The following is a 144,179-nucleotide window of genomic DNA, read 5'->3' on the forward strand; positions in this document are numbered from 1 at the left end:
TAGGTAAAGCCCCGCCTTATCTCAGCTCACTGGTCACCATAGCAGAACCCATCCGTAGCGCGTTCTCCAGCAGGTATATTTCACTGGTCACCCCCAAAGCCAGTTCCTCTTTCGGCTGCCTTTCCTTCCAGTTCTCTGCTGCCAATGACTGGAACGAATTGCAAAAATCACTAAAGCTGGAGACTTATATCTCCCTCACTAGCTTTAAGCACCAGCTGTCAGAGCAGCTCACAGATCACTACACCTGTACATAGCCCATTTGTAAATAGCCCATCCAACTACCTCATCCCCATACTGTTATTTTATTACTTATCACCCCAGTATCTCTACTTGCACACTCATCTTCTGCACATCTACCACTCCAGTGTTTTAATTGTAATTATTTCGCCACCATGGCCCATTTATTGCCTTACCTCCCTTTTCCTACCTCATTTGCACACACTGTATATAGACTTTTTCTATTGTATTATTGACTGTACGTTTGTTTATTCCATGTGTAACTCTGTTTTTGTTTTGTCGCACTGCTTTGCTTTCTTGGCCAGGTCGCAGTTGTAAATAAGAACTTGTTCTCAACTAGACTTCCTGGTTAAATAAAAAATACATATTTCTTAAATACTGCGCCCATAATTCCGGTTGTGAAAATAGCACAAATATTTCTGACACACCCCTGAACCTATAACGCTATTGCTAGTGCTAAGATGTACCATTGCATTAGATTTGATTAAAATAGAGCCCAGGATGTTATACGTCGTCGAGGTCTATGGGCGCATTCTGCTGCTCATTCGGAACTCAGGCAAGGCAACTCATCAGCCAATGGCGAATTCTTGTCTGTTAACGCAGGTTTCATAGCCAAATTTTTTCCCAAGCTGTCAAAAATAATGATGCCGCAGACTGAAATGGAGATACTGCCTGCGTCGGCGACATGGCCATGAATTGAGCAGCGCTATATTTGCTCTCCCCTGGCTCACGCAGCAAAGCTGCTCAAAGAACAAAGGAATGTTTGGCGGAAAAGAGGGGCAGAGCACCGAGCGTTATGATAATCATCACCATCTATACTGGGAGGTGTGAATTGCAGACAATTACCACACGCTCAGATAGAAGCCATTAGCCATTAGCCCAAACAAAGCAAACCATGTTTCCAAGTTGATACATGTGCATCCAGGTATACTTATGTGGGTAAGTCAACTTATTTGAATGACATCGTTTCATATGATTTAATACATGTTATTAACAAAGTCTTCTTCATTGGAAGTAAACTTCTATGTGAAATAATTGCAGTCATGGCTGTCTTGGTTGTAGAAAAGCAGGAATCTCTAAAGCTGTCCCAGCAGAGACACGCATGCGGGGGAGCATGACATCACCGGTAGGAACTACTATTACCTGGTCAGAAAACAGTGGGGAAACAACCTCGTCTCCAGGCTCAATTGCTATATACATTGCATTCTGAAACTATTCAGACCGCTTCACTTCTTCCACATTTTCCACGTTACAGCCTTATTCGAAAAAGGATTTCCCGTCACCAATCTACACGCAATACCCCGTAATGACAAAGCAAAAACTGTTTTTTTTAGACATTTTTGGAAATGCACTTTGTTGAAACACCTTTGGCAGCGATTACAGCCTCAAGACTTCTTGGGTATGATTCTACAAGCTTGGCACACCTGTATTTGAGGAGTTTCTCCCATTCTTCTCTGCAGATCCTCTCAAGCTCTGTCAGGTTGGATGGGGAGCGTCGCTGCACAGCTATTTTCAGGTCTCTCCAGAGATGTTAGATCAGGTTCAAGACCGGTCTCTGGCTGGGTCACTCAAGGACATTCAGAGACTTGTCTCGAAGACACTCCTGCGTTGTCGTGTGCTTAGGGTTGTTGTCCTGTTGGAAGTTGAACCTTCGCCCCAATCGGAGGTCCTGAGCGCTCCGGAGCAGGTTTTCATCAAGGATTTCTCTGTACTTTGCTCTATTCATCATCCCTCAATCCTGACTAGTCTCAGTCCCTGCTGCTGAAAAACATTCCCACAGCATGATGCTGCAACCACCATTCTTCCGAGGGTTTCCTCCAGACACGACGCTTGGCATACAGACCAAAGAGTTCAGTCTTGGCTTCATCAGACCAGATAATCTTGTTTCTCATGGTCTGAGAGTCCTTCAGGTGCCTTTAGGCAAACTCAAAGCGGGCCGCTGTGCCTTTTATTGAGGGAGTGGCTGCCGTCTGGCCACTCTACCATAAAGGCATGATTGGTCGAGTACTGCAGAGATGGTTGTCCTTCTGGAAGGTTCTCGTATCGCAACAGAGGAACTCTGGAGCTCTGTCAGTGACCATTGGGTTCTTGGTCACCTCCCTGACCAAGGCCCTTCTCCCCCGATTGTTCAGTTTGGCTGGACGGCTGCTCTAGGAAGAGTCTTGTTAGGAACCACCTTTTTCCAATGAAGAATGATGGAGGCCACTGTGTTCTTGGGGACTTTCAATGCTGCAGAAATGTTGTGGTACCGACATAATCCTGTCGACATAATCCTGTCTCGGAGCTCTACGGACAATTCCTTAGACCTTTTGGATTTGTTTTGCTCTTACATTTTGTCAATTTCGGCACCTTATATAGACAGGTGTGTGCCTTTTCAATCATGCCCAATCAAGTTGTAGAAAAATCTCAAAGATGATCAATGGAAAGAGGATGCATCTTATAAGGTATCTTAAAAAAAAAAAAATTATACATTTGCAAAAACCTATTTGCTTTGTCATTATGGGGTATTGTGTGTAGATTGAGGATGAAGAAAAACTATTTTAGAATAAGGCTGTAACGTAAAAATTGAAATAGTCTAGACATTGTGTGTATATATCATATATAAACAAAACCTGCATCCCAAATGGCACACTAAATAGCTTAGAAATATATAGTTTTGATGTTCGGTTGAAGCAACGTTGACGTCACTTGTGGTCTTTACTGGCCTTAAAGAGAAAAGATGATGGTTGTTTATACTACATGTGCAAATATGTTGTGTGTATAAATAAGGCATGACAGAGATGGTTTGACATCCATTGCAATACAGATACATTTACGTCATTTAGTAGACGCTCTTATCCAGAGCGACTTACAAGTACATACATTCATACTTTTTTTTTTGTACTGGCCCCCCGTGGGAATCGAACCCACAATCCTGGCGTTGCAAGCGCCATGCTCTACCAACTGAGCTACACGGGACCCCGTGTAGATACATCAATTAGGAAATACTATACAACCAAGACACAGCCGTTCCATTCTGTCAGACCCTGGGCTGGGGTGTATTCATTAGGGCACACCATTGTAAACCATAGCAAAATGTTTTGCAAAAGAATTTTTTTTTTTTCTTATTTGACAAATTCAGGTTAGTCCCTCCCCATTTCTGCCTGTTTTCTTACATTTGGTTGCTAGTGAATAGCAGTCAGCAGTCAAAATGTTACATATTTCATTTAAATCCATAAAATAATCAAGTGCATCATACTACATTTTTTTGGTGTCCCAAGAGCTCATCAATGCAAACTTGCCTTGTATTGCCATATTTGTTGGAGGGCAGCTATTCCTCTAGTCCAGTGGTTCCCAAACTTTTTATAGTTCCGTACCCCTTCAAACATTCAACCTCTGTCGCGATCGTTATATGGTGGAAGAGAGGAGGACCAAGGCGCAGGGTGATAACAATACATCTTCTATTTATTGAAGACGAAAATGAAGAACACTTAAACAAACTACAAAACAACGACCGTGACGCTATAAACAAATTGTGACGACACAGGCAACTAACATAGACAATAACCCACAAAATACCCAATGAATATGGCTGCCTAAATATGGTTCCCAATCAGAGACAATGATCAACAGCTGCCTCTAATTGAGAACCAATCTAGGCAGCCATAGACATACAAACACCTAGACTAGACACTGCCCCATAAACATACAAAACCCCTAGACAATACAAAACACATACATCCCCCATGTCACACCCTGACCTAACTAAAATAATAAAGAAAACAAAGATAACTAAGGCCAGGGCGTGACAACCTCAAGCTGCGTACCCCCTCTAGCACCAGGTTCAGCGCACTCTCAAATGTTTTTTTGACATCATTGTAAGCCTGCCACACACACACTATATGATACATTTATTAAACATAAGAATGAGTGAGTTTGTCACAACCTAGCTCGTAGGAAGTGACAAAGAGCTCTTATAGGACCAGGGCACAAATAATAATATAATAATAATCAATAATTTTGCTCTTTATTTAACCATCTTACATATAAAACTAACCACAGTTTAATGAGAAGGGTGTGCTTGAAAGGATGCACATAACTCTGCAATGTTGGGTTGTATTGGGGAGAGTCTCGGTCTTAAATAATTTCCCACACAGTCTGTGCCTGTATTTAGTTTTCATGCTAGTGAGGATCGAGAATCCACTCTCATATAGATACGTGGTTGCAAAAGGGTATCAGTGTCTTAACAGCACGATTTGCCAAGGAAGGATACTCTGAGCGCAGCCCAATCCAGAAATCTGGCAGTGGCTGCTGATTTCAATAAAATGTAAGGGATAACAAATCCAGTTGTTTGTCATCCGTTTCGGGAAAGTACCTGCGTAATTGCGCACCCAATTCACTCAAGTGCGTGGTTATAGCACATTTGACATTGTCCGTAAACTTGTTCATTTGCACATAAAAAAATCATACAATTATGGAAAGACCTGTGTGTTGTCCGTGTTAATGCAGACAGAGAAGAGCTCCAACTTCTTAATCATAGCCTCAATTTTGTCCCGCACATTGAATATAGTTGCGGAGAGTCCCTGTAATCGTAAATTCGGGTTCATTCAGGCGAGGAAAAAACATCACCCAGATAGGCCAGCCGTGTGAGAAACTCATCATCATGCAAGCGGTCAGACAAGTGAAAGTTATGGTCAGTAAAAAAAACTTGTCAATACTTTGCCCCTTGATAGCCAGCGCACTTCTGTATGTTGTAAAAGCGTTACATGGTTGCTGCCCATATCATTGCATAGTGCAGAAAATACAAGAGTTCAGGGGCCTTGCTTTAACTACATTTTCACTGTAGTGTCCAAAACGTCTTTCAAGCTGTCAGGCATTCCCTTGGCAGTAAGAGCCTCTCGGGTTGATGCTGCAGTGTACACAAGTTGCGTCGGGGGCAACTGCTTGCATACGCGTTTACCACTCCACTATGTCTCCCTGTCATGGCTTTTGCGCCATCAGTACAGATACCAATATGAGCAGCAGCTACGTTTGTTAGTGGAATTCCCGCGAGAGTGTAACGGTTAATGTGATTGGATGTTAATTATTTCACTAGGCTACCTGTATTTGACAGTGTGTTATTTCGCTGAACACTAGATGGTTAAATTTGATTTTTGACAGCGAAACAAGGCTACTCAGGCAAGGAAAAAAAACTCACTCAAATGTATAGCTCTGTTGGAAAATGTGCAAAAAAAATGTGAATCACATTTTTATTTGGCGTACCCCTGACGGCATTGTGCGTACCCCTGGGAATACGTACCCCAGTTTGTGAATACCTGCTCTAGTCTAAAGTTTAACTTGAGCAAGTAGGCCTGCAACCTATTACAGACATGTTTTTACAAAAATATCATGATCTGCAATGATAGTCTGAAATGTGTGTACATTGTAGAAAATCATATAGGCTATATATCTTCAGACATAGAAGAAGCTATTCTTTCTCTGGGTCACAGAACAGTCATGCGGCTTTCAAGACATTGTTATGTCATCGTTAAAACCACAGGAAGGTGGCATTAATCTATTGGCATCAGAGTAGACAAGCAAATGAGGCTGTGGTAAAGTTAGAACAAATGTACTGCGTTAGATAATATTAAATGCAAGAAGATTTTAATTATAGCCCAGTAAGCCCACCCATGTGCGGTACATATGCTTGAAACAGAGCATGTTACTACTCTTTTTGAACACTAAAATTAAAATATATGAAATTAATCAGTGTATGACTGGTGTTTCAGTTTGATTTTCTTTTCCAAAACGAATGAAAATTACTGTCAATCTAATATGCAGCTCCCAATGCAGATTGGCTACAATAAACTGTGTTGACATTCAGACTGCGATTCGATTGGCCAGACATCCTGTCACTCTTGCCAGTTCGTCTGGTGTTGACGTAATCTTGTCTGCCTCTAAGCCCCGCCCCAAGAGGAGCTCAGCCGACTTGGACTTGAATGAGGTGAGCTCAGAAGCCCGTCAGACAGACGGATACAAAGTAGCACAAGCTGTTCACAAACATCGGGGATACTGGAGTACCGACGGCAGGCTGCGGCCCGGGGAGGGGGGGAGGACGAAGGCAACTGTGACCCTAGAACCTTAACTTCCACCCGCAAAGAATTTACCAAGAAAGAAAATATCGTTTTTATGTGATTTCTGCACCGCCGCGCGCGCTAGAGAAGTGAACTGGAGAGAGCTCTTCGATACGTTTTTCTTCTACATTTCCAGATTTAAATGTTCAACTTCATGGGTCTAATAAACGGTACAGCGGCCATCCAGACCAATGTATCCTGTACATGTAACTGCAAACGCTCGACTTCATTCCAAAGCATGGAGATCAGTAAGTACTTTAGTTATGTTCAAGCTGCTACTTTTTGTACTTTTCTTTCCCACTTCGAATGACCAAGCTTGTCAACCAAGCTGTCTGTTAGGTCTCGCAGACTTCCATTGCGTGGCTGGTAGGCTAGCTAGCTTAGCTATCTATCCAAGCTCTTTCTGCTTTCAATTCAGAAAAATGTCTGGCTGACTGCCTGGTTTTTATGTGCAACGTTTCTCAGCCATAACATGTCACAGCTACTTTTTGTCTAGGGGATTTTTGTCAACTAAAAAAGGTCTAGACTGTCTGCCGTGGTTTGACATGATGAAATGAAAGCTTATCTGGTCGTCATAACAAAGTTGACTCTTGTGCAGGCCAGACGTCTGTCTATCTCTGATTTCCAGTAATTGGCTCTAAATAAGGTCAATTATACTTCCATAAAAGGTGGCTCAGTGAAGACATTTTATAATACAAACCGTGTACATGTATTGTGTATGTATATGGACAATGAAAGCAAATTATTTGGTTATTGGAGTGATCCTGTAAACCTAAATCTTGATCATACCATGCAGATAGTGGACCAAATATTTAATGGTGGCATGAGAGGCTTTCTTTATCATAGTAACATTTTGCATATTTAAATCAGTAGATTGATTATTCTACCAGGGATTCATGAATTTATAAAACACAATAAATAGCGTTAGAAATATGTTTATTTATAGTTATTTATGAAATAGTTTAGAGTAGAGGGGTGATTATTAGACATGAACAATAATACAATTATCGTCTCTTCTAAATCCACTCGGAAATGTCATTCAGTTACAATAGAGATTCGATATAGTCACAAACTAATTTAGGAGTAAAGCGGAATTTCCTATTGTGCTAAGCTCTGCCTGCAAGAACTGCATGATGTTTTGTCTAGAGATGGAGGGGATAAAAAAGAGCGAGAGATGCTCCCTGGTTTGATAAGAGTTTCCCCAAAGAGACAACCGGTCTGGATATCTTAGGGACTGATCTGGACATATTGAATTCCTCAAAGTAATGGACTGTGAGCTCATGTCTCCTGCATACAGTCTCCTCTTTTCCACACAAAAATATTTTTAGCTAGGAAAGAGACAAAATTCATTTTTTCCCCCCGTGCAATTATGGAATTTTGAACGTGATCTGATCTTGGTTTCCCCATGATAAATGCGCCTTGTATCCTATCTGAAGTGTTTTGTTTCTCTGTGGTAGGGCAGTCTTGACTGAAGATGAAGTGTAAAAGGTGCATGTCTGAAAGTGTTTCCATTATCAGAAACCAATACAATGGGAAGCCACTGCGTTTTGTCTAGACAGCCCCCGAAAGAATGAGACGTGGTGGATGACAAAGCTTCAAAATCAGATAAATGGAAAATGTAAATACCATGGCCAGAATTAGGTTATTCACTTTGGTTTCCTCTGTTACTCAACTCAGCCTATTTGGGAATGCTCTATCTCTCTTGAGCATTTAAAAGAATATGTTGAAATCAATTTCAACGCTTATCTGACTGTGTGGGTGGTGGTGGTGGTGGTGGTGGTGGTGGTGGTGGTGGTGGTGGTGGTGGGGTGCTCATCTCAAGCTTTGATTTGGTGCTGTCTGGCGTTCTAAAGAACAGAAAGCCAATAGAATGTATAGTTCTACATGGGATGAAAGATATTCAGCAACCCACACTTCCTCTCAATCTCAGATGATATTTGTCACAACATTATACAACGCACTTATTCAGTACACACGCTCCTCTTTTCCCCCTATTTCTTCAGTGAAGTTGTATATTTCTAAGCTTCCAAATACTGCTTAACAATTTCATGGCAGGTAGCCTTTAAACGGTTAAGAGCGTTGGGCACTAACCGAAAGGTCGCTGGTTTGAATCCCAGAGCAGGCCAGACGAAAAACTGCCGCTGTGCCCTTGAGCAAGGTGTTTAACCATAATTGCTCCTGTGAGTGGCTCTGGATAAGAGTGTCTGCTAAATGACAAAAATGTACCCTATTTATTCGATGCAATGATAATAAACACTGGTGGAAAAGAGCGTTTGATGCACTATACCAAGTTATCTAGCCTAAGTCGTTGATAAAAACTGTGACCTTCTATGGCTATTTTTCTCTGCCCAGACTGGAGGGCTGAATTGTTTCTTGATTTGTGATGAATTCCTGTTGAACGTTTGATTCTGTCGAGGCTCTGGTTCCTTCCCAGCAAGTGCTTTGAAGACAGACTCCAAGAGGAATCAGAAAATACTTCACTCTGCTCGAGATAGCGAGAGTGATACTTTAATTAATTGTAATACGATACTCTCCCATTATACAAACACGAAGGGCAGAGGTTTAGGTTTTCTTTTAATCTGTTTCTCTATTCTCCCAAAAAGTTAACTGAAATATGAGTTTACCTTTTAAGGGCTTATTCTCACTGAGTAGAGTTATGGGGGTGAAATTTCTATTTACATATGTGCATACAGTTGAAGTCAGAAGTTTACATACACTTAGGTTGGAGTCATTAAAACTAGTTTTTCAACCACTCCACAAATTTCTTGTCAACAAACTATAGTTTTGGTAAGTCGGTTAGGACATCTACTAAGTCATTTTTCCAGCAATTGTTTACAGACAGATTATTTCACTTATAATTCATTGTATCACAATTCCAGTGGGTCAGAAGTTTACATACACTAAGTTGACTGTGCCTTTAAACAGCTTAGAAAATTAGAAGCATCTGATAGGCTAATTTACATAATTTGAGTCAATTGGAGGTGAACCTAAGGATGTATTTCAAGGCCTACCTTCAAACATTTACATTTACATTTAAGTCATTTAGCAGACGCTCTTATCCAGAGCGACTTACAAATTGGTGCATTCACCTAATGACATCCTAATGACATTCAAACTCAGTGCCTATTTGCTTGACATCATGGGAAAATCAAAAGAAATCATCCAAAACCTCAGGAAAAAACTGTAGACCTCCATAAGTCTGGTTCATCCTTGGGAGCAATTTCCAAATGCCTGAAGGTACCACGTTCATCTGTAAAAACAGTAGTACGCAAGTATAAACACCATGGGACCACGCAGCCGTCATACCGCTCAGGAAGGAGATGCAATCGGTCTCCTAGAGATGAACGTACTTTGGTGCGGAAAGTGCAAATCAATCCCAGAACAACAGCAAAGGACCGTTTGAAGATGCTGGAGGAAACAGGTACAAAAGTATCTATATCCACAGTAAAACAAGTCCTATATCGACATAACCTGAAAGGCCGCTCAGCAAGGAAGAAACCACTGCTCCAAAACCGACATAAAAAAGCCAGACGGTTTGCAGCTGAACATTGGGACAAAGATTGTACTTTTTGGAGAAATGTCCTCTGGTCTGATGAAACAAAAATAGAAATGTTTGGCCATAATGACCATCATTATGTTTGGAGGAAAAAGGGGGAGTCTTGCAAGCCGAAGAACAGCATCCCAACCGTGAAGCACGGGGGCGGCAGCATCATGTTGTGGGGGTGCTTTGCTGCAGGAGTGACTGGTGCACTTCACAAAATAGATGGCATCACTTGAAAGGAAAATTATTTGAATATATTGAAGCAACATCTCAAGACATCAGTCAGGGAGTTAAAGCTTGGTCGCAAATGAGTCTTCCAAATGGACAGTGACCCCAAGCATACTTCAAAATTTGTGGCAATTTGGCTTAAGGACAGCAAAGTCAAGGTATTGGAGTGGCCATCACAAAGCCCTGACCGCAATTCCATAGAAAATTTGTGGGCAGAACTGAAAAGGCGTGTGTGAGCAAGTAGGCCTATAAACCTGCCTCAGTTACACCAGCTCTGTCAGGAGGAATGGGCCAAAATTCACCCAACTTATTGTGAGAAGCTTGTGGAAGGCTACTTGAAACGTTTGTCCCAAGTTAAACAATTTAAAGACAATGCTACCAAATACTAATTGAGTGTATGTAAACTTCTGACCCACTGGGAATGTGATGAAAGTAATAAAAGCTGAAATCAATCATTCTCTCTTATTCTGACATTTCACATCCTTAAAATAAAGTGGTGATCCTAACTGACCTAAAACGGGGCATTTTTACTTGCATTAAATACCAGGAATTGTGAAAAACTGAGTTTAAATGTATTTGACTAAGGTGTATGTAAACTTCCGACTTCAACTATACACTTTTCTATTCACATTAGCGATGGGAATGTCACGAGCCGAGAGAGGGTTCGGTATACGTTCTTGCGTCGCAGCTCAAAAGTACTGTAAATGTCACAGTAGCCACTAGGCAGGAGGCCAAGCAAACTATACACATAGCTAGCTACTAGCTAAAGTTATGCAAGCAACTCTTCATGCGTCTACCATATTACACTTAATAGTTGCAACAAAACCATATTTATCTCATGAATAATGCAACAATTCACAACCATGTCAAGACATTTTCTTTCTTTGTCTGTACACATTTTTACTTCAAGACAAAAGCACAGAGTTACTGCTAGCTAAAGCTAACAACATGTCATCAAGTAATGTTAGCATATCAAAATGAACGATTACCCCTCTAATACAAATATACAAGTACAGTAGACCTACCTTTTAACATTACAACCAACCAATAATTTTTATCAATATCATGCAAATCATTAGGCTATATGTGGTAAAAGCAAATTGTGAATGAAAACTTTGGTATAATTCACTGGGGACTTGAGCTGTTTTATATGGAAGCCCTTTCCCACAGCCCGAAAATAAAATACATATAGATCATCCATATAGGTTATGTTTCTTAATTTGTAGCATTGTGTGGCAATTTCCATTTGTCAACGTTGTAGAAATCGGCACATCAGGGCCGCCGACAAATGTGTAATGAACTTGCCAGCTTGTAGTTCTAAAAAAACGGAAATGAGTTAGCATTTTCTACCTCTAGTTCATTGAGCATTCCTATGGGCAAATTAATGGGGAATGGAGTTTTGGGATATATGCCAAAATAAGTTCTGAGGTTAACACGGGCTTAGGAGATCTTATGTTTCATTTTGTTCTATGAGATAATATTAGTCAGTTGACGTGACTTTTATGAATTATGAAGCCTTTACGTGCTCAAAATGTCAGTTGCTAGCGAGTCGCTAACTGTCAGAGAAATGGAACTACAACATTAGTCATACATTTTTTTCACGTAACTATGTCGACCACGCAAATTAGTCTACGCTACAGTCCACCAAAAAGCTAGTTAGCTTAGTGAGCTTTCTGCTTCCCAGCTCGAAGGAAAATGCAAGGATGTTATATTGTTTGTTTCAGGCTGAAACCTTTTTACTTGTTTTTATTACATAAATGCATCAAAATTCACAAATAGTAATATTAGCTGATGAGATTCTCATAAAACAAAATGTAAAAGATCAAAGCCTTGGTTTACTGCAGACCTTATTTTTGGTGTTTATCCAAAACAAGCAATGTCTCCATAGAATTTGTCCAACGAGACATGGCGGAGTTAGCTTCTGCAAGTGTCTACAAAAAGACTTCATTGCTCTCTATTTTCCCCAGCACTTTTCATTTGATTTAATAAAAAAATATTTACACAAGTGTTGAAAAGATGGACAAAGTACTGTTACATTTTGACTGATTCACCTCATGATTTGTTTTAACAGGGTTTTTGTTTTCATCCTCCCTATGGCCAGGAGTTTTTCCAGGAGTAAAAAACAAACAAAATATGTCCCGATTTAGAAAAAATCTGGTCCCAGATTTGTATGATCTACTATATATATTTTTTATAGTATTGACATTAAATAACACTTGAGAGACATGGGAATCCATAGATTTACGTAAGCTCAATGCAGCCGGCAGGCAGCAGCTACTGTGACAATTTCAGAATGTAACAGGCTGTTACTGCAATTTCAGGTAAAAACTCAATAAAACAAGTCTCAAATATAACCAAAATGTCGATACATTTCAGCTGTTTCTATTCAGCTATTATCATTTATACTGTAGGAGTATTGAGCTCAACGAAGACAATACACTACTACCCTGATCGGAAGGGGGGCAACTGTTGGGAGAGTGTCGTGCACAACCTCCGGAGGTAGCTCTGGAGACGTTATAATTTTGAAACTTTATACAACAGTATTGTAACTCGAGAATTGATACCTCTTGACAACCTCTCAAATGTCCCTTTGCTATTGTCATTGTGAAAACAATCTAATAGGCATGTCAATGCTCTCCGGGGTATAAGCCACAGTAAACACTGCTCTACAACCAACTAACTAATAGCAGTTTGGTGTATACGTCAAAATAATGCCTTGGAGGTGTGAAACCAACAGAGCAGTCAGTCTCGCCAAAGCCAATGAGGCTTACAAACATTAATTCAACCTTAAATTCTCAGAAGGATTGGAAACAAGGAAGGGCCTTGGGCAAGGGATGGTTGTCTCACTGATTTCCATGGGGAATTCATTTCTCAATCAATTGTAACATTTGATAACGAATAATATGATACGGTGTGGGTTCTGTCCATATTCTTGCTATTCACACAAGGTTTTGAAGAAAGGGGGGATCCAGTGCAGTCGATGGGGCTAATCATTTGTCGCTAAAGAATGTCATTTTTAAATAGGCCTAGTATTGTGCCCGCTCTAATTCTATTTGCAGTTAGGGTTGTATACTGTTTTTAAGAGCAAGGGCTTTTATTTTGAAAGGGGAATTCACACAGTACACCTACACACACATACACCTGTGAGCCAGGCTGGGAGTCTGGCACGCAACTTAATTTTCCTGCATCCTTACTCTGAAGACAGTTTGGGGAAACAGGCATCGGGGAACATAACCAACCACAGACCGTGGAATGTTCTGTGTTCGACACCATTTTCTCTCTCTCTCTCTCCATGTCTTAGCAGGTCTTCAGTTGAGCAATCTGCACAGGAGCCCATATTCCCCCAAAGAGGTGTTTGTTCATGCATTCTCTTGTTTCTCTTTTCGTTGGTAAGGAGAGGGTCTGTCTGACTAGCTCTCGTAGGTCTGAATTTCAAGTGACTGTCATTCTTTAGAGAACAGGGCACATCTGCAGGTTGGCAGATTTGTTGGAATCAGAGCGCGGCAGCTTAGAGGTTGAGGCCAACATGGTACTGTTCATCCATATTAAGGAAATGTTCTATTGCTCCATGTTATCGACCACCATTTGTTCACTTTTGCTCTTACAGCCGTCCCCTTTTCTGTTTGCATTGAATTGTTGGTCTGAAAAGGGTGATTCTCTTTCTGAAAAGTGTACAGTGAATTCCTATTACATGAAAAGGCTAAATTAAGTATGACATCCTGTCATTCAAGGCATACCTCAATTATGACACATTCTTGTATACTGCTGTATACTATATCTTTTATTCTTGCATAGGGTACACAAAAAATGTACTAAATACGATGTAGTATGAGCAATTGGATACAGTCCTGTGAGAAATAGAATACTGAATCTATTGTCATCCTAAGCGTTATTTCAACTATCAGGCACCTTCTTTTCAGTGCCACTAACACAATCCCCACCATTTTATGTTTATTGGAATAGCACTTCCTATTTACTTGTTTTGAAGAACAAACGATTTATGATTTGTAACCGTCTGGCCGGCATAGAACAGGCCCAGGCAGTGACAAGACGGACCACCCAGGAAAGTCTAGCTCACATCGCCGCACCCCAACTCCCCCTCTCCTCATACCCAAGAAAACAGAGAATCAAATCTGCTACTAATTCAAGAGAACATGAGGAATATTCCTTTGGACAGGATACAGGTTTTGTTCAGTAACTCCCTCCCTCCTTCACTCTTCTTTCTCTATCACTTGTTCCCACACAGTGCTATTCTCCCTTTTCCATTCTTTTTCAGTCAGGTGCAAACGTTACAATGGTTGGTTAATTATGCCATTTAGTGTGTCCTTTAAGATTATTTTAGAATTGGATAAAATGAACCGTTAATCCTACACAATTACTTAAATGAAATGACAAAGTGGTTAGATTGGAATTTTTTGAGGTGGCCAGTAACCTGTTAATGGTTAGGCTACCATTAGTTCTTGTCCCTTCTACACATGTTGTTCTTTTGTAAATGGAGGAATATTTTTTTTCCTCATTAGGAGAAAGTCAAAAGTGACCTATTCTGGTTATAGAGGCCTAATAGAGGGTTTAATTATAATTTACCCTAATGAAGCAACATCAGGGTCATGTTCAGTGGTCATGGAATAGACGAAAACACTTTGAAACGGAGATGTGAAATGGGGAGGTACAATACTTTCTGAACTTAGGCCAGGGTGAAAGTAAGTGTTGCACCATTTCATTCCAGAGCTTGTGTGACTGCTCATGTGAAACCATTTTTAATCAAACCCTCATTTCTATATTATATCATAACCGTTACCAGGAGGCAAGATCTCTGACTCAGGTTGAAGGAATGTAACTTTGGGAGTCTATTTGCTCATACCTTCAAATTTACCTCCCTCCCCTCATACCTTCCTCCCCGGATCCTGCATGTACAGTAATTGCAGGGTAAGATTATTTTAGTCACTCCATAACCCTGTGTGTACCCCATCCCCACCATCCCCACCCACCTAACCCCATCTCCATGGGTTACCGAACTAGGCCGCAGCCAAAACCAATGATCTCATCAGTACCACTCACTGCCCAGTCATTGAAAAAACACAGGCCTTTTCCCTTTGAAGTCCTTGCTCATCTGCTCTGACACACCGGCTGTGCGTGAGCTAGCTAGCCAACCGGCATCCATTTGCATTGGAAATTAGGTGGAAGACACAAGACCTGGCAAAACCTGCCAGCAACACGGGAAAAATCACAAAGTGAGTCCTGACCACAGACCTTACTCACTCACCCTACTTATCAAGACTATCAGATTCTTTAACTCCCTTCAGTTCTCCCCCTACGGCTCTATCTGTGGGTACCATTGGGCCCCTGTGAGGACTTGCTTGTGTACAGTACAGGGAATAAGGGTCCACAAGCAAGCAGATCGAGCTCTGAGCTGTATAATGCTTTATCTCCCCACCCCCTTCAGTTGTTATCAGTGTAGTCCTGGGCTCCATTCCCATCCAGTCACCCCCCCCCCCCCCCCCCTTCCCCTTGCCTCCCTCTACCCCTGCTCCCTCGCCCCCAGCCCTAGGGGGATAGGCACTAACATGCATGTCCTTTGTTGTCTGAAGCTGGCCAGAATGCCAGACTGGGGAGACTTTTTTTGGAAGTTAGAATTTATTTGGGTTATTCAGTTCTGGGAAAGAGTGACCGAGAGAAAGAGAGGATATTAGTGTGTGTATAATGTTTGTTCATGTCATTTTACTAGTTTGTTTATTTGTTTGAGTGCACACACACAAGCCATGTATGTGTACGTGCATGTTCAACTAGTCGATTGTTTGGTTGATAGGCTATTGGTCCACTGAGATATATATATATATATATATATTTTTTTTTTTAATCCAGCAGTAGCAAATATATATATATTTTTTTTATGGCACGCTCAGTGAACTAATCCATTGCGGAGGCCACGGGGATGGCACAGTCCAAGAAGAAGAGGTGTATTGCTAAGATGCATGTCTCTCTCCAAAATCCGCTCTCTCCTGACAATTTGTGCACTATCATTGTTTCATAACTTCATTGTGTGAATTGTTGGCATTTGATTGTTTGGGTCTATCAATTCCCCATCATATATTTTACCAGTAGTACATTTACCGTTAATTCCTATAATTTCTCATCTACAATGTTTGTTTGGTTACGGTAATTTATGTGAATGGTTTCAATATATTATTCCAGTATTTTACTGTTTTCATTGTTCGGAGTTGACACGATGGTTGCAGAGCGCAAAACCAATGCTACAAATTCCGTTTACGAGTTTTGTCCATTTAATCATTGTCTTTTGTTTGGAGCGTTCCTGTCAATATTGAGTAAGGACGCACATCTGATTTACGCATAGCAGGGATGCAAACTAGTCAACTAGAATCCAAAATAGGTGGCCTACATGATTCGTGTAGATCCGATGAGAAACATTTGGGGGGAGCACTACTGGCTGTAAGCGAATGAGTACGTTTTGGAGCAATACTGACTGTATCCAAGGCTCAGCCAATCGTTCACATAACAATAGAATGCAGCGCAGCACATGACTAAAGAAAGAAGAGACAACCAACTTGCTAGTTACAGCATCAGCGCTCGCTCTGTAAAGGCAGCTTGCCAGTTACAGCAGTGCATCCCCTGAACGACAATGAAGAGGTAACATGAGGTGAGAAGCCTGACCACGGAGACGGGGGTGAGAAGGTGATGAAGCGTACTTCATGAGCTGTAACCGAAAAACAACTGGCATTTGGAAAGTTTGAGGTGAGGAAGAAAGTGTGGTGGAACAAGTATTAGCATAGTTAAGTATCTTGCTAGCTGGATCGAATTCTCCGTTAGCTAGCCAGAGAAATGTAGAGCAACATTATCCAACTCATCTGATCCAATAATTGAGTTTATAGTCTGAAAATTAGCTTGCTAATAAAGCCAGACAGCTAATGTTAGCTAGCTTACGTTGCAACCGCAGATGAGCTAACATTAGTAACCTAACCAATTCGCTATAGTATTAACTGGTATACGACTCCTTGCTGTTCCTCAAGTTAACTCGTTAGTTGCTTACCGGACCCTGGCAATCCGTGTGAAATGTTAACTAGCTAACGAACTAACCACTATCTTAACTAATGTTTTCTCTTTACAGTATATGGTTAATTTTCAGAATGAGAGAATTAGGTGTAAATGAGGCATTGCTTGTTAAACAAGTGGATTCAGGGATCAAGTGTAGCTGGAGCTGGGCCTGGCTTAAGCTGGATGCCACTATAGATGTGAAAGGAACACCACACACTTTCCCTCATTCTAATTTTTTCAGTACAGTAGATATAAAGGGGTATGCCAGGTGTACTCTGCCTGAAAGAGATCAATTTTGCCAACAAAGGGTATCATGCTCTGCTGGCACATTGTAGAACAGATGTCCACAGGCAGAAAGTGTGCAATGTAATAATATGAAGTGTAGCCCAAAGATATTGTTTTTGTTGTGTAGAACTTGACAGTAACACATATATGTGTGTGTGTGTGTGTGTGAGAGTGAAGGGGGATTATAAAAAATGTTAGTCAGTGATTGTTATTGTTGCACTCATGTAGCCTTGTGCACTTGATCAATGTCTACTAGAGTGGGGACTATAATAGAGCAAAAATAGAATGCCTGTTTGTTTCATTCTATTTCTACTTTAAGATGTTTTTTCCCCATATTGTTTGTGTGGTTACAAGCATTATATTATAGAGGCTGTCATGGCTAACTGCAATATTATTGTATTGTTTTTTTTAATCAAGACTTGAGTGTCATTTGCAGTAAAGTCTAGGCAACAAGTAACATTGGATTGCTTTCTTACATTTTTTTAGCTGTGTTATGTTCACATTAACCACTTTCTTTTACACACAGAGATAGATCATATTCTTTGTGGTTTACTTAGATTTGGATTTCCTCCTAGCAGTCACCTTTTTGAGCCCACACCAGTTTGCATCCCAGGCATAGAAGTAGGCTTATAGGCTACCTGGCTTGCATATAAATGTTTCCACTTGTGGATCTGATAGTGTTTCTGATTGGTTTAATACACCACCACTAATGAGCTGTGGAGCTTCTCAAAGCATTGTTTTCTTCACCTCAAACAGCAAGCAAACAAGTCAAACAAGTTTTTACATCCATTGAAATTGACAATAGATCCTCAATATATTTGTAAAATCTTTTCAGTTCTTTTCACTTTATTTCCCTTTCACTTTGCGTGAAAGGGAAAAATGTCATGCTCTGATCCAATGGTAATGTCATAAAATAAGCCTACCTGATTACCTCTTATCCCTTGCGCATATAGCCTACAGCTGTGTTTGTCCCGAGCTCACTGGTGCAGGAAACTCTTACATGCTGACCACACCGGTCTCCTTGCATGCGTGAGTGTTGCAAAATACATTTACATATACATGTTATTCAATCATTTCATTCAAAATGCTTGCGCGTCAACGATCGTCTGCGTAGCTAGGCATATACCCATGTGGGTGATTGAAAGTTGAACAAGGTCCACATTCCAGTCCAGTTGGTTGCCAACCGCCATATAAAATCCACAGAAGAAGGAGACTGAACAAGGAGAGATTACTAGAAACTATGTTTCCCCTTTTATCTGTCGATGAATTGTCGGAGTAGAGAACACACGATTTTGTGTGACTAAAAATGGCTCAAAATTCTGTTCAGGTAAAATAACAACCCAATGTTTTTATCCCAGGACAAAATAGCTAGCAAAAGCAAGCTAGCTAGCTAAATGTCCATGAATACTTCATAATGTTTCGACCTATCCCCAAATTAATATTGTTGGTTCAGAGTTCGTTTTGATATTTCAACCTGCTTGTCCTGACCACGTCTGGTGTGACTGGACAAAATCCACATGCGCGCGATGGCAAAGGACATTTCAATAAAGGACATTTCAATAGCATTTTGGGTCATTCCATGTGATTTCAGCAAGCTATGACACCCACCATCTCAAATTGTTCTGAAATTGTTTCTGTAGTTAGAAACAGATAAAGATAAGCATACCTGCCACATTATTTTAATCTGAGACAATTTGACCTCTTTGAAATTAATTGATTGCACCCAAATTGGCCATTTTATTTATAGGATTCATATAATATTCAGCAAACATAGTACCCAACGTCTGATTTTGACCAAACCTCATAACAATGATTTAAGAAAATAAATGTTCAAAAGCCAGCCACGGACCGCCAAGACCCCATACCAAGCCCACCCAAAAGCAAATATACAGTATCTGTTCTCTATGGTTTGACAAGTAGTATGCCGCTGCTGCTTGGATAAATATTTATTCATCCTATGTAATGTATTCTCAGTGAATTTTGTGCTGTTTATTTTTCCCTTTTCAGAGAAATTAGTAATTGAAGTCGTCTATGTCCCATCACACAACCTGATAATATCAGGTTCTAACCACTAGATGGTGCTGATCCTGCTGTTAGGCGAAAAAAGTGTGAAGAATCCCCTCCCCTCAATGTTAACTCAAAACGTAATATTTTAATTATAATGATTTATACATGTACAATGAAGAGCTAACGTTGGGAGAATTTGTCCAAATGATTTTTCTTTGAGATCCATATGAAAACAAAAACAGGACTATTTATTTATTTTTTATTTCATTATTTCTCTTTCTTTTCTGTCTTTAGTGCATCTCCTGTTGCAGTGATGTTGCCAAATCCCAAATTATTTTGGCAACCAGTTGCAGTGGTTGGTACTCCAATGGTACTTGTTTTTGGTAGAAAACGTGTGTCCTCTTTGTTTGGCCAAGAAAGTGACTTTGCTGGATTACTTAGATGCATGCTTTTCAGCTTTACTTCAATGTTTTCATCATTCACATCCGCCACAAATACAATCCAGTACACATCATAGAAGCAAAGTAGAAAATTAGAGGCTCGCGCATTCACCATTGTATTCTCATCTATAGGTTTCCTAAGGACCAAGTCAAACGTAATGCATAATCTGGGCAGTACCCAACTTCAGCTGTGGCCAATTAACTATCTAGTGGTGAGGACAACTTCAATGACAAATTTCTCTGAACAGGGGGAACAAATCCCTCACCAAATTCTTTGAGAATACATTACATAGGATAAAGAAACAATACTCCAAGCCACAGCTCCATACTACTTGCCAGACATAGAAAACTGATACTATATACATGTTATTTGTGTGGGGGGTCCGTGGGTGGCAAAAAAAAAATCTGTGGATTCGTCATGTCTTACTTACTAAAATAAGTTTCGCTCTAATTGAATGTTGGATACTATATTTATTGAATATATGAATCCTATCAATTTAAAATTGCCAATTTGGGTGCAATCAATTAGCTTAATTCCTCAGTAATCAAAATATATTTCAACAAAATAATGTTGCAGGAATGCAAATCTTAGGAAGTACCCGTGGTAAGAACTGTTCAATGTTGGTACAAACAGACCAGCTATGCCCTCCGTAAGGCAATCAAGGCAAAACGACAGTAGAGAGACAAAGTGGAGTCGCAATTAATTGGCTCAGACACGAGAAGTATGTGGCAGGGACTCACGGATTATAAAGGGAAAGCCAGCCACATCGCAGACACCGACACCTTGCTCCCAGACAACCTAAACAGATTCTTTGCCAGCTTTGGGGGGAAAAAACAGAGCTGCCATGGTCCACCGCTGCTCACGAAGACTGTGAGCTCTCGTTCTCTGTGGCTGACGTGAGTAAGACATTTAAGCGTGTTAACCCTCGCAAGGCTGCCGACCCAGATGGCATCCCGAGCCGTGTTCTCAGAGCATGTGCCTGGACGGTTTATGAACGTATTCAATCTCTCCCTATCCCATTCTGTTGTCCCCACTTGCATCAAGATGTCCACCGTTGTTCCTGTACCGAAGAAAACGAAAGTAACTGAACTAAATGACTATCGCCCTGTAGCACACTTCTATCATCATGAAGTGCTTTGATAGGCTAGTTAAGGATCATAACATCTCCACCTTACTTGAAACCCTAGACCCACTACAATTTGCATCCGCCACAACAGATCCACGGATGACGCCATCGCACTGCACATTGCCCTATTTCTTCTGGATAAGAGTAATACCTATGTAAGAATGCTGTTCATCGACAATAGCTACAAACCTACACTTCAACACCATAGTGCCCTCCAAGCTCATCACTAAACTCGAGGCACTGGGTCTGAACCCCGCCCTGTGCAACTAGGTCCTGGACTTCCTGACAGGCCTAACCCAAGTGTGTTTGCTCAGCCCCCTTCTGTACACCCTTTTCACCCATGACTGTGTGACCTCACACGTCTCCAACTCAATCCTCAAGTTTGCAGACGACACAACAGGAGTAGGCCTGATTTCCAACAACGATGAGACATCCTTCAAGGAGGAGGTGAGGGCCCTCACGGAGTGGTGCCAGGAAAATAACCTCTCCCTCAACAAAACAAAGGAGCTGCTCATGGACATCAGTAGATAGCCGAGAGAACACACCCAATCCACATCAACGGGGCCACAGTGGAGAGGGTGAAAAGTTCCAAGTTCCTCGGCGTGCTCATCACTGACAACCTGAAATGATTCATTCACAGACAGTGTGGTGAAGGCGCAGCAGCGTCTCTTCAACCTCAGGGGCTAAGCTGAATTTCTTCAGCCTCCTAAGACCCTCAGGCACTTTTACAGATGCACCAGTGAGAGCATCCTGTCGGGCTGTATCACCGCCTAGTACGGCAACTGCGCGGTCCGCAACTGCAGGGCTCTCCAGAGGCAGTGTGCCCAACGCTTCACTGGGGGCACACTGCCTGCCGTCCGAGACATCTACTGCACCCGGTGTCACGAGAAGGCTAAGAAGATCATCAAGGACCTCAGCCCCCCGAGTCACAGCCTGTTCAACCCACTACCATCTTAAAGATAGAGACAGTAGAGGTGCATCAAAGCTGGGACAGAGACTGAAACGGCTTCTATCTCCAAGCCATCAGACTGTTTAAATAGTCACCACTAGCCGGCCTCCGCCCAGTATCCTGCCCTGAACTTTAGTCACTGTTACTAGCCGGCTAACATAAGGTACTCAAACCTACACCTTAGGGCAGCAGTCTCTATCTATGTACAGTGCCTGATTTTGTGTCACTGATCTACACTCCAGTCCCCATAATGTCAAAGTGGAGTTTTGTTTGTAGAAATCTTTTGAAATTAATAACAAATGAAAAGCTGAAATGTATTGAGTCAGTAAGTTGAGTCAGTAAGTATTCAATAAGATGCATGGACTCATTCTGTGTTCAATAATAATGGTTAACATGAATTTTGAATGACTACCCCATCTCTGTACCCCACACATACAATTATCTGGAAGGTCCCTCAATCGAGAAGTGAATTTCAAGCACAGATTCAACCACAAAACCAGGGAGGTTTTTCAATGCCTGGCAAAGAAGTGCACTCATTTGGTATACAGTAGGTACATTTTTTTAAAGTAAAATAAATAGACATTGAATATACCTTTGAGCATGGTGGTTATTAATAAGGCTTTGGATGGTGTATCAATATACCCAGTCACTACAAAGATACATGCGTCCTTCCTTACGCCGTTGCCGGAGAGGAAGGAAACTGCTCAGAGATTTCACCAAAAGGCCAATGTTTTAAACAGTTGCAGAGTTTAATGGCTGTGAAAGGAGAGAACTGAGGATGGATCAACAACATTGAAGTTACTGTACAGAATAAAAATGTTCCAACACAAGGACCAGGGAGTTTTTGGGGGGTAAAAATAAACGTAATATAGCTATGCGCACAGGCAAAATCCTAGAGGAAGACCTGGTTTCCAACAAACACTTAGACGAATTCACAAGAGTAGGCAACAACTCGTCTGCCACGCTGATCCTTAAGACTTGGGCCCTCAGGGGTGTGTACTTAGTCCCCTCCTGTATTCTCTATTAACTGATGAACTATCATGGTCCAAACATACCAAGACAGTCGTGAAGAGGGCACGACAATACCTATTCTCCCTCAGGAGACTGAAAAGATTTGGCATGGGTCCCCAGATCCTCAAAAGGTTCTACAGCTGCACCATCGAGAGCATCCTGACCGGTTGCATCACCGCCTGGTATGGCAATTGCTGGGCATCTGACTGTAACGCGCTACAGAGGGTAGTGTGAACGGCCCAGTACATCACTGGGGCCAAGATTCCTGCCATCTAGGACTTACATAATAGGCAGTGTCAGTGGAAAGCCCATAAAATTGTCAGAGACTCCAGTCACCCAAGTTATAGACTGTTTTTTTCTGCTACCGTACGGCAAGTGGTACCGGAGCACCAAGTCTACGACCAAAAGGCTCCTCAACAGCTTCTACCCCCCCCCCCCCCCCCCACCCAAGCCATCTGACGGACAATTTATATTGACACCCCGCCTCCCTTTTGTACACTGCTGCTACTTGCTGTTTATTATCTGTGCATAGTCACTTCACCCCCACCTACATCTACAAATTACCTCAACTAACCTGTACCCCCGCATACTTCTCTGTACCGGTACCCCCTGTACATAGCCTCGTTATTGTTATTCTCATTGTGTTACTTTTTATTATTCGTTTTTATTAACTTAACTTAACTCATCTTGAACTGCACTGTTGGTTAATGGCTTGTAAGTAAGCATTTCACGGTAAAGCCAACACTTGTTGTATTTGGCGCATGTGACAGTAGGACAATAACCTAAAACACAAGGCCAAATCTGGAGTTGCTTACCAAGACGATAGTGAATCTTCCTGGGTGGCGTAGTTACAGTTTTGACTTAAATCAGCTGGAAAATCTATGGCAAGATTTGAAAATGTCTGTTTAGCCATGATCAGCAATCAACTTGACAGAGCTTGAAGAATTTTTGAAAGAATAATAGGCAAATATTGTACATCCAGATGCGCAAAGTGCTTAAGGACTAATCGCCGTCTAAGGTGATTCTACAAAGTATTGACTCGGGTGTGTTAAATGCTTATACATTTATATTTTTCTGTATTTAATTTTCAATAAATTTGGAAAAATATATGAAAAGAAAAAATTCCCCTTATCATTATGGAGTATTGTGTTTAGATGGGTAGAAAAATATATTTAATACATTTTGAATTCAGGCTGTAAACACAACATTTTGAATAAGTCAAGGGGTATGAATACTTTTTGAAGGTAATGTACATAGCCATTGAACAGTGGTCACTTTGACAATTTTTACATACTGTTTTACTTACTTCATATTTTGATTCTGTATTCTAGTCAAGGCTCATCCTGTATAACTACTGCTGTACAACTTTGCTGTTCATATACTGTTTATACCTACTGTCATATACATACTTTTCGTCATGTAGTGTGTGTGTAATATACAGTATGTGGACACCTGCTCTTTTCAAACATCTCCTTCCAAAATCATGTGCATTAATATGGAGTTGGTGTCCCCTTTGCTGCTATAAGAGACTCCACTCTTCTGGGAAGGCATCCACTAGATGTTGGAACATTGCTGCAGGGACTTGCTTCCATTCAGCCACGAGCATTAGTGAGGTCGGGCACTGATGTTGGGCAATTAGGCTTTCATCCCAGGTCAGGGCTCTGTGCAGACCAGTCAAGTTCTTCCACACCGATCTCGACAAACCATTTCTTTATGGACCTCGCTTTGTGCATGGGGGTATTGTTTTGCTGAAACAGGAAAGGCATTGCGCACTGTGATCTTTGGCTTGTGTGTGTCTGCTCGGCCATGGACACCCATTTCATAAATCTCCCAACTAACAGTTATTGTGCTGACATTGTATCCAGAGGCAGTTTGGACCTCGGTAGGGAGTGTTATAACCGATGACAGACAATGTTTACACGCATCAGCACTAAGCGGTCCCATTTTGTGACCTTGTGTGGCCTACCACTTCGCGGCTGAGCTGTTGTTGCTCCTAGACGTTTCCACTTCACAATAACTGCAGTTACAGTTGACCGGGGCAGGTCTAGCAGGCCAGACATTTGACAAACTGACTTGTTGAAAAGGTGGCATCCTATGACGGTGCTACTTTGAAAGTCACTGAGCTCTTCAGCAAGACCATTCTACTGCCAATGTTTGTCTATGGAGATTGCAAGGCTGTGTGCTCGATTTCTTTTATTTATACACCTGTCAGCAACGGGTGTGGCTGAAATAGCCGAATCCACTAATTTGAAGGGGTGTCCACATATGTGTGTGTGTGTATTTTATATATACATATGTCACTTTGGAGTCCAGAGCAAGCAAAATCGTATGGCCTACCTGTAGCAAACTAAGTGGAGGTTGCAGGAGGGCACCCTGCCAGCAGAATGCTCGTTGCCAGCCGGGTAGCCCTGTTCTTTGCCAGAATGTTACATCTTCCTCCCATAATATTGAAGGCAGTGCAATTTTACAGATGCTTTTCTTTAGTCATATAGCCAGTATCCACCCTAATTAGGCGTATCTGAAAATGATCAATCAAATCGGTTAGTAGTAGATTGCTAAACTATTTTATATGGATGATAAATGTTGCCAGCCAAAACTGGGGGAAATTAACAAGTTCTTTCTGGTCACTAATCTCGATATGCGCGCCTGCCTTTGTGTGCCAATGCTGATGAATGGTCAATGGTCAACAATCAAGATGTGCAACTTTTTGGTTCTGAAGCATAGAGGAGAATTTAACAATGATTGCAGGCAGTGGGTTCAGAACAACAACAAAAAAATGCATACTCCTAAAAAAAAATTGGGTGAAAATTATACCACCATCGTAAAGGGCACTTTGAAGACAGGAAGGGCAAAGGGGCATGTGCTCTGAAAAGGTAGAGCCTTGTCTGTGCACGTGCCTGCCGCGAACACGGGCCTTCTGCCGCTCAGCCAATGATCCCAAACAAAAACACAATTTCCTCTTTCCCTAAAACCACTCACTCGCCCTCCTTTTGTTTTGTGTTTCGCTTATTCCTATCCACTCTGAACATTTTGTAATTTTTGGGGGGTCTGCGGGATACAGGACTGTACCATCAAGACTCTAACCACAACAATGAGAAGCACTCGGCTGTGTGCTTCTCCGCTCCACCAGCTGCCCCTCCCTCTCTCTCCATTTTACATAGCCCACTCGACACCTTAACTATTACATAGAGAGAAGAGGGCTGTTATCTCCCACCCAAACATCCAAACAGAAGAAGAGTGAGAGGGAGAAAGGGAGAATGGAACAGAATGAAAGATATCAACCTGCCTGGAGCCCAACGGAGACGGCACCTTATTGTTCTGCTATACGAGGGCATCCATTTTACCATGTTCATTTTTGGATTCATATTTTTATAGCAATATGCGTGCGCAAACCACATCACAGGCTTTTGCAGACTCACCCCAGCGACGGTATCTAGGCCCTCTGCTTGCTGCACACAGCTTCTCTGCTCTGCAACCCTGGCTTTATTTAGCCTGCCTACACACACACACACACTACGAAGAAGCTCGCCAACCCGTTTGGAAGAGATCCGTAATATTAAGAGACTGTTGCTCCTCTCTTTGTGACCCAGACCCCAGTGAGAGAAGCGGATTAACATGGCGGATCCCCTAAAATAATGTAGGAGAGAAGTCGATGCGTTAAGTGTGACTGGGTCGTCCCTGTTTGACGACTGTGGTGCATGAATGGAGCCTGCAGACAGTGGGAGGCGACTCAGACACTGTCTGGCACTAATAACAGTGGTGCGTGTGTGCTTGTGTAGGAGCATGTGCATGTGAGCAACCTGGGTGTGTAGAGGCTAAATGTCTGCTTGCATTAGCGAATGCAGTTGTCTGTTATTGAATCAACCGCTTGAGTTTTGTTTGTCTCTTTCCCCCTGAGTCTTCTGTGAAAGTTAGATTGGTCCACCAGCAGAACTGGCCAATTTGGAAAATATCAACATTTTAAAGGAAGGATTTCTTCGATCATTCGGTTGCAAATATTCCCAAACAATATTTTTAAAGATGCCAGATGGAAACACTATTTTCAACTGAAAACATAATCTGCGGGAGAGAATGACTTTTAGCAAACTCCAGGTGTTTACTTTTGTTGGATGACATGAAAATAGATATCTTTGGCCACGCACACCAGTGGTGGGTTTGGCATCGAAATGAGAATGCATGAGCGGAAAATGAATTCCTGGGACCCTTGTTAGGGTCAACGGCATCAACTTTCCTCATTACCAGGATATTTTAGGCTAAAACTTGACTACCAGTAGAGCTTCCAGCAAGACAATAACCCCAACCACACATCAAAATCCTCAAAGAAATGGTTAATTGGCCACAAAATCAATATTTTGCCATGGCCATTTCAGTCTCCAGACTCCAAACTAGAGGTCGACCGTTTATGATTTTTCAACGCCGATACTGATTATTGGAGGACCAAAAAAGCCGATACCGATTAATCGGGCGATTTTTAAAAAAAAATATTTTTTACATTTATTTGTAATGACAATTACAACAATACTGAATGAACACTTATTTTAACCTAATATAATACATCAATAAAGTCAATTTAGCCTTAAATAAATAATGAAACATGTTCAATTGGTTTAAATAATGCAAAAACAGAGTGTTGGAGAAGAAAGTAAAAGTGCAATATGTGCCATGTAAGAAAGCTAACGTTTAAGTTCCTTGCTCAGAACATGAGAACATATGAAAGCTGGTGGTTCCTTTTAACATGAGTCTTCAATATTCCCAGGTATTGCCAGTGTAACAGTATAGCTTCCATCCCTCTCCTCGCCGCTACCTAGGCTCGAACCATGAACACATCGACAACAGCCACCCTCAAAGCAGGGTTACCCATGCAGAGCAAGGGGAACAACTACTCCAAGTCTCAGAGCGAGTGACGTTTGAAACGCTATTAGTGCGTACCCCGCTAACTAGCTAGCCTTTTCACATCGGTTACACCAGCCTAATCTCGGGAGTTGATAGGCTTGAAGTCATAAACAGTGCAATGCTTGAAGCATTGCGAAGAGCTTCTGGCAAAACGCACGAAAAGTGCTGTTTGAATGAATGCTTACGAGCCTGCTGGTGCCTACCATCGCTCAGTCAGACTGGTGCTGGTGCCTACCATCGCTCAATCATAGACTTAATTATAGCATAATAACACACAGAAATACTAGCCTTTGGTCATTAATATGGTCGAATCCGGAAACTATCATCTCAAAAACAAAACGTTTATTCTTTCAGTGAAATACGGAACTTTGCTGTATTTTATCTAACGGGTGGCATCCATAAGTCTAAATATTCCTGTTACTTTGCACAACCTTCAATGTTATGTCATAATTACGTAAAATTCTGGCAAATTAGTTTGCAATGAGTTAGGCGGCCCAATGACTGCGTGCAATGAATGCAAGAAAAGTGACACAATTTCACCTGGTTAATATTGCCTGCTAACCTGGATTTCTTTTAGCTAAATATGCAGGTTTAAAAATATATACTTCTGTGTATTGATTTTAAGAAAGGCATTGATGTTTATGGCTAGGTACACATTGGAGCAACGACAGTCCTTTTTCGCGAATGCACACTGCATCGATTATATGCAACGCAGGACACGCTAGATAAACTTGTAATATCATCAACCATGTGTAGTTATAACTAGTGATTATGATTGATTGATTGTTTTTTATGAGAAGTTTAATGCTAGCTAGCAACTTACCTTGGCTTCTTACTGCATTCTCGCAACAGGCGGGCTCCTCGTGGGAGGTTAGAGCGTTGGACTAGTTAACCGTAAGGTTGCAAGACTGAATCCCTGAGCTGACAAGGTAAAAATCAGTCATTCTGCCCCTGAACAAGGCAGTTAACCCACCGTTCCTAGGCCGTCATTGAAAATAAGAATGTGTTCTTAACTGACTTGCCTAGTTAAATAAAGGTGGTAAAAAATCGGCCCTAATTAATCGGCCATTCCGATTAATCGGTCGACCTCCACTCCAAAGCCATTGAAAACCTGTGGTTTCAATTGACACGGGTAGTCCATTAGCCAAGACAAATGATATCAAGGATCTGGAACGATTATGTATGCTGGAATGGTCGACGATCCCTTCCAATGTGTTTTCCAACTTTTCAACATTTTAGAAAAAGGCTCCGTGCCGTTATGCTCGCAAGGTGAGGTATTGAAAACAGGGGTGTCAATAAATTTGACCCCTACATTTTTTTGATAGATTTTTCTTACTTGTTACACAAAATCTTTTTCTCTGAGCAATTGTATTCATATAAAATATCATAGTTTGCCAATTTTTTTGGAGCATACAATATAGTTCAGTCTTTGAAACATTTATTTTATACAGTCATTTTTCCTAGTCTTTATCAAGGGTGTCAGTAGTTTCGGACCCCACTGAGTATTCAATATGGTACCCCTTTGTTAAGCGACTGACCACCCCTTTCTCTTCCCTATTTTAAACCAAAGGATCCTTCACTGCCCATCTGGCACAAGTTCTCACACTTGTTAAGCAGAGGTACTCCCTCTCTATAAATACAAACTCCCTCTGTCACTCCAAGCCCCCTTCCTGCCACCCCTACCTCCTCTACAGCATACACTTGCAGTCACACTAACCTTCTCCCTCCGCCCAGTATAAAAGTCACAGATCACATTGGGGTAGAGGGCTGCATTCCCGTGGGATGCCCACAGGACCTGCGGGTCCTGATAGAGATCATTGAGACACGGTCTGCATTTTTCATGCTGTGGGCTTTCAGACAGAGCTTTGCGATCAAAATATTTTTGTTGTCCCCCAGAGTATTTGGAAATGGCCGTCTTTCTGCTTTGTATTCGTTAGCATAAGGCCTCAAACACACCTACAGCGTCATTGCTCAAAGTGGTATGCAGCATCATCTGGATGTGTGTGCAACAAAAGTTCAACATTCACCTTCTGCTACCCCTTTCTGTCAAGCCGTCTGCACATACAATTTGATGCATATGTTCAATAAATCCAAAGTATGCACCACACAGAACGCACTGCAACTGCCTCTGCAACACAATGCTGCAAGGCAAACGGAGCGTTCCATTGTAAAAGTAACTTGGATCACATGAGGGCCCTCGCTATTTTTATACCCATTTACAGGTGGTGTCTCTTTGTAATTTAATTATTAACTACAGTGGCTGGCTGGCTAGTAGCCCCGGGCTCTTGTCTGACACTGAGCCAGACTGTCTCAGACAAATGGCTACTACTTTAGCAATGAAGGCTAAAGCTGACCCGTAAGAGCTGATCTAAGTTCAGGTTAGAGTTTTATGGCCTAGTGGTGAGGGTTAGGATTGAATTTAAACTGAGTGTAGGCTACTGTAGATCTCTGTTTTAAGGGTCCTTTCTACATGTACCGTGCCTTCGGAAAGTATTCAGACCCCTTCACTTTTTCCACATTTTGTTAAGTTACAGCCTTATACTAAAATTTATTAAATGTTTTTCCTCATCAGTCTACAAACAATACCCCATAATGACAAAGCGAAAACAGGTTTTTGAAATTTTTGCAAATGTACACTACCGGTCAAATGTTTTAGAACACCTCTCATTCAAAAGTTTTTCTTAATTTGTACTATTTTCTACATTGTAGAATAATAGTGAAGACATCAAAACTAGGCAGGGTCTACAGTCAATCACGGATTACAAAAAGAGAACCAGCCCCGTCGCGGACCAGGATGTCTTGCTCTCAGACAGACTAAACAACTTCTTTGCTCGCTTTGAGGACAATACAGTGCCACTGACACTGCCCGCTACCAAAACCTGTGGACTCTCCTTCACTGCAGCCGAAGTGAGTAAAACATTTAAACGTGTTAACCCTCGCAAGGCTGCCGGCCCAGACGGCATCCACAGCCGCGTCCTCAGTGCATGCGCAGACCAGCTGGCTGGTGTGTTTACGGACATATTCAATCAATCCTTATCCCAGTCTGCTGTTCCCAAATGCTTCAAGAGGGCCACTATTGTTCCTGTTCCCAAGAAAGCTAAGGTAACTGAGCTAAATGACTACCGCCCCGTAGCATTCACTTCTGTCATCATGAAGTGCTTTGAGAGTCAAGGACCATATCACCTCCACCCTACCTGACACTCTAGACCCACTCCAATTTGCTTACTGCCCCAATAGGTCTACAGACGACACAATCGCAACCACACTGCACACTGCCCTAACCCATCTGGACAAGAGGAATACCTAAGTGAGAATGCTGTTCATCGACTACAGCTCAGCATTTAACACCGTAGTACCCTCCAAACTCGTCATCAATCTTGAGACCCTAGGTCTCGACCCCGCCCTGTGCAACTGGGTACTGGACTTCCTGACGGCCGCCCCCAGTTGGTGAGGGTAGGTAACAACATCTCCCCCGCTGATCCTCAACACTGGGGCCCCACAAGGGTGTGTTCTGAGCCATCTCCTGTACTCCCTGTTCACCCACGACTGCGTGGCCATGCATGCCTCAAACTCAATCATCAAGCTTGCAGACGACACTACAGTGGTAGGCTTGATTACCAACACCGACGAGACGGCCTACAGGGAGGAGGTGAGGGCCCTCGGAGTGTGGTTTCAGGAAAATAACCTCACACTCAACGTCAACAAAACAAAGGAGATGATCTTGGACTTCAGGAAACAGCAGAGGGATCACCCCCCTATCCACATCAACAGGACAGTAGTGGAGAGGGTAGTAAGTTAAGTTCCTCGGCGTACACATCACGGACAAACTGAATTGGTCCACCCACACAGCTGAAGAAATTCAGCTTGTCACCTAAAACCCTCACAAACTTCTACAGATGCACAATCGAGAGCATCCTGTCGGGCTGTATCACCGCCTGGTACGGCAACTGCTCCGCCCACAACCGTAAGGCTCTCCAGAGGGTGGTGTGGTTTGCACAACGCATCACCGGGGGCATACTACCTGCCCTCCAGGACACCTACACCACCCGATGTCACAGGAAGGCCATAAAGATCATCAAGGAAAACAACCACCCGAGCCAGATCATCAAGGACAACAACCACCCGAGCCACTGCCTGTTCACCCCGCTATCATCCAGAAGGCGAGGTCAGTACAGGTGCATCAAAGCAGGGACCGAGAGACTGAAAGAAGCTGTTTATCTCAAGGCCATCAGACTGTTAAACAGCAATCACTAACTCAGAGAGGCTGCTGCCAACATACTGACTCAACTCCAGCCACTTTAAAAATGGAAAAATCGATGTAAAAAATGTATCACTAGCCACTTTAAACAATGCCACTTAATATAATGTTTACATACCCTACATTACTCATCTCATATGTATATAATGTACTCTATACCATCTACTGCATCTTGCCTATGCCGTTCTGTACCAGCACTTATTCATATATTTGTATGTACATATTCTTCAACCCTTTACACTTGTGTGTGTATAAGGTAGTTGTTGTGAAATTGTTAGGTTAGATTACTCGTTGGTTATTACTGCATTGTCGGAACTAGAAGCACAAGCATTTCGCTACACTCGCTTTAACATCTGCTAACCATGTGTATGTGACAATTTGAAACTATGAAATAACACATTTGATATCATGTAGTAAACAAAAAAAGTGAACATATCAAAATATATTTTATATTTGAGATTAATATAATGCAGCACTCCCATCACTCTCCTTCTTGGCAAAATATCCCCTACACAGCCTGGAGGTGTGTTGGGTCATTGTCCTGTTGAAAAACAAATGATTGTCCCACTAATCCCAAACCAGATGGGTTGGCGTATCACTGCAGAATGCTGTGGTAGCCATGCTGGTTAAGACTTAAACAGCCTTGAATTCTAAATAAATCACACAGTGTCACCAGCAAAGCACCATAACACCACCTCCTCCATGCTTTACGGTGGGAAATACACATGCAGAGATCATCCGTTCACCCACACTGCGTCTCACAAAGACACGGCGGACAAATTTCCACCGGTCTAATGTCCATTGCTTGTGTTTCTTGGCCCAAGCAAGTCTCTACTTCTTATTGGTGTCCTTTAGTAGAGGTTTCTTTTCAGAAATTTGACCATGAAGGCCTGACTCACACAGTCTCCTCTGAACAGTTGATGTTGAGATGTGTCTGTAGTTCTGTGAAGCATTTATTTGAGCTGCAATTTCTGAGGCTGGTAACTCTAATGAAGTTCTGGGAAGTTTTCTGTATTGACTGGCCTTCATGTCTTTAAGTAATGATGGACTGTTGTTTCTCTTTGCTTATTTGAGCTGTTCTTGCCATAATATGGACTTGGTCTTTTACCAAATAGGGCTTTCTTCTGTATACCCCCCTAACTTGTCACAACACAACTGATTGGCTCAAACGCATTAAGAAGGATATCAATTCCATAAATTAACTTTTAACAAGGCACACCTGTCATCAAAGCAAACGGTGGCTATTTGAAGAATCTCAAATATAAAATATTTTTGATTTGCTGAACACTTTTTTTGGTTTATGTGTTATTTCATAGTTTTAATGTCTTCACTCTTCTTTTACAATGAAGAAAATAGTCAAAATAAAGAAAAACCTGAATGAGTAGGTATTCTTTAACATTTGACCGGTAGTGTATAAAAAATTTAAAACATACCTTATTTACGTAAGTATTTGTTATGCTGTTATGTTATGCTATGAGACTCGAAATTGAGCTCAGGTGCATCCTGTTTCCATTGATCGTCCTTGAGATGTTTCTACAACTTTATTGGAGTCCATCTGTGGTAAATACATTTTATTGGACATCATTTGGAACTGCACACACCTGTCTATATAATGTCCCACAGTTGACAGTGCATGTCAGAGAAAAACCAAGCCATGAGGTTGAAGGAATTATACGTAGAGTGCCGAGACAGGATTGTGTCGAGGCACAGATTTGGGGAAGGGTACCAAAAAGAAATCTGCAGCATTGAAGGTTCCCAAGAACACAGTGAAGAAGTTTCATACCACCAAGACTCCTCCTAGAGCTGGCTGCCCAGCCAAAATGAGCAATTGGTGGAGAAGGGCCTTGGTCAGGGAGGTGACCAAGAACCTGACTCTGACAGAGTGAACATCAGAAGAACCTTCCAGAAGGACAACCATCTCTCCAGCACTCCACCAATCAGGCCTTTATGGTAGAGTGGCCAGACGGAAGCCACTCCTCAGTAAAAGGCATATGAAAGCCGGTTTGGAGTTGGCACTTAAAGGACTCTCAGACAATGAGAAACAAGATTCTCTGGTCTGATGAAACCAAGATTGAACTCTTTGGTCTGAATGCCAAGCTTTAAGTCTGGAGGAAACCTAGCACCATCCCAACAGTGAAGCATAGTGGTGACAGCATCATGCTTTGGGGATGTTTTTCAGTGACAGGAACTGGGAGACTAGTCAGGATCGAGGCAAAGATGAACGGCGCAAAGTACAGAGAGTTCCTTTGAAGAAACTCTGCTCCAGAGCTCTCAGGACCTCAGACTGGGGCAAAGGTTCACCTTCCAACAAGACAACGAACTTAAGCACACAACCAAGACAACACAGGAGGGGCTTTGGGACAAGTCTCTGAATGTCCTTGAGTGGCCCAGCCAGAGCCCGGACTTGAACCTAATCGAATATATCTGGAGATACCTGAAAATAGCTGTGCAGCAACGCTCCGCATCCAACCTGACAAAGCTTGAGAGGATCTGCAGAGAGAAGAATGGGAGAAACTCCCCAAATACAGGTGTGCCAAGCTTGTAGCATCATATCCAAGAAGACTTGAGGCTGTAATCGCTGCCAACGGTGGTTCAATAAGGTACTGAGTAACAAAAACCGGTGTCAAAAAAGACCCCAACTCCAGCCTCTAAAAACCCACTGGGTTTGCCTTCAAATTGACTTTGACTGTAAATCCATAGGCGGATGCCAGCAGCCAGCTCAGTGCTGAATAGCTCAGAAACAAAGCTGATCTCATTGGAGCTTTCAAACTGGATGCCAAGAACCAAAGTCTGAATACTCATGTAAATGTGATATATTATTTTGTTTTTAATACATTTGCAAAAATGTCAGACAACTATTATAGGGTATAATGTGTAGATTGATGACGGGAAAAAACAATTGCATCCATTATCTAATAAGGCGGTAATGTAACAAAATGTGGAAAAAGTCAAGGGGTCAGAATACTTTCCAAAGTTCACAACCTATGTCCTTACAGTAGTAGGTTCCATAGAGTTAGCATGGCTAGGCTAAGTGTAGCTACACTCTCCAGCTTGCCTCTTTTGAATGTTAGCCGGCCACAATGACTCTCAATCAGTGTTTTGCAGGTCCCAGAGTCAAGCTAGCCTTGCTATAAACAGAACACCATGTGTTGCAAATAGAGCCCAGTGGTGCTATCACCATTGAGCACTCATTCATTACACCACCCCTCTTATTCTCTCTCTTGTTCTCTCGGTCAGTGTCCATCCTGTCCCCCTCTACCCTCCCTGTAGCAGATCCTCCTTGCTGTTCTCCCAGTGACTTTGGATCTTGGCATCCAATGTGAAAGCTCCAAGGAGATCAGCTTTGTTTCTGAGCTATTCAGCACTTTGAGCTGGCTGTTGGCATCCGCCTATGGATTTACAGTCAAAGTCAATTTGATGGCAAACCCAGTATGTTTTTACAGGCTGGTGTTGGGGGGTCTTTTTCTGGCTCTGGTTTAAAAAAAAGAATACAACATATTATTTGATATTCATCTTTGATAGGACACTAAACTCAGATGTTCTCATTTTTGTATAGTGTCTTTTGTAAGTTATACCGTTCATGTAAACAGAGCTTGAAGTTTTGTTTGTTAGCAAGGCTTTTGGCGACGACGTACATTTTTTGCTGTAGGACATAATTGATCCTGGTCAGTCACTCTATTGATTGAAAACATGATATTAAAGAGTCTCATATCTAAATAAATATTATCTTAAACCATAGTAGTGTATCCTCACAAAGGGGTTATTCACTGCAGTGCCTGGACAGTGGAGTGGGCATGGGAATAAGTGGAGATGGGAGGAAGGTATGTTGGCACAGAAGAGGGCAACTCCCCATCAGAACAAACCAACCCAAAGCCCCTAACAGGCCTTCATTAGTCATTCTGCTAATCACTACCCATGTCTGGTTGCCCCCACTGTGGCAGAAGGTTGGGGTTGGGCTGTGGGGTGGGGTAGGTATTTGTCCCTCATTCTCTGTCTCCCTCTCTCACACTCTCTGTCAAATTGAGCCATATTGGCCCTGAAAAGTGCATATGTTCACTTCTGGGAAAGCCCAGAGAACAATGTCCAGCACTCCGGCAGAAGATTTCTCTTTCACGTCCCGGGCCCTGGCAGAACACAGCGGAGTCATGGAAATGAAATGATTATGTATCTTAGCTAAGTCCTGGCAATACTCTTCAACTGTGTGTTATGTAAACTCTTGGCATCTGGCATCTGCATTGGTTTTGTGTGTGTGTCTTTGTATGTAATGCTGCCCAGGTTTGCAATTGAAAATGTACTGAGAATGTAATTATAGTTGATGAGGGAGATTTCTTCCCATGAAAATATGTAGCACAACTTACACTGGAGCTCAATGTATCTGACATGGGTAGCAATTAATTTAATCAAACAAGCGAATTGTTGGTATAGGGACAAAGTGGAGTCTCAATTCAACGGCTCAGACATAAGACGTATGTGGTAGGTTCTACAGGCAATTACGGACTACAAAAAGAAAACCAACCACGTCACGGACACTGACGTATTTTTTCCAGACAAACTAAACACCTTTGCAAGCTTTGAGGATAATACAGTGCCACCGACGCGGCCTGATAACAAGGTCTGCGGGCCCCCCCTATCCTTTTCCGTGGCCGACGTAAGACATTTAAACGTGTTAACCCTCGCAAGGCAGCTGGCCCAAACGGCATCCCTAGCTGTGTCCTCAGAGCATGCGCAGACCAGCTGGCTGGTGTGTTTACGGACATATTCAATCGCTCCCTATCCTAGTCTGCTGTCCCATCAAGATGGCCACCATTGTTCCTGTACCTAAGAAGGCAAAGATAACTGAACTAAATGACTATCGCCACGTAGCACTCATCATGAAGTGCTTTGAGAGGCTAGTCAAGGATCATATCACCTCCACCTTACCTGCCACCCTAGACCCACTTCAGTTTGAATACTGCCCCAACAGGTCCACAGACGATGCAATCGCCATTACACTGCACACACTCCTATCCGATCTGGACAAGAGGAATACCTATGTAAGAATGCTGGTCATTGACTACAGCTCAGCATTCAACACCATCGTACCCTCCAAGCTCATCATTAAGCTGGAGGCCCTGGGTATAAACCCTGCCCTGTGCAACTGGGTCCTGGACTTTCTGACGAGCCGCCCCCAGGTGTTGAAGGTAGGAAACAACATCTCCACTTCGCTGACCGTCAACACTGGGGCCTCACAAGGGTGCGTGCTCAGCTCCCTCCTGTACTCCCTGTTCACCCATGACTCCGTGGCCATGCACGCCTCCAACTCAATCATCAAGTTTGCAGATGACACAACATTAGTGGCCCTGATTACCAAAAACTACGAGACAACCTACAGGGAGGAGGTGAGGGCACTCTGGGTGTGGTGTCAGGAAAACATCCTCTCACTCAACGTCAACAAAACAAAAGAGATGATCATGGACTTCAGGAAACCGCAGAGGGAGCACCGCCCTATCCTCTTCGAAGGGACAGTATTGGAGAAGGTGCAAAGGTTTTTTAAAGTTCCTCGGCAAAATATCACAGACAATCTGAAATGGTCCACACACACAGACAGTTTGGTGAAGAAGGCGCAACAGCACCTCTTCAACCTCAGGAGGCTGAATAAATTGGGCTTGTCACCTAAAACCCTGACAAACTTTTACAGATGCACAACTAGAGCATCCTGTCGGGCTGTATCACCGCCTGGTACGGCAACTTCACCGCCCTCAACCGCAAGGCTCTCCGGCGGATGGTGCGGTCTGCACAACGCATCACCGGGGGCAAACTACCTGCCCCCCAGGATACCTACAGCACCTGATGTCACAGGAAGGCCAAAAATATAATCAAGGACAACAAGCACCCGAACCACTGCCTATTCACCCCGCTACCATCCAGAAGGCGAGGTCAGTACAGGTGCATCAAAGCTGGGACCGAGAGACTGAAAAACAGCTTCTATCTCAAGGTCATCTGACTGTTAAACAGCAATCACTAACTCAGAGAGGCTGCTGCCTACATAGACTCACTAGTCACTTTAAACAATGCCACATCAATAATATTTACATATCTTACATTACTCATGTCATATGTATCTATTGCATCATGCCTATGCCGCTCGGCTATCACTCATCCATATATTTATATATACATATTCTTCCATCCCTTTAGATTTGTGTATTAGGTAGTTGTTGTAGAATTGTTAGATTACTTGTTAGATATTACTGCACTGTCAACTAGAAGCACAAGCATTTTGCTACACTCATTAACATCTGCTAACCATATGTATGTGACCAATACAATTTGATTTGATTTGAATGTACGGCAGGGAAAGACATTAACGCTTGTCCGGGACAAGTATAAAAACAAACAAATGTTGGGCAAGCAGAATTTAGATTTAAGTTGTCCGAATGTGCAAGTAAATACAAATCATACAATATAAAACAATTACTCCGATCGGAATTGGATCAATGTCCTCCAGATGCAATGTTTTGCACCGTGATCTACCATTTCTGCAGATTGCATTGAAGGGCATGAGCAGTCTTTTTCAATTACCTTTTGAGATCAAATCACAGAGCTGTGTGTAGCCTCGTGTGCACCTTTGTTGATATTCATTACTAGTTTCAGTTATTTGCCCAATTTTATATATATATATATATATATTTTTGCAGCAGCAGCAGCAGGTGAGTCATTTCTACAATTTTCTGTCCCCAGGAAATATTTGTTCATGATTATTGTATTTAAGATTTTCTGTGTCCCTGGTTTGACTTTCCACCATGTTTTATTTTTTATTCCACTTTTTCAAAAATAGCCCCTTCCCAGAATGACATCACATTCAGGAAGTGTCATAAAGCTGGCCTTCTAGGCAGAGTTCCTCTGTCCAGTGTCTGTGTTATTTCACCCATCTTAATTTTTTATTTTTATTGGCCAGTCCGAGATGTGGCTTTTTCTTTGCAACTCTGCCTAGAAAGCCAGCATCTTTGAGTCGCCTGTTCACTGTTGACATTGAGACTGGTATTTTGCGGGTACAATTTATTGAAGCTGCCAGTTGAGGACATGGGAGGCATCTGTTTCTCAAACTAGACACTCTAATGTACTTGTCCTCTTGCTCACTTGTGCACCGGGGCCTCCCACTCCTTTCTAATCTGGTTAGAGACAGTTTGCGCTGTTCTGTGAAGGGAGTAGTACACAGCGTTGTACGAGATCTTCAATTTCTTGGCAGTTTCTGACATGGAATAGCCTTCCTTTCTCAGAACAATAATAGACTGACGAGTTTCAGAAGAAAGGTATTTTTTTCTGGCAATTTTTGAGCCTGTAATTGAACCCACAAATGCTGATGCTCCACATACTCAAATAGTCTAAAGAAGGACAGTTTTATTGCTTTAATCAAAATAACAGTTTTCAGTTGTGCTAACTTAATTGCAAAAGGGTTTTCTAATTATTAACCTTTTTAAAATGATAAACTTGGATTAGCTAACACAACGTGCCATTGGAACACAGGATTGATGGTTGCTGATAATGGGCCTCTGTACGCCTATGTAGATAATCCATTACAAATCAGCTGTTTCCAGCTACAATAGCCATTTACAACATTAACAATGTCTACACTGTATTTTCTGATCAATTTGATGTTATTTTCATGGACAAAAAATTTGCTTTTCTTTTAAAAACAAGGACATCTCTAAGTGACCCCAAACTTTTGAACGTTAGTGTATTATAATTAGTGTTTTATTAGTGACTCGAGCTATTAGCACCAGGCAACATGGCTAACCTAGCATTAGTGTATTATTTAGCTTCAGTCATTGCTAGCTCCAAAGTTGATCCTTCACCATTTTGGCCTAGCTTTTTTAGTAGTCTTGAAGCTTTGTGCAGTAATTAGCTCTATTTCTAGTCTATTACAATTTTATGTTGAGCCCTATGGTAGCTTAGTGCTCAGCCAGTGCCATATTTGGCTTTCTCACTAGCTTATAGGCTAGCTAGCTAGTGCACCTTCACTGCAGGTGAACCTGAAACAGATTTTCCGTTACCTGAGCTGTTAATGGTGTCCGACCGGTGAGTGAGTCTCCTCCTTCCCTAGCTGCTCTCAACTGGCCTTTGTTTAGCAGTCTAGACATGATGCAAAGGGGAATACAGCAGTGCCACGACTCAGACAGACACCGAGACCTCCTAACCCCTTGCCTGTCACTCCCAAAAGTCGGCCGGGCCTAATATATGCATGTATGTGTGTAGGGGGCAGGGACATGGGAAATTGGGCCGTATATGTGCTATGCATAATCTGCATTCTAGATGAGGTTATAGAGGGGCTCCAATCATTGGACTGGTGGTGTAGCCAAGTTTTTCCCACAAATTGAGTTCAGCCATTCAGGTTTTGTTTGTTGTTACTGCCCGTGTTTTTATATTTTAGCCTTTGCGATGGTTAAATGGTTAGTGCAACGACTGAGGTAAAAAAACGTATGTGTTATGACTCTCAATCTAACTTTACAATGGCTACACACACAGAACTACAATTCTGTTTGTGACTAATATAATTTTGTAGGAATGAATAGAAGGTACAGTGCCTTCGGAAAGTATTCAGACCCCTTGACTTTTTACATTTTGTTACTTTACATCCTTATTTAAAAAAAAAAAAAAAAAAAAAACATTTTTTCAGCAATCTGCACACAATACTCCATAATGACAAAGTGAAAAGGTTTTTTAGATTTTCTTTGCAAATGTATAAAAAATGAACAGATACCTTATTTACTTAAGTATTCAGGCCCTTTGCTATGAGACTCGAAATTGAGCTCAGGTGCATCCTGTTTCCATTGATCATCCTTGAGATGTTTCTACAACTTGATTGGAGGATTGTGTCGGCACAGATCTGGGGAAGTGTATCAAAACATTTCTGCAGTATTGAAAGTCCCCAAGAACACAGTCGCTTTCATCATTCTTAAATGGAATAAGTTTGGAACCACCAAGATCCTTCCTAGAGTTGGCCACCCGGCCGAACTGAGCAATCGGGGTAGAAGGGCCTTGGTCAGGGAGGTGAACAAGAACCCGATGGTCACTCTGACAAGCATTTCGTTACACTCGCAATAACATCTGCTAACCATGTGTATGTGGCCAATAAAATTTGATTTGATTTGACAGAGCTCTAGAATTCCTCTGTGGAGATGGGAGAACCTTCCAGAAGGACAACCATCTCTGCAGCACTGCACCAATCAGGCCTTTATGGTAGACTGTCCAGACGGAAGCCACTCCTCAGTAAAAGTCACATAACAGCCTGCTTGGAGTTTTCCAAAGGCATCTGAAGACTCTCAGACCATGAGAAACAAGATTCTCTGGTCTGAGGAAACCAAGATTGAACTCTTTGGCCTGAATGCCAAGCGTCACATCTCTGGAAACCTATCACTATCCCTACATTGAAGCATGGTGGTTGCAGCATCATGCTCTATGGAGGATGACTGGGGCAAAGGTTCACCTTCCAACAGGACAACGAACCACAGCACACAGCCAAGTCAACGCAGGAGTGGCTTCCGGACAAGTCTCTGAATGTCCTTGAGTGGCCCAACCAGAGCCTGGACTTGAATACAATCGAACATTTCTGGAGATACCCCATCCAACCTGACCGAGCTTGAGAGCATCTGCAGAGAGGAATGGTAGAAACTCCCCAAATACAGGTGTGCCAAGCTCGTAGCGTCATACCCAAGAAGACTCGAGACTGTAATCGCTGCTAAAGGTACTTCAACAAAGTACTGAGTAACAGGTCTGAATACTTATGTAGATGTGATATTTCACTTTTAATTTTTTATGCATTTGCAAACATTAAAAAACGTTTTTGCTTTGTCATTATGGGGTATTGTGTGTAGATTGAGGGGGGAAAAACAATTTCATCAATTTTAGAACAAGGCTGTAATGTTACAATGTGGAAAAAGTCTAGGGGTCTGAATACTTTCCAAATGCACTGTATACACTATAGGACAGTGGTGTGCCTGAACAAGTCACATTCCTCTTTCCATGTAACTCATTGGTAGTAATAACACGTATAACAAAGATGAGAGTTATAAGGCCTATCCAGTTTTCCAGTCCTCTTATATTGTGTAATAGGTTGTGTTGTCTGTGAACATTCTTCTCCTATGTGTGGCTGTGAGGGCTGTCACCTAATAAAACCCAACTGGTCACACAGACCAGAGCAAGAGGCCCTAGGTCCCAGCTCCCAGTCCCATCCACCTTTCCCTCTATGATGATTGGCTTAGGAATTCTGATGTATGTAAATTAAGTTTTGCATATGAAACCAGGCTTGCCGTACATCAGAGGGGAAATGGGAAGGTCTGGGGGAAATTGAAAAAGGGTGGGGACAGGGTCTCTCCTGGCAACCTGGCTGTGTCTCGGGGGGAAGGTCATTGGTTATTATGGGGTGGCACCCCTGCAATCAAAGCAAAGGGTTCATTGTCAGAATTACTGGGGGTTGGGGGTGAGCAGTGCTTGTGTGGTGTGGGTAGTTTTTGTTGCCCTAAGACCACAGAGCTAGCCTTATCAGCCCTACCACCCCCTCCGTTCTCTACCCCTGTTCTTTAATATTGCACTCACAATTGTAGCCATCATTTCAGAAATACTCTAATTTAAAGTATTTTCCCACATACCCACAATCGTTTTAATACCCACTATATTTCCTTTTGATTTGGTCCTCCCAGTTGCTGCCAGGAATACATGACAAATGTTCCTCGATACTAGTCTGCGAGAGATGGTTTCAGTTGCTCAAGTTTTGTCCTGCCCCAACATCTCGCCCAGAACCATCCAGACGGAAGTCATCTGAACTTGAGGCTCAGGCATGAGTAAGCGCTGACAGAGTTGAAAGTAAAGCCCTTTCTCTCCTCCCCTCGAACGGAGCTATAAAAGTTTAAACCCAGGAAGCAGCCCTCTGGGCCCGATGTGCTCTTCCTGAAACTGACTCATGGCTGCTTGATTTGCCTCTGTATGGAGCAGAGAGGGGCTGCTGGCTGAGGTTTGTTTGTGTGCGTTCATGTGTGTGTGTGTCCATGTCAGTGTGTGTGGGAGTGTGTATGTCCCAGCTCCTAACCTCCCAGCTGGGGCATTGTGCAGAGTGCAGCTGAACAGACTCACCCAGACCATCCTGCACAGTACAGAACGCTTAGCTGTCTGTGTCCAGTGTGACGGATCAATCTCATTAACCATAGTCATACACATCCGCTTCCTGCATTCTCTGCCCTATGTGACTATCTTGGGTAGCTTACATGGACCATTTGCAGAGATTTTGACTATTTCCAGTGATGCGACAAAACCATCACCCTTTATATTGCAATCAAATCGCCTTGTTTATTATAGCCCAAAACTATGGGAGAATAGCAAAGCGGAGGGATGCGTAAACCTTTATCCCTGCATTATTCATTAAGGGCAACATGGCTGTTCAAACCTAATGAAGTTTAGTTCAACCGCCCAAAGATAATGTCCTCTGAAATCTTAAATGGCAAGTGTAATATTTGCACAACCCTGGCTCCCCAAGGTCCTAGCTTGACGACTGGACATGTATTATGCATTGCTTTTTAGCACAGCCGGCTTTGCAATTGTCTAAATTTAATTTCCTTTTTAATTACCATTAGGCTGTCTGCAGTTAGCATCAGCGGCTAATGTGTGGCCTAAAGAGGTCAGAGTGAGGTAAAGTACAACCTTACAGTGAAATGCTTACTTACAGGCTCTAACCAATAGTGCAAAAATGGTGTTAGGTGAACAATAGGTAAGTAAAGAAATAAAACAACAGTAAAAAAAACAGGCTACATACAGACACCGGTTAGTCAGGCTGATTTGAGGTGGTATGTACATGTAGATATGGTTAAAGTGACTATGCATATATGATGAACAGAGAGTAGCAGTAGCGTAAAAGAGGGGTTGGCGGGTGGTGGGTGGCGGGACATAAATGCAGATAGCCCGGTTAGCCAATGTGTGGGAGCACTGGTTGGTCGGCCCAATTTGAGGTAGTATGTACATGAATGTATAGTTAAAGTGACTATGCATATATGATAAACAGACAGTAGCAGCAGCTTAAAAAGAGGGGTTGGGGGTAGCACACAATGCAAATAGTACGGGTAACCATTTGATTACCTGTTCAGGAGTCTGATGGCTTGGGGGTAAAAACTGTTGAGACGCCTTTTTGTCCTAGACTTGGCACTTCGGGTCCGCTTGCCATGCGGTAGTAGAGAGAACAGTCTATGACTGGGGTGGCTGGGGTCTTTGACAATTTTTAGGGCCTTCCTCTGACACCGCCTGGTGTAGAGGTCCTGGATGACAGGCAGCTTAGCCCCAGTGATGTACATGGCCGTACACACTACACTCTGTAGTGCCTTGCGGTTAGAGGCCGAGCAATTGCCGTACTAGGCAGTGATGCAACCAGTCAGGATGCTCTCGATGTTGCAGCTGTAGAACCTTTTGAGGATCTCAGGACCCATGCCAAATCGTTTTAGTCTCCTGAGGGGGAATAGGCTTTGTCGTGCCTTCTTCACGACTGTCTTGGTGTGTTTGGACCAATCTAGTTTGTTGTTGATGTGGACACCAAGGAACTTGAAGCTCTCAACCTGCTCCACTACAGCCCCGTCGATGAGAATGGGGGTGTGCTCGGTCCTCCTTTTCCTGTAGTCCACAATCATCTCCTTAGTCTTGGTTACGTTGAGAGATAGGTTGTTATTCTGGTACCATCTGGCCAGGTCTCTGACCTCCTCCCTAAAGGCTGTCTCATCGTTGCCGGTGTTGTGTCGTCTGCAAACTTAATGATGGTTTTGGAGTCGTGCCTGGCCATTCAGTTGTGGGTGAACAAGGACTACAGGAGAGGACTGAGCACGCACCGCTGTGGAGCTCCAGTGTTGATGATCAGCATGGCAGATATGTTGCTACCTACCTTCAACACCTGGGGGCGGCCCGTCAGGAAGTCCAGGATCCAGTTTGAGGGAGTTGTTTAGTCCTAGGATCCTTAGCTTAGTGATGAGCTTTGAGGGTACTATGGTGTTGAATGCTGAGCTGTAGTCAATGAATAGCATTCTCACATAGGTGTTCCTTTAATCCAGGTGTGAAAGGGCTGTGTGGAGTGCAATGGAGGTTGCATCAGATCTGTGGATCTGTTTGGGCGGTATGCAAATTGGAGTGGGTCTAGGGTTTCTGGGATAATGATGTTGTGAGCCATTTTCCAACATTTCAAAGCATTTCATGGCTACGGACGTGAGTGCTACGGGTCTGTAGTCATTTAGGCAGGTTGTCTTTGTGTTCTTGGGCACAGGGACTATGGTGGTCTGCTTGAAACATGTTGGTATTACAGACTCAATCAGGGACATGTTGAAAATGTCAGTGAAGACACCTGCCAGTTGGTCAGCACATGCTCGGAGCACACGTCCTGGTAATCCATCTGGCCCCGCAGTCTTGTGTATGTTGACCTGTTTAAAGGTCATACTCACATCGGCTACAGAGAGCGTGATCACACAGTCGTCCGGAACAGCTGATGCTCTCATGTATGCCTCAGTGTTGCTTGCCTCGAAGCGAGCATAGAAGTGATTTAGCTCTTCTGGTAGGCTCATGTCACTGGGCAGATCGCGGCTGCGCTTCCCTTTGTAATCTTTAATAGTTTGCAAGCCCACCCACATAAGACGAACGTCGGAGCCGGTGTAGTACGATTCAATCTTAGCCCTGTATTGACGCTTTGCCTGTTTCATGGTTCGTTGCAGGGCATAGCAGGATTTATTGTAAGCTTCCGGGTTAGAGTCCTGCACCTTGAAAGCGGCAGCTCTACCCTTTAGCTCAGTGCGAATGTTGCCTGTAAATCCATGGCTTCTGGTTGAGGTATGTACGTACAGTCACTGTGGGGACGACGTCCTCCATGTACTTATTGATGAAGCCAGTGATTGATGTGGTGTAAGGTAAAACAAACAGTTGAGCATATTTCAGTACAGTAAAGTACAGTGCAATACAGTAAATTGTACCTCTAGTGTGCTCTATTTTATTATACTAAACTGTACTGTTTTGTGCTGACTTATACTCTGCTCTTCTTTACTCTACTGTGCTGTCCAAACTTGTGAAACAGACGTCTATGATAGGTTCAGATTTGGACGGACCATAACTACTTTTCAAGGTCCATGGACGTCCGGTAATGAGAGGGTTGGTTACAGTAAATGGAAAAGAGAGGGCTCATGGGTAGGTGTCTGTAAGAACCTGTTTTCACACTCTTGCTTTGACCCCCACGCGACAAAGAGAAAGATAGTAGTTATGAGCTGAACATAACTAGTATGCCAGTGGAAGGGAGGACAGTAGCAGGTGACCCAACTGAAGTTTGTGACTAGTATGAATTCCCATGTGTTCATTCTGTTACCAATTTGGTAACATAATGATGTGTTTTAATCACTTAAAAAAACATTAAAAATGTATCAGTAAAAACACTAAGTAATTGGTTGGTCTACCTTTTCTCGTTACTTCTGTGCACTTTCATTATCCTCCCTTATGAGGGGGAGAAGTTAGAAAATATCTTAGATGTGTTGGTTTTTGCTAACTGCATGACAAGAAACTAGGCAATATTTCTTAAAATTCCATCTGTTTGAACAGAAGTCAAATCCTCTTAGCTTTCATTTGACACCAAATCTGATTTGCTCGTATGAACTTCACATGTTAGTGCTCATGGGGCTTTTTACGTGGAAATGCCCGTAGACTTTCCAGACAGTCACAATGGAAGAGAAATTTAGATGGTGGTGTTTTTAAGCTTTCCTGATGATTGTGGTTGAGGAGGATTTTGAATTTGAAGTGAACTGAATCAAGTCAACACCTGTCACTCCTATTCTCTCTGTGAAGTTAAAAATGTCACTTCATGCTTTGATCAAACATGGTTGATTTTAAAGCTGCAAAATGTAACTTTTCACACTTGTTTAGATTGTACAATGATTCTCTACACTATACTTGCTTGTTTGGTCACATAAACGGAAATTAGGCGAACTATTAGAATTTGAACAACCAGGAAAAGACAGAGCGATTTCTACAGTGCATCTTTAAATATTTTTTATAAGAGTTTGGCTGCAGTCAATTTGCCTGCTAAGCATAGTACCACATGTCACATTTTTATGCTGGTGATGGTGTGTGTGCTCCCGTCTGGTCTGAAGTGGCCATTGTTTGTGGCCTTGTCTAGACTGGCTGCCGACCGGGCTTACTTGCTGATGCAGGCAGCAAACAATGCGGCAAGCTGCTGAATGTGTGTGTGTGCCCCATAAAGGAATCCCCCTCTGCGCGGCAGGGACAACTGACACACACACACACACACACACACACACATATATACGTATATGTGTATGTATATGTGTATATATGTGTGTGTGTGTGCTGACACGGATTTAGAGAAAGGGGTGTGTCTGTCTCTCCTCCCACCCTCAAAATAGGAAACAGCTGGGACTGTCTAAATACCACTATTGTTATTCTATAGGGTGCAGGGGGCGGGTGTCTGGTGCCCTTTGCAGATGTTTAATGCAGTTTATTAATTTTTCCTTCCCTTTCTTTTCATAGCTTTCTCTCTTATTTGCCAGAAAAGGCAGCATCCGTAGTGAAACTTCATAAGTCCTCATTATTGATTCCTGTACTGTTATCGCTAGTCCCCACACAGAACATATTTGACAAATTGTTTCTGAGGTAAATCACAACCGCTTGCTGATGATTGTAATGCTTCCGCAGGTTCATCAACCTAAAACCTCGGAACGGATGTTGTGACATAACAGAGAGCTTAAACCCGCCAAACGGCTCCCTCTTGTCTTTTTGGGTTGAAAAAGGATGTGATTCCATAATCCCCAAAAATGAGGGCTCAGACAAAGAAATGCCTCACCTAGACTGAATTCAGCACGGGCAATTACGAGCAGCTGTAAACCATCAATCCAGGCCTCTGCAGAACAGCAAATCTCTTCTAGGAAGTGCCTTTCGAGAGCTGCCTTTTTCCTGGGGTCATGTATTGGCTCAGCCACCAGAGGCCTAGAGAGAACGCGATCGTAGGCAGTGAGGGAACGAACGAGTGTTGGCCACACACTGGCTCCCGTGCACCTGTGTTCACTTCACGCTGGCAGTGGGGTCTGCTGTGCTTCCTTCATCATTCATTCCATTTCTGCTCCTCCCTCCTACTCCTGCCTACAGCCATAATTATAACCTGGCACATGGAGCTCTTGCTGTTGTTATTGTTATTTCTCAATCCTGGCAGATGTCTTCATCTCCTAAAATGACTCATTTGGACCTCCGCAGCGCTGGGCAAAAGCACGTAATGAAGTGCAACATGCTTCACGGCCGAGGTTCAACCAGTTATTAGAAGGGGTTTATGGGGCTATGTTCAAGAACCAACACAACACCAACTAAATACCCCAAATTTCTTCATAACATTGAACAAAGCCTAACCACACCGGTTGTGTAGTTTAACACCGTTGACCTTGTAATCTAAACACATTTCAGACATGTTAGACTTGTTCAAGCTACCATAAATCTGTAGAATAAATGTTGTAAAGCCCTTGGCATATAATGACTAGTTTCCACATTAGGTGTTAAGCTAGTTTCTTTGATGTTTTGACTAATGCCCCATGAGTCTCAGCAGCCCTTGTGGCTGCCTGCCACATGTGTTCAGCTCGCTATGTTTCCTGACCAAAGCAAACAACTCTTCTTTTATTTTTCCTCCACATCTGCACCATTTAGCCTTCCCAGTTAGCGCTAGCATGGAGGGCTGTTGTGTATATCTCCAAGCTTGATTATGTGCAAAGACGAGAAGTCCATCCAAGTCCCAGCAGTCCATTCAAGTCCCAGCAGTACACCACCACAAATGACTGGATTTGAGACACGTTTCATTATGTACCTAGAGGGCTTTAGCTCGTAAAATTAACGTTCGAAACAATATCGATGAGTCATGGTGTAAACACTGACTATACAGAGCCCAGGGGGAAATTCTGTCGGATGTTGAGCCAAAGTCCACTTTTTTGGATTTGAGAAACCAGCCGACTAACGTGCCTCATCGTGAGCCAAATAATTTTTTCCATTGGGCGAGCCCATAGTCGTCAGAGCTGTGGGAATATTTCAGTGAAGTAAATGCTGAGGTTACTGGACTTTTCTCCTCTAATCTCTTGTCTATGTTTAAGGAAAAAATACATTGTTCCTTTCAATGTCTGGGCAGTGTCTATAATTCCAACCCCAATTCAGATCTTCATCGTCCTTCATTCAACCTCACTCATCCGAGCATACATTCATTAAGTGGGATTTGTGTAGCTGGGGTTTGTTTTGTCTTGTTCCCTCCCCAGATGAAAACGAACCGGATTCCTGCCAGGGCTCTTGTAGTTAGACGAGTTTGACTGTGGTGGTGGTGGAAGTGGTGTTCTCTCTCTAGACAGACACTGTTATGTCTGGACGAGTGTTGAGTCTGTCTGCAGCTGCGGCTGACGGGTATGGCAAGTTTTCAGCTCTGGAAAAACTTGGCAGCCATCTGTTTATAGATGAGGCTGCCATGTTGGGGAACGTCTGTGTTCCCTCCAAGAGACAGTTTACACAGCGCAGACCTGGAACATAAAACCCAGCACCTGGAAATGGCCTCTCTTTATCGGCCTCCAAGGCCCATGCAGTCATTAGCCGTTTCGTCTGTTCCCACAAGCTCTTAAAGTCAACACTGGTGCAGACTGTTGTTTTTTTATTATCAAGGTGAACGCGAAACATTTTCGCTTGAACTCTTGAACTTTCTATTCTCATTAGAATCACTTCCTATATACGGCCAGGCTATATTTAATAGTTGGAGTATGTTTTCCCTACAATAGGCCTGTCATGTCTTATGTCTGGACACCCATTGGCAAGATTAACTGTAGGGAGAAATTCACAGTGGACAGCTTCTAGGTTTGTATGTCTGTGTAAATAAATGGATGTTGTTAGGGGAGACAAAGCACATCCCACCCTATTCAGACTGTAGCCTGAAAAATAATTATGTCTAGCACCACTCCAGCTCAAAATGGGAATGACTGTCAGACAGAGCGAGAGGTGCGTCCTTATTGGAGTTAGCCAAGCGCTGGATGACTTGCTCTTTGCTCCCCAGTCTGGCTCTTCATGTTTTCTTATTCAAATGAAGGAGAGCGTGGCTGTGTGCCCTTGGTGACAACAGATAAATGAGGTGGCAAGCCAGGGACCGGGGGAGTGCGAGACGAGGTCTAGGCTAGCTCCCGCTGGCTAGAATAACAATGAGCGTCACCCCGCTCGGCCCGCAGACAGGCCAGCTGATAACAAGGTTAGATTTTCATAAGCTACAGACAGTCAGACAGTCAGGTCCGGGTGTACATGCCGGTGGGTGAGGCAGGCTCAGTCCCGCAGTGAGCAGTGCACTAATCGTCCACTGAGCTGTGAATGATGGCACGGAGGAGGAAACTCAATTTGAGATTCTGCCATGATTCTTTTAAAACACTGGGCACAGACGCGGCAGACGGCTCTCAAGCTGTTCTGCCGGCTTTCCTTTTCAATCTTTAGAAGGGATGTTTCTTTTTGTGTGTTTAACACCACTCTTGTGCTCCGTATTGTGACGTTGCTTACTTTTCCTCCATATTGTTTCAATGGTGGTGAATCACAAGGAGGGTATGTACAGTATGACTACAGCTTAGGCCACACACACTGTAAAGGCGTTAACCTGCAACCTCCCACACTCCCATCCCATGATCTGTCTAGCCAAAACCGGACCTTTCGAAACTCCCTTTCCTGTCCTGTAGCTACAGAATCGAACAGATCTATTCTGCCTATTTTCAGAGCTCCTTCACCCATACAACTCCTTTGCTTTAGGACACTCTTCTAGCAATGTGGAAGTACTCAAGTTAATCCAGTAGCCCTGCTCATCCTTTGTTCTTCCCTTCACTTGTCTGTTTCAGTAATTCGCCAGCCAGGCCTCCCCTGTGGGTTCTAATAGGTGGGGGTGGGATTTAGTGGCGAGAGTAGGTGGGGCGGTAGAGGGGGGATGTAGTCTAGGATTCCCTGAAGCTGCCAGCTCTGTCTAGTCAGGGAGAGGAGAAGGAGGGGGCGATGTCTGTCACCCCCCTCCCTTGGGACGAATCCGAGATGAGCGAGAAAATGAGTGTGTTTATTCTATTTATGTTCTAACAGGGTCGTTCCACCTCAAAAAGCATAAGAGAGGTTTTCGATGCCCATCATATCAAATCGTTCTGAAATCATTTCTGTAGTTAGTAACAGATACGATTAGCATTCCTGAACCCCCCCCCCAAAAATGTCAGAAGCCACCCACTGAACCCCCCCCCCCCCCCCCCCCCCCCCCAGACCTCATGCCAATCACACCCCAACAACCAGTATACAGTTTCAGTTTTCTATGTTTGACAAGTAGTATGACTCTGTGGCTTAGAGTATTGCTTCTGCATACTCTGTAATGTAGTCCCTGTGAATCTGGTGATGTTTTTCCCCCGTCTGTTCAGAGAAATAAGCCACTGAAATCGCTTGCATCACTTCTTTACCATAAAGTAGTGGAAAAGTACCAGGTTTTGAACACCTAGATGCCGCTGTTCCTGCTATACTGCCACACTCTTTTATCTGTTATGCTCGTCTCTTGTGTTTATTAAATGGATCACATTTCCTTGGCAACTTTGGGTAGAAAACCAATAGATTTGTCTCATTATGAAAATAATGAAAACAATTCAAGCCAGTCCTCCATGAAAGCAATTCAGTTTGTCCTAATAGTAACCCAATGCTTCAACCCAACTCCTTGAATAGTCCAACAAGTGGCCGCTATCAGAGGGTTATCCTTATGCAGTTCTCATATGATTGTCATCATTTTATTGAAAATAAGATTAGAATATGTTTCTAAACACTTGGATGTGGATGCTACCATGATTACGGATAATCCTGAATGAATCGTGGTTATCCTTAATCATGGTAGCATCCACATTAATGTGTTTATAAACGTTCTATTCTTATTTACAGTAAAAATTATGACAATACATTATGTACCATTCATTTTAGAGGTCGACCGATTATGATTTTTCAATACCGATACCGATTATTGGAGAATTAAAAAAAGCTGATACCGATTTAATCGGACAATTTTTTATTTTATTTATTGATTTGTAATAATGACAATTACAGCAATACTGAATGAACACTTATTTTAACTTAATATAATACATCAATAAAGTCAATTTAGCCTCAAATAAATAATGAAACGTGTTCAATTTGGTTTAAATAATGCAAAAACAAAGTGTTGGAGAAGAAAGTAAAAGTGCAATATGTGCCATGTAAGAAAGCTAACGTTTAAGTTCCTTGCTCAGAACATGAGAACATATGAAAGCTGGTGGTTCCTTTTAACAGGAGTCTTCAATATTCCCAGGTATTGCCAGTGTAACAGTATAGCTTCCATCCCTCTCCTCGCCGCTACCTAGGCTCGAACCAGGAACACATCGACAACAGCCACCCTCGAAGCAGCGTTACCCATGCAGAGCAAGGGGAACAACTACTCCAAGTCTCAGAGCGAGTGACGTTTGAAACGCTATTAGCGCGTACCCCGCTAACTAGATAGCCTTTTCACATCGGTTACACCAGCCTAATCTCGGGAGTTGATAGGCTTGAAGTCATAAACAGCGCAATGCTTGAAGCATTACGAAGAGCTTCTGGCAAAACGCACAAAGTGCTGTTTGAATGAATGCTTACGAGCCTGCTGGTGCCTACCATCGCTCAGTCAGACTGCTCTATCAAATCATAGACTTAATTATAGCATAATAACACACAGAAATACGAGCCTTTGGTCATTAATATGGTCAAATCCGGAAACTATTATCTCAAACAAAACGTTTATTCTTTCAGTGAAATACGGAACGGTTCTGTATTTTATCTAACGGGTGGCATCCATAAGTCTAAATATTCCTGTTACATTGCACAACCTTCAATGTTATGTCATAATTACGTAAAATTTTGGCAAATTAGTTCGCAATGAGCCAGGCGGCCCAAACTGTTGCATTTACCCTGACTCTGCGTGCAATGAACGCAAGAGAAGTGACACAATTTCACCTGGTTAATATTGCCTGCTAACCTGGATTTCTTTTAGTTAAATATGCAGGTTTAATAATATATACTTCTGTGTATTGATTTTAACAAAGGCATTGATGTTTATGGTTAGGTACACGTTGGCGCAACGAAAGTCCTTTTTCGCGTGTGCGCACTACATCGATTATATGCAACGCAGGACACGCTAGATAAACTATTAATATCATCCACCATGTGTAGTTATAACTAGTGATGATTGATTGTTTTTTTATAAGATAAGTTTAATGCTAGCTAGCAACTTACCTTGGCTTCTTACTACATTCACATAACAGGCGGGCTCCTCGTGAGGCAGGTGGTTAGAGCGTTGGACTAGTTAACCGTAAGGTTGCAAGATTGAATCCCTGAGCTGACAAGGTAAAAATCTGTCGTTCTGCCCCTGAACAAGGTAGTTAACTCACCGTTCCTAGGCCGTCATTGAAAATAAGAATGTGTTCTTAACTGACTTGCCTAGTTAAATAAAGGTGTTAAAAAATTATCAAATAAAAAATAATCGGCAAAATCGGCGACCAAAATGACCGATTTCCGAGTGTTATGAGAACTTGAAATCGGCCCTAATTAATCGACCATTCCGATTAATCGGTCGACCTCTAATTCATTTCTGTTGGGCACAAAATAATCTGAAACACAACCAAAACAAACACAAATTCATCCAACAAGTTTGTAGCGTCACAAACGTAATGTAGTCATTGCGTGCTAGAAATATGGGACCAAATATAAACTCTAGTTGAGCCGACTCTGAGCTGGGGTAGTTTATTTCATGTCTCAGGGCCTCAGCTGTTTGAGAGAGCAGTGAATGTGCTGCAAATCCAGGGGGATGCAGGCGAACATAACAAACAAACCACTGTTCATGATTCCACTCGTTCGAAAAGAGGCAGGTGTGATTAGAACTCGGTCAGATCCAGGATATAAGCTCTCTGAGCATTGATCAATGCTAGGGATCCTCATATGTAGTTACATTCCTGATTAGAACTGCTGTAGCCTAATGGTTTGCTTGTTCACCAGGAATGGTCTAACAGTTACTAATCCAGACCTTTTTTGAAGGGAATAAACCACACACAAAGGGACCGTTTTCTGGACACATATTATCGTAAAAGAGCGACAAACTGATTCACTTTCATGGAGGACTGGCTTGAATTCCGAGGATGACCACAAAATGTATTTTGTTCATGAGCCAAATCTATTGGTTTCTACCCAAAGCTACAAAGAAAATGTTGTGATCTACACTGAACAAAAATATAAACGCAATATGTAAACTGTTTGTCCCATGTTTCACTGTGACGGGGATCTGTACACAATTCTGAAAATGGCCCAGTTCTTTCATGGCCTGCATACTCTCCAGTCATATCACCAATTGAGCATGTGTGGGATACTCTGGATCGACGTCTACGACCGCGTGTTCCAGTTCCCGCCAATATCCAGCAACATGGCATAGCCATTGAAGAGGAGTGGGACAACATTCCACAGGCCACAATCAACAGCCTGATTTAACATTATGCAAAGGAGATGTTGCACTGCATGAGGCAAATGGTGGTCAAACCAGATACTGACTGGTTTTCTGATCCACACCCCTACCTTTTTTTTAAGGTATCTGTGACTAACAGATGCATATCTGTATTCCTAGTCATGTGAAATCCAGATTAGGGCCTAATGAATTTATTTAAATTGACTGATTTCCTTATGTACTGTAACTCAGTAACATCTTTTAAATTGTTGCATGTCGCATTTATATTTTTGTTCAGTATATCAGTATATTTAATGAACACAAGAGACCAGCAAACTGGATAAGAGTCTGGTGGTATAGAAGGAACAGCGGCATCTAGTGGTCAAAACGTGGTACTTTTACACGTATTGTAAATAATGCAAGCAACTTATATTACACATTTCTCTGAACGCGCTGGGGGGGGGGGATTCACAGGGAATACATTACATAGCATGGAGAAGCAATATTCCAAGCCTCATACTACTCAAATAGAGAACTGATACTGCGTACTGGTTGTTGGGGTCAATTAGTGTAGGGGTCCGTGGTTGACTTTTGCCAATTTTTTGGGATTCCTCATGAGTTACTCATTGGTAGAAAGAAGTTTGTTCCAAATCGGATGTAGGCTACTATATTTATTGAATATTATCTGAATTCTATACATTTAAATGGCCAATTTGGGTGCAATCAATAAGCGTAATTAAAAAAAATAAAAAATTCAGGAATGTCAGTTTCTAACTGCAGAAACAATCTGAGATGGTGGGTGTCATTGCTTGCTGAAATGACATTGAACGACTCAACACACACGTTCGGGGAGTGGTCAATCCCAGACAGACATGCAACATATTTCATGAGTTCGATGGGGCACAAGCTTGGTAAAGATGGAGTGGTTCTAGTTTTTGGGCCCCTGGCACCTTGACCTGGTTACGACGAGACTCCAGTCCCCCCCCCAAAAACATTGCACTTATTCTAAGTCTGTCAGATTCACTCCAGTCTGCTAGACAAGCATCATCGGCCGCTGTCGCAGATCGAAAGTGGGTTAGCACAAGCTGTGCACTGGGACAAACATTGGCTGTGCTTATTCTGCTTCTTTTTTTTTCAAGGTGTACCTCCCAGCCAACAATCTATCTAGTCACCAAATGTGTGCCCAGTTGACCTGTCTCATCATTCCAGTGAGATGATGAATTTCCTTCATCCCTGATGTAAGATCAGTTTAGAGTTGTATGTCTCTACGGTGGCCTTACTTGCACTGTTTGGAGCACAGTTGCTTTCTGCGATTCATTTGCTTCTCGAGGTAATTCATTGTCCTACATTGGGCAGGGACTGTGTGTTGCCTGGTATACTTTGGCAGAGTCGCATGAGGCTCAGTGTACAACCCCTGCATCTCAATAGCCAAGTGTCCTCCACACACACTGATGGCTTGATGGCTTGAGTCCCTTCCTGGTGCGTTACTACAGTTACTTTTAGTTTTTTCTCTCTTTTGCAATGCCGCTCTTGTTAAAGTGTTTTGGTCTGAAATACATTTTACATCCCTTCATGGCATAAACTGGTGAAATAAAGGTGCAATTAAAACAGCACTGCACATATAATTTTGTCAAGTCTGCCTGTGTGTGTGTGTGTGTGTGTGTGTGTGTGTGTGTGTGTGTGTGTGTGTGTGTGTGTGTGTGTGTGTGTGTGTGTGTGTGTGTGTGTGCATTCCCATATTTGCACATATATTTGGGAATGTCTCAAACCTGGCCTAGGAGTCTCATATTCAGCATCTCTACAAAACTGTGTGTGTGTGTGTCTGGAAATGCTTTAGAGACACGCCGAGCAGCAATTGAAATTTGCTCCGAGATGTTAAGCTACGCCTGAGAGCTCAAAATATAGAGAGGCGGAGATTTTAAAGAGCAACAATTCCGGTTTTGTTTGTCTAAATGTCCTCCCGACTAGATGACAACCATATTTCCACTAGACCTGTTTTCCGACAGCTCTTGTCCGGACTCGCCGTTCATTCTATCAAATCTACCTTGACTCTTCCATGTGTGCCCCCTGTTGTTTGGGTTGAAATAATTACTATAACTTGATTTTGATTAAAGCACAGTCGGCTTTGTTTATTGAACAGTTGCTTCCCCCAAGACGTGTTCAAACAAAGACTCCAGGAAGGTTTCCCATTACTTTGGGCCTTCTCCTCACCCTCTCTCTCACTCCCACCCCTTAACCCACCAGACATGTGTGAACACACACACACACTCACAAACACCCTTGAATTTCACCAAAGCTCCAGTTCTAAACTGGGTGGGTGGTACATGGTTTGCTTGTGGTTTAAATTTGCTCTGCTAAATACACTAAAACCAGTCTCAGAATTGTCACTGAACAGTCTTCACTTAGTGTTAGCATCAGTGCTAATGGTTACACCATGTTAGCAAAAGCGAATAACTCGCTTACTCACCTCCTGTTTTTCACCACCCATTGCTATCAAACCGTGTTTAACTAAAAGTTCCTTGTGTTTAGGCTGAGCCTAGTCCACTTAGCATTAGCATCTAGTGCTATCATTTTAACATATACGTTAAAGCTAATAATTCACTTAGCTCCCCCTTCCCTCTTTTTTCCCCCACCCGTATCAATAGTGTGAGTGTCCCGATCTAAAGTTCCCACACTTGTTGGTTGTGGCTGTATGACCGTGGCTCCAAAGTCAATGAAAAGGGGTTGCTTTGTTCCCCCCCCCTTCTGTCTCACTATTGCTCCCCACTGTCTCGGTCTCTCCCTGCTCTGCCCTTCTCAGTGACTCTGCGCAATGCAGACCTGCCCTGTTTGCTCCGAGCACTGCACCCCCTCCAACCCAGCCTTTTTAATGGAAATTGGCAAGCAAATGTGGTGCACCTCTGACCTACAACCTGCCGCCGGCACAGACACAAACACACACACACAGACACAAGCGCACACACCCATCCTGCCTGCCCATGTGAGCAGACAGTTTTACAGACTGATATATCCCCCTTTCCTTACACACACATCCACCCCACACCCTGCTCTCTGGCCACTCCCAAATTCCCTAGACTAACAGTGTGTCGAGTCAGTAACAGGGAGGGAGAGACAGATGAGTGTGGAGTGCTAACCCTTCCCCCACCCCCCCCTCGTCCCGCTGTCTGTCTGCGTGCTTAGAGCTGTCTGGCTCAGCAGTGACCGCGAATGCCCCGGCAGGACACTGAGCAAGGGAGGGGAAAAAGAGATTGGGGGGGTGCAGGGTTGTCTTCCTTCTTTGACAGGGGACTCCCTTGACCCCCCTCACCTTCCCCATTTGGGGGCGAGTGAGTATCTCCACAGGCTGTATTGTCTAGAGAGAGAGAGAGCGGCTGGGGTGCTGTTGCTCTCGAGTTCGAACACACACATACACACACAAACAAAATCAGCAACCCTTTTTGCACTAACCTTTTTGACTCATCACATATGCTGCTGCTACTGTTTATCTGTCACTTTATTCCTAGTCATGTATATATCTACCTCAATTACCTGGTACCCTGTATATATAGCCAAGTTATTGTTACTCGTGTATTTATTATTACTTTTCTATTATTTCTCTCTGCATTGTTGGGAAGGGCCTGTAAGTCAACACGTGTCTACATTAGAACTGCTGTAGCCTAATGGTTTGCTTGTTCACCAGGAATGGTCTAACAGTTACTAATCCAGACCTTTTTTGAAGGGAATAAACCACACACAAAGGGACCGTTTTCTGGACACATATTATCGTAAAGGAGCGACAAACTGATTCACTTTCATGGAGGACTGGCTTGAATTCTGAGGATGACCACAAAATGTATTTTGTTCATGAGCCAAATCTATTGGTTTCTACCCAAAGCTACAAAGAAAATGTTGTGATCTACACTGAACAAAAATATAAACGCAATATGTAAAGTGTTGGTCCCATGTTTAATGAGCTGAAATAGAAAGTCCCAGAAATGTTCCATACGCACAAACAGCTCTCAAATGTTATTTACATTCCTGTTAGTGAGCATTTCGCCTTTGCCAAGATAATCCATCCACCTGAAAGTGTGACATACCAAGAAGCTGATTAAACAGCATGATCATTACACAGGTGCACCTTGTGCTGGGGACAATAAAAGGCCACTCATTTGTGTTGTTTTGTCACACAACACAATGACACCGATCTCAAGTTTTGAGTGAGCCCTCCCCTGAACATCCTCCATGTCTGCTGGCATGTGTGTGCGCACACAGGCCTAGTTTTGGGGAATGATAATTCATTTATTTAACCCTTGTTCTACCAGGTAAGTTGACTGAGAACACATTCTCATTTACAGCAACGACCTGGAGAATAGTTACAGGGGAGAGGAGGGGGGTTGAATGAGCCAATTGTAAACTGGGGATGACTAGGTAAACATGATGGTATGAGGGCCAGATTGGGGATTTAGCCAGGACACCAGGATTAATACCACTACTCTTACGATAAGTGCCATGGGATCTTTAGTGACCACAGAGAGTCAGGACACCTGTCTCCAGTCCACCTGCTGTCCCCAGTCCACCTGCTGCTGCTCCAGTTTCAACTGTTCAGCTTGCAGCTATGGAGCCCTGACCCGTTCACCGGACGTGCTACCTTGTCCCGTACCTGCTGTTTTCAACTCTCTATATTGCACCTGCTGTCTCAAATTCTGAATGATCGGCTATGAAAAGCCAACTGACATTTACTCCTGAGGTGCTGACCTGTTGCACCCTCTACAACTACTGTGATGATTATTATTTGACCCTGCTGGTCATCTATGAACGTTTGAACATCTTGGACATGTACTGTTATAATCTCAACCCGGCACAGCCAGAAGAGGACTGGCCATCCCTCAGAGCCTGGTTCCTCTCGGTTTCTTCCTAGGTTCCTGCCTTTCTAGGGAGTTTTTCCTAGCCACCGTGCTTCTACATCTGCATTGCTTTCTGTTTGGGGTTTTAGGCTGGGTTTCTGTATAGCACTTTGTGACATCGGCTGATGTAAAAAGGGCTTTATAAATACATTGATTGCTTGATTAACGTCCCACCCGAAAGACGGCACCCAACACAGGGCAATGTCCCCAATCATTGCCCTGGGCCATTGGGAAAGGGTACCTCATCCTGGCCCTCCAACACCACTTCCAGCAGCATCTGGTCTCCAATCCAGGGACCGACCAGGACCAACCCTGCTTAGCTTCAGAAGCAAGCCAGCAGTGGAATGCAGGGTGGTGTGCTGCTGGCATTATGAGCAACTCTTGAACGGTTAACAGTGTGTGTTGTGTATCTGTTTGTGTGCATGTGTTTAAATTTAGCCCTGGCTTTAGTTATTGCTGCTGCTGTTTCCCTTTTTCCGGACCACTGCAAAGTCTCCTCATTGCGCAGTTTTTTCCACAATCTGTTCCTAGGGATTTATTCTGGAAGCTTTGTTGGAAAAGCTTTGGTAAACTTCTCTGTTCGGTCTGGCAGCAACTGCTCAGAGGCCATTTTCTCCTCAACCCCGACTATCCCTTTTTGAACGTTTCCATTTGCATTCCTTAAGATAAGCCATTTCAGGAGCATGAAGGCTTGCTTTTCTCAGAACAACATTCCTCTCCTCTCTTGCAATGCTTTGTCTATTAAAAATACCCAGAGAAGCTAGATAGAAGATGGACTACTTGAATAAAGTGCATTCATGTCTATAATTAAAAAGGCTGTTAATAGCAATACAAAAAAATACTTCTCACAAGAGACAATGTTGGTGGTGGACAATGTAGCGGCTTTCATTTGTTTCTATGATAGCCTATGATATAGGTTAGGCCTAGTATATGATGTAGGCCTACCTTATGATATATGGTACTCAATGACACCATGATCCTGGTAGTGGTGTGAATGTTTAACTGTTAAAACAATTAAAGAAATAGGGATCCTTAACATGAATTAAAATCACCCATATTATTTTCCATGTAATAGTTGAACTAGACGATAGGCTAGAAACAGGGGTGCCAGGAGAAGTGGGTATACTCAAATTTTTCAAACGGCCCACTTGGTGAATGAAAGATGCCCTGTGTGGAAAGCCGGGAAACCCATGGTGCGGCGCACAATTGGCCCAGCGTCTTCCGGGTTAGGGGAGGGCTTGGCCGGCAGGGATGTCCTTGTCCCATCGCCCTCTAGCGACTCCTGTGACGGGCCGGGCGCATGCACGCTGTCACGGTCGCCTGGTGTACAGTGTTTCTTCCGACACATTTGGTGTGGCTGGCTTCCGGGTTAAGCGGGCATTGTGTCAAGAAGCAGTGCGGCTTTGTTGGGTTATGTTTCGGAGGACGCATGGCTCTCGACCTTCGCCTCTCCCGAGTCCGTACGGGAGTTGCAGCGTTGAGACAAGACTGTAACTACCAATTGGATACCACGAAATTAGGGAGAAAAAGGAGTAAAAATAAAAAACTATCACAGGTTTCAGTTTTTTTAAATACGTATCAGAGGGGATTTAAGAAGTGAGTAGCTGCAATGCCCACAGAGTATACCTGTGTATATAGCCTCCATTACACGACTAGCTATAAAGGCCTGGGAAAAGTTCTGTAATTTAAAAGGTACCCTCAGCGATATAAAGTAGATGCAGAAAGTATACAGCGTAGTTTGTCAATTTCCGCAACAACTAAGAGTGTTGAAGCGCAAGGCTCAACTTCTCTACTGTTTTGGTACCAGGCTACCATGCTGTCAACAGTGTGAAGCGAACCTGTGCACATGAGCAGATACAGGGTGTGACCGTGTGATAGCGTTGCATCTCGCTCATCTCAATATCCTAGCCTATTCATTGATGATAGGCACTGCTTTACTGAAGTTACAAGACATTGAAAGAAGAAACAAGAAATTGTGAGACAGCTTTTGATTGCAAATAAATACGCTGAGTGTATACTTCTGATTCTGTCTGCCTGGTGCCGACCTACTGTCCGCCCCCCCCCCCCCCCCCCCTCTCTCGCTGTCCCTCGCTAACAATGAAAGATGCAAGTTTGATTGTGTTTTCGGAAGGACAGTCTGCTCCGTTCCAATAATACTGAATCTTAGGAGTCGATTCCGCTCTTGACACTCAGAAATGGGAGTCAGCACCGGGAGTCGAGGAATCAATTATTTTGTATAATACTCTCTACCACTATGTCATTGTTGTTAAGTTCGTAAAAAGAGGCCTGTATGGCAATACAATAGAGAGTGATGTGCCCAGCTACGCAGTCCTACCACCCTCTCTGCCTGCCTGGCACACACTGGCCCCACTACGTCGCCCTGCTGCTAGCCCTGCCATCTGTGTGGAGCCGCATCCCTGTGTGTGCATGCTGGTGTGTCCGTGCCCCCGGGCACCATGTCAAGGAATAAGGCTGTTCGCCAGCTGATAGGGCCGTTCCAGACAGTGGGTTTGCATAGTCGCTGGCACAGGCCACTGGCCATATATTAACCCCGATGCTTTAGTAGAGAGACCCTAGCAACAACACTGTTTGTTTGTGGGAGCCGGGGTTAGGGTTGGGGTGTGTTTTGGTTTTATGAGCGGGAATTTACCTTAAGTCAATATTGAGGAATGAGGCCAAGGAACGAGGACTTCTCATAACATACATTCGAATTATCCTTCGGTTTGTGTATTTTAGGCCGTGAATAAATGTGGCATGTGTATATACAGTACCAGTCAAAAGTTTGGACACACCTACTCATTCAAGGGTTTTTCTTTATTTTGACTATTTTCTACATTGTAGAATAACAGTGACGATTTTCAGAACTATGAAATAACGATTATGGAGTCATGTAGTAACCAAAAACGAAATTTGTTTTATATTTGAGATTCTTCAAAGTAGCCACCCTTTGCCTTGATGACAGCTTTGCACGCTCTTGGCATTCTCTCAACCAGCTTCATGAGGTAGTCACCCGGAATGCATTTCAATCAACAGGTGTGGCTTGTTCAAAGTTAATTTGTGGAATTGTAGAAAATAGTAAAAATAAAGAAAAATCCTTGAATGAGTAGATATGTCCAAACTTTTGACTTAAATGTATAAACATTTATGAATGTGGTTTGCCGTAGTAATTCTGGTAATTCTGTCCAGTCTTTCTCTCCCTCTTTCTGTCTCGCTCCATCATTATTCTCTTAATCTCTGACCCATCTGTCTTTCTCTGGATTGTGCCACCACTCCCCCTCTCCCTCTCCTCTCCCTTTGGAAAACTTTTTTTTTTGCACCCCATTGTTCGGAGCAGTAGGGGACAATCATTTGTTGTGTGTGTGTGTCGAGTAATGTGTGTGAGAAAGTGGGGACAAGGCTGCAGACCTTTGCGGGCCGCAGTGTGTGTCGTTCTGCTCAGTGAGCACACAGGTTGGGGCTCTCGCCGAAGTTGAGGTATTAGGGGTAACACGATGCAGCCGGTCTCAGGGGGTCCCCACCACCACCATAACTGCGTACAAACTCAATGTAGCGGTGAGTTGTGCATTAATCGTTACTATCTTGGATTTTAATATATTTGTCTATCTTGGATTTTAATCATTGGGTAAAATCTGTAGGAGTTCGTTTTTTCTCTTCATGCATTAGTTTTTTTTTTTCCCCAAGTCAAAGTCCAATGCGATGAGTTATTGAGCTTGTTTTCTAGACTATCTTGAATTTGAGTTTCTTTGCCAATTGTGTGGTTGTCTGTGTAATAACTAGCGTGATAAAAGCCTGTGTTGTATGAGGATGGCAAAGTCTCCTTTAATGCTGCTGCAGGTCAGACATGGTTGTGTAATAGTCACTGGTAAGACTTCTGGAATGTTGGAACAAACTATTATCAAGTCTCTCTAGCCTGCGAGAGCATTTCAGTATCTGGGTTACGAGCACACTGCATAGCTTGGTCTCTTTGTTGTTTTGACTAGAATAAGTTAGGGGCAAATCCATGACAACAGAATTGCACAGAGACTCAGCTTTTTCACTTTAATGTATACAAAATAAAAAACATTTGTCAAAGTTTAACAAACTATGCAACTCTATGCACAATAACTACTTTGAAGAAATGACACGGTACATTTCACAAAAACACATTTACTGGAAGAACAGTGCAGATGCAAAGTTTGGTAACAGAATTACGGTAAAATCTCCATCCGTTTATGCGACCATGTTTTCCAAAAACTCTTAAATACTGTTAAACATCTTCTCAAAATGAAGATTCAATGATGTCTGTAGAAAGGAGGTATGAGCTGAACATAACAGTATGCCAGTGGAAGGAAGGAAGGAAGGAAGGAAGGAAGGAAGGACGGACGGACGGACGGACAGTAGCAGGTGACCCAACTCTGATTTCCCATTGTAGCCAATTCAATTGCAGTAATTCTGTTAGATTTGTTGGTAATTCTGTTACGGATTTGGTAACAGAGTTATGTGTTTGAATCACTTAAATAATGTTTTACTGATTCCTTGTTACTTCTGTGAACTTTTGTTATCTTTTCTCCTCATGGGTATAGACATTAGAAAATATCTTTAACATACAGTGCCTTCAGAAAGTATTCACACCCCTTGACTTTTTCCACATTTTGTTGTGTTATAGCCTGAATTTAAAATGGGTTTAAATTGAGATGTCACTGGCCTACACGCAATACCCCATGTCAGTGGAATTATGTTTTTTATATTTTGACAAATTAATTAAAATTGAAAAGTTTAAATGTCTTGAGTCAATTAGTATTCAACCCCGAGCCTAAATGCGTTCAGGAGTAAAAATGTCCTTAATGATGCACTACGCCTTTTTCTAATTGCTAAAATTCAAATAGTTTGCCTAATTTCAGTTTGTGACAAAACAAGTAAGTATAGTGTAGAGAATCATTGTACCATCTAAACCATTGTGAAATATATTTTCCATAACCAAGCTGGTGTACAAAACCGAAAGTAAAAGATGCAAAAATGATACTTAAGAACAAGAAACATAGAAATAACACACACAGAACAGATCTACTGCTTCTGAGATTTGCTTTGAATGAGAATGACAGATCTATAACTCACCTTTCTACGTGAATTTGGTCGGGTTGCCAAAAAAGTTACATATTGCAGCTTTAACAAGTCACATAATAAGTTGCATGGACTCACTCTGTGTGCAATAATAGTGTTTAACATTATTTTTGAATGACTACCTCAACAACAACAAAACGCATTGAATATGTGGTGAAGTGATTAATTACACTTTGGATGATGTATCAATACACCCAGTCACAACAAAGATGCAGGCGTCCTTCCTAACTCAGATGCCAGAGAGGAAGGAAACCGCTCTGGGATTTCACTATGAGGCCAATGGTGACTTTAAAACAGTTAGAGATTAATGACTGTGATAGGAGAAAACTGAGGATTGTTCACCAACATTGTAGTTATCCACAATACTAACCTAAATGACAAAGTGAAAAAGAGGCCTGTACAGAATAAAAAGTATTCCAAAACAAGCATCCTGTTTGCAATAAGGCACTAAAGTAAAACTGCAAATAATGTGGCAATGAAATTAACTTCATGTCCTGAATACAAAAGTGTTATGTTTGGGGCAAAATTAACACATCACTGAGTACCACTTCATATTTGTAAGCATGGTGGTGGCTGCATCATGTTATGGGTATGCTTGCCATCGGCAAGGACAAGGGAATTTTTGTGGGATAAAAAGAAACAGAATAGAGCTAATCACAGGCACAATCCTAAAAGAAACCTGGTTCAGTCTGCTTTCAACAGACACTGGGAGACAAATTCGCCTTTCAGCAGGACAATAACCTAAAACACAAGGCCAAATATACACTGGAGATGCTCTTACCCAAGACAACGTTGAATGTTCCTGAGTGTTCCTAATTACAGTTTTTACTTAAATCAGCTTGAAAATCTATGGTAAGACTTGAAAATGATGGTCCAGCAATGAACAACCAACTTTGATAGAGCTTGAAGAATTTTCTGAATAATAATGTGCAAATATTGTACAATCCAGATGTGTAAAGTTGTTCTAGATTTACCCAGAAAGACTCACAGCTGTAATCATTGCCAAAGGTGATTCTAACGTTTTGACTCAGGAGTGTGAATACTTATGTTAATGAGATATTTCTGTTTTTCATTTTTATACATTTTTTACCTTGTAATTATGGGGTATTGTGTGTAGATGGGTGATGGAGAAAAAAATCTATTTAATCCATGTTGAATTCAAGCTGTAACACAACACAATGTGGAATAAGTCGAGGGTTATGAATACTTTCTGAAGGCACTGTATGTGGGTTTTTGGTAACATAATTACAAGGTACAAGGCAATGTTGCTTAAACTTACAGAAGGCAAATAATTTCTCAAACTAAATACAAGTGGTGATATTAGCTGGCAGGGGTCTTTACTTCAACATTATTGTGTTTTGATGAATTGTAATACCTATTTTCTGGTAGGTGTTTTCTAAGAAGCTTTTTCAATCTGTTTGAACAAAAATCAAAGCTATTAGTTATGACCTAATTTTTAAGACGGATAATGGTTGAAATTTGTATCTATGCCTTCATTTCCCCAAAATATAGACTCAGCTTTATTTTGTCACATAATTTGATATGCTCCTATGAATTTCATATGTTGGTGTTTTTACATGGAAACGACCTTAGGCTGTTTCACAGAGGAAGCTACTATGTTAGCTTATGCTTTGCTTATCTGCTCAGTTAGACTGTCTGTGTTTGAGTTGTTGCTTGGGGCAAAAGTCCCTGCTGGATTTTTTATGTGGGGCTGTCCGTGAACTTTCTCTCTCTCTCTCTCTGACTGTTGAAGTGTGAGAAGAACACAAAGTATGCCTGAGTTAGAAAGTGTGTGTGTGTGCGTGCGTGCGGAGTCCTGCATTTGTATGTCTCTGTCTGCTTCTGGGTCTGTTTGTGTGCTCCGTCTGCCAGGGTCACGTGGGGGGAGGGGAAGGTCAGGCTGTCCTGCCCTGTCTCCAAACAAAGATTGCACTGTCTACCTCGACACTGTTGTGAACTCTTCTGGGAAAAGAGCTCCCGTCGTCTTGGAATCAATAGAGCCTCTGAGCTGACCAATAGCTCTACTCATTTTACTACACGCGCACACGTGGTGCGCTATGATGATAATATTCAAACATGTCATAAGACTGGAAGCAGCCAGTCATGATGACAGTATAAGTTGTCATATCACTGACATCATACCTGTCATAATACTTGATGTCTTGCATATCATCGATGATGTGGTACTTAAAATAGTTCCTGTTTGGCTTTTCTATTGAGTAGGATATCATATGTGCCTACTTTAAGAGTTGTTACGAATACTAAGGGTATGTTTCAAAATAATTCTCACAATATTGGTCCCAAATATATAGCTTGGCAATATGGACAAAAAGTTATATAGAGATAAATGTAACTATTTTACTCTAACGATAAATACATCAAAATAGAAAATATTAGCAGCAGGATTTATTTTTATGCCAAGTAAGACAACTGAGATGGTATGCAATGTTATAAAAAGTAAGCTATTTCATGTAACATATCCCGGGAAATGCATCATTGATATTTTGATGTGCAACCTGTCAAAATAGGATCCAGAATGATCAAATTATTTTTGGGCTCTTCAGAGATTAATTTGTAGACATCCTTGTGCATGGGCCTATTGGCATAGGCTATATTAGCCTATTCACCACCTGAGAAAGTGGGAACTCAAAACACTTAGTAGATTGCTAACTCTAAGATCTTGTTGCTAGATAGATTAATCAATTAGCGTACATGGCTATCAGTAAACGTAATGTCCTACAAAACATTCTAGTGCTAGGCCTATGCTACTTGATGTGGGCCTATTCAGTGCAAATGGCATGTTCCACTTGGCTCTGCGGGCCCATCAAAATCATACTACGTAGCCTACTCCGGTTGGAAAGTGGTGCCATGAACTCAATATTGAGAGGTGAGAAATAAATGATATACTTAGACATCTGTGTCTCTCCTCTATGTAACAAGAAAAGGATATTTTTCTTGCTATTTCATTTTGAGCGGTCATATGCTTGTGTTTATCAGAATGCAGCCCACAGAATGCAGCCCACAGTGAAACAGGGCCAGGCAGATACTTTCATAGCAGCAATCAACATAATGCATAGGCTATTACTGTTGACCAAAAATAATGGTTTTAGAACAAAATATTGTCTGGAACATTGTTTAGCAAAATCACGAAATATTACTGACCTAAGCCAAATGCTTCGGTAGGAGGAGGTCAATGTCGGTGTCGATCATTTTTGCTTTATCATCCCAGCTCTACCCAAATATACTTACTAGGAACCACGCAAGGAAGTACTACATTAGTAAATGAAAAATAACTAAATTGAATTATATAGCAGTCCCCTTTTGGCCAAAGGTAAGTATAGAGGACCTTATCAGTATAAGGTCCTCAATACAAACCTTTGGGACTTAACCTCTCTGGGATCCCACATGGCCAACATCCAGTGGCAATGCAGTGTACCAAATTCAAATAAATTACTCAAAAAATTACTCTAAAAATTAAACGTTCATGAAATCACACATGCAATACACGAAATTAAAGCTACACTTGTTGTGAATCCAGCCAACGTGTCACATGACTGGAGTCACAAAAAGCAGAAATGGAGATAAAATGAATCACTAACCTTTGATCTTCATCAGATGACACTCATAGGACTTCTTGTTACACAATACATTTATGTTTTGTTCGATAAAGTTCATATTTATATCCACAAATCTAAGTTTACATTGGCACGTTACGTTCAGTAATGTTTTGCTTCCAAAACATCCGGTGATTTTGCAGAGAGCCAAATCAATTTACAGAAATACTCATCATAAATGTTGATGAAAATACAAGTGTTATGCATGGAACTTTAGATAAACTTCTCCTTAATGCAACCGCTGTGTCAGATTTCAAAAAAGCTTTACCGAAAAAGCACACCATGCAATAATCTGAGTACAGCGCTCAGAGCCCAAACAAGCCATACAGATGTCCGCCATGTTGTGGACTCAACAAAGTCAGAAATAGCATTATAAATATTCACTTACCTTTGATGATCTTCATCAGAATGCGCACTCGGGAATCCCAGTTCCACAATAAATGTTTGATTTGTTCGATAAAGTCCATTTATGTCCAAATACCTCCTTTTTGTTTGTGCTTTTAGTACACATTCCAAACTCACGACGCGCTTGCAGGTCCAGGCAAAAGTTCAGACGAAAAGTCATCTTACAGTTTGTAGAAACATGTCAAACTAAGTATAGAATCAAGCTTTAGGATGTTTTTATCATAAATCTTCAATAATGTTCCAACCGGAGAATTCCTTTGTCTGTAGAATTGCAATGGAACGCAGCTAACTCTCACAAGAACGCGCGTGACCAGCTCATGCCACTCTGGCAGACCTCTGACTCATTAAGCTCCCATTCCCCCCTCCTTCACAGTAGAAGCATCAAACAAGGTTCTAAAGACTGTTGACATCTAGTGGAAGCTGTAGGAAGTGCAATATGACCCCATTTCCACTGTATCTTGGATAGGCAAAGAGTTGAAAAACGACAAACCTCAGATTTCCCACTTCCTGGTTTGATTTTTTTCTCAGGTTTTTGCCTGCCATGAGTTCTGTTATACACAGACATCATTCAAACAGTTTTAGAAACTTCAGAGTGTTTTCTATCCAAATCTACTATTATATGCAAATTCTAGCTTTTAGGACTGAGTAGCAGGCAGTTTACCCTGGGCACCTTTTTACCCAAGCTACTCAATACTGCCCCCCTGTCCCAAAGAAGTTAAGAGGACTACTATATAATTACATTTTGTTACTTTGTATTTACTAAGTAAGTATGGAGTATGTACTTGTTTGGTACCTAGTAAGTACGTTTGAGACCAAATAGTTACCATGTGTTTACTTTTTGCTAATAGGTATTTATCTAGTTATTGTCTAGTAATTACCGGGCTGTAAAATGAAGGGTCAACAAACATGCAGTGCATTCGGAAAGCATTCAGACCCCTTGACTTTTTCCACATTTTGTTATGTTACAGCCTTGTTCCAAAATGGATACAAATAAATAAAAACATTAATCAATCTACACATAACACCCCATAATGACTAAGGGAATACAGGTTTTAATACATTTTTGCAAATGTATTAAGATAAAAAAAACAGAAATACCTTATTTACATAAGTATTCAGACCTATTGCTATGAGACTCGAAATTGAGCTCAGGTGCATCCTGTTTCCATTTATAATCGTTGAGATGTTTATACAACTTGGAATACACCTGTGGTATATTCAATTGATTGGACATGATTTTCAAAGGCACACATCTCTGGTCTGATGAAACCAAGATTGAACTCATTGTCCTGAATGCCAAGCATCACGTCTGGAGGAAACTTGGCCCCATCCCTACAGTGAAGCATGGTGGTGGCAGCATCATGCTGTGGGGATGTTTTTCAGCAGCAGGGATTGGGAGACTAGTCAGGATTGAGGGAAAGATGAAGGGCGCAAGTACAGAGAGATCCTTGATGAAAACCTTCTCCGGAGCGCTCAGGACCTCCGATTGGGGCAAAGGTTCACCTTCCAACAGGACAACGACCCTAAGCACACAGCCTAGACAATGCAGGAGTGGCTTCGGGACAAGTCTCAATGTCCTTTCGTGGCTCATCCAGAACCCGGATTTGAACCCAATCTAACATCTCTGGAGAGACCTGTAAATAGCTGTGCAGCGATGCTTCCCATCCAACCTGACAAAGCTTGAGAGGATCTGCAGAGAAGAATTGGAGAAACTCCCCAAATACAGGTATGCCAAGCTTGTGGTGTCATACCCAAGAAGACTCGAGACTGTAGTCCCTGCCAAAGGTGCTTCAACAAAGTACTGAGTAACGGGTCTGAATACTTATGTAGATGTGATATTTCAGTTTTACGTTTTTTACAAATTTGCAAACATTTCTGCAAACCAGTTTTTGCTTTGTCATTATGGGGTATTGTGTGTAGATTGATGAGAATAAAAGAAAACATTTAATCAATTTTAGAATAAGGCTGTAACGTAACAATGTGGAAAAGTCAAGGGGTCTGAATACTTTCCGAATGCACTGTAGACCTATGCAAGTTGCTTTTCGTAACATCGGACTAAGTTGTCTTCAATTACCATGGTCCCAAAATGTCCCAAACACCCTTTCCCAATAAACTGTGCAATGTACATATCCTCCTATCTGTCCTCTTGGGTTCTTCTTTCTATGAATGAAGGGAGTTTCACGCACATCCAATATAATAACCAGAGCTAGACTAAAAGAGGGTCCAATACATAGTATCCTCTCACTTCTGCTGCTCCCAAACATGATATGTTGATGAAGCTTAGGTGGTATAATCATCAAGTATTCCACTCTTCCACTAGCTCTAACCTCTCCCTTCTCTCTCCAGCCCAGTTGGAGTTTGTGCAGATCCTGGTGATCGTGGTGGTGATGATGGTGATGGTGGTGGTGATCACCTGCCTGCTCAACCACTACCGCCTGTCAGCACGCTCCTTCATCTCCAGGCACAGCCAGGCTCGCAGGCGCCACCTACCACTGGCCTCAGTAAGTACTCTACACTGACCAGGACGTAGACTTTACTTTACAGCCTCCACACAGACAAGGGTGTAGACTATTTTACAGCCCCTATAAGTACTTCATAATTACATCTCACTGACCAAGGAATATACTTTACTTGACAGCCGCCACACAGACCAGTATGCAGCCTTGACCAGTGCTTCCCAAACTGTGGGTTGGGACCCACTTGTGGGTCAAGGCAGGGAAAGAGATAAAGGTCGTGGGATACACATTTTGGTGCATTGCACATTTTCCGGATGGACATAACACTTTGTGTTAACTTAAAGCTGCAATATGTAACTTTTTGGGCGACCTGGCCAAATTCACATAGAAATGTGTATTATAGATCTGTCATTCTCATTGAAAGTCTAAGAAGCTGTAGATCTGTTCTGTGTGCGCTACTTCTATTCTTTCGGTTTTCTACACCAGCTTCAAACAGCTGAAAATACAATATTTTTGGTTGTGGAAAATATATTTCACAGCGGTTTAGATGGTACAATGATTCTCTACACTATACTTACATGTTTTGTCACATAAACTAAAATTAGGCGAACTATTACATTTTTTGTAACCAGGAAATAGCAGCACTATTTCTGCATAGTGCATATTTAAATGACTATACCAGATATAAAATATGCAGAAAAGATAATATACATTTGAAGTCGGAAGTTTACATACACTTAGGTTGGAGTCATTAAAACTAGTTTTTCAACTCCTCCACAATTTCTTGTAAACCAACTATAGTTTTGGCAAGTCGATTAGGACATATTCTTTGTGCATGACACACATAATTTTTCCAACAATTGTTTACAGACAGATTATTTCACTTATAATTCACTGTATCACAATTTCAGTGGGTCAAAAGTTTACATACACTAACTTGACTGTGCCTTTTAAACAGCTTGGAAAATTTCAGAAAATTATGTCATGCTTTAGAAGCTTCTGGTAGGCTAATTGACATAATTTGAGTCAATTGGAGGTGTACCTGTGGATGTATTTCAAGGCCTACCTTCAAAATCAGTGCCTCTTTGCTTGACGTCATGAGAAAATCTAAATAAATCAGCCAAGACTTCAGAAAAAATTTGTAGACCTCCACAAGTCTGGTTCATCCTTGGGTGCAAATTCCAAACGCCTGAAGGTACCACGTTCATCTGTACAAACAATAGTACGCAAGTATAAACACCATTGGACCACACAGCCGTCATACTGCTCAGGAAGGAGATGCTTTCTGTCTCCTAGAGATGAACGTACTTTGGTGCGAAAAGTGCAAATCAATCCCAAAACAACAGCAAAGGATCTTGTGAAGATGCTGGAGGTAACGGGTACAAAACTATCTATATCCACAGTAAAACGAGTCTTATATCGACATTACCTTGAAAGGCCGCTCAGCAAGGAAGAAGCCACTGCCATAAAAAAGCCAGACTACGGTTTTCAACTGCACATGGGGACAAAGATCGTACTTTTTGGAGAAATGTCCTCTGGTCTGATGAAACAAAAATAGAACTGTTTGGCCGTAATGACCATCATTATGTTTGTAAGAAAAAGGGGGCGGCTTGCAAGCCGAAGAACACCATTTCAACCATGAAGCACAGGGGTGGCAGCATCATGTTGTGGGGGTGCTTTGCTGCAGGAGGGACTGGTGCACTTCACAAAATAGATGGCATCGTGAGGGAAGAAAATTATGTGGATATATTGAAGCAACATCTCAAGACATCAGTCAGAAAGTTAAAGCTTGGTTGCAAATGGGTCTTCCAAATGGACAATTACCCCAAGCATACTTCCAAAGTTGTGGCAAAATGGCTTAAGGACAACAAAGTCACTGTATTGGAGTGGCCATCACAAAGCCTTGACCTCAATCCTATAGAAAATTTGTGGGCAGAACTGAAAAAGCGTGTGCGAGCAAGGATGCCTACAAACCTGACTCAGTCACACAAGCTCTGTCAGGAGGAATTATTGTGGGAAGCTTGTGGAAGGCTACCCGATACGTTTGACCCAAGTTAAACAATTTTAAAGGCAATACTACCAAATACTAATTGAGTGTATGTAAACTTCTGACCCACTGGGAATGTGATGAAAGAAATAAAAGCTGAAATCATTCTCTCTGCTATTATTCTTGACATTTCACATTCTTACAATAAAGTGGTGATCCTAGCTGACCTAAAACAGGGAATTTTTACCAGAGTCATTAGTTGTCAGGAATTGTGAAAAACTGAGTTTAAATGTATTTGGCTAAGGTGTATGTAAACTTCCAACTTCGAGTATACCAAACATTAGGTACACCTTAATATTGAGTTGTAACCCCCCCCCCCCCCCCTTCCACAGGGATGCTGGTCCATGTTGACTCTAGGGCTGACCCAATTTTGTTAACTGGTCGATTGTTTGGTAGATAGGCTGTTGGTCGACCAATATTATTTTATTTTTGTGTCGAGCAGTGGCAAATATACAGTCTAAAAAAATATATATGACGCACAGGACACCCATCTTAGTCATACCTTTCTGAGTGGACTAATCCATTGTAGAGGCCGCTGGCATGACCCACCAGTATCACCGGTAGTGAATTTACACTAAATTACCATAATTTCTCATCTACAATGTTTGTTTGGTTACTGTTAATTCTTTTTAATGCGTTCAATATATTATTATTACAGTCTTACAGTTGTCATTGTAGGAGTGGACACGTTTGCAGAGCGCAGAACCTAGGCTAAACTTGTGAGTTTTTGTTTTATTTCATTCCATTTGTGAGTTGTCATTTCATTAATTGTCTTCTGTTTGGAGCGCTCCTGTCAATCTTGAGTAAGGACATGCGCCTGATTACGCATAGAAGTATTTTCATTTGTATTTATTTAAGGATCCCCATTTACAGCTACTATTCCTGGGGTCAAACAACATTAAGGCAGTTATGTATAATTAAAAATTGATAACACATTTCACAACACATTGTGTTCCCTCAGGCCAAAACTGTACTACCACATATCTAAAATACAAATTACATGTGTACGTGTGTGTAGAGTGCGTGTCTTATTATGTGTGTGTGTGTGTGTGTCTTTTCACATTCCCCGCTGTTCCATAAGGTGTATTTATATCTGCCAGCAGCAGCGGGAGGAGGAGGGTTGGGTCGGGAATCGTTTTTTTCTCTCTTCTGATTAGGCTATATTGATCTCTGGCTCCCTCTTTAGTAATTTGTGTGTCTTCATTTTTTCAGACAAGCTCAGTAGCCTACATAGTTTTTCCTGATTTTTAAAAATATTAAAACATACAATCTACTTGCAGTGAAGCCGATCATCTTCTACATCAGTCAATCAATTAACATACTCCCATCCAGAGCGACCCACAGAAACAACCAGGATCAGCGCCCTGCTCAAGGGAAGTCAACAGATCTTCCACAAGGTCAAAAACGGGGACCCGAACCAGCGATCTATCAGCCTCTGGCCCAAGCTCCCAACCGCCAGGCCACCAGCCCTCTTAGATCCACCCCACAGTTCCCTAAGAGTTGCCCCTCAACCATCCGGCACTATTTACCTGTGTATGTGTGTGTGTCCGTGTGTGCATTTGAATGAGAGCGTGTATATGCATGTGTACAAACATCTGCGCCGCATCAGCCTCAGGCAAACATGCATTAGCTTTAACAACACTGCCCCTCACACGGAACCCAAACCGGCTGCGCTCGTGCGCCATCGTGCATTCATTTATTTTGTCCCCCTACACCAAACGCGATCACGACACGCAGGTTAAAATATCAAAACAAACTCTGAACCAATGACATTAATTTGGGGACAGGTCGAAAAGCATTAAACATATATGGCAATTTAGCTATTTAGCTTGCACTTGCTAGCTAATTTGTCCAATTTAGCTAGCTTGCTGTTGCTAGCTAATTTGTCCTGGGATATAAACATTAGGTTGTTATTTTACCTGAAATGCACAAGGTCCTCTACTCCGACAATTAATTCACACATAAAACGGCCAACCGAATCGTTTCTAGTCATCTCTCCTCCTTCCAGGCTTTTTCATCTTTGAACTTATATTGGGATTGGCATCTACACTTTCCTAGTTTTACAACGACAACCTGCAAAACATTTCATCTTTCAATTACCCATGTGGGTATACCCAATAAGGGGATGGCACGTGGGTACCTGCTTCTATAAACCAATGAGGATATGGGAGAGGCAGGACTTGCAGCGCGATCTTCATCAGGAATAGAAAGGAGTTCTATTTTAGCCCTTGGCAACGCAGACGCTCGCGAGCAGTGTGGGTGCAGTAATTGAATAACATGGGTTTCTAAATATATCTTGCGGCTGACACGTCGTGTGCGCGAGTGGTCTGGTCAGCATGTCAGTGTCATTCAAACATACTTTTAAAAATATATATATATTTTTTTAGATGTTATATTTTTACTTTCTTTTTTGAATTTTCTCTTTGACCGTCATTCTATCCCCCGCCCAGAAACTCCACTCTCACTTGTCTCCAATTCCACATCCCAACCCTCAGCTTCCTTCAGCCCATCCCACCAATCTCTGCTGGCCACCCTCTTCTGATTTCTACGCACCATATATCTTTCAACTATGCTGTAATGTTTAACATACAATTTGAATCTATCTAATCGAACATAATCCACAGATTACGAGTTGAAGATAAATATTTTTTACTAGGGGTATTAGTATATTAGTGATTGACTGACCAGGTCTCTCCAGATCTCCCTACAATACTATTTCTAGGGTCAATTTTAGATCAATGTTATGCATTTTCAGCCATTCCTGAACCTGAGACCAGAAACAGGCTACCTCAGGCTACAATGGTCTATTGATTCTGTATCCTCACAACAAAATCTGCAGAGCTGTGATGATTGCATGCCCCGAATATTCAACATTTTGTTGGTGGCAAGAATTCTGTACAATAATTTTAGCTGAAAAGCACAATGTCTTGAATCTTGTCATTTTTTAAATATATATTTTTTAACCTCTATTTCAACAGGGAGTCACATTGAGATTAAACATCTCTTACAAGAGAGCCCTGTACACATTACAATAAAAACAGAATATTAAAACATACACATGTGTAAAAAAAAATATATATATATATATATATATATATATATATATATATATACATAATTCAGCACACAATTAACAAAAATAAACATTTAATAAAAGCAATCACATTCAACTACATAGAGGTTCTCAATCAATAATTTAAACTGCCTGAGTGGCACCAGTACATCTAGCTGCAGTGAACTCTGCATATTGTTCCACAAATTATGTGCAAATAACGAAATTAGGATTTTCCTAAGTCTGTGGAGACTGAAGGGATCTCTAGTGTTATCCATTCCTGTGAACGGGTTTGGTAACTTATTATTCTTATCTTACTTAATGAAGTTACATATGGAGGGAGGTTCTGTAAGATTGCTTTGTAAAGACATTTATGAGAAGTCAGCTCTCTTCTTACAGACAGTGAGGCCCATCCCACATTTTTATACAGCCTACAATGATGAGTCCTAAGATTGTCCCTGTGATAAAACATATTGCAGAATGGTAGACTGCATCCCAGGGTTTTAAAACCGAGGTTGCCGTATGCATGTTAACAATTTCACCAAAATCCAATACAGGGAGAAGCGTTGCTTTAACAATATTTCTCCTATTTTTAATACTAAGGCATGATTTATTTCGTTATAAAAAAACAATCTTGGATCTTAGCTTCTTAGTCATATTTTTTTATATGCGTTAGGAAGGATAACTTGTCATCAATCCAGACACCTAGGTACGTATATTGAGAAACAAGCTCAATTTGGGCTCCATTTTTATAGCGCAAATATGCAGGTTCTCAGGGTCAACATTTCGTGACCTAGAGAACAGCATGAGCTATGTTTTACTTGTATTTAACACTAATTTAAGGTCTGTAAGTGATTTCTGAATTGAATCAGTCATGCTGAAGTTCACAAATGGCCTGCTGCACTGAGATGGCACAAAACTGTGTTATCTGCATAGAGATGAATGCTACAATAATTAACAGTTTTTCCTATGTCATTAATATACAAAGAAAACAATAATGGACCCAAAATTGAACCCTGACGAAAACCTTTTTGAATCTCAAGAAATTCTGATTTAACCCCATCTATCAAGATGGCCTGAGTTCTGTCGCTAGGATAATTCTGAAACCATAAACGGGCTCTATATCCCAGGCCTACTCTTGATCATTTCTTCAGCAAAACAGAATGATCAACAGTGTCGAACGCCTTTGACAGGTCAATAAACAAGGCAGCACAGCTCTTTTCAGCATCCAAGGTATTGACAAGATCATTAGCAACTAGCGTGGTTGTACTATGCCCAGGCCTAAACCCTGATTGGTTTATATTAAGAATACAATTATTATATAAAAAGGATGAAGTTGTACATTAACCAAGGATTCAATCATTTTTGCTAAACAAGGTAGTCTTGAAATGGGAAGATAGTTGTCAAGATCATTTGTATTAGAGGTCGACCGATTAATCGGAATGGCAGATTTAATTAGGGCCGATTTCAAGTTTTCATAACAATCGGAAATCGGTATTTTTGGACACCGATTTGGCCGATAAAAAAAAAAAATATATATATATATTTTATTTAACTATGCAAGTCAGTTAAGAACACATTCTTATTTTCAATGACGGCCTAGGAATGGTGGGTTAACTGCCTTGTTCAGGGGCAGAATGACAGATTTATATCTTGTCAGCTCGGGGATTCAATCTTGCAACCTTACGGTTAACTAGTCCAACGCTCTAACCACCTGCATCTTATTGCACTCCACGAGGAGCCTGCCTGTTACGCAAATGCAGTAAGAAGCCAAGGTAAGTTGCTAGCTAGTATTAAACTTATCTTGTAAAAAACAACCAATCAATCATAATCACTAGTTAACTACACATGGTTGGTGATATTACTAGTTTATCTAGCGTGTCCTGCGTTACATATAATCGATGTGGTGCGCATTTGCGAAAAAGGACTGTCGTTCCAACGTATACCTAACCATAAACATCAATGCCTTTCTTAAAATCAATACACAAGTATATATTTTTAAACCTGCATATTTAGTTAATATTGCCTGCTAACATGTATTTCTTTGTGTCACTTCTTGCAACAGAGTCAGGGTATATGCAGCAGTTTGGGCCGCCTGGCTCGTTGCAAACTGTGTGAAGATTATTTCTTCCTAACAAAGACAGACAACTTCGTTTCACTTCTCTTGCGTTCATTACACGCAGAGTCGGGGTATATGCAACAGTTTGGGCCGCCTGGCTCATCGCAAACTAATTTGCCAGAATTTTACGTAATTATGACATAACATTGAAGGTTGTGCAATGTAACAGGAATATTTAGACTTATGGATACCACCCGTTAGATAAAATACGGAACGGTTCCGTATTTCACTGAAAGAATAAATGTTTTCTTTTCGAGATGATAGTTTCAGGATTCGACCATATTAATGACCTAAGGTTCATATTTTTGTGTGTTATTATGTTATAATTAAGTCTATGATTTGATAGAGCAGTCTGACTGAGCGATGGTAGGCACCAGCAGGCTCATAAGCATTCATTCAAACAGCAATTTTGTGCGTTTTGCCAGCAGCTCTTCAAGCCTATTAACTCCCGAGATTAGGCTGGTGTAACCGATGTGAAATGGCTAGCTAGTTAGCGGGGTGCGCGCTAATAGCGTTTCAAACGTCACTAGCTCCGAGACTTGGAGTAGTTGTTCCCCTTGAACAATACTAAATAATAAAGTGCCTATAGAACATCCAATAGTCAAAGGTATATGAAATACAAATCGTATAGAGAGAAATAGTCCTATAATCCCTATAATAACTACAACCTAAAACTTCTTACCTGGGAATATTGAAGACTCATGTTAAAAGGAACCACCAGCTTTCATATGTTCTCATGTTCTGAGCAAGGAACTTAAACGTTAGCTTTCTTACATGGCACATATTGCACTTTTACTTCTCCAACACTCTGTTTTTGCATTATTTAAACCAAATTGAACATGTTTCATAATTTATTTGAGGCTAAATTGATTTTATTGATGTATTAAGTTAAAATAAGTGTTCATTCAGTATTGTTGTAATTGTCATTATTACAAATATCTTTCAAAATCGTCCGATTAATCGGTATTGGCTTTTGTTGGTCCTCCAATAATCGGTATCGGCGTTGAAAAATCATGATCGACCTCTAATTTGTATCCCCACCCTTATGGAGTGGCAGAACATATGCGGATTTCCAAGCTTTTGGAATACTTCCTGATAACAATGTTAAATTGAAAATGTGGGCTACTGAGCCAGCAATTAGGAGTGCTGCACACTTAAGCAGACCAGGATCCAAATGATTAGCCCCTGTGGATTTTTTTTTTTGTATAATGTTAACAAAGAAAACTCCTGACTAGCATTTTCAGTATCATTCAATAGATTTTCACCATCTACATCCAAACTACTCTTTTCGAGAGCTGGCTTTGAAATACATTCAAATATAAAGCCTGCAGAGTTTAAATGGCGATTTAAATGCATTAATGATATCAATTTTGTCAGTAATAGGGCCAGAATCTAAAATAATTTATTGGAGGAGAAAAGAGGGGATACAACCCTTCAGTCCTTTAACAGCTTTCCAAAATTTAGCTGGGTTCCCTGTACATTCAGATAGTGTATTAACATAATAATCTGATTGTGCTTTTTTAACTAGTTTCACACACAGATTTCTCAACTGCCTAAAAGACTGCCAGTCTGGGTCTGGGAGTCTGTGAATCTAGCTTCGGCCCAGGTAGCATCTCTGTTGTGTATGACTTCAGATAGCTCTGGACTGAACCAAGGGCAAGACCAATTTTTTATTCAATTTCTTTTTTAAGGGAGCATGTTAATCTACAATACAATTGAAAACATTTGAGAAGTGGTTTTAAGAGCCAACTCTGGGTCAGGTATAGATGCAATACAATCAAAGTCTTCAAAATAAAGGTCAAACAAGGTTTGGATCGAGGCGTCCGTATATCCCTGACATATGCAATTGGACAGTAGTCACCAATATCCAAAGCAAATACCCCACTCCCAGCATATTTCTCTGGAGTATTTGTAAATATGAGGTCAATCAAAGTTGACTTTGTAGGGTCCTTTAAGTTTGGACGAGTGGGCTTTGTAATCAGCTGGGTCAAATTTTGATTAGTACAAAAATCATTTAGACAATCAGCATCCTGCGTTCCCCATGCAAGATTAAAATCTCCAGCAATCAACACATCTGGTGTAATAGATATGGCAATTAAATCAGTGAGTTTGTTTAGGACACACTTCTTGGCGGAAGGTGGATGATAGATTCCTATAACTGTTATTCTTGATTTGGAACACAACTGCAGATTTAAAGCCAACAATTCAAATTGTTTAGGACTGGAAGTAGCCTTTAACAGAGACACACGAAGAAGATTATTTGTGTAAATAGCAACACCACCACCTTTGCCTTTCCTATCAACCCTAAACACATTGTAACCATCCATAGCAACATCATATATCAACTCATACACCCTGTACCATGGAATCGGAACATCAAAAATCTCTTCCCAACTATTTAGCAATCCTTATGGCACAGCTGTCAACATCCTGGTCCTCAAATGAAACTGGTATTCCTATTTATGCTTTTTTTATTCCTCCGCCCGTTTTGGTCCTTTATATTGGGCAGACAAACCAGTTCAAATCAAATTCTATTTGTCACATGAGCCGAATACAACAGGTATTACCATGAAATGCTAACTTGCAAGCCCTTAACCAACAATGCAGTTCAAGAAATAGAGTTTAATTAATCGAATCAATTCAAAATTAACACAAATGTACAAAACAATAACGACACTATATACAGGGGGTACTGGTACCTAATCATTGCAGGGGTACAGGTTAGTCGAGGTAATTTGTAAAGTGACTATGCATAGATAATAAACAGTGAGTAGTAGCAGTGTGAAAAGAAAGGGGGTGGTCAATGTAAATAGTACGGGTGACCATTTGATTAGTTGTTCAACAGTCTTATGGCTTGGGGGTAGAAGCTGTTAATGAGCCTTTTGGTCCTAGACTTGCCACTCCGGTACCTCTTGCCGTGCGGTAGCAGAGAGGACAGTCTATGACTTGGGCGACTGGAGTCTTCAACCATTTTTTGGGCCTGCCTCTGACACGTCTAGTATATAGGTCCTGGATGTCAGGAAGCTTGGCCCCAAGCTATACTGGGTCGTACACACTACCCTCTGTAGCGCCTTACGGTCAGGTGCCGAGCAGTTGCCATACCAGGCGGTGATGCAACCGGTCAGGATGCTCTCGATGGTGCAGCTGTAGAACCTTTTGAGGATCTGGGGACCCATGCCAAATATTTTCAGTCTCCTGAGGGGGAAAAGATGTTGTCGTGCCCTCTTCACAACTGTCTTGGTGTGTTTGGACCATGATAGTTTATTGGTGATGTGGACACCAAGGAACTTGAAAGTCTCGATCTGCTCCACTTCAGTCTTGACGATGTTAATGGGGGCCTGTTCGGCCCTCCTATTCCTTTAATCCAAAATCAGCTCCTTTGTCTTGCTCACATTGAGCGAGAGGTTGTTGTCCTGGCCCAACACTGCCAGGTCTCTGACCTCCTCCCTATAGGCTGTCTCATCGTTGTCTGTGATCAGGCTTACCTCTGTTGTATCGTCAGCAAACTTAATGATGGTGTTGGAGTCGTGCTTGGCCACGCAGTCGTTGGTGAACAGGGAGTGCAAGAGGGGACTAAGCATGCACCCTTGAGGATCTGCGTGGAAGATGTGTTGTTTCCTACCCTTACCACCTGGGGCCAGCCCGTCACTAAGTCCAGGATTTGAGGAGAGGTGTTTAGTCCCAGGGTCCTTAGCTTCATGATGAGCTTTGTGGGCACTATGGTGTTAAACGCTGAGCTGAAGTCAATGAACAGCATTCTCACATAGGTGTTCCTTTTGTCCAGGTGGGAAAGGGAAGTGTGAAGTGCGATTGAGATTGCGTCATCTATGGATCTGTTGGGGCGGTATGCAAATTGGAGTGGGTCTAGAGTTTCTGCCATGAAGGTGTTGATGTGAGCCATGACCAGCCTTTCAAAGCGCTTCATGGCTACCGATGTGAATGCTACAGGGTGGTAATCATTTTGGCAGGTATACCTTTGCTTTCTTGGACACAGGGACTATGGTGATCTGTTTGAAACACATAGGTATTACAGACTCAGCCGTGGAGAGGTTGAAAATGTCAGTGAAGACACTTGCTAATTGGCCCGGGCATGCTTTGAGTACACTTTCTGGTAATCCGTCTGGCCCCGCGTCTTTGTGAATGTTGAGCTGTTTAAGGTCTTGCTCACATCTACTACGGACAGCGTGATCACACAGTTATCCGGAACAGCTGGTGCTCTCATACATGCTTCAGTGTTGCTTGCCTCTAAGCGAGTATAAAAGGCATTTAGCTCGTCTGGTAGGCTCACGTCACTGGACACCTTGCTGCTGGGTTTCCCTTTTGTAGTCTGTAATAGTGTTCAAGCCCTGCCACATCCAACGAAGGTATTTGTATTTATTATGGATCCCCATTAGCTGCTTCTAAGGCAGCAGCTACTCTTTCTTGGGTCCAGCAAAATGAAGGCAGTTTATACAATTTTAAAAACATTACAATACTTTCACAGACCGTGTGCCCTCAGGCCCCTACTCCACCCCTACCTCATATTATATATATATATATATATATATATATATATATATATATATATATATATATATATATATATATATATATATATATATATATATATAATTAGTACAAAATTCATCTCTACGTGTGTATGCATGTGTCTGTGCCTATGTTTGTGTTGCTTCACAGTCCCTACTGTTCCATAAGGTGTTTTTGAAATCAGATTGTACAGTTACCTGATGTGGAATAGAGTTTCATGTAGCCATGGCTCTATGTAGTACTGTGCGCCTCTTATAGTCTGTTCTTGACTTGGGGATTGTGAAGAGACCTTTGATGGCATGTCTTGTGGGGGTATGCATAGGTGTACTAGCTGTGTGCTAGTAGCTTAAACAGACACCTCAGTGCATTCAGCATGTCAACACTTCTTACAAAAACAAGTAGTCATGAAGTCAATCTCTCCTCCACTTTGAGCCATGGGAGATTTACATGCATATTATTAATGTTAGCTCTGTGTACATTTTAAGTGCTGCCCTGTTCTAAACCAATTGTAGTTATCCGGGGTTCCTCTTTGTGGTACCTGACCACACGACTGAACAGTAGTCCAGGTGTGACAAAACTAGGGCCTGTAGGACCTGCCTTGTTGACAGTGTTGTCAAGAAGGTAGAGCAGCGCCTTATCGTGAACATACTTCTCCCCATCTTAGCTACTGTTGTATCAATATGTTTTGACCATGACAGTTTACAATCCAGGGTAACTCCAAGCAATTTAGTCACCTCAGCTTGCTCAATTTCTACATAATTTATTACAAGATTTAGTTGAGGTTTAGGGTTCAGTGAATGATTTGTCACAAATACAATGCTTTTAGTTTTAGAACTATTTAGGACTAACTTATTCCTTGCCTCCCACTCAGAAACTAACTGCAACTCTTTGTTAAGTGTTTGTATAGTGTTGTATAGACATGTATAGTGTTGAGTCATCCGCATAGACACTCTGGCTTTTCTCAAAGCCAGTGGCAATTCATTAGTAAAGATTTTAAAAAGTAATGGGCCTAGACAGCTGCCTTGGGGAATTACTGATTCTACCTGGATTATGTTGGCGAGGCTTCCATTAAAGAACACCCTCTGTGTTCTGTAAGACAGGTAACTCTTTATCCACAATATAGCAGGGGGTGTAAAGCCATAACACAAGGTTTGCCAGCAGCAGACTATGATCCATAATGTCAAAGGCCGCACTGAAACAAAACAGCCCCCACAATCTTTTTATCGTCAATTTCTCTCAGCCAATCATTAGTCATTTGTGTAAGTGCTGTGCTTGTTAATGTCCTTCTCTATAAGCATGCTGAAAGTTTGTTGTCAATTTGTTAACTGTAAAATAGCATTTTATCTGGTCAAACACATTTTTTTCCAGTAAAGGGGGCTTTACTATCCTTAGGTAGCGGAATGACTTTTGCTTCCCTCTAAGCCTGAGGGCACATAGGGGTGGCAATATCATTGTTGATAGACAACAATAACTATACGGAATTTAAAATTACCCTGCTTGTCTTTCATAATTTGGTCAGTTATACTTGGATGTGTAGTGTCAGCATTTGTTGCTGGCATGTTATGCCTAAATTTGCTAATCTTGCCAATGAAAAAAATCATTAAAGTAGTTTGCAATATCAGTTGGTTTTGTGATGAATTAGCCATCTGTTTCAACGAATGATGGAGCTGAGTTTGCCTTTTTTCCCAAAATGTATTTTAAGGTGCTCCAAGCTTTTTGCTATCATCAGATCCGGTGTAGTAGGATTCAAACTTAATCCTGTATTGACACTTTGCTTGTTTGATGGTTCGTCTGAGGGCATAGCGGGATATTTTATAAGCGTCCGGATTAGTGTCCCGCTCCTTGAAAGCATCAGCTCTAGTCTTTTGCTCGATGCGGATGTTGCCTGTAATCCATGGCTTCTGGTTGGGATTTGTAGGTACGGTCACTGGGGGGGGGGGGCGTTGTCAATGCACTTTTTGATGAATTGATGAAGCCGATGACTGAGGTGGTATACTCCTCAATGCCTTTGGATGAATCCCGGAACATATTCCAGTCTGTGCTAGCAAAACAGTCCTGTAGCGTAGCATCCGCGTCATCTGACCACTTCCGAATTGAGCGAGTCACAGGTACTTCCTACTTTAGTTTTTGCTTGTAAGCAGGAATCAAGAGGATAGAATTATGGTCAGATTTGCCAAATGGAGGACGAGGGAGAGCTTTGTATGCTTCCCTGTGTGTGGAGTAAAGGTTGTCTACAGTTTCTTTTCATCTAGTTGCACATGTGACATGCTGTTAGAAATGAGTTAAGTTTGCCTGCATTAAAGTCCCCGGCCACTAGGAGCGCCACTTCTGGATGAGCATTCCCTACCTCCTCCCGCTGGCACCTGCCTAGTTTTGGGGTAATGATGTAATCAATTGGTTGTAATCTTGGATTGAGCAGACCTTCCCATACAATTCTAATAACTCCATGAAAGACATAACTCTACCATTCCAATTTACAATATAATTTAAAAACAAAATACCCTTTTCAAACATTCATAAACACAGTTCTTTTATCAACCAGCACATTTGAGGTCAGCCATAATATTTGTTGTAATATTTGTTCTATCTTTTCAAGGGAATTAATTTGGAATTGTAGCCAGCTCTGCGATGCTTGTTTGAAAAAGAGAGATACTTTGGAGAAAAAAAAATATTTTCAATTAATCGAAAATGAGACGTGGCAATCTGCAAAAAGACAAAAAGGCCATTTTTTAACAATAGATGAGCTTTTCTTAGTAATATACCAATTAGGGTTCAAGTAAAACTTTTGTATAAGTGAAGCTTTTAGAGGTTTAGTGCTTTTATATTTAATAATCTCAACCCACTCAGTTCATATTCATTATATAGATAAGGCACACTTTATTTTGCCTGGTTTAGCATCCCAGATAAAGAGTAATATTTTTTGCTCATATGATTTGAAAATGAATCATCAGGAGTAGGCAGCGCCATAGGTAAGTGAGTAAACTAAGATATGACTAAGGAGTTAATCTATTTTCCCATAAATAGAGAGGTATTTACCTCTCCATAATTGCAGGATCTTGTCTATTTTTACAAGTTTTCTATTGAAATTCATTGTAGAGAGCCCATTTATATCTTTTGTTATATGAATACCAAGTGTGTGTACTGCACCGTCAGCCCATTTTATAGGTAAACTGCAGGGTAATGTAAAAGTATTTTTTAAAGATCCAATGCGTAATATTGTACTCTTATCGTAATTAGGTTTTATTCCAGAGAGTCCAGAAAAGTTATCTAGATCTTCAATGAGACATTACAGCGATCTAACTTACGGACTTAATATAAAAATTGAGTCATTGGCATACATGGACCCCTTTTGTTTTTAAGCCTTGGATTTCTAATCGTCTAATTTATTTCTATTTCACCTTTATTTAACCAGGTAGGCTAGTTGAGAACAAGTTCTCATGTACAACTGCGACCTGGCCAAGATAAAGCAAAGCAATGCGACACAAACAACAGAGTTACACATGGAATAAACAAACATACAGTCAATAATACAATAGAAAAAGTCTAAATACAGTGTGTGCAAATAAGGGAGGTAAGGCAATAAATAGGCCATAGTGGCGAAAAAATTACAATATAGCAATTAAAGACTGGAGTGATAGATGTGCAGAAGATAAGTGTGCAGATAGAGATACTGGGGTGCAAAGGAGCAAAACAAATAACAGTATGGGGATGAGGTATTTGGATGGGCTATGTACTGGTGCAGTGATCTGTGAGCTGCTCTGACTGCTGATGCTTAAAGCTAGTGAGGGAGAAATGAGTCTCCAGCTTCAGTGATTTTTGCAGTTCGTTCTAGTCATTGGCAGCAGAGAACTGGAAGGAAAGGCAGCCAAATGAGGAATTGGCTTTGGGGGTGACCAGTGAAATGTACCTGCTGGAGCGCGTGCTATGGGTGGGTGCTGCTATGGTGACCAGTGAGCTGAGATAATGCGGGGCTTTACCTAGCAGAGACTTATAGATGACCTGGAGCCAGTGGGTTTGGCAACGAATATGAAGCGAGGGCCAGCCAACGAGAGCATACAGGTCGCAGTGGTTTGTAGTATATGGGGCTTTGGTGACAAAATGGATGGCACTGTGATAGACTGCATCCAATTTGCTGATTAGAGTGTAGGAGGCTATTTTCTAAATGACATCGTCGAAGTCAAGGATCGGTAGGATGGTCAGTTTTGCGAGGGTATGTTTGGCAGCATGAGTGAAGGATGCTTTGTTGCGAAATAGAAACCGATTCTTGATTTAATTTTGGATTGGAAATGCTTAATGTGAGTATGGAAGGAGAGTTTACAGTCTAACCAGACACCTAGGTAATTGTCCACATATTCTAAGTCAGAACCGTCCAGAGTAGTGATGCTGGACGGGTGGGCAGGTGTGGGCAGCGATCAGTTGAAGAGCATGCATTTAGTTTTACTTGTGTTTAAGAGCAGTTGGAGGCCATGGAAGGAGAGTTGTTGTTATTTGATCTGATCTTGTTAACTAACATTTCGATAGCCATAACGAATAGATATGGTGACAGTGGACACCCTTTTTTAACTGCTCTTGACAATTCAAAACTCTCTGAGAAGTAGCCGTTATTTACTATTTTACATCTGGGGTTGTTATACATTACTTTTACCCATTATATAAGAGAATCACCAACATTGAAAAAATCCAGGCATTCATAAATCAATTCCGTTCTTACTTTATCAAAGGCCTTTTCAAAATCCACTATAAATACCAGTCCTGACTTCTTAGATGTTTCATGTTGTTATTTTATCTCTAGTAGTTGTCGTATATTATCTCCAATGTATTGTCCGTGTAGAAAACCGATTTGATCAGGATGAACAATACCTGGTAAAAACCTTTTTTTTAATTCTGAGTGCTATGCATTTCACTTGTATATTTGCATCAACATTGCAGGGTAACAGGCCTCCAGTTTTTTAGATAGACTGGATCTTTATATTTGCCACCTGGGCCTTGTTTTAATAATAGTGAAATCAGACCTTTCTGCTGAGTACCTGACAGACTACCATTTCTATAGGAGTAGTTAAAACAAGCTAACAATGAAGCTTTGAGAATATCAAAAAGGGCTTGATATACCTCTACCGGTATGCCATCAAGCCCTGGGGTTTTTCCAGACTGAAAGGATTTTATAGCCTCAAAGTTCTCCATCTGTAATTTAGTCTTCGGACTGATCTTTTTGTACATTTTGTTAATTTACATTTTTTTGTATTTGCAAATAATTCCTTACAGTAATCGTCATTCAGAGGTTGAGGATGAGACAGAATAGAGAACATCTGCTTCAAATATTTAGCTTCCTCTTAAAATATAATTTGGAGAATCATAATAACGAGTTTCTGCTAATTATTTTTGGTAGGATTCCTGTGTTGGAGATTAAGGAAGAATTTGGTGCATTATTCTCCATATTCCATCCGTTCTTGAATAAGTTCCTCCAGTTCTTTTTGTTTTTCCTCCAACTTATTTTGAATCTCTAGTATCGTTTTTATTTTGATCTACCTGTACTATTAGTTCATGTATTTCCCTTGTTGGTTTTGGCTCTTTAGACAGAAACTGCTTTTTTTATAATTATTGATCAGTTTTGAATTGAATGACCTCTGCACATACATTTAAAGGTATCCCAAACAATAAGGGGATTTATTGAACCTATATTGTACTGGAAAAATTCAGTTATAAATTGTTCTTCAGTAAACTTTGATAAAATTTCCAATATTCCTGTCCACGTGGAAATTCTGTAACAGTTATTGTGAAGGCCAATTAGATGATGATCCGATCGCTTTCTGTCTCCTATCAATACTTTGTTAACATTTGACGCAAGAGAGAAAGAGAAAAGATAGTAGTCAAGACGACTAGCTTGATTAAGTCTCCTCCATGTATATCTCACTAGGTCAGGGTTTTTTAGTCTCCAAATATCCATTATTTCTCATGTGTCCATAATATTTGTGATTTCCTTAAGGGCACGGTGATGATAGTTTGTAGCGTTATTTATTTATATATATATGTATACACATACATACATTTGCAAAAATGTACACTGCTCAAAAAAATAAAGGGAACACTAAAATAACACATCCTAGATCTGAATGAATGAAATATTCTTATTAAATACTTTTTTCTTTACATAGTTGAATGTGCTGACAACAAAATCACACAAAAATGATCAATGGAAATCAAATTTATCAACCCATGGAGGTCTGGATTTGGAGTCACACTCAAAATTAAAGTGGAAAACCACATTACAGGCTGATCCAACTTTGATGTAATGTCCTTAAAACAAGTCAAAATGAGGCTCAGTAGTGTGTGTGGCCTCCACGTGCCTGTATGACCTCCCTACAACGCCTGGGCATGCTCCTGATGAGGTGGCGGATGGTCTCCTGAGGGATCTCCTCCCAGACCTGGACTAAAGCATCCGCCAACTCCTGGACAGTCTGTGGTGCAACGTGGTGTTGGTGGATGGAGCGAGACATGATGTCCCAGATGTGCTCAATTGGATTTATGTCTGGGGAACATGAGGTCTAGCATTGTCGTGCATTAGGAGGAACCCAGGGTCAACCGCACCAGCATATGGTCTCACAAGGGGTCTGAGGATCTCATCTCGGTACCTAATGGCAGTCAGGCTACCTCTGGCAAGCACATGGAGGCCTGTGCGGCCCCCCAAAGAAATGCCACCCCACACCATGACTGACCCACCGCCAAACCGGTCATGCTGGAGGATGTTGCAGGCAGCAGAACGTTCTCCACGGCGTCTCCAGACTCTGTCACGTCTGTCACATGTGCTCAGTGTGAACCTGCTTTCATCTGTGAAGAGCACAGCAGTGGCGAATTTGCCAATCTTGGTGTTCTCTGGCAAATGCCAAACGTCCTGCACGGTGTTGGACTGTAAGCACAACCCCCACCTGTGGATGTCGGACCCTCATACCACCCTCATGGAGTCTGTTTCTGACCGTTTGAGCAGACGCATGCACATTTGTGGCCGGCTGGAGGTCATTTTGCAGGGCTCTGGCAGTGCTCCTCCTGCTCCTCCTTGCACAAAGGCGGAGGTAGCGGTCCTGCTGCTGGGTTGTTGCCCTCCTACGGCCTCCTCCACGTCTCCTGGTGTACTGGCCTGTCTCCTGGTAGCGCCTCCATGCTCTGGACACTACGCTGACAGACACAGCAAACCTTCTTGCCACAGCTCGCATTGATGTGCCATCCTGGATGAGCTGCACTACCTGAGCCACTTGTGTGGGTTGTAGACTGGACAACTCTCATGCTACCACTAGAGTGAAAGCACCGCCAGCATTCATAAGTGACCAAAACATCAGCCAGGAACCATAGGAACTGAGAAGTGGTCTGTGGTCACCACCTGCAGAACCACTCCTTTATTGGGGGTGTCTTGCTAATTGCCTATAATTTCCACCTGTTGTCTATTCCATTTGCACAACAGCATGTGAAATTTATTGTCAATCAGTGTTGCTTCCTAAGTGGACAGTTTGATTTCACAGAAGTGTGATTGACTTGGAGTTACATTGTGTTTAAGTGTTCCCTTTATTTTTTTGAGCAGTGTATAAAAAAAACTGTTTTTGCTTCGTCATTATGGGGTATTGTGTGTAGATTGATGAGGTGGGAGGGGGGGGGAACGATTTAATCCATTTTAGAATAAGGCTGTAACATAACAAAATGTGGAAAAGGTCAAGGGGTCTAAATACTTTCTGAATGCACCGTATATGGAAAAATACACATTTTAAAATTTTGACCAATTGAACAAGATTTGTTTGAGTCGGGGACAGCCCTAGTTGACTCCAATACTTCCCACAGTTGTGTCAAGTTGGCTAGTTGTCCTTCGTGTGCTGGATCTTTGTTGATACACTCAGGAAACTGTTGAGCGTGAAAATCCCAGCAGCGTTGCAGTTCTTGACACACACTGGTGCGCCTGGCACCTGCTACCATACTCTGTTCAAAGGCACTTAAATCTTTTGTCTTACCCATTCATCCACTGAATGGCACACATACAGATTCCATGTCTCAAGGCTTAAAAATCCTTCTTTATTGAAGTGGATTTAACAAGCGAATAAGAGATCATAGCTTTCACCTGGTCAGTCTATGTAATGTTTTGTATACTCAGCGTTTTAATGTCTGGTGTTTCTTTCTTTGTGAGACAGTCAGAGGCTTACAGGAGACAGGTTGTCTGCCACATGTCTGACACATCGCCCAGTGCAGTGATCTGAAGCTTCCAAAACCATATGACTGCACTGCTGCTTTCTGAATCACCCACACACACTGCTGCTTTCTGAATCACCTAGCCTGTGATTCATTCGTTAGGAGATATGGGGAATGATGCCGTGTGTGTGTGTGTTTTGGGCTAGGCAGACGTCTGTGTACTCTGCAGGAGGGGGTATGAGTCAGAGATGACAGAGCTTTCTGTGTCACGGTCAGTGTCTGGCTGTGTGTTTGTTTAGGATTGCTTGTGTGAAGAGCACTTGAACAGTACATGTAGCTCTTGTCCAATTCACAGCCCATCTAGGTGTAGAGAACAAGGCTCAGATAGAGGGACAGGAAGTTTACAAAGGCACTCCAGTATTAGCCCTTGGGTTCTGCCTATTAAGAGATGCTATACAAGTATACCTTACTCTGTCTGGCTCTGGGGTTGATCTCATCACCTTCATTCACCCTATGCTCAAAGGTGGTTGGCTCTTTGGCTGGAAAGGTAAGTACTCCACTTGCACATGGTATGCAGTGACATGATAAATTCTTCTCTCTCTCTCTTTCTCCTTGCACCCCGCCATCGCTCTCTCAGGATGGGAGTCTGTGGTCCTCAGATGGCCCAGGGTCCACCAGTGGAATGAGCGAGGTAAGGGGGATTATGGGTAATACTTGTTTAGCCATTAAGACTTTACGTCTATAGGGGTCATCCCTAAACCCAGGGACTTAAAATTCATCCCAAATGGACGGAAATATATTATGGATTTGTCCTCCTATATAAGAGCAGAGGGGCTATGGGTGTTTATGGATGTTCATAGCAAAGAGATGACAACGATGGTGCTGTATTGTTTTGTGTGGTTGCTCGGCCTCCTGTCAATATACCCTCACTCAATATACCTTCACACGCTCTTTTTGTCACTGTGGATAAAGAGAGTGTTCTGAACAAGAGGACCACAATGAAAATAAGTTGTTGAACTTTTTTTGTGTTATCCTCAATTATTTTAAGTGCATTGCATCCAAATACAATTTGTCAACTTCATCAAATTAATCACAAAAATGAATGTTTGTGCTAACTTTCCTTCTACTCCTCCCTTACAGCAGCAGGTGTACACCCCCCGGCCCCCGGACCGCGGCCCCTCCTACCTGCAGAGGGAGCGTCTGGCCCGCTTCCAGCCCACCTACCCCTACCTGCCCCATGCCATCATTGACCTGCCGCCCACCATATCGCTGTCGGACGGCGAGGAGCCCCCGCCCTACCAGGGCCCCTGCACCCTGCAGCTTCGCGACCCCGAGCAGCAGCTGGAGCTTAACAGGGAGTCGGTGCGCGCGCCCCCCAACCGCACTGTCTACGACAGCCACCTCCTCGATACCTCCCTGTGCCCGCCGCCCAGCCTCAATGCAGGAGTCAGTGCTACCACTGTAGCCACATCCGCACAGGCCTACTCCAGCCGAGTGGAAGGGGCGCCGCCGACTTATAGTGAGGTTATAGGGCACTACTACCACCCCTCTTCCCTGCCCAGGCACCACCACCAGACTTCTAGTGGCAGTGGGGGCATGGGGGGCGGATGCGGGTTAGGAAGCCCGGGTCCCTCGCTGCTCCACGGGATACTCCAGCAGGCCCACCTGGGCAGCTTGGAGAGCAGGAACGCACGCAACAAAAAGGAGAAGCAGAAGCCTCGGCAAGTGTGACGGCAGTGTTGGTGTCGGCTGTTTATTTCTTTCTCTGCGCACTTCAGCTGAACTGTTGGTGTCGGGCAGGGTTGGGGAGGGGAGGTCGACATGGGGTGGCAGGGGGAGGCAGACGTTAAAAAAAAGAAATGCCTCCCCTCTGAACTTTACCCCCCCGGTCACCGTCTTAACTGACAACCGTCGCCCCTGACTTACTTTGTATAAATATTTACTTGTTCTTTGTTGTCTCCGTGCTTACAGCTTTTTTTCTATACTGACAAATGCGAAAACAAAAAAAAAGTTACATTTTTTATTTTATTTTGTATTTAGGTTTATTTTGTTTTTGTATGCCTTTTGCATCATTTCTAGTCACTTATCTCCTTGTAGTTTATCCTTAGTTGCTCCGAGAGTCTTTTAGAATGACCAGGTCTTCCTTTTTTAGATGCAGATGGCTCTTAGTGAGCCGCCACCTAACCCCGTCTGGCTTTGTGTACTGTCCGTGTACAGGCTTGTACAGTGCATTGATAGCAACCTTGTATCAGGTTGCCAGATTCAGGCTCTCACGGGTTGCCAGATTGAAGCTCATATGTTAGCCCTAGTTAGCCTCAGCTCATGACCCAGTTAGCCACAGTGCCAACACCCCCGTCGCTCATCAATCCACATCAAAGGGTGAATAAGTTTAGCGATGTGGTGGTCAGCGTTGGCATCCATGGAAACACATGATTGACAGCTGACTGGGTCTGTGTATCAACATGAGCACTGGAATAGAGAGTCCTTTGAGGTCAATTGAGTACAGTACTTTGCCCACTGTAGTGCTTTATGGCTATCTTGCTGTACTATCTGGACCCATCTGAGTTTAGTACTGTACTTTGGGTCTTGTCCAGTTGATTTTAGTACTGTCTTTGGGTCTTTGGACAGACAAGTTCAGGAGTTCCCGTGTGCAAATGCTCTTCATTTTTTTCTGGATCTTTTTTAAAGAGATGTTTGCACAAGATTCAAGACTGTTTATCTGGAGAAAAAGAAAAGAAGTCTGCAATATGTATCATAAGAGAGGAGAGTGTGGGCAGGGGTATTTTTGTAAACATGGATTCTAAAGAGAAAAATACATTTTTGTTTTTTTGTCTGCTCTAGAAATAAAAGTGAAAACGGTCATCTGTTGGGGTGCCAACTCAAATGTGTTTAACATTGTGCTATCTATACATATACATCCGTATGTATATGTATCAATGTATGTGTGTAAACATATATACACACGGAAAAACAAAGTTAAAAAGCACGATTTTAGAGTTATTTATATAATTGTTGAAAATAATTGCACTATTTTTTTATATAACGAAATGGAATGAGGAAAAACGAGACCTGTAGTTTTGCGTGCATGTGTGATCATGAGTGACAGAGCCCTCAACCTTTGAACCCCCAACTTTGAACTCCAGTTCAAGTTTATTATCTGCAGAGCCCCCAGATTTCTGACCAGAAGTAGGGTGAAGTTGCTCCTAGACGCTGATGTTGGGTCAGTTTAGCTTTTTCCCTACTAATGGGTAAGGCAAGGATAGGGGAAGAGAAGCTGATCATAGATCTGTACCTAGGGGAAACTGCATCTGACCACCATTTCATAGGACTGCAGCGTACAGTAGCCTACTACACAAAACAGCAGTACTGTAAGGCCAAAATCTGACTTAAAACATTTTGTGCGTGACTTTCAAATTGATCTCCTATTGATTTTAGGCAAACGTTAGAGTTAAAGTTGCAGATTTTTATTCAGGATTCTGCTAGTAGGCCCTATTCCATATGCTTAACTCTTTCACCTTTCAAGGCCTTTAGAAATTCAAAATCAACACAACTCCATTAACCTCAATTACCTATTATCACTCAAGATGTATTTGTCAAATCATTTATTTTGACAAACTACCTCAACAAGCAACACGTGAAGCACGCAGTCTCACATACCTTCAGATATTTTCATGATTAGTGCCCGTAATGAATTTCACCTCATGGATTTTTTTGTTTTTAATGCAAGCCTCCACCATGTGTAGGTTTGGAACAGAAAAAGATTAATCAGGAAACTGAAGTTGGAGTGGTGACCTTCACCACTTTCCTCTAAGCTTTGTATCTGAATGTCAGGCCTTTGAAGCGGCCAGGTGAGAGCGAGTGCTTTGTCAATAGAGAGCATGACTGAGCGTTTAGCAGGCAACTGTACGCTGCACACATCCTCCTACCGTCTGGGCTTTTCTCCAACAGGCATCTCTTAGCACTTTAATGAAGAAGGAGAGAGATGCAATCTCCCTCAGTCAGCATTGGTCTCACTTCAATATTGATATTATGCAACTGCTCCCTCTGAGGTGAGACTCAAACTGCAAGGGCGCCCAACTTAAGATGGTATCACAGCAAAGAAGAGAGATGTGTATGTGACAATAATAAAATACAAATAATATATATATATATATATATATATATATATATATATATACACATATATATATATATATATATACACACACGTGTGCACACACACAGTGAGCTCCAAAAATTGGTACAGTGACACATTTTTGGTTGTTTTGGCTTTGTACTCCAGCAATTTGGATTTGAATTTATATAATGACTATGAGGTTAAAGTGCAGACTGTCAGCTTTAATTTGAGGGTAATTTCATCCATACCGAGTGAACTGTTTAGAAATTACAGCACGTTTTGTACGTAGTCCCTTCAATTTAGGGGACCAAAAGTATTGGGACAAATTCACTTATGTGTATTAAAGTAGTCAAAAGTTAAGTATTTGGTACCATATTCATAGCACGCAATGACTACATCAAGCGTGTGATTCTACCAATTAGCATTTTCCTTTTGTTTTGGTTGTATTTCAGATTATTTTGTGCCCAATAGAAATGAATAGTAAATGATGTATTGTGTCATTTTGGCGTTCACCCCATATGGATAAAAAATATATATATTTAAAGCTGACAGTCTGCACTTTAACATAGTCATTGTATAATTTCAAATCCAAAGTGCTGGAGTACAGAGCTAAAACAACAACAAAAATGTGTCACTGTTCCAATACTTTTGGAGCTCACATATACAGGACCAGTAAAAAGTCTGGACACATCTACTCAGTCAAGGGTTTTTCTTTATGTTTACTATTTTCTACATTGTAAAATAATAGTCAAGACATCAAAACACATGGAATCATGTAGTAACCAAAAAAGTGTATTTTAGATTCTTCAAAGAAGCCACCCTTTGCCTTGATGATAGCTTTCCACACTCTTGGCATTCTCTTAACCAGCTTGACCTGGAATGCTTTTCCAACAGTCTTGAAGGAGTTCCCACATATGCTGAGCACTTGTTGGCTGTTTTTTCTTCACTCTACGGTCCAACTCATCCCAAACCATCTCAATTGGGTTAAGGTCTGGTGATTGTGGAGGCCAGGTCATCAGATGCAGCACTCCAACACTCACCTGCTTGGTCAAATCGCCCTTACACAGCCTGGAGGTGTGTTGGGTCATTGACCTATTGAAAAGCAAATGATAGTCCCACTAAGCACAAACCAGATAGGATGGTGTATCGCTACAGAATGCTGTGGTAGCCATGCTGGTTAAGTGTGCCTTGAATTCTAAATAAATTACTGATAGTTTCACCGGCATGGCACCATCACACCACCTCCTCCATGCTTCACTGTGGGAACCACACATGCGGAGATCATCCGTTCACACACTCTGCGTCTCACAAAGAGATTGGAACCAAACATCTCAAATTTGGACTCATCAGACCAAGCAAGTATCTTCTTATTGGTGTCCTTTGGTAGAGTTTCTTTTCAGCAATTCGACCATGAAGGCCTGATTCACGCAGTCTCATCTGAACAGTTGTTGTTGAGATGTGTCTATTACTTGAACTCTGTGAAGCATTTATTTGGGCTGCAATTTCTGAGTCTGGTAACTCTAATGAACCTATCTTCTGCAGCAGAGGTAAATCTGGGTCTTCCTTTCCTGTGGTGGTCCTCATGAGAGCCAGTTTCATCATAGCGCTTGATGGTTTTTGCGACTGCACTTGAAGAAACTTTCAAAGTTCTTGAAATGTTCTATATTGACTGACCGTCATGTCTTAAAGTAATGATGGACTGTCATTTCTCTTTGCTTATTTGAGCTGTTCCTGCCATAATATGGACTTGGTCTTTTACCAAATAGGGTGATTTTCTGTATACCACCCATACCTTGTCACAACACAACTGATTCGCTCAAATGAATTAAGAAGGAAAGAATTTCCACAAATTAACTTTTAGCAAGGCACACCTGTTAATTGAAATGCATTCCAGGTGAATACCACATGAACCTGGTTGAGAGAATGCTAAGAGCGTACAAAGCTGTCATCAAGGCAAGGGGTGGCTACTTTGAAGAATCTCAAATATAAAATGTATTTTGATTTGTTTAGCACTTTTTTGGTTCCTACATGATTCCATATGTGTTATTTCATAGTTTTGATGTCTGCACTATTATTCTACAATGTAAAAAATAAAGAAAAACCCTGGAATGAGTTGGTGTGTCCAAACTTTTGACTGCTACTGTATATATGTACAAACGTGTGTGGACACCCTTTCAAATGAGTGGATTAGGCTATTTCAGCCACACCTGTTGCTGACAAGTCTATAAAATCGAGCACACAGCCATGCAATCTCTATAGGCAAACATTGGAAGTAGAATGGCCTTACTGAAGAGCTCAGTGACTTTCAATGGGGCACTGTCATAGGATGCCACCTTTCCAACAAGTCAGTTCATCAAATTTCTGCACTGCTAGACCTGCCCCGTTTTACTGTATGTGCTGTTATTGTGAAGTGGAAACGTCTAGGAGCAACAACAGCTCAGCCCTGAAGTGGTAGGCCACACAAGCTCACAGAACGAGACTGCCGAGTGCTGAAGCGCATAGTGCGTAAAAATTGTCTGTCCTCATTTGCAACACTCACTACCGATCTCCAAACTGCCTCTGGAAGCAACGTCAGCACAATAACTGTTCTTTGGGAGCTTCATTAAATGGGTTTCCATGGCCGAGCAGCCGCACACAAGCCTAAGATCACCATGCGCAATGCCAAGTGTTGGACTTCATTGGACTCTGGAGCAGTGGAAACACGTTCTCTGGCATGATGAATCACGCTTCACCATTTGGTGAATCTGGGTTTGGCGGTTGCCAGGACAACGCTATCTGCCCTAATGCATAGTGCCAACTGTAAAGTTTGATGGAGGAATAATGGTCTGGGGATGTTTTTCGTAGTCGGGCTATGCGCCTTAGTTCCAGTGAAGGAATATCATAACGCTACTGCATACAATTACATTCTAGACAATTCTGTGCGTCCAACTTTGTGGCAACAGTTTGGGGAAAGCATTTTCCTGTTTCAGCATGCCAATGCCTCCATGCAAAAAGCGAGCTCCATACAGAAATAGTTTGTTGACATCGGTGTGGAAGAACTTGACTGGCCTGCACAGAGCCCTCACCTCAACCCCGTCGAAAACCTTTGGGATGAATTGTAACGCTGACTGTGAGCCAGGCCTAATCGTCCAAAATAAGTGCCCGACCTCACTAATGCTCTTGTGGCTGAATGGAAGCAAGTCCCCACAGCCATGTTCCAACATTTAGTGGAAAGCCTTCCCAGAAGAGTGGAGGCTGTTAATGCAGCAAAAGGGGGACCAACTCCATGTTAATGGACATGACTTTGGAATGAGATGTTCGAAAAGCAGTTGTCCACATACTTTTGGTCATGTAGTGTATGTCTAAGACACCAGACAAGGATGTCTGCTTGCCCCTTGCGCTTTCTTCCCGTTGGCCCCACTTTATTTATTTCTTATGTTTAAATTTTATTTTAGGACAAATACCTGAATTAAAATAAAAATGTCTGACCCTTCATGAGCAAGCAGCCAAAGGATTGATCTAAGGGGTGTGGCCATTTGACCTCTGACCCCTAGTGACATCTCATGATGCAGTTTGATGCCCTCAGAGGGGAGCTTGGGCAGGTTTCCTGGTTCGATTTCAGTCTTTGCTTCAGGGAAACCAGTGCTGACTGATTACAATGCAGGCAGGGTGGGGAAGTGACACATTACAAACCAAAAAAAAGGAACCACTATTGGCATACCGTACTAAACCATACTGCTGTTTAACCTTGACATAACACTTTCATGGCATTATGCCTGTCGTAACATTCTATGACTGTTCATTACAATAAAACAATATCAGTACTTGAAATTAAATGTCACGTATAATGACGACACATGCTAATGACAACTACATAATGTGGGTATCCTGTCAATTTGCATGAAGTAAAGAGCTATATTTTCCTCTGAACTCTAAACCTTTCAACATTTCTGTTAATACAATGCACTTCGTACATAAATTGAAGGCATTGCAAGCTCCAATAATTCTCATTCATAATGAAGGCATTGCAAGCTCCAATAACCTAACATATTTGGGTGCATTGTTTTTGTACACTACCTTACCCATCTAAGGACTTCTTACTGTCTAGACTGGGTGCTCAGATGAAAGCAAACAGAACCACTCAGACAAAACAAATAATACTGAATATTCCAAATGGTGTTCCCTTATATCCTTATCACCCCCTGTCCCCATCTGAAATGAGCTCCTACAGTTCCAGAGAGATGCCTGTGTCCCATGATGGAGTCCCACATAGACCTTCCTCGTGTTGCCATTGGCTGGGTGTCGGTCCCCTTGGAAATGTTCAGTGTTTATGTGCGCCTGCCTGTGATGATAGATTAGGCTCCGTCTGTGCTGTCAGTCTAGACAGCCTAGACTTGCCCTAGACTGACTCACAAAATGACAGACGTATGGATGATAATGTTGACAGAGGTGTCGCGGAGAGTGTTGCAATATACCTACTATTTGCCTTTTGATAATGTAGTAATTGTTTAACTTAGAGAAATGTAATGGTTGTTTTTTTTCTTCCGTTTTTTTTCTTTTTAAAAATATATTTTTGCTCCAATTCATTGTACACGCATGTAAGGGTTTTGCTGTATGAATAACAGAACATTTATTCCATGGTTTGACCACCAGGTGTCTTCACTAACGATATTGTCTACCATAGTGAGTCAGGCTTTGGAGACAATAGCCCAAACCAGGTTGGGCATCACTTTGTTTCAATGCAGCCAGTACCACAGGTTTCTGCACTTTATTTAAACTGGTAGAGTTGATGGGAAGTACTTTTAGGTGACCAAGTGCCAGAACAATGCCTTTGCTCCTATTCGCTATTAGAGAACCCTTTAGTCATCTTCAACATGCGCTATAGTACTTAGTGTGGAATATATGCCTCTAGCTTTTACAAGTACAAGGAACAACCAGATGGGGACAGGCTCAAAGGCATCACCCTGGGCAAGAACCTTCTTTACCTTCGTCCACCCTCCCAACTACAGCCTCCTTGACCAGTGTGAACCTTACGGAGTCCATATTAGGACAGCTGAGATTAAAGCCATCCTAATATGGACACCATAGAGTGGACCTGGATGGGTTAAATTCTGCCATATTACCTATTGGTCTATATACCCAAATCACTATAGATTCCCTTCACCACCACATGCTCAGTTTCTAGATGTGTGCCTTTGAGGATTTAGTGGTTGAGACTTTTTTTGTAATGTGTTATAGCGCAATTTTCCTCCTCTGGATTCTGTTGCCTTTTTCACATGAAACAAATCGCCCTTGTTATTTACAATTCCCAAAAATACAATAGAGAATTGACTCCCATGTTCTATCATACGATGATCATTTCCAACTTCGCTGCATGCATACCGATAAGAGTAAATATCAACCTTGAAGCACTAAAGTAAACCAAATGGGTGAAGCATTGGGATGGAGAGGGCCCAGCTCTATGAATATAGAACATAGCAAACAGAACCTGTCCTATTATGCAGTACATGTCCCACTACTGCATTATAAAACAAGGGTTCGTACTTTGCTCCATTGTGATCATCATCTGCTTTAGATTCCGATATTTCCTTCAATAAGTTACTGTTGAGGGTTTCAGTGTGGGGGGAAAAAAAGCATTTCCAAAGAAGGAATCATCCTAACCAGACTCTTTTAGACTGTCAAGGGTCAAAATGACTTGAACTTTGTTATTTTCCTTTGTTTTGACAGTTTTTTTTGACTGTTCTGTTGCTTTGCTTGTTTTGCCCTTCAAATTAGCAATGCTTTGAGTCTTTTCTTTTTTGAAATAAATAAATGAGCGATGATAAAAAATATATATATGGTTGCAGTATAAGCATATTTATCAAACTCTTAAGCAATTTATTAACTGTACAGAAAAACCGACTATCCTGGTGCTTATTTTGTTATGACGCTTTGTGTACTGATGAAGAGGTAATGTTGTACTGTCTATATAAAATCAGTTCTATTCTATAACATGTTCTATGCCGAGATGTATTGCAGTAAATATATAGATGCCTACTGTTGTCGACAATAATTGCTTACGTGTATCAACATTGTTTATTTAAATTTATATTGGATCCTTAAAGTGTTACTGGGTTTGTATCTCTATTTGATAAGAACAGGAGACAATGTCTATAACAGAACATGCTATGAATCTGATACATTTCAATTAGCCCCCAATTAAACAAGTAAAAACATTTTATAAAAACTGTCTGCTTTTTTTGGTCTTTTTACTCACTCACTTTCACGTCACTGACCCTGAAGAATAAAACATAGACATTAAAACACAACATATTTAGTTTATTATTTCTTGTTGCATTGTCGAGAATACGACAAGAGCCTGCAAGTAAGCATTTAGTTGGACGATGTATACCACATGTATCATGTACATAATGACAAATAAAACTTGAAACTACAAAATTTCTTATGATGCATATTGTAAGTGTATAACTGACAATTTCAAAGGTTTCACTGCTCTGAGGATGTACAATATAAGTAAAGTCCTAACATTGTATATGGTCATTCACTGATACTTTACCAGTTTAATCAGTCTTGCTTATTTGACAGTCATATTGGTTACTACCACAAGATGGCAGTTGTACACAATTGTTTGAGCAAAGCTTTGCTGCAGCTTTCACCCATGCTAGTGTACACCAGTTGTAGGCAGTGACACTCAGTATCCAGCAGGAGGTAGGCTTTTATAGTTTATTCTTATTACTAGACCACACACAGTATACGAGTACTAGTTCTATACTAATGCTAGATTCCAAATCGCCCCCTAGCCAACCAAACAAATATCTAAATATGTAATTGCACTGAACTATACCTTTTAATGTGATAAACTCTTGCAGTTACAGTTACACAGAAGCATATGATTTATTTTACTAAGCCGCAGTACAGGTTAAGTTTTGAATTCCCCCAACTGATCCCCTACAGCCCTCAAACTCAACTCTGGACATTGCAGCTAGTTCCACTTCTTTTTTCATTGTTCCCCTCTAGTCAGGGACTGATATGGACCTGGGACACCATGTGTGTGCCATTAAGTATCAGGTAGAACAGAAAACCAGCAGTCTCCGGACCTCGTAGGGGAAGAGTTGAATACCCCTGCCCTACAGCATATTCAAATTCACATTTGATTTCCAGTTGTTAATGGTCATTTAAATTGACAATATACCATTGATTCCTAAATAATTTAACTCATTATTTCAGTTTATAAGCCATTCGTCTTAGAAGATTATCACCCTATTGTAACCCTAAATCTAAAGTTGTATAAATCAAATTTGTATATTTTAGTTGTCAAATGAATAGCTTCAAAATATGTTTAAAACCCATTTTGATCTCATTGACTGTCAATCATTGCATGCATAGCTCTGTGGATATGAGTTTCCCAGACCCATCCCTCAGCTTCATACCAAACAAAATGGTGGGGATGCTGTTAAGGTGAAACACAAACTCAGGATTGTGGCTTTAAGGAAGCCCACATTATCCTGTTTAATGAATGATCCAAAGGGTGGAACAGAGTGAACACTGTGTTTCCTACAAGTCAGTTTTCTCACTCAAGACTTATGTAACGGTTCTTGATAGAGGAATCAAGGGAATTGAGTTTGATTAAACATCACAGTATCAAATAGGTCATCAAGCATTCAATTCCTCCGACAATATAGTCTGTTAGAAGCAGCTCTCCCTTTTTGTCTGGTGATGGTGTATTCTTGTCATGTTGTATGACATTGGCAAAAATAATTATGTTGTGGTACCAACAAATGCAATGGTATTAATTTGTTTTTTGAAGCAAGTCCTTGCTTACCGTAGAACTCTGAATCCAAATAATAGTTCACATTTCAGTCTGTGAAAATAAGGTTCAAATAAATTATTTTTAACTATTTTAAAGGGAAAATCTGTGATTTCTACATTAGTTGTACAGTTACAGAGGTATAAATAGCATTCCTCCCCCAAACATACGTCCCCTGTTATTGGTAATGATGAAAGGTTAGCATGTGTTGGCGGTATGATCTTTGTGCCTCTGTAATTTTTTCCCTCATAATTTTTCAAGATTCATTCAGGATAATCCGTAATCATGGTAGCATCCATACTAATGTAGAAATGTTCAGAAACATATTATATTCTTATTTGCAATAAAAGTGACTGCAAAATGACACTACATTATCTAAGATTAATTTCAATTGGGCACAACATAATCTGAAACACAACAAAAACAAACTGCAAATGCATCCAACAAGTTTGTAGAGTCACAAGCTTGATGTAGTCAATGCATGTTAAGAACATGGACCAAAATACTACACTTTTGGCTACTTTAACACACATATAAGTGTACACTTTTGGTTCCCTAAAATGGGGGACTATATACAAAATGTGCTGTAATTACTAAACGGTTGACCCGATAAAGATGAAAATACCCTCCAATTAAAGCTGCACTTTAACCTCATAGTCATTGTATCATTTCAAATCTAAAGTGCTATAGTACAGAGCCAAAACAACAACAAAAATGTGTCTGTCCAAATACTTTTGCACCTCTCTGCGTTAGAGATCGCCCAATTAATCGGAATGGCCGATTAATTAGAGCCGATTTCAAGTTTTCATAACAATCGGAAATCGATTTTTTTTGTTTACACCTTTATTTAACTAGGTAAGTCAGTTAAGAACGCCTTCTTCTTTTCAATGACTGCCTAGGAACAGTGAGTTAACTGCCTTGTTCAGGGGCAGAACGAACTATTTTTACCTTGTCAGTTAACTAGTCCAACCACCCTCTAACCACCTGCCACACAAGGAGCCTGCCTGTTACGCGAATGCAGTAAGAAGCCAAGGTAAGTTGCTACCTAGCATTAAACTTATCTTATAAAAAACAATCAATCAATCATAATCACTAGTTATAACTACACATGGTTGATGATATTACAAGTTTATCTAGCGTGTCCTGCGTTGCATATAATCGATGCAGTGCGCATTCGCGAAAAAGGACTGTCGCTGCTCCAACGTGTACCTAACCATAAACATCAATGCCTTTCTTAAAATCAATACACAGAAGTATATATTTTTAAACCTGCATATTTAGCTAAAAGAAATCTAGGTTAGCAGGCAATATTAACCAGGTGAAATTGTGTCACTTCTCTTGCGTTCGAGTATATGCAACAGTTTGGGCCGCTTGGCTCATTGCGAACTAATTTGCCAGAATTTTACGTAATTATGACATAACATTGAAGGTTGTGCAATGTAACAGGAATATTTAGATTTATGGATGCCACCCGTTAGATAAAATACGGAACCGTTCCGTATTTCACTGAAAGAATAAACGTTTTGTTTTCGAGATGATAGTTTCCGGATTCGACCATATTAATGACCTACGGCTCGTATTTCTGTGTGTTATTATGTTATAATTAAGTCTATGATTTGATAGAGCAGTCTGACTGAGCGATGGTAGGCACCAGCAAGCTCGTAAGCATTCATTCAAACAGCACTTTCGTGCGTTTTGCCAGCAGCTCTTCGCAATGCTTCAAGCATTGCGCTGTTTATGACTTCAAGCCTATCAACTCCCGAGATTAGGCTGGTGTAACCGATGTGAAAGGGCTAGCTAGTTAGCGGGGTGCGCGCTAATAGCGTTTCAGACGTCACTCACTCTGAGACTTGGAGTAGTTGTTCCCCTTGCTCTGCATGGGTAACGCTGCTTCGAGGGTGGCTGTTGTCGATGTGTTCCTGGTTCGAGGCCAGGTAGGAGCGAGGAGAGGGATGGAAGCTATACTGTTACACTGGCAATACTAAAGTGCCTATAAGAACATCCAATAGTCAAAGGTATATGAAATACAAATCGTATAGAGAGAAATAGTCCTATAATTCCTATAATAACTACAACCTAAAACTTCTTACATGGGAATATTGAAGACTCATGTTAAAAGGAACCACCAGCTTTCATATGTTCTCATGTTCTGAGCAAGGAACTTAAACGTTAGCTTTCTTACATGGCACATATTGCACTTTTACTTTCTTCTCCAACACTTTGTTTTTGCATTATTTAAACCAAATTGAACATGTTTCATTATTTATTTGAGGCTAAATTGATTTTATTGATGTATTATATTAAGTTAAAATAAGTGTTCATTCAGTATTGTTGTAATTGTCATTATTACAAATACATTTTAAAAATCGGCCGATTAATCGATATCTGCTTTTTTTGGTCCTCCAATAATCCTAATCGGTCGACCTCTACTCTGTGTATACTGATTGATTCTTGACAAATATAACTTATAAATGCCTCATGAGTTTAGTTAAACTTTCATACCCCATCAGAACCCCAGATATAAGATTGTTTTACTCCGTTGTTTATAAACAATGTAATTGTAAACAACACAGTAGCCTCAAAACATGGGCCGGGACTTCAATCCGATCGCTGAATTAGACAGTGTGCCATTTAAAACTAATTCCAATTGAGACATATTATGCAGCGTTTACAGTGAATGATGGTCTCCGTGGTACATTGCCTTTAAAACGTGCATTTAAAAGTCCCAAAATGTGCTCCGTCAAAGCTTAATAAACAAAATTATATTGGCAAGATCAGTTTGCAGGTCTCTCTTTTCTTTTAACAAATGCTTTCAAAACTTGAAATACATTGGGACTAGAAAAGAAAAGAGAATATGAGACTTGGATCATATACATTAGGACATGCAAAGGAAAATGTTTTATAATGGAAAACCAGGCTCCCTCCCTTTTTCAGTCCATTTTCCATCCATTTCAGTTTGGTGCCTAATTAATACAACCATGGTTTTCCTTTTATGGCAACATGTCCTCATGTTCCGTAGTTCCGCCATATCTTATGCAGAAGTTAAAGGGTACCGAAGAGTCATAAACTCAAATGTGTCTTGCAAAACCTCTGCTAAAGAATGATTCAAGTGATAAGCCATATCAGTTACAATACAAACCATTCAAACCTTTTAGATAAGCTCTCAACTTTGGTGCATACATTGTATGTTTTTAGCATTGAGCAATTCAGCTGTGCGCAGGCTGACGCTATCGCCACGCTATCTCTCCTGAGCAAATATTATTTTGGATCCCACAGGCTCTTACATCATTTAATTGCTCACTTTGCATAAGAAACATTGTGTTGACAGGGTTGCAAAGTAATAAACTTCTCCTATGAATAGAAAGTAGGCTGAATATTGCCCTGGATTAGACCCAAAGGTCATTTAGGTTATATTATAAAGTATATTTACATATTGGGTGATAGTGAATGATAGGGCTGTGTGTAAAATAGTTTATACCTGTAATCAAGAAGTCAATTGTACACAATTGATAAGCGTGTTTTTTTTAGAGGTGCTAAATTTACTTCTATAATTTTGGCGATATTTGCACCAAAGGATGTACTATTTTCATTCCCTTCAGAAAATAAACTTTGCACTGTTACTTTAAATCTGTCAGTAAGGTTTGAAGCATCCAGCCAAATCATTCTAATATGTTACTTAAATTGACGCACCAGTGGTTGCAAATGGGTCTTCTATAGGATTGAGGTCAAGGCTTTGTGATGGCCACTCCAATACCTTGACTTTGTTGTCCTTAAGCCAATTTGCCACAACTTTGGAATTATGCTTGGACAATGACCCCAAGCATAATTCCAAAGTTGTGGCAAAATGGCTTAAGGACAACAAAGCCAAGGTATTGGAGTGGCCATCACAAAGCCCTGACCTCAATCCTATAGAAAATGTGCGGGCAGAACTGAATAAGCATGTGAGAGCAAGGAGGCCTACAAACCTGACCCAGTTACACCAGCTCTGTCAGGAGGAATGGGCCAAAATTCACCCAACTTATTGTGGGAAGCTTGTGGAAGGCTAGATGAAACGTTTGACCCAAGTTAAACAATTTAAAGGAAATGCTATCGAATAGTAATTGAGTGTATGTAAACTTCTGACCCAATAGGAATGTGATGAAAGAAATAAAAGCTGAACGAAATAATGTTCTACTATTATTCTGTCATTTCACATTCTTAAAATAAAGTGGTGATCCTAACTGACCTAAAACAGAGTTAAATGGCAGGAATTGTGAAAAACTGAGTTTAAATGTATTTGGCTAAGGTGTATGTAAACTTCCGACTTCAACTGTATATCATTTTGAGAAGATTGACACAAAAGGATGTCCTATTTTCATTCCGTCCATAAAATAAACTTTGCACTGTTACTTTAAATCAGTCAATAAGCATTGTAGCATCCAGACAAATCATTCCAATCAATCGTACATTGCAAAGTTAAGTAACCCTTACAATTCATTCCCTTCATTCCTGCAATTCTACACATTTTGACATGACTTATGCCATGTTCATATGAGTGAAAGTGACTAACAAAATGAATGGGGGCCCCGTGGAGGTTAGGGCCCCTGGGCACGCGTTCTGCGTGCCGGTCGGCAATTTGGTCATGATTAAGTTTCAGATAGGCTGGCTAGACTCATTTACATTTATTCCATGAATAGAGTGCCTTTTGAGTAGTGTAATCTTTTCTATCATAACTATTTTTTTCACATAATTGTATCATTCTGTCATAAAGAGCATAACAAACATGTTTTCTCATCTCAAGAGGTGTCACGCCCTGATCTGTTTCACCTGTCTTTGTGATTGTCTCCACCCCCTCCAGGTGTCACCCATCTTCCCCATTATCCCCTGTGTATTTATACCGGTGTTTTCTGTCTGTCTGTGCCAGTTCATCTTGTTGTTCAAGTCAACCAGTGTTTTGTCTCAGTGCCTGCTTTTCCACAGTCTATCTTTTTCTCGTGCTCCTGTTTTTTACCCTTGCCTGTCCTGACCCTGAGTCTGCCTGCCGTCCTGTGCCTTTGCCCCTACTCTGGATTACCGACCTCTGCCTGACCTGACCCTGGGCCTGCCTACCGTCCTGTACCTTGGCCCCACTACTCTGGATTATCGACCCCTGCCTGCCTTGACCCGTTTTTCCCCCTTTCCTGTTGTTACAATAAACCTTGTTACTTCACACAGTCTGCACTTGGCTCTTACCTGATAAGAGATTAAATTAAGCAAATTCCCACTGTGCAAAAACTGGTTCAATCAGTGTTTTTTCCACGTCATTTCAACAAATGAATTCAATGTGATGATGTTGAAACAACGTAGAAAACTGATTGGATTTGCAAAAAGTCATCAATGTAAGGGAATTTTGTATAGTTTTCAATCCACTTTTAACTTAAATCCAATGACATGGTGAAATTTTTTGTAGATTTCACTTTGAATACACGCTAGTTGACAACTCAATCAAATGTAAATAAAAATAGACGTAATAAGAAACACGTATACCTCAAACGTGCACCCTAGTTACACAAACAATCCCGCACAAATAGCAGGCGGGCCTACTGGGAAATATAGCCCGACTAATCAACCAAACACAAAACAGGTGAAACCAATAAACAGAAAAGGGGAAAAAAGGATCAGTGGCAGCTAGTAGGCCGGTGACGACGACCGCCGAGCGCCACCCGAACAGAAAGGGGAGCCACCTTCTGTAGGAATTGTGACAATAAGAGTGTGTTATTTAGGAGCTTTGTTTGTTCCTCCTTGCGTGAGTAACGGGTGTCTCTGTTGTCGAGAGCATTTGACTTTTGTATTGTGCCATACCTGTATTTGGTGGACTTGCTTATAAAAGTACGCATCTCAGACATCTCTTCTCTCCTGCGCCTGACTCCTTCACACAACATTGTCACACCAACAAGAACACCAAGGGGTTAGAAATCCAGTGGCTAAAACATAAGTATCAATGTATACTGGTGACTCTAGTTTTTTCTTAAGTCCGCAATCTGGATCCCTGCACAGTCTCATTGAAGATCTTGATCACTTTTCTAGCCTCTCTGGATTAAAACCTAATTATGACAAGTGTACCATATTATGTATTGGATTGTTAAAAAATGCACTGTTTACACTACCTTGTAGTTTACCAATAAAATGGCTGGATGGTGAAGTAGACATATTTGGTATTCACACCTCAAAAAATATGAATTAACTTACCACAATTAATTTCAATAGAAAGTTAGCAAAAATAGATACGATTTTGCAACCATGGAGAGGTACATACTTGTCTATTTATGGAAAAATGTACTCTTTGGTCCTATCAAATCAAATCAAGTTTATTTTATATAGCCCTTCGTACATCAGCTAATACCTCGAAGTGCTGTACAGAAACCCAGCCTAAAACCCCAAACAGCAAGCAATGCAGGTGTAGAAGCACGGTGGCTGGAAAAAACTCCCTAGAAAGGCCAAAACCTAGGAAGAAACCTAGAGAGGAACCAGACTATGAGGGGTGGCCAGTCCTCTTCTGGCTGTGCCGGGTGGAGATTATAACAGAACATGGCCAAGATGTTCAAAATGTTCATAAATGACCAGCATGGTCAAATAATAATCAGGAATAAATGTCAGTTGGCTTTTCATAGCCGATCATTAAGAGTTGAAAACAGCAGGTCTGGGACAGGTAGCACGTCCGGTGGACAGGTCAGGGTTCCATAACCGCAGGCAGAACAGTTGAAACTGGAACAACAGCAAGGCCAGGTGGACTGGGGACAGCAAGGAGTCATCATGCCCGGTCGTCCTGACGCATGGTCCTAGGGCTCAGGTCCTCCGAGAGAGAGAAAGAAAGAGAGAAGGAGAGAATTAGAGAGAGCATACCTAAATTCACACAGGACACTGGATAAGACAGGAGAAGTACTCCAGATATAACCAACCCCCCGACACATAAACTATTGCAGCATAAATACTGGAGGCTAGACAGGAGGGGTCAGGAGACACTGTGGCCCCATCCGATGATACCCCCGGACAGGGCCAAACAGGAAGGATATAACCCCACCCACTTTGCCAAAGCCCAGCCCCCGCACCACTAGAGTTGCAGACACAGGTGCAGACACAGGTGCAGACACAGGTGCAGACACAGGTGCAGACACAGGTGGCGGATAGTACAGTTCTCAACTATCACAGTTTACTTCCTTACTTACTAATGGCATTGCCTACTCCAGATGATTGATTATTTTAAAATGAAATCCTTTCCAACATATCGCTATTTTTTTTAAACAAGCCATAGAAAGCTTGTTGCAATTTTAGTTTAATAAACCAGAAAAGACAGAATAAATATTGCAACAAATATTATGGTTAAACTGAAATATACTAATTGATTTAAAAAAAAATATTGGTATAATCTTTGTTAATGATATCATAAATAGGACTGAAGAGTTATGGCACACATTCAGTTAACAAAAAAATTATGGAAATGTCTGCTCTAACCAAAATTACAACCAACTGATTGCAGCATTACCACAAAAATGGAGGAGGCAAATGGAAAGGGGAGAAGGTAAGGAACTTATCTGTTGCATTAAAGACCATAATTGGCTAAATACATTTGTGATAAAAAAGTATACCAGTTTCACTTAAAGATTTAAAAAAATGACAGATGCGCATATAGGTCGCAAAATAGCTGGGAGGAGATTTTAAATGATTTTCAATGTACCGATTCCATGGCATATGGTGTATGAACTGACACTCAAAACGACGTTGGATTCAAAATGTAGAATTTTTCCATTTAAATTATTATACAAAATTCTTGCAACCAATAGAATGTTAAATATATGAGGATACAACCATCCCAGCTCTGCAGATTTTCTGCAAATAGACAGAATTCTTAGATCACTTGTTTTGGTACTATCATGACTCAGGATATGACCCAGATGCAGACACAGGTGGCGGATAGTACAGTTCTCAGATTATTTATTGTAAACACAGGGCAGGCAAAGGGCAGGTCGAGGACAGGCAGGGGTTTGTGATCAGGTCAGAGTCAGGCAGGTACAGGACAGGCAGGCAGGTTTGGGTCAGGGCAGGCAGAGGTTCGTAATCAGGTCAGAGTCAGGCAGGTACAGGATGGCAGGCAGAATAGTCAGAACCGGGAAAACTAGGGAAAAAAACTTGAGAAAAAGGAAGATGGGAAAGCACACTGGTAAGACAAGACGAACTGGCAACAGACAAACAGAGAACACAGGTATAAATGCACCAGGGATAATGGGGGAGATGGGCGACACCTGGAGGGGGGTGGAAACAAGCACAAAGACAGGTGAAACCTCTCCCAAGCCCGCAGGAAGATGTCCCGGGGGAAGGCAGCACCGACTTCAGGCAATGCGCATGGCAAAACGGGCTCCAACCCAGGATAGAACCAGTAGCCCAGTCGATCAGAGGATTGCCTCTGGAGCCAGGAGAACCCCAAAACCACGGGTACATGAGGGGATTCAATGGGCTGGAACTGCACACTCTCACTGTGATTACCCAACACTCTCAGGTTAATGGGAAACGTAGTGTGGGTGACTCTGCCAATAGAGCGCCCAGCCAACGCTCTGATGTCCATGGGAATGGAGAGGGGTTGTGTGGGGATTCCCAGCTCCGACACCAGGGCTCTCGTTGGCCCCAGAGTCAATGAGCACCCGGAGAGATTTGGACCGGTCACCCCACAACAGAGTAGCATAGAGAGGGGTACAAGCAATGGAGGATGGGAAACTCCCCGTACGGCTCTCCAGCATACTCATACCTACTTGATGAGCCAGAGTTTTTAATGGGCAGGTAGCTAAGAAATGTCCTGTAGCTCCACAATTTAGACAGCTCTGGGTGTTAAGTCTGTGCAAGCTCTCAGCAGGAGACAATCTAGCCCTGCCCAGTTTAATGGGTGAGAGAATGAAGCGAGTCGGCAGCCCTCTGTGATTCCCGTGAGAACTTGGGTGACATTGGGTTCCCTCGGACATGTAGACTTCGGGGGTCTCTGGGATTCCACGGAGGCGAGGTGGGAATCGAGGGCAAGCGAGGACAACAGGGCACAGATTCCCTCTCCCTCCTACGTTCTCGTAGCCGCCCATCGATCCGGATGTTCAAGCTATGAGGGAGTCCAGGTCCATGGGCAGCTCCCGGGCTGCGAGCTCATCTTTGATCACCTCCGATAATCCGTGAAGGAACATGTCGAAAAATGCTTCCGGGTTCCAGGCTCTCTCAGTCACCAACGTACGAAAATCCACTGCGTGGTCTGCCACACTACAGGAGTCTTGACGTAGCTGGAGCAGCTTACGAGCAGCCTCTCTCCCGGACAACGGAGAATCAAACACCTTCTGTCCTTTAGCCACAAACTCCTCCAGACTGAGGCAGGCTGCGGACTGTTGCTCCCAGACCGCCGTAGTACCAGCGAGTGCCCTCCTGGATGTCAGCGTTATGAGGTACGCTATCTTCGAGCAGTCCGAGGGGAACGAAGAAGGCTGCAGCTCGAAGATGAGAGAGCACTGGGAGAAAAAGGCCCGGCAGGTTTCAGAATCTCCAGCGTTGCGCTCCGGAGGAGGTTAGCAGGGTTATTGGGACACTGGGATAGGATGGGAAGAAACGCCGCTGGTGACGGGGTTGCTGAGAGTCTGGGGGATTACTGGTGTGGTCCGCTGCCTAGTAGGGAATCCGCGGAATTGCTACAGCAATGTTTCGAATGCTTGGTTATGGCGTTCTACCAGGGTAATGGAGTCCCTCCATAAGGCATTGCAATAACTCCTCGGGTCTTCCAATGGTGGCTCCTTGCTGGTAGACAGCATTGTTGAGCTGGTCTGAGTCTGCTGGTTCAGTCATGGCCAGTTCATACTATCACGACTCAGGATATGGCCCAGATGCAGACACAGGAGGCGGATAGTACAGTTCTCAGATTATTTATTGTAAACACGAGGCAGGCAAAGGGCAGGTCAAGAACAGAAAGAGGTTTGTAATTAGGTCAGAGTCAGGCAGGTACAGGACGGCAGGCAGGCTTGGGGTCAGGGCAGGCAGAATAGTCAGAACCGGGAAAACTAGGAAACAGAACTTGAGAAAAAGGAAGATGGGAAAGCACGCTGGTAAGACCTGACAAGAGAATACTAACTGGCAACAGACAAACAGGTATAAATGCACCGGGGATAATGGGGAAGATGGGCGACACCTGGAGGGGGGTGGAGACAAGCACAAAGACAGGTGAAACAGATCAGGGTGACAGGTACTGCCCATATGTAGCTTGTTTTTGGTCGCAGGTTCAGGAATGGCTGAAAAATTGCAACAATTACTTGGAGCTAACTCTATAAGTAGCACTGCTGGGTGAATTGAAAATTCCTTGTCACTTGATCAATAATATAATAATACTCTTAGCAAAAATCTTTATCTTGAATTTACAATCTGTAGAAACGATGAGAATAGAAGGGTTCAGAACTTTTTTGAAACATCACAGTACAGTGGAAAAATATATGGCATCTAGAAATCAAAACTTGATGGTCTTCAGAGATAGATGGGAGGGGTTGAGGGTAGCTGAAGGGTGGGACTAAAAACAAACAAAAGATAGCTAATGTAAAATACACTGTGTCGGTAAAAATGTATATATACACTGAACAAAAATGTAAACACAGCAAGTAAAGTGTTGGTCCTGTGTTTCTTTAGCTAAAAAATCGAATACTTTTTCCACACACACAAAAAGCTTATTACTTTCAAATGGTGTGCACAAATGCCTTTACATCCCTGTTAGTGAGCAATTCTCCTTTGCCAAGATAATCCATTCACCGGACCGGTGTTGCATACCAAGAAGCTGATTAAACAGCATGCTGTTTAATTTGCTGAGGAGTATTTCTGTCTGTTATAAAGCCCTTTTGTGGGGAAAAAAGGAATTCTGATTGGCTGGGCCTGGCTCCCCAATGTGTGGGCCTGGCTGCCAAGTGGGTCAATTACGGTACTCCAATTAGGGGAGGGGTGGTAGGGTTAAGGGAAAATAATAAATAAGGAAAATATATTTAAAAATATATTTAAAATAATATATATGGGGGTTAGAAATGATGCAGACAATTATATTGATAGAAGCCACAATCTATCTGCAATATTTACATTTACATTTACATTTAAGTCATTTAGCAGACGCTCTTATCCAGAGCGACTTACAAATTGGTGCATTCACCTTATGATATCCAGTGGAACAACCACTTTACAATAGTGCATCTAACTCTTTTAAGGGGGGGGGGGGGGGGTTAGAAGGATTACTTTATCCTATCCTAGGTATTCCTTAAAGAGGTGGGGTTTCAGGTGTCTCCGGAAGGTGGTGATTGACTCCGCTGACCTGGCGTCGTGAGGGAGTTTGTTCCACCATTGGGGTGCCAGAGCAGCGAACAGTTTTGACTGGGCTGAGCGGGAACTGTACTTCCTCAGAGGTAGGGAGGCGAGCAGGCCAGAGGTGGATGAACGCAGTGCCCTTGTTTGGGTGTAGGGCCTGATCAGAGCCTGAAGGTACGGAGGTGCCGTTCCCCTCACAGCTCCGTAGGCAAGCACCATGGTCTTGTAGCGGATGCGAGCTTCAACTGGAAGCCAGTGGAGAGAGCGGAGGAGCGGGGTGACGTGAGAGAACTTGGGAAAGTTGAACACCAGACGGGCTGCGGCGTTCTGGATGAGTTGTAGGGGTTTAATGGCACAGGCAGGGAGCCCAGCCAACAGCGAGTTGCAGTAATCCAGACGGGAGATGACAAGTGCCTGGATTAGGACCTGCGCCGCTTCCTGTGTGAGGCAGGGTCGTACTCTGCGGATGTTGTAGAGCATGAACCTACAGGAACGGGCCACCGCCTTGATGTTAGTTGAGAACGACAGGGTGTTGTCCAGGATCACGCCAAGGTTCTTAGCACTCTGGGAGGAGGACACAATGGAGTTGTCAACCGTGATGGCGAGATCATGGAACGGGCAGTCCTTCCCCGGGAGGAAGAGCAGCTCCGTCTTGCCGAGGTTCAGCTTGAGGTGGTGATCCGTCATCCACACTGATATGTCTGCTAGACATGCAGAGATGCGATTCACCACAATATTAAAGCTGATCTCCCACCCCCCCCCCAAAAGCTGATCCCCCCCCCAAAAAAATAAATAAAGCATTGCTTATGTCGCTTGTTGGTGTTTAGAAACATGACTTTTTGCTCTTTTGATACAACGGAACATCTTTTAGGAGTGATATTGGCCCTCCATTTGGCCTTCCATTTGACAAATCTGACCATAATTTTATCCTCCTGATTCCTGCTTACAAGCAAAAATTAAAGCATACAGTGTAGACCTTGTTAACGTTGTAAATGACTATTGTAGCTGGAAACGGCAGATTTTATGCAATATCTACATTGAGAGTACATTAGAGTGTCTAGTTTGAGAAACAGATGCCTCACAAGTCCTCAACTGGCAGCTTCATTAAATAGTACCTGGAAAACACCACTCTCAGCGTCAATAGTGAAGAGGCTTCTCCAGGATGCTGGCCTTCTAGGCAGAGTTGCAAATAAAAACCCATATCTCAGACTGGCCAATAAAAACAAAAGATTCAGATGGGCAAAATAACACAGACAGACTGGACAGAGGAACTCTGCCTAGAAGGCCAGCATCCCGGAGTCGCCTCTTCACTGTTGACGTTGAGACTGGTGTTTCAGGTACTATTTAATGAGGCTACCAGTTAAAGACTTGTGAGGCGTCTCTTTCTCAAACTAGTCACTCTAATGTACTTGTCCTCTTGCTCAGCTGTCCACCCAGCATGCACCCAGTATCAACTTATAATTTACTATCTTGTGGCAGGAGAATTAGATTCTGGGTCATGGTTAATTGTTTAGGGATTTGTGTGTGAGATACAGTAGGGTTTTGTTTCAGTACACGTGATTGTAGTTATCATTACCATGCATATAATCCCACCGTATAAATCAGGCAAGACAGTCATACTTCAACCACTTCTATCATAAGAAATCCCACGTGTAAAAACCAGAAGAATCATGAATGGATTTAAAGTTTAAATAAAGTTTATTGTTGTCTTCCTTTTGACATTTCAGATTACAACAAATGAACAACAAGGCAATACGATAGAGTGCAAAAATAAATTAGGACATAACAAAACAGAAACAGTGAAGACCTACACACATTTGAGATGTGTAGGGGTGAAATACATGTAGGTGGTTGGATCCATGGTACAGCAATGTTCACCTTTAACCCACTGTACCAACATGGAATTACCATATAAACATATGGCTTTGGATATTGTGCGTTAATAAGTTATTGTTAAATAACACAGACATCAGTTGTTTGGACTGCATCATATGCTTTGAAAACAGAGATGAGCAACTGATCAATTAGGACTACAAAGACTGTTCCCAGATATTCTTAAATTCATCGCTACTCTTATTCAAGTGTAATTCACCTCTATTTTAACTAGGAAAATATGCTAATGTAACAGTGGAGGATTTCTGTTTTACAAGAGAATTAGAAAACAACTTTGAGGAAAATTAAAGTTCTCCTCACAGCAGGTTTCTAAAGTGTCTTTTGAAAATAGCTAACTAGCTCAGTTAAATATTCTAGAATGATCTCTAGTCTGTGGAGGTCTAAGGGCTTTTGGGCTCAGAAGTGACACATTTCACTTTCTCTCTCTCCGTCTCTATCTCTCCCTACATCTGCCTCACCCTCTGCTCAAGACACTCTAGCTGCTTGGCCACCTCATTGGGAAGATCGTCATTGACCTGGATGTCAAAGTAGGCCCTGATATCCTCCACCTCCTTTTGCCAGAAGTCCTTAGACAGACTAAACAGCTCCTCCAGGTTCACCTGGTTCTCCCCCAGGCCCTCCAGGTTCAGGGAGCCCTTGCAGGGCAGGTAGCCCACGGCGGAGGGCATGGCTCCGGCTTCTCCATCCAACCTGCGGAACATCCACTCCAGCACGCGGATGTTGTCCCCGAAGCCAGGCCACAGGAAGCTGCCGGACTGGCTCTTGCGAAACCAGTTGACATGAAAGATCTTCGGCAGCTTGGCGTTGGGCCGCCCGGCCATGCTCAGCCAGTGGGACAGGTAACGGCCAAAGTTGTAGCCGAAGAAGGGCCGCATGGCGAAGGGATCATTCATGATCAACTTGCCTAGCGGATCGGAAGAAGAAGAGAGTTTGGTAAATATCATTCTTCAACTCAGCTCCATGTAATTTCCGCTGTCGTCTTGACATAAGTTTCTAAAAGTTGCTTTAGTCATCAATGCAGCAGGTTACACTTGGGAGTTTGACTTACCTTGATGCTCTGCGGCAGCTGTGGCTTCTGATCTCATGGCAGCTCCGACAAACACGCCGTGTTGCCAGCTAAAGGCCTCATAAACCAGGGGGACACCTTCAGGTCTACGCCCCCCAAAGATGATTGCCTCAATTGGGACGCCTTCAGGGGACTCCCACTGGGGGTCAATGATGGGACACTGACTAGCTGGAGTGCAGAAGCGGGAGTTGGGATGTGCGCAGGGCTCTCCTATGGAAAGACAAAACAAGAGCGGAGAAAACATCAGTATACAAATCAAGGGAAGTGTGTTTGAAGAAGTGTGTTTAATGAAGAACCAGCCTTGTGGGGAACAGTCAGCCTTGTGTTGACCAGCCTTGCGGAGACTTACCATCCTGGGATGTCCAGGGGTTGTTCTTCCAGGAGGTCACCGTGACTCCCTCAGGGAGTTCCTGGTCCATGCCCTCCCAGTAGACACCACCATCGCTAGTCTCGGCCACATTGGTGAAGACGGTGTTCTTGCAAATGGTTTCCATTGCGTTGGGGTTGGTCTTTGCTGAGGTTCCAGGTGCCACGCCAAAGAAGCCGTTCTCTGGGTTAATGGCTTTCAGGTTGCCTTCGTCGTCGAACTTCATCCAGGCGATGTCGTCCCCAACACACTCCACCTTCCAGCCGGGGAGTGTGGGACTGAGCATGGCCAGGTTGGTTTTGCCACAGGCACTGGGGAACGCAGCTGCAATATACTTCTTTTGACCAGCAGGGTTAGTAATGCCCAGGATCTGAACAACAACAAAGAATAGTGCATTTTACATTTCCATTCCAAAAGTAACTGACAAATAGTATTTTTTGCAATGTGGAATTAAAACAATCAAGTGAAACCATACTGTACTTGTGCACCTCAGCGGTTCTCACAGTACACTATGCACCTATTGGGTTATGTTTATTGTTACTCTGACCTTACCAGCATGTGTTCGGCCAGCCAGCCCTCCTCCATGGCGATGCGGGAGGCAATGCGGAGTGCAAAGCATTTCTTTCCCAACAGGGAGTTCCCTCCGTAGCCACTGCCAAAGGACACAATTGTTCTACGGTCAGGAATGTGGGCGATCAGGGTGAGCTCGGGGTTGCACGGCCAGTTATTGACCAGGGGTTCTGAGAGAGAGAGAGCGAGATCTTAGATTTGAATGGATAACTTTAGTATTGTAGGACTTTATTCTCACATTCATTTTACATTTAAATATAACCGGGCATTGAACAGAAAAATAATGTAATTTGTTCCTTCGTTTTCAGAGTTTTCCATAAATGTTGAAAGCATACCCTTGTGCCTGACTTACTTTTGAGTGGCAGGGGGCAGCCCACAGAGTGAAGGCAGCGCACAAAGTCTCTGTTTCCCAATGCGGTCAGCACAGCCTTGCCCATGCGGGTCATCACCCTCATACTGGCCACCACATAAGGTGAGTCAGTCAGCTCTACTCCGATCTTAGACAGGGGCGAGCCCACAGGCCCCATGCTGTAGGGGATCACGTACATAGTACAACCTAAAATAAAGAGGAGTGAACAGAAGTGATTTTAGGACTCATGGTGATGGTGCAGCTAGTGTATGTCCTTCTGGTAAAGCATTGTGTAAAAATAAACAAAGACAGTCATCATATAAATATGCTCCCAATAATATAATCGGTTAACACCATTAACATGTAAATACAAGAGAAGATAATGCTACTGTCAGTCTTAACATTGTTTTGTGTCAATGTACCAGTAATACAGCAAAACATCCCATTTGATTTTAGACTGTACCTTTCATACAGCCTGGGAAGCGCAGGTCCATAGCCTTGTCCAACTCCTCCTGAGACATCCAGCGCCCAAGCTGGCTGATGCCACCTACTCGTGGAGACGGAACCGTGTCCCTCTGCTCCTGGGTCACGATGACCGTCTTGCTCTCCACGCGGGCCACGTCTCTGGGGTCTGTCCGGGCCAGCCAGCTGAAGGAGAGAAGAAAAAAACCAGACCATTGGATCAAGACTCATAATATAGCCACCGCCACCTCTCACCATTGTCACATTGTTTTTTCAAGTTTGAAATGGAGGCTGTAGCTATAACTAAATGTGGAATGGTCAGCCCATAAGTTATTCGAAAAAATATCAAATCATATCGTACATATCCTTGTATATATGTGGTCATATGCCATTGTAATACTAGAGCAACATTTGCAACATCCATTAAATATTATAACAGGTCTTAAACTTTGTCTGCCTCTTCATCATGCTCAGACCAGCACACTACACAACCACAGTTATCAGAAACATTCAATTATCTCAGGGTCCCCAACTCAACATGACTTCTGTCCACTGAAACTGAATGGTGAGGTGACCTACCAGTTCTCATATTTGGTCAGCTTCTTGATCATGCCCTGCTCCTCCAGTTTGGCCAGGATGGTGTGGCTCTCCTCTTCAGAGCCGTCACAGATGTGCAGTGATTCGGGCTGACACAGGTTGATGTTAGTCTCCACAAACTCCCTGACGGCCGGGCTCAGTGCCCCCAGGTCCCCCTGGACAACCCGGACGCCTGTCTTGTTCTGGGACTGCAGCTGAGGAGGCATGGTTGGTTCTGTTGGCTGGAAGTGGATGTCACTGGAGAACTAGAGGAGAGAGGGAAGGATGGAGAAGGGATATGTTGAAAGAAATGGGCAGTTTGATCTTTCTGGTTGGTGTACAGTTGCCAAATAAGCCACACACCACAAAAAAGACTGGTATGGAGTGTTTGCCAGGAAAACATATTGTCCAAGATTAATTTTTATCTGTTCAATTGTAGGATCACTATTCCATAATGTTACAATGAGGTATGATTTTTAATTTCCTCATATGTATTCAGAGAACAATGTAGATTGTGAACCCATGGTCCTGAATAGAGACTGCATAATATTAATAAACAAATATATACAACTTTATAAGTGGATGATTTATTTTACATATGTTTGCATTTTAATAAAATATTCATCTAAAACGAATAGAACTATTTTGGAGCAAAACAAGATGACAACATCTCCTTGCACCACGTCTCTTCACAAATTAAATGCATGGAAACAGGACAATGAAATCCTACAAAAAATATGATGTATAATATTGCAGTACCTTTTCTTCTTTGTTATGAAGAAGGAGTTAGCGTTGCCTCATCAGCTTAGTCTTGATGTGAGGTTTTGATGCTTGTTGTTCCCTGATGGGCTGTTCTTGAATTGTATCCAGTTAGGAGGTCTGTCTTTTTATACTTTGGGAATGTTTTGGGGGAAGGGATGACCAAAGGTGGCCCGTGCTCAAAGTTATTTGCATGAACTTATAATACCTTATGTTCAGCTCTTGGAAAACTATTTGACAGTCCTCAGTGAATCATTAATCCTAAGAAAATACGTAGTTGGGGGGAGTTAATCATTCAACTGAGCATCTTGTTCTTTCAAAGTGATAGTTGCGCACAACCGTGCATCTCTCAAGAGTTGAACTTTGATCCATATTGCAAGTGATTCAACAGTTTCGCTCTGAGCATCATTTGGTGTGCTGATCTTTGGCTGACTCTTGCGACTGGCACATTTTGGAGGCTCACCAAAGATGGACAATGATCTAAATGCTGACACTGCAAGACTATAAAGGAAAGTGCCGATCCTTGAAGTTCTAACAATTCTGCATATTGTTGACATGTCAAAATAAATGTAACTTAGAATTGTGGATGTAAATATAAAACATTGAATAAAAATAGTTTTTCACATGCGCCGAATACAACAGGTGTAGACTTTACAGTGAAATGCTTATTTACGAGCCCTTTCCCAACAACGCAGAATTAAAAAATAAGAAAAATTGTCTGTTGGAAAGCAGACTGAACCAGGTTTCTTTTAGGATTTCACCTGTGCTTAGCTCTATTCTTTTTCTTTTTATCCTAAAAAACTCCCTAGTCTTGCCGATGACAAGCATACCCATAACATGATGCAGCCACCACCATACTTGAAAATATGAAGAGTGGTACTCAGTAATGTGTCGTGCTGGATTTGCCCTAAAAAGAACGCTTTGTATTCATGACAAAAATTCATTTCTTTCCACACATTATTTGCAGTTTCACTTTAGTGCCTTATTGCAAACAGGATGTATGTTTGGGAATATTTGTATTCTGTATAGGCTTCCTTCTTTTCACTCTGTAATTTAGGTTAGTATTGTGGAGTAATCTACAATATTGTTGAACCACAGCCATTCAACTCTGTAACTGTTTTAAAGTCACAAATGTCCCTGAGTGGTTTCCTTCCTCAGAAAAGACGACTGTATTTTTGAATTGATGGGTGTAGTGGTACACCATCCAAAGTGTAATTAATAACTTCACCATGCTAAGGGTAGGTAAATAAAGTTGAAACGTTATTAGAATTTGAGCACGTTTGTAAACTTGCTAGCTTAGCTAGCTAAACAGAAAATGCTAGGCTACTTTAATTCAACATTTTACAAAATAAATGTTATTTTTTATTATGGGATATGCCCATGTAACGGATGTGAAATGGCTAGCTAGTTAGCGGGTACGCGCTAATAGCGTTTCAATCAGTTACGTCACTTGCTCTGAAACCTAGAAGTAGTGTTTCCCTTTGCTCTGCAAGGGCCGCGGCCTTTGTGGAGCGATGGGTAACGATGCTTCATGGGCGACCGTTGTTGATGTGTGCAGAAGGTCCCTGGTTCGTGCCCGTGTCGGGGTGAGGGTACGGTCTAAAATTATACTGTTACATTGATGCTGTTGACCCGGATCACTGGTTGCTGCGGAAAAGGAGGAGGTTGAAAGGGGCGTGAGTGTAACGGATGTGAAATGGCTAGCTAGTTAGCGGGTACGCGCTAATAGAGTTTCAATCAGTTACGTCACTTGCTCTGAAACCTAGAAGTAGTGTTTCCCCTTGCTCTGCAAGGGCCGCGGCTTTTGTGGAGCGATGGGTAACGACGCTTCGTGGGTGACTGTTGTTGATGTGTGCAGAGGGTCCCTGGTTCGCGCCTGTGCCGGTGCGAGGGGACGGCCATAAAGTTATACTGTTACACCCAGTGGTATAGTGCTATTTGTTTAGGAGAGGGAGCGCAATTAATTTTTTTATGATGTCATAATTTCCACAATCAAAGTTTGCACTGACCGTTGAATAGCCTATCATTATAGAACATGCATAAAAGCCATCCTCCAATTGCAACTTCTGCCTATGCCCACACACATTGACTAAAGAAAATGTTAGATTTTTAATATCCTCAAACACCAAGTTAGGTATAGTCTACCTAATTTCAAAATAGGCCATCATCACTGTCAGTCTAAGATGATAATGCTTCACGTTTTACCAATGAAACATCCAAACTACATCTCCATACCAATCAATTGCTTGATCTCAATCAGTTTTATGGGGATATGCATTTAGATATTCAGTAATGTTATAGGCTGACTATGCTATGATATTATATTTGGTTCTGTTGTGTAAAATGCAAAGTGATGTGATGAGTATGACTATTAGGCATAGGCAACAGATCTTAATGAGAGTTTAAGCAATTGGAGCTCCCTTCGTGGTACTGAAAGGACGGGATGGTGTTAAAGAAGTTAAACCAACTTGTGATGCTGAAGGACAGTGCTGCCATTCAGACAGTTCAGGAACAAATAACAATAATTTGCAGTATAGCCAAATAAGCTTACAACTATGTGGTGTAGCTATTTGTATGCTATAGCCTAATGTAAATTCCAAATACAGTGCATTCTGAAAGTATTCATACCTCTTGACTTTTTCCACATTTTGTTATGTTACAGCCTTATTCTAAAATGGATGAAATACATTTGTTTCCTCATCAATCTACACACAATACCCAATAATGACAAAGCGAAAGAAACAGTTTTGAGAATTTTTATCAAATGTATTAAAAATAAAATACAAAAATACCTTATTTACATAAGTATTCAGACCCTTTGCTATGATACTCGAAATTGTGCTCGTGTGCATTCTGTTTCGATTGATCATCCTTGATGTTTCTACAACTTGATTGGTGGACTACAAGGCACATGTCTGGAGAAGGGTACGAAAAAATGTCTGCAGCATTGAAGGTCTCCAAGAACACAGTGGCCTCCATCATTCTTAAATGGAAAAGCTTTGGAACCACCAACACTCTTCCTAAAGCTGGCTGCCCAGCCAAACTGAGCAATCGGGGGAGTAGGGCCTTGGTCAGGGAGGTGACCAAGAACCCAATGGTCACTCTGACAGAGCTCCAGAGTTTGTCTGTGGAGATGGGAGAACCTTCCAGAAGGACAGCCATCTCTGCAGCACTCCACCAATCAGGCCTTTATGGTAGAGTGGCCAGATGGAAGCCACTCCTCAGATAAAGGCACATGACAGCCTGCTTAGCGTTGGCCAAAAGGCATCTGAAGGACTTTCAGACCATGAGAAACAAGATTCTCTGGTCTGATGAAACAAAGATTGAACTCTTTGGCCTGATTGCCAAGCATCACATCTAGAGGAAATCTGGCACCATCCCTACGGTGAAGCATGGTGGTGGCAGCATCATGCTGTAGGGATGTTTTTCCAGCGGCAGGGACTGGCAGACTAGTCAGGATTGAGGGCAAGATGAACGGAGCAAAGTACAGAGAGATCTTTGATGAAAATCTGCTCCAGAACACTCAGGACCTCAGATTGTGGTGAAGGTTCACCTTCTACCAGGACAACGACCCTAAACACACAGCCAAGACAACGCAGGAGTGGCTTCGGGACGAATCTCTGATGTCCTTGAGTGGCCAAGCCAGAGCCTGGACTTGAACCCGATCAAACATCTCTGGTGAGACCTGAAAATAGCTGTGCAGTGACGTTCCCCATCCAACCTAACAGAGCTCTGGAGGATCTGCAGAGAAGAATGAGAGAAACTCCCCAAATACAGGTCTGCCAAGCTTGTAGCGTCATACCCAGAAAGACTCGAGGCAGTAATCGTTTCCAAATGTGATTCAACAAAGTACTGAGTAAACGGTCTGAATACCAATGTAAATGTGATATTTCCGTTATTTTCTTTTTGCCAACATTTCTAAAATGTCATTATGTGGTATTGTTTGTAGATTGATGAGGGAAAACAACTATTTAATACATTTTAGAATAAGGCTGTAACATATCAAAATGTGGAAAAAGTCAAAGGGTCTGAACAGACTATAGTCCTGCAGGGAGTTAGTCCATGGAGTTTTATAAACATCAAGGCAGACACACTGTGAATTTAGATTGATTTTCTACGTTCTGATTGGCCAAAGTGGTCAAGCCTCCAACGGGCCTCAGCAGTGCACACATATAGCCTATACCAGTGGTTATAAGCTATAAATGAACACATAAAAACAAACACAATTGCAATTTATTGATGTCAATCTGAATGCCCAGAGATACTGTGACGAAATCATGAGGCCATTGTTGTGCCATTCATCCACCGCCATCATCTCACGTTTCAGCATGATAATGCACGGCCCCATGTCGCAAGGATCTGTACACAATTCCTGGATTCTTCTATGGCCTGCACACTCACCAGACTTGTCACCCATTGAGCATGTTTGGGATGCTCTGGGTTGATGGGATAACATTCCACAGACCACAGAGTGGGACAACATTCCACAGGCCACAGTCAACAGCCTGATCAACTCTATGCGAAGGAAATGTGTCGCCCTGCATGATGCAATATTTTTCTTTAAGGTATCTGTGACCAACAGATGCATATCTGTATTTGCAGTCATATGTAATCCATAGATTTATTTCAATTGATTTCCTTATATGAACTGTAACATCTTTTAAATTGTTGCATTTATATATTTTTTCAGTGTTTTATCTTTTCTTTTTTTTCTTTTAATTTTTATCCCATTTTCTCCCCAATTTTTTTCGTGGTATCCAATTGCTGGTAATTACTATCTTGCCTCATCGCTACAACTCCCGTACGGGCTCGGGAGAGACGAAGGTCGAAAGCCATGCATCCTCCGAAGCACCACCCAACCAAGCCGCACTGCTTCTTAACACAGCGCGCCTCCAACCCGGAGGCCAGCCGCAACAATGTGTCGGAGGAAACACCGTGTACCTGGCCCCCTTGGTTAGCGCGCACTGCGCCCGGCCCGCCACAGGAGTCGCTGGAGCGCGATGAGACAAGGATATCCCTACCGGCCAAACCCTCCCTAACGACGCTATGCCAATTGTGCGTCGCCCCACAGACCTCCCGGTCGCGGCCGGCTGCGACAGAGCCTGGGCGCGAACCCAGAGACTCTGGTGGCGCAGAGTCTCTGGGTTCCACTGCGCCACCCGCCTAGACCACTGCGCCACCCGGGAGGCCCTTTTTTTCAGTGTTTTAGCTCAAAATATTACTATTTAATAGTAATAGCCATACGTCATAAATGGCACCATGCAGGGTTCTATATGGAACCATTTTGGTTCAGTGAAGAAGAACCTCTAGGGCTCTGATCAAAGAACCCTATACAAGGGTTCTATATAGAACTTTTAGGAGTTTCATATATGAATCAAGCAATAGAAACATTTTTGGTTCTATAACATTTTTTTTTAAGGCAATCAGGAAAGATAATAAACAGTAGCCGCAGCGTATGTGAATGTGTGCCGTCAATTTTTTTTATTTTACCTTGAGGCAAGTAATTTAAGAACAAATTCTTATTTACAATGACGGCCTAGGAACAGTGGGTTAACTGCCTTGTTCAGGGGCAGAATGACAAATGTTTACCTTGTCAGCTCGGGGATTCAATCTAGCAACCTTTCGGTTACTGGCCCAACTCTCTAACCACTAGGCTTGTGTGTGTGGGTGTGTAGAGAGAGAGTGTGTGTGGGCAAGGGGGTCAGTGCCAAAAAAAAGAGGTCAATGCAAATAGTCTGGGTAGCCATTTGATTAACTGCTCAGCAGTCTTATGGCTTGAGGGTAAAAGCTGTTCAGGGGCGTTCTTGGTTCCAGACGTGGCGCTCCGGTACCTCTTGCTGTGCGATAGCAGCCTGTCAAGATGCTCTCAATGGTGTAGCTTGGTATGGTAACATCACAAACCTTGATTGCATGGCACTACAGAGGGTGGTGCGGACAGCCCAGTACATCACTGGGGCCGAGCACCCTGCCATCCAGGACCTCTATATCATTAAGAATCTCCAATCCAAAATTAAATCTAGAATCGGCTTCCTACTTCGCAACAAAGCCTCCTTCACTCATGCTGCTAAACATACCCTCTTACAACTGACTATCCTTGACTTTGGCGATGTCATTTACAAAATAGCCTCCTACACTCTACTCAGTAAATTGGATGTAGTCTATCACAGTGCCATCCGTTTTGTCACCAAATCCCCATATACTACCGACCACTGCGACCTGTATGCTCTCGTTGGCTAGCCCTCGCTACATATTCGTCGCCAAACCCACTGGCTCTAGGTCATCTATAAGTCTTTGCTAGGTAAAGCCCCGCCTTCTCTCAGCTCACTAGTCACCATAGCAACACCCACCCGTAGCACCGCTCCAGCAGGTATATTTCACTGGTCATCCCCAAAGCCAACACCTGCTTTGGCCGCCTTTCCGTCCAGTTCTCTGCTGCCAATGACTGGAACGAATTGCAAAAATCACTGAAGCTGGAGACTTATATCTCACTCACTAACTTTAAGCGTCAGCTGTCAGAGCAGCTTACAGATCACTGAAGCTGTACACAGCCCATCTGTAAATAGCCCACCTGTAACGAGTATTACCGAAGGTGGCTTCCCTTCCTGTTCGAGTGGCGCTCGGCGGTCGTCGTCGCCGGTCTACTAGCTGCCACCGATCCCTTTTTCCTTTTCGTTTGGTTTTGACTTAATTGATTTCACCTGTTTATTGTTTGGCAGTTAGGGTGGTGCTATTTAAGTTCGTTTAGCCCGTTTCTGTTTGTGCGGGCTTGTCTTTTCTGTTTTGTATGAGGTTGTTTATGTATGTTGGGGTTTTCCACAGTCTGGATTTATTTTTCCAGTGTGTACTTTATTCCAGTCGGATTTTTACGCCAAATGTTTTTGACGTTACCAGTTGTTCATCTGGTTGGACATTAAAGAGTGGTTTTTCCCCATTACCTTTGCTCTCTGCGCCTGACTCCTTACAATTGTCCTCATTGAACGTAACACCACCCAACTACCTCATCCCCATATTGATATTTATTTTTGCTCTTTTGCACCCCAGTATCCCTACTTGCACATCATCATCTGCACGTCTATCACTCCAGTGTTAATGTTAAATTGTAATTATTTTGCCACTATGGCATATTTACTTCCTTACCTCCCTAATCTTACTACATTTGCACACACTGTATATAGATGTTTCTATTGTGTTATTAACTGTACATTTGTTTATCCCATGTGTAACTCTGTGTTGTTTTTGTCGAACTGCTTTGCTTTATCTTGGCCAGGTCGCAGTTGTAAATGAGAACTTGTTCTCAACTGGCCTACCTGGTTAAATAAGGTGAAAAATTGTTAAAGACTCCTGCCTCCCAAACCATAGACTGTTCTCTTTGCTTCAGCATGGCAAGACGTACCGGTGCATTAAGTCTGACACCAACAGGCTCATGAACAGCTTCTATCCCCAAGCCATAAGACTGATAAATAGCTAACAAAATGGCTACACGGACTATCAGAGTTGACCCTTGTATTTATTGGTTATTTTTGCACTGTCTCTATGCACACTCACATGACTCGACACAGTCCAACACACACATAACATGCACACAGATTTATACTGAATCTACAGTCATGCACACACTCACAATCTTCATTTATGCTGCTGCTACTCTTTTTATCATACATCCTGATGCCTAGTCACCTTACCACTTTACAACTTACCCCATACCTCTATCACTCCAGTATCCTGGACATTGTAAATATGTTATTGGAACTGACCCTGTACGTGTTTGTGTTCTTTTGATTTCTTATTAACATTTTCTTGTGTGTTTTTAGAACAAAAACACGTACAGGGTCAGTATATTAATGATGTGGACACCGAGGAACTTTGAGCTCTTGGCCCAATCCAAAATCATGTAATGAAAAAAAGGCTTGATGAATTTAGGCATCTTGTCAATCTTGAGAAGATACACTAGGCTAGACAACAGCTGAACAATTTATTTTTAGGATAATATATGTTTTAAGAATAGTAGATGATACATTTATTTTATATTGATATAAATATTTATTTTATTTATATATATTTCAAAGGAATTGGTAGGTAAACTATCTGAGTGAATATCTGAGAGAGTGTTTGTAACGGCTGTCTAATGCCTCCTCCTCGGATGAGGAGGAGGAGTAAGGGTCGGACCAAAACGCAGCGTTGTATGCAGACATAATGGATATTTATTAAAGACAAGACGAACACGAAAAACACTTTGAAAATACAAAACAACAAAACGACGTAGACAGACCTAAACTTGAGAACTTACATATAGACACGAAGAACGCACGAACAGGAAAGACTAGCCGAACAAACGAAACAGTCCCGTGTGGTGCAACAGACACAGACACAGGAACAATCACCCACAAACAAACAGTGAGAACAGCCTACCTTAATATGGTTCTCAATCAGAGGAAACGTCAAACACCTGCCTCTAATTGAGAACCATATCAGGCAACACATTCAACCCAACATAGAAACACATAACATAGACTACCCACCCAGCTCACGTCCTGACCAACTAAACAAAGTAAAACAAAGGCAAATAAGGTCAGGAACGTCAAGTACAGTATAAAAATATGTATCTGTTTTATAACCCAGGCTATTCACACAGATGTGCCTGTTTTTGCATCAGTGCCCTGCCCTTGGGCCTATTCTTGTTAAAGAATTATGATTTTAGTAGGAATAAATAAAATAGGGAAATGTTACCCGTACAGCTAATGTGGATCAATCAAATTGTTCACAATTAAAAACAAACAAAAGTGGTAAACAGACATTTGTATATTTATTCTGCACCAATTTTATCATGATTAAAGATGATTATTCTTGCCATTTATGGTACCGGAGTCATTTCCATGATTTGATGTCAACTAGGTAAATTGTACATATCACAAAATGCTACCAAGTCATTATCTCGACAAAACTATGCCCCATGACTATTCTGAAAATGAAGTTGATTTATTCTAAAATTAAAGAAAATTAGTCTGTCATATTATTTAGGTGGCTAAACATAATATTTTTTGATATGAGTACCAAATTTGACACAGATGTAGATGAATTAATCTGGGTCTTTACGGCACCACTACGACAGGTGTCAATGTGCTGCCTAGCAGTATTGCTTCCGCACTGTATTGCTTCCGTTACCCTACAGTACTTGATATTGTGCCCTCTGCCTTGCCAACACACATGACCACCCTGCTTGACAATATACTAACCAGTTGTGACACTGAAAATTATACTATTCACTTGCGCCATTTAAAGCTGTGGGTAAGTTTCTCCGATACAATCTGACTCTGTTACAAATGAACAATATTTGCAGCATGTGCTAAGTGAAATGTATGTATCGGGGTCGTTATCTAGCAGCTCACATGCTTTAGCTAGTGCAGTGCCAATGTCTTCATCACATACCATCAAAACATTCCCCCATATTAGAAAATTTAACCAGGAGTCATTCATGTCAGTCCTGTGCATCAAAGGGTAATGCTGCTCCTTCCTGGAAGTGTTTATTTTATTAAACTTTTATTTATTTTGTTCAACCTTTATTTTGTAAAATGGGTGCCACGCTCTCCATGAGTCAAATCTGTGATGGCCTGATATCTAAATCTTTTCATGACATCTAAATCTACATCTGCCAAATTTGATGATTTTATCACAAAACAAACAATTGTTCTAGAAATTTCATCTCAGCTGCTCCACTACATGTTGACATTAGATTTCCAGGAACAGTTATCTGACATTAAAACCTACACAACATATTTATTTCAAACTCACAATGCCGTGAAAACAAGAAAAAAGGCTACGCTAACAACAAGAAACCCTATTTTTATCAGTCGGAAAGGGACCTTACACATCCTTGTTACAGTGTTACAGATGTTACAGAACATTAACAGCTGATAATAAGTTAACCGGATGGGTTTCATGACTATTTGCTCAACAACTACGGATAAGTTATCTGATTCTCAGCAAGTTTAGTGGTGGGGAGGCGATTATGTATTGTTTGTGTGCTGGAAGCATACTTTTCTTCTTTTTAGGTGTCAACATTTTTAACCCAAGTCAAATTTAGACTGTGGATTGTAACATGACCAAAAATTACACTTTTTTGCTTAAAAGTAAGAGCGACCCATACACAACCACACTAGCAGTACTGTGTACAGTGTACATCAAGTAGGCCTACAATATAACATATATATATATATATATATCATATATAAACAAATAATATCTTGACTGTTTGACCATCTCTTTACAAACCGATTCTAAATTCACATAAAAACTCTCGCTTTTTCTCTCACCTATCATCAACTTCGTTGTCATTACAACAAGAACAAACATTGCAGAGGAACATCCAATAGTATTCAATGTAGTGCTTTTAGTTACTTGTTTATTACATAAAGTACATGATATCCATATCATCTCAGTAAATTATTTTCCTCCTAAAGTTTATGGTTGAAGAACTTTATGGACTCTGCAAAGTAAAGATATTCAGGAGGATAAGTATATGGGCTTGAATTTGAAGCGCAGCAGTAAACATGAACTGTTCTCTGAGAATCTCTGTGTCTATTATCTATTTGTTCCACAGGTTAAAAAAACAACTTGAGTGTGTTTTGCTATTAAAACACGTTTTTTTGACTTGAGAGTTTGGGTTTGTGTAACTGGACAGAAGTGAGGTATTGAGCATGCACGTCATGGAGGTGCACCTCAAACAGCAAACATGCCCTTTGATAGAAGGCTGGAGTCAAAGTGTCAACGATGACGTAGGTCTGGGCTTTGCAACTCACAAAACCATCGCCTCTGGTTATGCCAAGTTCAGTCTTAGTCTTAAAAGCCTGGGATACTAAAAATATTACTTCTCTATATTTACAAATATGTAAGGGAGACATACATGAATGTGTTGTATTGTGATGATTGATGGTGTGGAAAGTTAATGATGAAGGTTGATAGTGTGGAACATGTGAACGTTACATGCAAGCCGTTACGATAGCATGAATATAATATTCTACTATTTTCAAATAGCCTAAGTAATTTCAATTGTCAAAAGTAAAACTCTCTCTATTTAAACTACATAATTGTATGTTTAATTGCCCATGATGCCTGATAAAAGTCAAATAAGAAGTAAAAAAGTCTTCATGAAGCTTCAGGTAGAACTCCCGAAGGACACAACCACAGATAGTGTCACGTTCCTGACCTATTGTTCCTTTTTTCTTTTATTTAGTTAGTTGGTCAGGGCGTGAGTTGGGGTGGGTTGTCTATGTGTGTTTTTCTATGTCAGGTTGTTTTGTGTTCGGCCGGGTATGATTCTCAATCAGAGGCAGCTGTAAATCGTTGTCCCTGATTGAGAATCATACTTAGGCAGCCGGGGTTCACGTGTGTGGTTGTGGGTGGTTGTATCTCGTGTCTGCATTCGTGCCACACGGGACTGTTTGTCGGTTGTTTCATTGTGTTCTTTTGTTTCGTGTTCAGTTTCGATTTAATAAATAATGATGGACACAAACCACTCCGCATATTGGTCTGATCCTTCTCGCCTCTCCTTCTCGTCCGAAGAGGAGGATTACGACGACCGTTACAGATAGAACAATGAGCTACATGTTTCACCGTAGATATTTCACATGTAGATATCTGAAGCATCCAGTTGGCATTTCCTCTCACCACCAAATATGGTGATGAGAGAAGCCCACTGGCCTGCAGTGGGAGAAGATGGAGCGAGATGGATTTTGGCCGACATTCTGCACATTTTCTCATCAATTAAACATTTGATCTCAATACAGTTTCCTGTTCCCAAAACTAGAATCTGTTACTAACATTTTCAAAAAATGGTGTTGTTTAGAAGGAGTCAGTGGTGTGAAGTACTTACGTAAAATACTTTAAAGTACTACTTCAGTCATTTTTTGTGGGGTATCTTTACTTTACTATTTATATTTTTTACAACTGATAATTTACTACATTCCGTAAGAAAATAATCTACACCCAAAAGTAGTCATTACATTTTGAATGCTTAGCAGGACAGGAAAAGGGTCCAATTCACAGACTTATCATGAGAACATCCCTATCTGTACTTCCTCTGATCTGATGGACTCACTAAACACACAAATGATGTCTGAGTGTTGGCGTGTGCCCCTGGCTATCCGTAAATTGAAAAAAAAAATACAAATAGTGCTGTCTGGTTTGCTTAATATAAGGAATTTGATTTTTTTTATACTTTTACTTTGATACTCAAAGTAAAGATTCACCTATTTTGAATGTTATTGTTTTTGTGCATCTCTGAGCAATGTTTTATCAATTTCCTGGGTCAATTCATGTTTTAATGTGCCTCTGAGATATTGCTGTTCAAGCAGGCAGAAATTCAGCCGGTATGACGTAGCATTGAGAAAGCTGCTCTCACAACACTGGAAGTTAAGTTAATCTTTAAAAGGGAAGAGTCCTAATAACCAAGGCTGAAGGTATCTCTAGACTAACATATTCCGCTATTTCTTTATATCTTGATGATAAAATAAGCAAAGAGAGAACAGATGCTTTCAACATTCTGTGGAGAAGCCGTACCCATTACATTAGGAAAACTGTTGAAATGAACACTTATGAGTATGGTGGACTGAATTTTCTGGAGTTTACTACCTTAAATAATACTTTTAAGATTAATTGGATAAACCAATTCCTAAGAAGACCCACTTCAATGTGGAACTTTATTCCTCATCATGTCTTTACTTTTGGTGGCCTTAACCTCATGTTGGTTTGCAATTATAATATTGACAATACTACAACACAAGGCGAGGCCCAGATGCAGACAAAGGAGGCAGATGGTTTGAGTTCTGGTATTTATTCAAATCCAAGGGATAAACAAAAGGCAGGTCGGGGACAGGCAAGCGTTCATAGCCAGGGCAGTCCAAAGCGGTACAGGGCGGCAGGCAGGCTCGAGGTCAGGGGCAGGCAGAGTGGTCAGGTAGGCGGGCTCAGAGTCAGGAAAGGCAAGGGTCAAAACCAGGAGGAAAAGAAAAAGCCACTGGGAAAAACAGGAGCTGAGAGAAAACCGCTGGTTGACTTGGCAAACAAGACAGAAAACAGGTATAAATACCCAGGGGATAAGTGGGGAAGATGGGTGGCACCTGGAGTGGGGTGGAGACAAGCACAAGGACAGGTGAAACAGATCAGGGTGTGACAGACAAAGTTCCAGTGAAACTCTGCTTTTCATTGGCAAGTTTTCTTGTCATGGTCCTTAATTTATAAGCATAATTTTTCTCCAGACATATTATATATGGAATAATCGGGACATTGTATGAAAACACTTTGTTTTTAAGAATATTGGTTCCGAAATAATATCCTATTGGTGAGCCAACTTTTAAATGCAGATAGGGAGGGCGTCACACTCAGACATTCAGAGAGGGAGGGCATATTATTGTGGCCCTGGTGGGACAAAACCAAAGGTCTGACTGCATGGAGATGCTTGGGAATATGGCCAATATGGGGGATCATGTTGTGGGTGTTTCTGGGGAAGGGGGTATATCTGACCTCCATCATCTAGGACGTGACAACGGTTAATCAAATCTCTCAATTTCTGCCCAGTTTTTTTGCCCAGTTTTTACAGGCCTTCTCATACAGCTGCAACTGTATATGTATTCGTAAATCAAGACCTTTCTTGAGTTGGGCCCTGGGACGGTGCAGCAGTTGAGAATCTGAGTCTATAGTTGTTGTGGGGGAAAAGGGTTGAGTGTGTATCCCACAACTGTTTTAAGGGAGTAAAAGATGTTAGGGACAATATAGGATGATTCACAATAATTGTTTGCTAATATAATAATTGCTTGCCATAATGTAATTTTGGTAATGGCGACAGAAATGATTAAATATTAAAGCATTAGACCTCTCACTAAAGGCATCAGTCATACAAAAGTTATACCTAAATCTGAAATGGTTCTCTAGTAAATTGGTAGGAATGTCTCACCCCATGTTCGAGAATGGGGGTTTTCCCCTTTATTCAGATTACAACTGCTCACTTTCGGTTGTTTGAAAACAAAATCTCAAAAATCTCGTTATTTTTTAAAAAAGCCATAGAAAGTTGGTTGCAATTTCAGTTTAATCCACCTGAAAAGACAGAACAAATAGTACAACAAATATTGTGGTTAAACTCAAAAATACTAATTGATAAAAAAACGTATTTTTCAATATTTTCTTTTTAAAAGGTATACTTTTTGTAAATCATAATTTACAATCTGCAGAAGCTATGAGAATAGAAAGGTGCTGTAACGTCCTGACCAGAGTTCTTATGTGTTTTGCTTGTTTTAGTGTTGGTCAGGACGTGAGCTGGGTGGGAATTCTATGTTGTGTGTCTAGTTTGTCTGTTTTTGTGTCCAACCTAATATGGTTCTCAATCAGAGGCAGCTGTCAATCGTTGTCCCTGATTGAGAATCATATATAGGAGGCTTGTTTTGTGTTGGGATTTTGTGGGTGATTGTTTCCTGTCTCTGTGTTTTGTCTGCACCAGAAAGGGCTGTCTCGGTTTTCACATTTGTTATTTTGTTACTTGTATTAGTGTTACCGTTTATTTGTCTAATTAAACATGTTGAACACTAGCCGCGCTGCATTTTGGTCCTCCGTGACAGGTGCAGTACTTTTGTGAAGCATCACAGCACAGTTGAAAAATAAGGGAGTAAAAGATGTTAGGGAAAATATAGGATGATTCACAATAATTGTTTGCTAATATAATAATTGCTTGCCATAATGTAATTTTGGTAATGGCGACAGAAATGTATTTATACCTGAAACCTATTTATACCTGTATACCTGTTTTCTGTCTTGTTTGCCAAGTCAACCAGCAGATCAGGGTGTGACAGACAAAGTTCCAGTGAAACTTTGATTTTCATTGGCAGGTTTTCTTGTCATGGTCCTTAATTTATAAGCATAATTGTTCTCCACACAAATACATATATGGAATAATTGGAACATATTGTATAAAAATACTTTGTTTTTATTTTTATTTATCGTTATTTTACCAGGTAAGTTGACTGAGAACACGTTCTCATTTGCAGCAACGACCTGGGGAATAGTTACAGGGGAGAGATGCATGAGCCAATTGTAAACTGGGGATTATTAGGTGACCGTGATGGTTTGAGGGCCAGATTGGGAATTTAGCCAGGACACACTTACGATAAGTGCCATGGGATCTTTAATGACCTCACAGAGTCAGGACACCCGTTTAACGTCCCATCCGAAAGACGGCACCCTACACACAGTGCAGTGTCCCCAATCACTGCCCTGGGGCATTGGGATATTTTATTAGACCAGAGGAAAGAGTGCCTCCTACTGGCCCTCCAATACCACTTCCAGCAGCATCTGGTCTCCCATCCAGGGACTGACCAGGACCAACCCTGCTTAGCTTCAGAAGCAAGCCAGCAGTGGTATGCAGGGTGGTATGCAGGGTGGTATAATATCCTATTGGTGAGCCAACTTTTAAATGCAGAGGGTCTTTCACTTAATTATAAGGAATTCTTATCACTTTACAAGATCCCTGTAACACCTACAGATTTTGCAATGGTTTTTGATGCCATGTGTATCAAGACCTGACCCTCAGAACACACCTACAATTAACCCCGTTGACTCATCAGTAGGAAATATTTGTTTTTCTTTTAGTCCATTCAACAACAATAGAGCTATACGAGCCTTGTTTCAACAGGATCTATACATTATGTCATGCCTTATTGGAATGGTTTTATTGATGTCTGTTGGAAAAGCGTTTGGATGTTAACTTTGGGGCGGCAGGTAGCCTAGTGGTTAGAGTGTTGGGCCAGTAACCGAAAGGTAAAAAAAACAAAAAACGACTTATTAACAAAATTAAGGAAGTTTATTTAAAAATTATTCATAAATATTATCCTGCCAACCACTATATGAAGAAGTAAAAAAAAAAAAAAAAAAAAGGCCACCCAGAAACACGGTTGCATCTTTTTTGGCATTGATTTATAATTGAACACATTTATGAAGATTTTACACTATTATGGAGAGATGTGCTGCTTGGATTATTTACTTTTGAAAGAAATAAGTAGAAAAATGTTATGTAATTAATTTCATTATTCTTTTGGCCAAATTTCATATTCACAAATGTACATTTACAAACAAAACACCACATTGTATTACCGTACAAAAATAAATTGAACTATATTTTAAGACAATTAAATACTGTTAGAATGATAAATGTGTGTATGTCCCTTAACGTCCTTATGTAATGTGATATTGTACCCCCTAACCCAACTGTCCTTTGTATATTCTTTAGATATACTTTTGTTCCCCATGTACTTTTTGTATTGATTTGTTGTTAATAAATAATGTAATAAAATATAGAAATACGACTTTTAGATCGTGAAAACTTATATCATACATTATCTATACTGGCTGGTAGGTTGTCTTCTCTCGAAGGAAACAATGATTCCTACCTCGAGAATGTTTTTAAATAACAGACGGTCAAACACATTTCTGCTATTTGTCTGCCTCTTCAGTCCAGAATGCATTGCATGGTGCGGTACGAATGCCAGACTCCCCTCTACGAGGCACATTGATCTGTACTGCAGGTCGAACATTGGGATATTGTAGACCCCTAAATTGATAGCGCAGTTTGTTTAGGTGATTTTACAGCTAACTAGCTACTTCAGATGCTGTTATTGACTTTGGTATTGTTGTGTGTAGCTACGTTTGCTAGCTAGCTAGCCAGCCATACCACAGAGAGCATTGCATTGTGGACTTTGTAGTCGATTTGAGCTGCAACAGATTTCCACGTGTTGCTACCAACCTTATTCTAACGACAAAATTAAACATTTGTTCACAAAAATGTTATATAACACTAATATGTGGACAGGAATGAGTTGTTTTGGGTGGATTTTTCTTTTAAGTATATTTTAGCAATTATGTTTACTTTTGATACTTACGTATATTTAACACCAAATACTTTTAGACTTTTACTAAAGTAGTATTTTACTGGGTGACTTTTACTTGAGTTATGTTCTATTAAGGTATCTTTACTTTTACTCAAGTATGACAATTGGGTACTAACCGAAATATGCAAATATGTGCTAGAACGCGGCAATAGGATCTCGCTAGCAAGTATGTGGAATGTGCATAAGGGCTATTGTCTCTGCCCACTATGATTAATTTGCTCCGATTTGAAACGACAAGGCCGTGGTCTATCTTGGGTTAGTTATAAACAACTGTTCATTTGAATGACGTTTATTGTTATCTGGTTCATCAAAATGTTTATTGGAGCACCACCATTTGTTTTTTTAATTGACAGAACTTCAGAGAAATTAGGCATATCTGAATTAATTGTATGCCTACTGTTAGTGAAATAAACTAATCTGATTGCAGTAACACGAGACTGCCACAAGGTGGGGTCAGAAACCGAGCTATGATGGTGTGTCACTTATTTTCTTCCGACTGCCATTACAAAAATGTTCTAAGTAATAGTTGTTCCAGAATAGCATGAAGTTGTGCGTTCCACGCGTGTATACATGGTGCCATGAGTGCTGATAATTCTTGTGCGGACGTGTCGGTACCTTTACGGAACCTTCTGAACTCGGTCCAGTGTATTCGAGACCGAGTAAAGGGTAGCTATTTGAATGGTGTTACCAGCTTTTTGTATTGATATGTTTACCATTTAGATAGCTTGCTTCAATCTAGAGCCATGTGATAGTTGTTGTTAGCTAGAAACATGGTGGTAACGTTAGCTAGGAGGCTAGTTGGCTAACGTTAACAACACTGTTTTGATGCAGATAGCAAACATGGCGTGCCTTCTGAGGGAGCTAATTAAGGATAGGGTGTTGTTTTAGCTTTTCAAGTCTTCCTAACTAGCTCATGGTTGCTAAAGTTATAATGAATTATCCAAGTAGCTAGCTAATTAGCATATTCAGAAATTGTTGTAACGTTTGTTTATTTGTCTTCAGATGGGGAGTCCAACGAGTCCAATGGGGTGTTCAACCTGTCAAACTTCTGGGATACGCTGAGTTGAGTTATGCTTTCTTTAACACGCAGTAAGATGTGTGACTCCATTGCGCTGACATTTCCTTTAATATTTCCTTTGGTTTTCTTTCTAAGGCTTCGGTGATAAAAATGTTAAAAAGCAGTGAATAACGCTAACCCTCCAATCCCCAGCGCAAGCAGTGAAAGCAGCCTCACAGGAAGCCACTAAACTCAGCCTTGCCTTCTCTAAGCCTCCCGTGCCAACACAAGAGGTAAAACTGAGTTTACAAATGTTTAGCTAAATAATATGGTTCTCAGCAGTGACTGTTACTCAAGGATACAATAGTTGTCGTCATCCCTCATAGACACTGTGGTAGATTATATAAATCCATATGCTTGGCGCATCCATAATTATTGGGCCAAAATATTGACTACTGCGAAGCTGCCACCAGCGATAGGGGGAATGCTGACGGGCACTGCAGTCAGGCATGGAAGACCACGACAGGCAGTCTCCCAATCGTGATTCTCCATGCCTAAAACTGTAGATTAAAACACGTCAAACAAATCCCAAAACTGACAGTCTGAAACCATAACCAATCCCCTTCAACCCTTCTTACACTTTGCTGCTGCATTCCCCGGCGTCTCTAAAACATGGGATTGAAGTTCAATTTTAATTGAGTTATAACCATAATGCTAGTAAACATTTTGTCATTAGTAAATGTTTCCACTTCTTCCTCATCAGGATGGTGAGAAGTTTGCTGAATCCATCCAGAAGAGCATTTTGGCACTATCCACTGTGTATTACTGGTTGCCCAAAAGCCATGGTAAGCTACAGTAAATGCAGAAAGTGTCTGCATGTAGGACTGATATTAGCGGGATATATATATATATATATATATATATGCATGCCTAGTTGGAATTATTACCCTGATCAATAGGGAAATACTCGGATTGCTTGAAGACAACATAATATGCGGTGGTTAGAGTTCTCTTTGAGGTCAGTGTAGATCCACAATACAATTCTCCGGGTGGGTTGTGGGGGGGACTGAAGATTACAGAATCATGTCTGTCCTATGAAATAAATTCCCAAATGTATTCTACAATATTTTATTTTCTATGTTATGCTGTGTGCACTGAACTGGCATGCATGATTGTTGCTGACACTCAGATTTTCAGATGAAGGGAATTAAATGGTCTATAATATGCACCGCCGCAGCCATCAACTCAAACAGTGGTTCAAAGCCTATACTTTATCACTCAGGGTGTAACTTTCCAGTGGTACTATTTTTGCCATGTTATTAAAACAAAATCAGACAACCCCACCTTTTTACCTAGTTGGCTTGTGTGTTCTATGCGAGATAAATATTCCTCTCAAGGCTCACTCTTAATAAAGGGACAATGGTGTCTTACAAGGGCAATGAAATGCTTTTATTATAGAAATCCATGTTTTTTTTCTTAGAGTGAATAATAATTTTAAATAATAATAATCAGGATGTTGTGTCCAATGGGTAAATGCAGAAGGACAAACCTCATTCTTCAGCCTATGTATTTATAGCCACTATGCTGCATCAGTTGGGCTATAACTTATAGTGTTTATTGCTAATGATGTATATGATAATAGACACATGGTCCAATATGTTAAAATGATATTATCATTTTTACCAATATGTTATTGGGCTCATTTCTGAGGTGCAAATTCTATTTTAAATGGTGCCAGTATTCTCAGTCCTTTTACATAAACATGATCCCGGAGAGGATCCCAGACCCCCGATGCAAGGGGACTGGAATTGGTCAAACTCGCAGTTTAATACATGTACAAAATGACCCTCTTTCTTTACAAGCATGATGGTCATGACTTTTTTACATGAAAGGGGTGGTTAACCTGGCCTCAGAAAATCAATCTGAGATCGACTTAACTTTCAGTCATGTTTTGTTGTTACTTTAACCCCCCCCCCCCAAAAAAAACAGATACACCCTATTGGCTTTTAGTTGTACTCTACGGAAGCTAGTTGTCTTTCAATTCTCTCCTACTCCTGTAGGTATCACATTGAGGAGACTGGTGAGAGATGCCACAGCTGAGGTGCTAGATGGTATTGTGCAACTGGTGGACGTCATCGTCAGTTCCCCACTACAGAGGTAACACTGCCCACAGCTTTGAAACAATCTACATCGATATACATTACAATGTTAAGGCTAGTTATTAGTTAGAATTTCAACTAACATTTTTTTTACATGGCTATTTACTGTGTAGGATTTGTTATTGCCTACATTTGGAGTGCAGGAGTTTGGAATTGAACAGAGTAATTTTATGGAGATATTCTCTCATCGATACAAAACATAAACGATAAAATAAACATTTTTCAGGGTGTTCTTAGTAGAATTGACGCAGAGTCTTAAAGGAAAAGGTTCCCAATTGTTTTTCTCACATGTATTCAATCAACCCACTGTTAATACTCTCTGGAAATGTAATTGACAACTTTCACCTATTTAAGAAATATTATTTGAAGCTCTGTCAAGCGAAATGTTTCTGCTTTGGCAATTGCCTTCAAATCTTGTGGTCTTTGCAGCCAACTTTGCTCTCTTTGACAGCATTTGGGTAAAGCCGGTGGACCGACAGGCAGTCAACCAGTTTTAAAGTTAAAGAGCGATAATGGAGGAGGCTGCTTCAAGCTTAGTTGCAGAAGCACAAACAATAATTTTGTTACTAAGGCATGTATATTGCTGTAGGTATTATGCACCCAGTGACAGTTTTCATGCCCTCATTTAGCTCGATAGAGGTGGAGGGATCAGGCCGCAATGCATTGTGGGAATTGAAGGCCTGGGAGACAGGCCATGCTCCAAGGTCGCAACGACAAAATATTATGTTTTTTTGACGGGCAGTAGTCATTATTCAAGATTTGCCGACAACTTACACTACCGTTCAAAAGTTTGGGGTCACTTAGAAATGAGTCAAGATAACTTTCACAGTCAAAAAGCAAGCCAAGATCTTATAATCAGACATTTTTTGTAATGTAAAAAAAACATTACCCTAATAAAAACAGTTCTGTAGGAATGAGGTTTGTGCAGTAGGCCTAATATATTATTACAGCATTTTGGCTATATGCCAATATTTGTTCTTCTCAGACCATATTATTTAAGAACTTGAGCTTTGATGCAAAATAGATCAGTTGGTGTATCATTTGCGAGGTACAGCTGAACATAAATTGAAATAATTTGCTTTTTATTTTACTGGACTGATGGTCATGCTTTGAAAACAACTGCTCTAGAAAGAGCCCAGAGTTTCCGACTTGGAATGCCTAGTTGGAGGACCGTTTTTTGAGTTCCCAGTTGTGTTGGATGCACTGAAGTTGGAGATTTCTGAGTTCCCATTTGTTTTGAACAAGGCATTAGTATCTGCGGAGGGAGGGATAGAGCAGCAGAGGCTGCTCATGGTCCCTGCTCTCTCCTTCCTTTCATCCGGTGAGACTGACCAGAGAGGGGACACAGTCTTCCACCTGATGGAAAACCTTGAGTCGCTCTGCATCTGCCTCATGCACAAATTCATGTTACTATGACCAGAGAAAGTTAAATATTCCTCAATACTAAAATAGACACGACGAGCTGCTAATAATGAATAAAAACTCAGGGATATCGATATACTTGGCTACTCATTCATAGCAGCTGAAGTGGGAGTTGGGAAAAGTGTGTTTTGTAATAGTGTTGATTAAAAACTTAAACATGAACTCATAAAAACAGAAACTCTTTGCTGTATTCTTTGACAGTCTCTGGTCATGGTTTTAAAAGTTAGATATTCTCTTAGGCTGGTACCAAACTTTGCTGTGGCCAGGTCGTGGAAGCTTGTAGGCACAGTGATTTGAGCTATCCGATTGGCCAGCGCACTATGTACACTTAGCCACAGATCTCCCAGTATGCTGAGTCAGCGAAGTTTGTCTTTTCGGAAAAACGAAATCGTCCAAAATGGGAGCACTTTGCCTACCCGGTGCGCAGGACTTCTGAATCAGGTGTGGCTACCACCAACAGTGCAACACAAGAAAAAAAATTACGCTTGGCTTTTCTATAGATGTGTTTGGTGATCAACTTGGGTGAACTTTGCCTTTTTAGCATGTCAACTATAGCAGTAAGCAGGTTTCGATCCAAACAGTTCAATGCAGATGAATTACCTGACAGATGGGAAAGTCAACGCTGGGCTGATGGAAAAAGGAAATGTCAGTACAATTTCATAAATGCCGAAACACAATTTGTTTGTTCAACATGGTGGATTTTTTTTGTGTCAGTAAAATTAATTATGCGTGAAATGGCGATTGGAAACAGCTTTTTATGCTCAAATCACACAATGATATGATATGTGGTCCTCGCACTACTACTTGGGAAGCATGTGGTTTATTAGGCAACAGATAAAATGAGTTCTGAACTTCACAGGGTGGTGAAAGTGCATGGTGATGAGCTTGATGCTCTTTTCCAATAAATATTGAGGGTTCTGTTCTGGTGACATGACGATTGATGCTTGGCTGCCATTTGACAAATAAAAATACTCTCGCTCTTAATAGCATCATCATTTAGGCTAGCCTACCTCCACTGTATCTGCGGGCTGTTGGCCAGAGCGCATGTGCAAAGATAGGAGTGGGAACATTTGCTATATAACTCAACAGTTTTGGTGACAAAATCATTCGTAGAGTTAAATGCGATTGAAACCTATCTTAACTTGTATTTTTTTATTCGGTACATGGGAATTTAACCGCAAAGTTATTTTTAATGTGCAGCACGTCATCACACAGCCTTTTATCCGTACAAGTCAATTTCATAGAAGCATCTCTGGTGGGAAAATGTCCGTATTGTTTTAATGCAGATTTTTGCATGAAAATCTGTCGCCAATTGGATGGAATCCTAGTTGTTGTCTGTCAGACATAGTAGAATTATACCGTTTTATTGAAGGACCTACAATTCTTACTAAAGCTTTTTTATTTAGTTTATCACAGGAACAGCTCCAATCTACAGGTGGGGTGTGGTCAGCGTGTGACCAGTTTGCACATTTACCAAGAGGTGAGTAAACTTTACAGAATTCATCTAGTTCAGCATGTACTGAACGTTGCAGATAAAAATGCCATGAATAGAGCTGGCATGATTGCTTACTGTACATGTTAGATAGATTGTGTAAACAAGATGTGTGTATTTCTATCTGAATGTTCCACAACGGTTTGCCCTGCTGAACGCAGCCCTGAGCCTCCATGTCCAGAAAAGTATACTACGAAGCAAGCTAGATCTACTCAGGGTTTCCTAAAGCTAGCCAGTTTCAGTTACCTTCCATTCCAGCTCAGGCTTCATACGTACTACGACAGTGGATATTGCTCGTCTGCCTGCCGCTAACTCTAGCAGGCTTGTAACTGCGTGTGCATGTCACACTTAGCTAGTCGAACGCCGAACTCTTCAGTAAGACGATGTTGGAACATCAATTAAAAAGTTTAGCAAATTCAGCAGGCTATCGTGTGAAATTGACTTTTAGAAGTGCCGTCTTTATTTTATTACTTTGGTGTGGTTATCAATGCACGAGCAGCTTTCTTCCCCACTAAAGTTTTACTGTGTGTGTGAAGTTTCCAATGCATTTGTCATTACTAAATGTGTAATGTGATAGGTATTTTAACATTACCATTTTTAACACACAAAACATATTTGATTTAATAAATATTTAATCAGTCTTCCGCAAATCAAGTGGATGATGACGCAATCTTTGTAAGAGGGAGGGAATCTGATTACGTTGGTCCTCAACTTGCGCCTCTGATTTTTCATTCCGGTTAAATGTAGTTAGCCTACCCCGGAGCAGGTTAGATCTGAATGATTCGTTGCTATAGAAATTTACCTGTATAAAAGGTGAGCCAATTTCATGGTACTGGTTATCCTAAATAGAACTCAAAGTTGACTAAAGTTGTCTCGCTAACTCCTCAACTTACATTTGTAGTACAGGGCTATTTTTAAAGCAAGAATCCTTAATTGTA

The 144,179-nt window shown here is 41.7% G+C and overlaps 3 protein-coding genes across 4 annotated transcripts in view; 2 read left to right on the forward strand and 1 right to left on the reverse strand.

Annotated features, from left to right (window-relative positions):
* The first annotated feature begins 6,176 nt into the window (after positions 1–6,176).
* Positions 6,177–101,310, forward strand: pmepa1 (prostate transmembrane protein, androgen induced 1). 2 transcript variants are annotated; one of them, XM_055908463.1, is made up of 4 exons: positions 6,177–6,577; positions 70,965–71,119; positions 91,623–91,676; positions 92,126–101,310. In XM_055908463.1, exons 1-4 carry the CDS (start codon positions 6,472–6,474, stop codon positions 92,714–92,716), a joined length of 906 nt encoding a protein of 301 aa, XP_055764438.1. In that variant the 5' UTR covers positions 6,177–6,471; the 3' UTR covers positions 92,717–101,310. The 2 variants fall into 2 exon arrangements, with proteins under 2 accessions (XP_055764438.1, XP_055764446.1); XM_055908471.1 differs by lacking the exon at positions 6,177–6,577 and adding an exon at positions 61,643–63,051.
* Positions 101,311–115,876: 14,566 nt separating this feature from the next.
* On the reverse strand, positions 115,877–120,351 carry pck1 (phosphoenolpyruvate carboxykinase 1 (soluble)). Its single transcript, XM_055908483.1, has 8 exons — positions 120,244–120,351; positions 119,488–119,750; positions 118,910–119,094; positions 118,450–118,653; positions 118,080–118,267; positions 117,510–117,897; positions 117,143–117,370; positions 115,877–116,998 (listed from the first exon to the last, which is right to left on the reverse strand). The coding sequence occupies exons 2-8, from the start codon at positions 119,709–119,711 to the stop codon at positions 116,538–116,540; spliced, it is 1,878 nt and encodes a 625-aa protein (XP_055764458.1). The 5' UTR covers positions 119,712–119,750; positions 120,244–120,351; the 3' UTR covers positions 115,877–116,537.
* A 17,321-nt stretch (positions 120,352–137,672) lies between these two features.
* The window catches only part of ccndbp1 (cyclin D-type binding-protein 1), a 15,035-nt gene continuing 8,528 nt past the window's right edge, over positions 137,673–144,179 (forward strand). The window contains exons 1-6 of the mRNA XM_055908497.1: positions 137,673–137,837; positions 138,174–138,233; positions 138,382–138,461; positions 138,932–139,013; positions 140,229–140,325; positions 143,156–143,229. Coding sequence (XP_055764472.1) covers positions 137,750–137,837; positions 138,174–138,233; positions 138,382–138,461; positions 138,932–139,013; positions 140,229–140,325; positions 143,156–143,229 — 481 coding nt within the window. The 5' untranslated portion in view covers positions 137,673–137,749. The remainder of the gene's footprint in view (positions 137,838–138,173; positions 138,234–138,381; positions 138,462–138,931; positions 139,014–140,228; positions 140,326–143,155; positions 143,230–144,179) is intronic.

This window comes from Salvelinus fontinalis, chromosome 3, assembly GCF_029448725.1.
Source record: "Salvelinus fontinalis isolate EN_2023a chromosome 3, ASM2944872v1, whole genome shotgun sequence".
NCBI lineage: Eukaryota > Metazoa > Chordata > Actinopteri > Salmoniformes > Salmonidae > Salvelinus > Salvelinus fontinalis.

What these genes read in the sequence shown, in the direction of transcription:
- pmepa1 (XM_055908463.1), top strand. Translation starts at nt 6,472, where the DNA reads ATGTTCAACTTCATGGGTCTAATAAACGGTACAGCGGCCATCCAGACC. An exon ending in GCCACCTACCACTGGCCTCA is followed by an intron (nt 71,120 to 91,622) that starts GTAAGTACTCTA and finishes TCGCTCTCTCAG; the next exon opens with GATGGGAGTCTGTGGTCCTC. An exon ending in CCACCAGTGGAATGAGCGAG is followed by an intron (nt 91,677 to 92,125) that starts GTAAGGGGGATT and finishes CCTCCCTTACAG; the next exon opens with CAGCAGGTGTACACCCCCCG.
- pck1 (XM_055908483.1), bottom strand. Translation starts at nt 119,711, where the DNA reads ATGCCTCCTCAGCTGCAGTCCCAGAACAAGACAGGCGTCCGGGTTGTC. An exon ending in CTGACCAAATATGAGAACTG is followed by an intron (nt 119,095 to 119,487) that starts GTAGGTCACCTC and finishes TCTCTCCTTCAG; the next exon opens with CTGGCTGGCCCGGACAGACC. An exon ending in AGCTGCCGCAGAGCATCAAG is followed by an intron (nt 116,999 to 117,142) that starts GTAAGTCAAACT and finishes CCGATCCGCTAG; the next exon opens with GCAAGTTGATCATGAATGAT.